The sequence below is a fragment of the Astatotilapia calliptera genome, chromosome 7 (genome assembly GCF_964374335.1).
Source record: "Astatotilapia calliptera chromosome 7, fAstCal68.1, whole genome shotgun sequence".
Lineage (NCBI taxonomy): Eukaryota > Metazoa > Chordata > Actinopteri > Cichliformes > Cichlidae > Astatotilapia > Astatotilapia calliptera.
In genome coordinates, this window is record NC_137428.1 from 18,691,996 (window position 1) to 18,815,997 (window position 124,002).

The following is a 124,002-nucleotide window of genomic DNA, read 5'->3' on the forward strand; positions in this document are numbered from 1 at the left end:
TATTTAATTTCGAGGGGGGTCACATGTCGAAACTGTTGAAAACAATCCCACAATACATCCTTCTGTTCAAGATTCAAAGCGTGATGGAGTCATTAAAGTCAGATTCGGTGTTAAATAACAGCCTCTCTTTCGCATATAAAGCGTGGTGCTCAGACATTTGTTTGTTCCTCCTCATCTCATCTCTCCACATTGCTCAATGAGTCTCCTCTGGGGGACGACAGGCTGCCGACGTGTCCCTGCTGCCAACCACCATGCAGCCACCTAGCCTCTTAAACCCTGGCAATGATGCCAGTTTTGGCATCGTTCTGCTTGATTTCACCACATGGCAGTTTAGGTTCGGGATGCTGTTTCTGCTGGCACTGGACTCTGTGTCATTGATAGACTCACCTCTGTTGTGCTTTGGCAACACGTTGCAGCAACCCCCACCCCTGGTTTCTTTATTGCTCAAGTCAGCAAGACACGATGAATTAGTCAATATACAGGCAGCTGAGGCACAAGGTAAAGAAATATGGACGCGGGTCCAATATTCATGTTGCCAGATTGCACTTTTCTCTCTCAATCACTGCATTACAACATTAGAAGCAATAGGAGGGGATATCAGAAATTATTTATTTCAACTACACAAATGTAATTAATGGAATCGACAGAAACCTTTTCCTTTTACCTAACCGTTCAGACAAAACTAAATGTAGATATTACTATGGATAACAAAGATCCTGACAAATACAGTACTGTTGAGACTCTGGTACGTTGTCTCATTAGCTTGATCGTCTGCACCTGTATGTTTCCCTTGATTAGCTCTCTGTGTGTAGATACAATGCTGTCTTCCTTTTGTTTCCTGTCTGCATCTGTCTATTGAAGGTGTGCATATGCTTATGCCTGCTTTTGGGCCCTTCAGCCTTGCTATTACAGTTACATATTCTATTCCTGTTGTTGAAGCACTCTGTCTCTTGCTGACTAATCAAGGCTACTTTCAGAATTACGTTGCCATTGTATGATTGGAATGACTGTAGAGGTCAGTGGTTTGTCTGGTTGTAGAGAAGGAGCCATAATCCGAGCCGAAGGCTGACTACAGCTCATAAGCCATGCTCCCAGTGACTCGTGTATTGTCTGTGTTGATTAAGGTGATATTCTTTTCACATTGTTTCTGTTTAAACTGGCATTCAGACCATTTCATCTGCCTTGTAGTCCTGAATTTGGGTCAGAAACCTTGGCATGCGGGAAACAATAGAAGCCAGGGGTTAGCTTTGTTAGGAAATCCCTTCAGTGCCTTGAGTCTTTTTTGATTTTCTGTCTTTAATAACAACAACAAAAGCTCTGCAAAGGTCAGTGTGCTATACCTGTCGGACTTCAAATAACTGTTAAGAGCTAAAATGTGAATGCACTTTACAGAGGGATTTATTACTACGCAGTCAGATCTTTCCCACAGGAGTAAGAGGCAAAAAGTAGAACTACTACTGGACTTCAAGAGGCCATTGATATTTATTCAAACAAATGCTAATCTCAGTGTGTCTGAAACAGCCAACAAGCAGTTTGTCATAAAGCACAGGTAAGCAAACCTACTTTAAAAAATACGACTTAAGCTTCTTTTTTAAAAACTACTTTCCTTATTTTTATTCCTCGCTGTGGTCCACAGCAGCACAGGATTTGGAAAAGGCCAAAACATGTTTAGATTTTCGTTACATCCTGCTGCAGAGCTGATGACTTTCTGTTCCTCGCAGCGTTATCTGCACCTGTTCAGTAAACACAAAAATGAACCACTTACAGACGGCGTAATCTCTCTCTCCCTCACATCTGAATGCAAACATTCACCTTGAATGTTTGCATTTTATCGACTCAACAGTCTATTCGACAGCGTAACATTAGGGGTCCAATTGGACATGGAATTTTACATCTTCCTACGATAACAAAACGTCTTTGTAAGGTCACAGTCTGCAGAATACCACAAACACCAACAAATGAGCTATTTAAAGGTGTCTCTTACCACCTTTAAATAGGAAAACTACTGATTCACAGTAACTCAGAAGGTTTGAGTAACAAAACTGAAGCCCCTTCCGATCACACAAACATGGACGAGTCTTTCTTTGAACGCAGCTGTGAGTCACGTTGTGAGAATTCCCCATCTAAACAGTGGGTTGACAAATTGGACATGCTGTGTGTGTGTGTGTGTGTGTGTGTGTGTGTGTGTGTGTGTGTGTGTGTGTGTGTGTGTGTGTGTGTGTGTGTGTGTGTACATATTTTCGTGGGGATTCAGCTTACTTTTCCTTTTACTGGAATAAGAAAGTGAACCATGCAGCCAACAGGTGACTGTACTTCTCCATTTCCAGTTATAATGTAATGTCTTCCAGATGAAAAGTTAAACTGAATGATTGTAGTTATCGGCTGCTATTTATGACCCGTAGTTCTTACTTTTTACATTTAAAACGACAAAAATACTTGCTCACAGATTATTTTTCATGAATAAACATTGACAACTTAATAAAATAAAAGACAGATGGCTGGATGAATGAACTAATCCTTTGGGGAATTGCATACAGCAGCTGATTAGTAAAAAAAATTCCTCTACTGCTCAAAATATCTCATCACAAGTGGATTTCTCTGTTTTTACCTGGTCAGTTTTACAACCCTTCAGTCAGGTCACATGACATAATGTCGGTTGGTATTGAAAAAGAGATGAGTTTTTCAATATCAGCTAAGACGTAACATTATCAGAGGAAGTAGGTGTAATGTGCCATTACTTGCAGTTGTGTGTATTTCATTCACCATGGAGGTTTGTGTTCAGTGTCATTTCTCTGTCAGTCAGGAAACGTTACACAAATGCCACAGGGCTGAATTTCATGAAATCTGATGGACAGGTGAAGCACGGGTAAATTAATTTGCTTTTAGCTTGAGCTGCTTATTAGTAGTAGCGAGGTGAGTGCTAATACTAATGTTATAAGTCCATGCTTCATTCAGATGACTTGACAAATAACTGACATTGGCCTTACGTGGGTTCACAGCATACCTTCTAAATTTGAAGTAGACTGCATATACAGCTGTTAGGAAACGCTACAGACTTTGTGTGAACTCAAACACAGTCCGTATTATTATTATTATATGTCAACAGTTCAAATATCCTCATTATTTATCAATCTATGATTTGGTTTATCGTTACTTTTCTTAAAATTGATGTTTTGTTTTTGTTTGCTTGTTTGTTTGGATGTCACCGTGACCTCATTTTAAAAAGACAGAGCATAACCACGCTCTGACTTCACATTCTGAGGACAAGACAACAGCGCAGAAGATTTTCAGTAGACAGCAGCTTTCTCAAGAAGTCCAGAATTTTCTAGGTCTGTTTCTGGCCAAGCTTGGAACAAATCTGCAAATGTTCAGACAAATTGTATTAATCTGACCCACAACAGCACAGCGTACACCTACAGACAGCATCAGGGCCAGCTCCCTTCCTTGTTCTCGCCCTCCCAATAGGGCTGTGACACATTCGGAGATATACATTTATGCGTGGAGACATTATCAGTGAACTCAGACCTTTTTAAGCACAAAATAGATTAGTTTTGTTTCCTTTGCAGATTGATTCAACAAGGCCATTATTTTAAACTTTCCTAGGTGGCTCCAAGAGGTCCACTGCTCTAATGCATTTTTCCTATGCTTCATTTTAGCTTTCCTGATTTCATTTTCCACTTTTATGCAGACATCCTTTTTAAGATGTCTGTAATAGATCCATTTGGGTTCTAATTCTTAATAACTGTTTTACAACAGCATCTTTTTTTTCTCTAGTATTGCAATTGCATTATGTTTCACATCAGTTCTTACATAAAGAGCTGTGAAGGGGGTTAGTAGGGTTTGGTGGGGTGGCTGAATGGGGAAAGTGGTATGGCTGAAGAGGTAAAAGGCAGAGGTGGAGGGGCGGGGGATAAATGGATGTGTTCTTTTTGGGGGGTTGGTAGTAAGATTGAAGAGAAATAAGAGTATCAGAGAACATAGAGGTTAAGGTCCTGAAGGAAAGGCTAGGAGGGTAAAAGGTTATGAAAGTGGCAGGTGCGGTTAGAAGGAAAACTAAAAGGTAATACTGGATAGAGGAAGATGGCTGAGAGGGTGCAAGAAGAATTTGTCATCTTTTCAGCCTCTTTGGTTGCCTTTTTTGTCTTGGCCTTCTGCTCGCTGGACAGTTGGGCAAGATTCTGGAAAGACAAAAAGCAAACATACATTCATTAATTCGTCTGCTGCAGACCGAATGTGACACAAGAACAAGCTGCTAATCCACCGAGTCATCGCTCCAATAACTTCTGAAATCTCTGTATGTGTCTGTGTCCATCTGTTCTTTTTCTTTCTCTACAGCCGGTCAACCAATCAGCTTCAGACTTGGCAGGTGTACCAGCAGGGTGTCGAATGTGAGGTTTCTGGATAAAGGCCAGTGACCAATGATGTCATAGATTGAGATTTTACTCATCTTGTGAAATAGCAACTAAAGATTTTAGAATTAGGAGAGTGACCAACGTGCACTAAAACGATCACTTGGATGTTTGCAGCTCTTCTCTTTTTCTCTCTGCTGTCCTGTAGCAGTTCCTGAGGTCTCTTCAAGCTCACATCTTTTTCTTCCACCTTGTGTTTCATGCAATGCAAATCCCTGATTTTGATTTGACCTCTCCGCTCTCAGAGACTTGATTTCTATTACTGGTAATTCTCCAGAAACTCTGTTTCAAGAGCTATGTATTAAAATTTTAATCAGGCAATAATATTGTCCTTTTATTCATGGAAGTCAGGTCTTTCCTTGTTTTCATAGTTAAACTAGGCTGCCACCTTCTCCTCCTGCCTTAAAAACCACCAGTTTCCCCGCTCTGTATTGAATGGCATGAGATCTTTTTTGGAGACCACATGAAAATGTTTAGGTTGCTTCTTCTGGGCCTGGATTCTGTCTGGTTTATAGTCTCTGACTTCTGAAAAGAGAGACATGCCAAAAGTACTTAATCTCTTGTTCATTCTCCCTGGGTTTTTGCACCAGGTCAGAAGTTTTAGTTACTTTCTGACTGCTGGTTCTTGCTGACTGCAGAGACCTTCTTCCGTCTTCTCCTCTCCTACTCTGTGTTCTTTGTGGATCATTTGATTTTGGGCATCAAGGAGGAATTTACTCAGGCAGCTGGGAGCGATTTGAGTGAGTGGCACCTGATTTGGTCAGGACCAGAGATGGGCAGTAACGCGTTACTTTTTAACACGTTACTGTAATCCGATTACTTTTTTCAAGTAACGAGTAAAGTAAGGGATTACTATTGCAAAAACGGTAATTAGATTACCGTTACTTTCCCGTAGGAACGCTGCATTACTGCGTTACTAAAACCGTGATTTTTTTTTGCGAGAATGCCTCATGACAGTGACGTAAGTGAGTGTGACGTTCGTGACAACAGCTGTGTGCAGATCAACAATGGATAATATATCGAGTGCAGGAGAGAGTATGAGCGTGCAGCGTTTAAAGCGTGGAAGTACTGACCTTACTTTGAGTTTGATTCCATAAAAAAGTGACAAAAACATTAGCGTCCATTGTGCGTGGGAAGAAAACTTCTTTTTACAGCGAAAAAAACCCCTAAACTTCCAAGCAAGCACCGAGTGCACAACGATGTAATGGGAAACTCACAGAGAAACTCGTGGATTCTTCCACTGACCACTGCGGCACACCTGCACCAGGGTAAACCTCCGCCTACCCGACTCCTGCTTTACAGGTGAAAATAGAGCAACAGGACGGCTAGTCTTTGACTTTATTTATTTTCTGCTGTGTTTTACTTGCATCTATTTGAAAGAGTGTAAACACAAAAAAAAAAATATTTATGTGCTGGAATGTGCAGAAAATAGGTTTAAATATTAAACAAATTTCTTCCAGTCAGAGAATGTTGCATATAACTTAATTTTTGCTTGATGCATAAAGTTAAAAGATTAAAACTGATAAAACAAGTTTTAAAAAGATACTTTTCCATTTGATTACATTTTGTATGATGGATTATGCAGAAAAAGTAGAATTGGGTTGAAAGATCTATCGCTTTATCACCTCTTCAGGTTGTAAATCATGTTTTTAAAAAGTAACTAAGTAACTAAGTAATGAATTACTTTTGAAAATAAGTAATCAGTAAAGTAACGGGATTACTTTTTGGGGGAGTAATCAGTAATTAGTTACTGATTACTTTTTTCAAGTAACTTGACCAACACTGGTCAGGACTAAGCCTGATAGCCAGTCATCTGAGTTACTTAAAGGTACGAACATACAAGGAAAAATGAAAAAAACAAACAAACAAAAAAACAAATTCTACCACTGGATAAAGAACAAGCTTTAGTTAAATAAGCTCACTTTCTTTCTTCAAACCTTGAAATTTTTGTACACTCGTATTTTAAAAAATCAAAAACGTAACAGTTAATATTTATACTTCGTTTTTAAATCTACAAGATTTACATGTCTTACAAAAGTCCCCCTTTTGTATTTCTGTCATACATTGTAGTGTAAATGAGGCAAATGAAATGTAAACATAACCAGAAGCGAAGGATTTGTAAATCATTTAACCGAGATACAGGCACAAGCCTCAGGGGATTGTATGAACAGACTCCATGTGTTAGCTCTTATAATTAAATATAATGAAAATATATTTTTGTTAATGTGTGGACATTTTTTTTTAAAAAAAGCTCAATTTGTGACAATTTCCACTTATTGTTTTGACAACTTGAACCTTCATGAAAGAACTGGACCAAAGAAAAGAATACAACCAGAAAGCTTTTGGATGAATTACCTTTGTAGCCTTTTCCATGTTATCTACAGGGCTGGGCTTCGATACACAAAGTTTTTTTCTTTTCTTAAATACAGCTTCAGTTCTGTGAATTTTAAAATGCTTCTAAAAATGTGCCAAAGAAGTTGATAAAATGTGATCGTTAGACAGGAACAATAATCTAAAGCACAAGATTACAGTTTTTCTCAGATGTTAAAACACAAAAGCCAATCCTGTAACCCAAATGACCAGTAGTCTAAACACATTTTTCCTTGCTAAAACACATGTTGCAAAACAACTCTGCTCATATTCTCAAATGAAAGCCCATGTGATGCAAAATGCTTGCCACAGTCACCAATCTTTGAACACAGGGAACACACCTGGCGTCAGTCACTACACACAACGACTCAAAATTGAAGACACCTGTTGCTAATGATGTGACCCCACCTATAAAAGCATAGTTTGGTGAAGATGCCAAACAATCACAATGGATGAAGGCATTTGAGCGTGCGGAAGGAGAAGAGCTGCAGGCCAAAGAGGAAGAGGGGTTGAGATCAGAGGAGGAAGAGGTGGAGGCCTAAGAAGAAGAGGAGTTTGGAGTAGAGGAGGAAGAGAAGGAGGCCAACAAGAGAGGGGAGAAGGTCCAGGTGGGAGAAGAAGACAACCTCGCACCATCATAACAGATGATATGCGAGCAACAGTAATTGATCATGTCATTGTCCATGGCATGACAATGGCTGAAGCGGGACGAAGAGTACATCCAAACCTGAGTAGGTTCACCGTGGCCACCATTATCAAGGCATTTGGACAACACAACAGGTATAGTACGCTATAGCTTTCTTTGTCACACTACAGTTTTACAGGCCTGTGAAAGTGGTCTGTTACTTTACATGTAGTTTTACATATAAATCAGTCAATTGACAACATGTTTCTTTCTTTAGAGCTGAAGGAATGCCACATAGAGGTGGGAGGGTTGCCATATTCACAGCGGCACAAGAAACCCTCATTGCAGATATGGTCCGTGAGAACAACTGCATTAGACTCCGAGAGATCAGAGACAAAGTCATTGCAGATAATTTAAACTTTGAGAACATTGATGCTGTCAGCGTGTCCACAATAGACCGAGTTCTCCGGCGCCAACAGATGAGGATGAAACAGGTCTACAGGGTTCCCTTTGAGCGCAACTCTGCGCGACACATAGAACAACGTTACGAGTATGTGCAAGTACGTATACATCCATGTCCACAGTACAGTTAGTGGACATACTGTGTTGCTTAGTGGCCTACATTACTTCTGGACAATACTGTGCTACCTGATTGACCGTTCTGAACACCTGTACGCTTTTCCATGTTCACAGAGGATAATGCAGTTGGACGCGATGGCCAGACCCCATGAGTACCTCTTCCTGGATGAGGCTGGCTTCAACCTCCAGAAACTAAGGCGAAGAGGCCGTAACATCATTGGCCAAAGAGCCATCACTGAGGTTCCTGGCCAACGGGGGGGTAATATTACTCTTTGTGCAGCTATGGGTACGGAGGGGCTTGTCCACCGGCATGCTGTCCTTGGGTCTTACAACACCCAACGTCTCCTCACCTTCCTAGAGGAGCTAAAAGACATCCTCCTGGACCGTCAACAACACCATCCTAGGCTAGCACATCACATGTATGTGATCATTTGGGACAACGTCCGCTTCCACAAAACACACCAAATCAGAGAGTGGTTCACCACCAACAGTGACCACTTTTTTAAACGTCTGTCTGCCACCCTACTCCCCTTTCCTGAACCCTATAGAGGAGTTCTTCTCATCATGGAGATGGAAGGTGTATGACAGACAGCCATACACAAGAGAGAACCTCGTACGGGCAATGGAGCTGGCCTGTGCTGACATCCCAGTGGAGGCCTTCCAGGGATGGATTCGCCATTCCAGGGCGTTTTTTTTCCCGCGGTGCCTAGCAAGGGACAATATAGCCTGTGATGTGGATGAGGTGATGTGGCCCAATGCAGCTCGGCGACATGATGCCGCACAGTGACTGTGTGTAATACTGTAAAAAGACCGTGTAGACAATAAAAAAAGACTTCACACCCTGATCATGTTTCCGAGAGTACTGTTGTGTGCGATAGATTCTGTTTTTGCATTGAGTTGTGTTACAGTAGTGTATGTACATGCAGGATGTTTTTATAGATTTATAGTCTTCATGTGAAACTCACAAATCTAAATGCCTAATCCTCTGCAGGGTTCTATGACGATCCGTTACTGTACAGTTTATAAAAATATGCATTGGCAGTTATGAACCAAAGAACCTTCTCACAAATTGAGCATTGTGTTTTCAATTGTTTTGCTGTAGTGTGTAATGCTGTGTATGGTGTTTACAGTTTTGACAACTTCGAGCTGCTCTCTTGGTGTGGGAGTTTGAGTTTTGCAGTGGGAAGGTGTGGTTGTGTTTATGTAGCTTTAGAGAAGGGTGTTGTGTTTGGACATTGGGGGACCTGGTGGTAACGTTTGTGACATGTGTTTTAGCATTTGAGAAAAACTGTAAGTGTGTGTGTGTGTGTGTGTGTGTGTGTAATGTTTACTTAATCTTGTTTGCTCATCAGCAGCTGTGGTCGCAATTACAGGATAATGCAAAATACAGTAATAGCAACATCAGTAAGGATAAGTAATAAAAGTGAAAATCAAAGTATATTACTAACACTGGCAAATATGAGATAAAAGTAATACAATTGTAAGTCCAGTTGCCACAGCCTTACAGATGGGGTAAGGAGCTCGGTCATTAGGGAGGAGCTCTGAGGACAGCCTCTACTCCTCCACACTGAAAGAAGCCAGAGGAGGTGGTTTGGGCATTTTATTGGATGGGTGCCACCTAGGAGAGGTGTCCCAGGCATGTTCTACCAGGAGGAGCCTTTGGGACATGCTGGATAGATTACTCTGCTTTGCTTGGCTTGGTTCTGCCTTGGTGTTGCTTTAGAAGAGCTGCTGGAGGTGGCCAGGGAGAAGGATGTCCCAGCATTGACTGTTGTCAGGGCGACCTGGAACCCAATTAGTGTCGGGATGGATGATTGGACAGATGCATGTGACAGCATGTATTAAAATGATCAGGGGTATGTTTTAATACCTAGGTATTAAATCATACATTCATATTCTAACTTTTAGTTTCAGATTCTGTGATCTTTTCTTTCACAAACGGCACTGCTCTTTTCAACAAAACAGATGCATTAGTATTGTTTTGACTGATTTTTTTTTATGACTGCTTTATCGCAAGTCTAATTTAGACAACAGCAGAAACAAAAGCACAGCGGGACCAGTCTGCTGTCATTCTCAGGGTATTAAATAGTGTCTTGTTGTCAGAGCTGCTAGCATCTACCACATATGCACAAGACAATAAACTTCCAAATAACTCCTGTGTGCCCTCAATAGTTAGGTTGAGTGAAATGTCCACAATTTCACATAGAACATGCAGGTTCTATGTGAAAGTGCCCTCACTCTCACTAAGAACAAATGTTCATTCTTGAAGTGACTGCTGTTCTTCAGTCAACCTATAGCTGCTACAGACCAGAACATATTAGCGCTCTTACTCCAAGTTTAACACATTTGTTTCTTATGCTTATGTTTGTTAGGAATCATGTACAAAATCAGGCACATCATGTACATCTCCCACAGATGCATCTTAACAGCAAAACTCAAGTTGCCCACCCTTAAACCCATCAATGAGTTTAAGCCATTGAAGACATTTTTATTTATAAAACTTATTAGTGAAAAACAAAAAAACTATTAAAAAGAAGAAAATCAAACCAGCAGATAAAACCTTTGTCTGCACATGTTTGAAAAAACAAAACAAAAACAAATCTGTGCTGCTGGCAACCATCAAATGTTTATGCCCTTGTGCAGTAAATTCACGAACATGTGTTACTGAGCCAGTCCAAAACTCAGCACATCAGTCTCCTACATGTTTGGTGGAGAGTGCTCTCAGTTTTCCTTTACTAAGATACAACACGAGTATAAATCACGTTCGCGGTTCAACTCTCACTTCATCAATTTATCTTCCTTTCTCACGCGCAAATAACTTCATTTGACTCAATTCTCGCTCACTCTTTACTCTCTCTCCCTCTTTCTCGCTCTCTCCGTCGGGTTTTATGAGGTCACTGACGAGCAGCCACTCAGTGCTGGGCTGAAGCTGAAGGAGCGCTGTGAGCTCCACATTAGTGGATAACAGGATCGGGATCTCTGGAGCGACGGAGACTCCTCAGCGCAGTCCGCTCAGGGTGACGACTGCAGCAGCCCCGCTACAGCCTGCTCCAATAAGCGCGCATGAAGTGAAACCAGCCCCGGCAACATGCATCTCTGAAAGCGTTCAGCAGGCAGTCTTTTGTCTAGCCTGAGGAGAGGAAAGTCTGCAAGCCCACTTTCCTTGCTCCACTGAGGTGAACTGAGCGTCAACAGAGCCTTTTTTCTACCCCGTTTTTCCCTTTCCCCCCTCGCTCTCTCTCTCTCTCTTCCGCCTCTCGCAGTCCATTGCTCGATATTGGACATTTTCTTTTTTTTTCTCTTAAGCGCCGCGGTTTCCCCGAGTCTACCTGTTTGCCCAGCACCCATGAATTCAGAAAAAAATGTGTATCTTGGGAAAGACAAAGGCATCATGCGGAAAAGAGCCTTGCTCCTTCGGAAGGGTTGCAGCTTCGAGATTTCCAGGTAGGTCCTCTTTTCTATTTTTTCTTAACGGTGGGCGATTTTATTTCTGTCTGGGACATGAGGGCGATCAAAAAGAAATGGCCAGAGTATCCCACTGGAGCTGCACTCTCGTGACAAGAGCTAGCACTTAGTTTCTGATCTATGTTTCACCTTGTGGATCGGGGATTTAACCGGGATCTGGCGTGTGCGCGCGAATTGATGAGCAGAGGGATTCCCCGAGAAAGGAAAAACAAGCATTGTTGATCCAAAAAGACCGTACATTCATAAACATGACAGGTTTTAACCTCTGTTTCAAATGAAAAGATGCATTTTGGGGGCCATCATATCGTTTCCATCTCAGCACCGTGCGTTCACGTTTCTTATCGGACCGTGGAAGGATGCGTTACGCACGGGCTCTTTTTGTCTGCGCCTGACTCTGCATTATTGACAGAGCTGCCCAGCTGCAGGACGCGGTCTTTGGTGATTTTAGAGCCCGATTCAGGTGCTGATCGTGCAGCCCACCAACATGCATTGTAGAATACAAACAAATCCACGTAGCAGGTATTTGATCACATGCGGTAGTGTTATGCCAGGAGGCACCTGTGAGTTCAGACATCCAAACAGGTGAAGGCGGGGAGGGCCTTGGTGACAAATAGACCACAGGCTGCGGAGCTAATATGACTTGGCTGTGTGGTACAGCTGGGTTTAACCTCCCGCTGGTGCTTGAACATGTGGCTTCCTGTGGCAACCTCCTACTGTGGTTTATCTGCTGCAACATCATTCATCAAATGGTTTGGGTACCTTGGTCAGGGCAACTAAGCTGCAGTTTTACTTAAAAGACTCACTTTACTGATGTCACACCAGTTCCTTCCTCTTTACATAATCGCTTTTTTGTTGACTATACTTCCATGCCAGGGAGTGTTTGTTGAGAACTTGTGACAGCAGATCTGTTAGGTGGTCGTTTTAACTAAGGTAACTTTCTCTGTTAATTGTTTGGTGTATAAAGCAAAACGCATATTTATATATAAATGGAAGGCTCACAATTCTGAGCTTTTAGGTCCAATAGTGTGGCAGTATATCCTGCAGGTACTCAGTCACGGTGCTGTGTCTGTGCAATATTGAGCCAAGTCACATTTTTGTTCATTAAAAACTCGTCTGTTCGTTTTCCTAGAGACTGAGCACAGACTGATATTAACATTTAATGAATCCCCCGTTTGATCTGTGTTTGATTTTCCATTATCTACCACAATGTGAGGCTTGGAAATGCAAATAAATATACATATTTAAAAAGGGATTCCTATGATTGATTTCCATATTAATGATGAATTGTTAGGAATCATGTTTTATCACTGTGGTCATATCATCTTGACTACTCCTACCTTCACTCCGATTTCCTGCCATTTCAGACGAGCTGTGGAGGTGTACACAAGTGCAAGATTACTCACAGATCTCGCTTCATTGCTCTTATGGCTTATAACTTTGTCCCAGTGTGTCTATTGATGGTGAGACTTCTGTCAGGGAGATGGCTAAATATCTGACTGCACGTCTGACTTATGGCAACAGAGCCATGTTTTGCACACAGCGTGCATATGTGGGTTGAAATTTGGCTAGTTTTGTGTCCACTTACATTCAAATTACACATCCCTTCTAATGAGCCAGACCTATCTCGTGCAGTGAATGAGTTTCTTCCATTTCTATGCTGTTCTGCGCTGGACCCAGAGTCACACTGTAAAGCTTCCTGGCACTCTGTCTCTCAGACACTAGCAGTTTAACAGACAATCAATCAGAGGCAGGCCTAAAGTGGGACTGCGTGGGGAAATAGATTCTCTGCTGTACTGAGAGGTGGAGGGGTGGATATGGAAGACACTCAAGTGAGAGGCTTCTGCTGAGAAGTCTGTGTATAATTCATTGCACTGCAGAGAGGCAGTGCAGAGTGTCACATCTGACCGTACAGATGTGACACATTGTGACCACTTCTTAAGCATACATGCTGTACGTTAGAAACATGCTGTCACAGGCAGGATCGGGCTTGCGCTCTCTCACACAAACTGGCTGAGTTGTTCTATATGTATGTTAGCAAACTCTATTATGAAGCAGCATTATCTAGACATTTTCTCCTTCGTGCTGCAGACAGTGGGAAACATCTTGCAGCATTTGAAAGGAGTTCCTTAGGGCACCAGCTAATGATTCTGTTGTGATCATTTGATCTTGTTATTATTTTCTCAGTTGATTCATTCGTTGCTTGGCCCATAAATCTGAAAAGCGGGAGAAAAAAAAGCGATGAAAGATGAAGATCGTAATTTCCCAAATTTCAATGTGACATTTATCAAATGTCTGAAAGCATGAAAGTCCCCACGATGTTCTGCTACAAATGGTCAGTCAATCGTGTCGTCATTTCACAACAAGTCCAAAAGCTCAGTTAACGGTGTAAAGCTGTCGTGATCGGTGCTAAGCTGCTGGAGTTAATACACTCTGGTATAAACATGCCACATCCCATTAATATTTCCAACTGTGATCTGGACACTGCTTCATCATGACTAAGCCTTATCTAACAAAGTCAGCGGAACACCAGTTGGCGGATATTCTCACTGACAGCATGTAGCTGCAATACTTAGATGGACCACTGAAACCAATTACAGGGCCATTTTCCTCTGCTGCTCTCGATTTATTCGGTGAGGGATGCAGGTGGTTCAGCTGGTGTGTGTATTTCTGTGCATCAAGTACAGTTGTGCACATGTCTGAAGGTGTCTGGACTCTGAAGGGGAAGTCAGCCAATTTTACACTCTGGTCTATCTAGGCTCCATAGCCTATCATGGACCTCTGTGCCTTGTGGCTCAAGCCTACATTGGCTATAAGCATAATGCTCTCAATTCTCCAGTTCAGCAATGAAATGTACAGTAACTAATTTGGGAACCCAAGTCTGCTGACTTATAGCCTTTGGAGGAATTTTGAAGCTGTAGCCTCGAGGACTTCCTGCCAGTCAATATTTACGAAGGAAGATTTTAAAAGCATCATTGGGTCTTGTACCTTTGCAGTTCTTAGCACTGTCATGTGTCATCATGAAGGTCTGGGCAATCTCCTGTGACTGGTTGGGGCGTTGCTAGTTAGTCGAACTGGTTAAACTAACTTGGACATATGTGCAAACTGTGGACGTGAAGCCCAGTGATAGACTGGTGGGCTGTTTAAGGTGTGCCCTGTTCATCCAGTGTTAGCTGGCATAGACTCCCGGACAACACGGGTACCAGGTTTTCACAGAAAGGGTGCTTCTCTGAAAAAAAGAAGGGAAACAAAGACTATCTCCAGTTCTGCTGAATCTGTTTGGATCCAGCCTGAGACTGGCAGTGTTCTAGAAATGCTCTGCTAATCTCTGGAGTATGTTTTAAGAAATATGAGGTTAATTATGCTTGTGCATACACTCAAAGCAAGTACATAGAAAGCATTGTCTTTGCCCTGGAGCTTTGAGCCTGACAGAGGGAGAGTCTGGATATCCTCCAGGAATAACAAATCCTTACCTAATTACAGTCGTTTTCCATTGTTTTCCAAAACAATCGCAACACGTCTGTTTGTCAAGTCCGCCTGTCACTAAACTCTTGGCTCTGGTTTGTCTCAGAGCACTCCCCACCAGCATTGGCTAATTGTGCCTCAGCGAGATTAGGCTAGGTGTCACTTCAAGGAGCCAAGAAAGAGCTGGCTCGACTCTGACCACGAACTGGCAGAACAATCGCAACTTCAGGAAATAGTGCAAGAGAGACAAAGAGAACTATGTGAGCACTCATTGCTAGTAGTAAGCACAAAGATGAAAAACAAAGAGGCCACAGGGAAGAAGACGTCCCCTGATGAAGCCTGAATCAAAAACTCAGGGGAAACTTCGCTGTGTAGAATTTTTTGGGGGGGGTTTCACTTATCAATCCCTCATCAAGAAGCTATAGTTTATTTAAGTGGTAGCTGCATGTTACTGCAAGGGAGACTAACAGAGACCAACAGAGAACAACATGTGAGTAAAAAAAATAGATTACTATGGTTTAATTTTGTAACACAGACCAGTTCAAGATAAGAAGTCTGTTTGCATTATAGGCAGGGGAAGATTAGGTTTTCACAGCATGGGTTAGTTGTTTTGTGCTGTTCATCAATCACTTTTCTGTTGGCTTATCTGCCTGTGTATGCCTCTATTCACTCATTAGACTAACAGTGCAGTACCAACTTCACCTGTGCAAATACAGTAGATCTCTGTGGTGGCCTGTGAGCTGTGAAACTCTTACACAATGTTAGTCGCACGCCCTTTCATCCTCACTTGCCTTGAACTTCTCACTTGAGTGGTTATTCGAGCACACGCGCTTTGAAGTGCTGTCAGTGTCGTCATTAACCTTGCCTGTTGCCAAACGCACAGTGTTTTGTGTCTAGAGGTGTGTGTGTGTGTGTGTGTGTGTGTGTGTGTGTGTGTGTGTGTGTGTGTGTGTGTGTGTGTGTGTGTGTGTGTGCGTGTGTGTGTGTGTGTGGAGTGGGGGTGGGGGGTTGCCGTAGCTTGCTGCGCATCACATTGCCTAAAGACCGAATCTAGGAGAAGCCGAAATCCGCTGCTCTCCGTGCGCTTCGTAACTGAACTGGAGTGGGAGTGGTGAGCATATGTATCTTTAAGAAGAAAAAAAAGAAGGAAACATATATTTGGGTTTGTCCTTTTGTGGTTTCCTGGTGAACTTTTTATAGTAGGCTTCAAAGCTCAATGCGAATGAAGAACATACACTTCAAATGTTAGATGCTTTCCTGTAGGTTGTTTTTAGACCTTTCAATACACCAACCTTCTGTTTATGTGCAGAGGCAATGCTGATGCACTCTCATGCAGACTGAAAGTGGTTGTGATAGGCTGGCTTACTGGGGTCTCCCCCTGCTTTACAGTCTGTCATAACGCACCCAGCAGGAGGAGGGGGAGGCTGGTTGGGTGGACCATTTGACATTTTTGCTGACTTAAGGTACTCCTCTGCTTTGCATACTGTGGACGTTCTCTCGCACAGATGTAAACCTTGTTCGGCACAGTATGTGTTTGCATTGAAAGATGAGCGCAGGAGCGGTGTAGACAGTTGGAATTTAATGCATTAAAGGTTAACTGTAACTAGGATTGTTTATGTCCTGCAAATCAAACAACTAAAGCCGATGATTTTGTTTTTAATGACTCACAACAACATTTTAAATATGGTCTCCTTGTTCTCAGTTTGAGGTCCAGGGCGCGTCTCTATGCAGAGATGCCCAGATGTCCCACTCCCCAGCTTGCTCCCAGATCCCTGGGAAACCACTATGTTCAGTTTTCTAAAATAAATAAAGAAGAGCATTTAATTCTGACATAAACCTTTAATACACCGATATTATCATTCACCCGATCTATCTGTCAGAGTCATGTGACAGAGCCATGTTTATGGTTTGTTTAGGTTCAGTCTCTTAACCTTTCGCGGTTTAATGGGCCTTTATTGTCACAGATTTTTAAAACAAAGCAATGTTGATTGTGGTTTTAAACAGTAAGTAGCCTGTGGTTTCTTAATCTGTGGGTCAAAGTCATTTTGTTGACCTTTTGATCAGACACCTCCTCTGTCATTGGCTCCTTTCCTCTATTTTCATCACATGTCCAGAAAGCTAGCAGCTAAAGAAAATATCCAAAATCCTGTTTAACCTAAGGTGTTTGTGGTTAATGGAGGAAACTAATGTTGACAAATTTAATAAGAGACGTATTTAAAATGCGAAAGGAATCCAGTGTGATCATTTCAAGTTGTTATCTTAATATGGTTGAAATTTTACATTTACAGCCAGTTTGCAAGAGTGCAATAAAGGTTCTTATTTCATACGTTCTTCAGGTTCATCAAAACATTACTCCCAATGCAAATTAACTGCTGCAGATACATTTACTAACAGATAGGGAGTGTATCTTAGAGTTCAGCTAAACATACTTCCTTCTTACCCATATGCAAAGGTTTCATATTTACACTCTACAGTATTGTGCAAAAGTGTTGAGCCACCCTTAATTTCTTCATACTTTGCTTCCAAGGAGATTTTCTTGTCATTTTTAAAGAGGTCTTAAGCAATAGTTTTCCAGTCTTTATCTCAGTCTCTCAAAGTTTTTCTTTAGACATTGGTTGTTTTTTCATGCATTGTCAGTCGACTTCTTGGAACTGTTTATCTTCAGGGAAATGTTTGTTTTCTTTTTAAATCACGTAACACTGACTGATGAATGAGTATAAAAATCCAGGGGATGGACTATGTTGTGCTTTTTGACAACTAGGCAAAGAACCAGTTTTAAGTCATATCTTTAAGCACTTTGTTAGCAGACGTCTGTCACAAAAACACACAATTTTTCCCATTTCTGCAGTTGAATCTACAAGAAGCACCACTGATAACAGTGTTTGACAGGTGTCTGAGAGTTGTGTCTGGGCTTTCAGTTGATCAATCTATTGTTCACTGTAGCTTCATCACAAAATACTTTGACATATGCTTAGCCGTCTAGAAGCCATTTTTAAGTAAAGGAAACAGAAAGAAAAGCCTGAGATGTGTCAAATTACACACAAAATTGAGTAAAAATGACTTTTGGTTGAAATCGTTATCAGCATGATGTACAGACTCTGTTTTGGCCTTTATATACTCCATTCCCATAAATTCTTGCATATGTTTCAATAAGTCAGTGCACCTTTTTCCCATTTTCCTGCAAAATATAAAGAAATCAGGCATGGCTCCAAACATTTGGAAATACTTGCATGACAATAAGACGTGTTTTGACATGTAAAATTATATATACGTACTTTTTTTTCTAAAACAATTTTACAGTTGCTTTCACTCATGGGTGAATCCACATCCCTTGATTTGTTTTTGTTGTTTTTTTTATATTACATTTCCAAGTTCACACAGCTCCCTCTGGAGACACGAGCAGCTTTTTACAACTGTTTTCACATATGCAGCAGATCTGTCAACACACTTTGAGGCTTTGAATTTTGGCACCTTCCCTGTTTTTTAACTATAGTATGGAAATGACCGTGCATACATTTCCTATAAATGAATTATCCAACTGGTAAACTAACCAGTTATTTCAGTTTCTGCTCCCAGGAGTGCCAATCGCACGCTGTTTTGCTGTATTGTATTACTTGTCTGATTTCCCCTACAAGGTTGTAGGCTGGGAACTGAAATCATGTGCACACGGCTGGTTCTGCTCTGCTCAGCCACACAGTCGGTCTCTCAGCAAGGTCTGATAAACACTGGACTGTAATCGCTCCCATATGTGGCTGCATAGCTCAGCACAAGCCAGCTCAGTTCAGCCATGCGCACGATGCAGCGCACCAGGCTCATTTTGACAGTAAAATAGACTCAAATTACTACGAAGAAGAAAAAAAGAAGAAGCTGAAAACGAAAGAAAAGTCCCTCACTTGATTACAACCCCATGTAAACTTTTATTCTTTTGACTAAAACATCTGCTTCCATTTAGGGTTTTTTAGACACATACCTACACATTAAAATGCACTGTGCACTGCTCCAGGAAAGCTTGGAGTGGAAAACATTTCCCATTATAGTTGGCCGGAATAAGACCAAGCATAGAGCGAGTTGTACTTAAAGCCGGGTATTGGTTGAGATGTGGCCACCTCAAGCTCAGCCGCAAGCCACATGCACACAAGACTCATAATCTGGGGAGCGTTTTATTTTTTTCGCAAAGTATTACAAACTGCCTTTATAGCAAGGTCACTTTCAAAGTGAAAGTAAATGTTTGAAAGTTGAAAGGAAGTCTGCACATATAGAAAAGCTGTGAGTATACAACATATGCTGTTTCTCACCCACCAGCTGTATCGTGGTCATCCTTAAAAAGTTATCCAGGAGAGATGGTGTGAGAAATGGAGCATGTGAAGGGTTACTGTTGGACATTTTTACCCTGCGGTTTTTTAGGAGGCCAGCCAAAACCACTTCTTGGTTAGCGGGTGAGCAACAGAACAAGACATGTAAGAAAGAAGGAGTTGGAAGTGCAGTTTAAATGCACTTGTAGAAAAATAAGGGCATGCAGAGGTTGTGAAGGCAAAGCTGAAATAAACTCGTTTAAATTTGAGCTTGTATTTCAGAAAACTGCTCAAAGGAGTTGTCGCAAACCCCCCACTCCACCCCACTATAGGTCTCATACTGCAGTTGCGTACAGATTGCATTGCATGATGCTATTTCTCCTGTGTTGTTTTGGATAAAGAAAGCATGCATGTTGGTTTACACAAACACAGGTGCATACTCACAGATGCATTTTCCCAACAGTGCATCACTATTGTTGCCGAGATGTCCGACACAGAGTCTTTAAGACCCCCTCTGAGAAATTTTAGGCTTTAGCACCTCATGTGTCATAACCGGTTTTCTTTTTCAAATGAGGAACGGAAGTGATATACTGTTGCATTTTAGTGTGGGAACACCCTTTGAGGAAGTTGAGACAGCAATGATATGGCCCAAGGCAAGAGGAGGTTAAAGTAAGTGGGACTGTTTAATGCTTTTAAATTGAGATAACCTGTTGAAAAATAAGAAAATTAGGCTTTCATACTTTTTTTGTCTGGTAACCACATTTTTTAAAATGACCTTTGGTGTGATGTTTGCATTAGTTGGAAAGTTAAGAGACTCAAGTTAATATAGTTAATTCTGATAACAAGAAACTGAGTACAAATGTTTATACGCAGGCGTCATCGATTACTGTGATGAGTCGTTGCAGCCTCACTAAACTATGAAATCAAGTACATGCAAATGTGCAATGCTAAAAAAAAAATGAAAGGAACACTTTGAAAACATATCAGATCTCAATCTACAAAACATGCTGGATATCTACACTATTGGGGACTGGGTAATGCGTTACAAATGAAATGATGCCATTTAATAAAAATGAAAATTAATGGTATGAAAAATGGTGCTCAGTAGTTTCCTGACAACATCAGGACATGCTGTGTGTCCCTCCATGGATATGCCTCCCTACACCATCACTGACCAGCCACCAAACCAGCCGTGCTGAATGGTGTTACAGGTAGCATCGGGGCAAACCTGCTCTCATCTGTGAAAAGCTCAGGCTGCCACCTGCCAATTCTGGTATTCTATGGCGAATGCCCTCAGGCCACACTCATGAAGTTTCTGATTGTTTGGTCAGAGACATTCACACCAGTGTAATGCTGGAGGTCACTTTGTAGGTCTGGCTGAGCTCACGCTGTTCATCCTTGCACAAAGGAGTAGATACCAGTCTGCTGATGGGTTTGGAACTTCTACAGCCCTGTCTGTCTGCTTCCTAGAATCTCCTCCATGTTTTCTAGACTGTGTCGGGGGACACAGCAAACCTTCTGGCAATGGTGCATATTGATGTGCCATCCTGGAGGTGTTGGACTACTTCCTGCAACCTCTGTAGGATCCAGGTATCGCTACCAGTAATGATACTGACCCTAGTCAAATGAAAAACTAGTGACAAAACAGTCAGAAAAGATGAGGAGGAAAAAAATGTCAGTGGCCTCCACCTGTGCTTTCAGCACAATTTGTTGTCTCATTGTTGCTGCTCTATTGCACCTGTTGTTAATTTCATTAACACCAAAGCAGCTGAAACTAATCCACAAATCCTACGAGTTTAATTGACTTGATGCTACATTCTGATTAAAAAGTTCAAGATTAAAGTCAGAAGTCATGTATTCTCAGAAAGACAAACATCAGGGTGGGGACAAAATGTAAACTCAGTGACTTTGATCGTGGCTTTAGTGTTCTTGAAACTGCTGATCTCCAAGCAAGACCGTTTCTGGAGTTTAATCCTCATGTTGCAAACGAGCAGTAGTTGTGCATGGTTCAGAGAATAATGTGTGAATCGGACACAACAGCTGTGAAACCACAGATTATGTCAGAATGCAAAACACCTCACATGAACAGAAGAAAATGATGTTGGGCTCCATTGTTGTCAACCAAAAACAGAAATGTGAAACTACAGTGGACACAGGCTCTCTAAGACACAGCAAACAGACAGTCAGATCAAACTCAGTTTCTGCTGAGGCTGAAGATGGTAGGCTCAGAAAATTTGGCTTCAACAGCATGAATTCATGGACCCAACCTGGCTTGTGTAAACAGTTGCTGTTCCCACTCAGTTTACTTTAAAGGCCAAAGCTTATTTGAATATTGCAGCTGACCGTGCGCATCTTCCAAAGGTTGCCTGCAGTATGATGATGTAAGTTGTCTGAAATGGCTCTTATGAACATGACAAAGAGTTAAGTGGACTTCAGTGGCTTCTGTCTCCGATTCGAGTCTATCACAACTCCTTTGGGATGTAGTAACACAGCAGTAATGTGCAGCTGCAATATCTGCGGACTTGCTAATAATATTTCCTACATCTCACAGAATTCGTGCCACCAAGAACTAATACTTGGTGATTGTGCAGTTTTCCTTCTCATTCAACTGTGATAAAAGCTAAAACCACAAGAGGGCAGACTCTCCCTGTAAAAACAGTGGGACCATATGGCTGCATGATATAGGCTGAAAAGAGAAGGATTGAAGAATTCAGAGTCACACACAGGCACACACCTCTCACAATGTGAGATTTTATAACTGCTCACATTATGTGAAGATGAGTTCAAATTCACGTTGAGCAGCATGTTTGATATCACGTCTCTCCACTAGGAGGAGGGTGTACATTAAAAAGCAGTGATATCTGTGAGGACACCAGGAGGAGTCCGCCCAGGGTTTCATATCAGGCATCAACTTCACCGGGTTTATTTTCGTGAAAAAAGCTGAATTTATCTCATGTCTGTTCTGCATTCAAGCAGTGCACTCATCTACACGGTGTGTCAGGAGCTCCATACCTCTCATGAGCCTAAAAGCAACAACAAATATCCAATAAGGAAATTATAGAATAAGATGTTTTTCTTTGATTTCAAGGTTCAAATTCCTAACAGTGTTTATGGTAATAGAGACATATTTTTGTTACAAAGGGAAACATATTAGATTCAGTGATTAGAAACTAGGAAATCAAAGGGGTTCCAATATCAGCTGTCACTAAATCTGTCACTTTGGATACTGGGCATAGTCTATTATATTTTGCTCTCTTGCATTGACTCCTGTTGCTTGAAACGGTCATACTGTAAGCGTGGGTACATTACATGTTTGAAGACATAGGAATTCTCATTTCTCTGTAGTACTTTATTTATATAGTTAATATTATTTCTCTATTGTAAGTTTTTAACTGTGGATATGGCACTTTTTAATAACGATATGTTTCTTGTGGGCCAGCCCTCTGCATTTTGTCAAGCAGTTATGTTCTCTCTTTTTCGAGTGGTGTTTCTATACATTTTCCCATAAATCTGAGGGTAATAAAGCTTTTGGCTCTTGTTGTTAGTGCCAGTGTTATTTGGTAGTGAACTGGTCTGAAACACAGTTTTGGCATTAAACAAAAAAATACAAAAGCAGACATGCACATGTAGCTAAAGTGCCAAGGGCACAGAGGTGTCCAGGACCGGTCTGAGCGTCACAGGCAAAAGGTTAATTCACCTGATTACATTTAACATGACTGCCATCATCAATCGACACAGCCTGACATAGTGGCATTTCACTGAGGCCACATGGTGACCGGCTGGCATTTGAGATGCACTAAGAACAGAGAAGCCAAGGCCTGAATCCAAATCGTGTGTGTGTGTGTGTGTGTGTGTGTGTGTGTGTGTGTGTGTGTGTGTGTGTGTGTGTGTGTGTGTGTGTGTGTGAAGCATTGGAAAAATTTATGAAAGGGGAAATATAAATATAGTGGGCTACTGGAACTCATAATCTCAGTTAGGGAACAACTCTTTCATTGTCCTAAAGTCACTGCATTTTGACATGCTTCCTTCTCTGATAGGTACCTAAGCAACTGTAACTGTAATGTAAATGTTGTGCAGCAATATGCACAATACACAAACCTGATGGTGAAGCTGGACTATAAGTAGCAAGCATTTACAGTATCTTGATGCATTCTCAATCATCCAGGAAAGTAAATCTCCAGAAAGTTGATTCTGTTCATCTGGATGTAGCGTTTTGTGGGAGAAACGTTTCGTCACTCATCCAAGTGACTTCTTCAGTCTCAGCTGACTGCAGGTTTCCCCAAATCTTATAAACAGTACATTTGCATAATTACTGAAACCAGCCCACTGGGAGGTCAGTTCCTTAATCTTAATTATGCAAATTCTCATGACCATTGATCAACAACCACTGACCAAAACCCACTGATCAAAGACCACTGATCAATTGCTAAAGGGTTGAATTTTGCTGTCACACCGAGACAAATCCCCCTAGTGGAGCTGATCACAGCCACAGAAACAGCAATTCGTAACAACAATATTGCAGAAGTGTAAGCAGGGCAACTGCGGACGAAAGTTTCGGCCTGTCTCAGCAATGCAAAGCCCCCAGCATCCAATATCACCATGAAGGAGAGGAAGGCACTCACATCACTTAGTGATGACAACAACATCATCCTTCCGGCAGACAAGGCTAGGTGCACAATATTGCTAAAACAGAAAGACTATCATGAGAAAATTTTGTCACTACTCAGTGATGAAAATACTTATGAGCCCCTGAAACGAGACCCAACGAGACACAGAAGAGCCACCTCGTCAGGCCAGGACTCTGCAGTCTATTTACACCTACAGGCCAGTGGACACTCTTCCAAGGATGAGGATGTGCACATCTTGGACAGGGAGGAAAGCTGGTTTGAGCGCGGAGTCAAGGAGGCCAATTACGTGAAAAGGGAAAGACCATCTCTGAATCGAGGAGGGGGCCTAAGGGTACATCTTTTGCCATCTTGGATGAGTGATGAAACGTTTCTCCCACAAAACGCTACGTCCAGATGAACAGAATCAACTTTTGGAAAAGCATTTACAGTAGTTCATTTACACCATTGATAAAAACCTGCACAGTCCAAGCTAGTTCAAGCTCCTCTTCCAGTGTGGAAATCATTATAATCGCTCAAACTTGCAATAATGAAAGGGAATAGAGGTGGGCAGAACGATCCAAATATCGATAGTATTGATGCTAACATTGGTACTGGATTGATACTAGCATGATAGGATTGATACTTTGTGAAAAAAAAAACATTTTTCACTATGAAAAACGTCTACGTGTCACCTGTGGAACTCTCTCCCACTGAGCATAAGATCTCTGGACTCAGTAGCTTCTTTCAAAAACCAACTAAAAACTCATCTTTTTAGAATTGCATTTTGTTAACTGTGGTCTGTTTTGTTTGTTATCCTTGTGTGAAGCACTTTGTGATCTTTTATCTAGAAAGTTGCTATCTAAATAAAGTTTTATTTACTTACTTACTTACCTGTATCGCCTAGTTTTTGTTTTTTTCACAGCCAGTCATATTCTAACAATAGAAGCTTATCCAAAGTGTTTGAAAAACGGGCACATTTACATTCCAGGTTTTCAAAAAAAATAACGCACTTTTAGAATAGGTGAAAAACTGGAAGGTGTGTTTTGTTGCGTGTTCTAATTATTGTGGAAAGTATAAATCACTGTGATGTGATGGACATTAAAATGTGCTGATGACTTGCAAATTTATGATCAACTCATAAATCATGACACACTGCTCTCCCTTACTTTAAACTGACAAAGGCAACTTGTGTATTGGTATTGGCAGTACTGTATTTACTTGGTATCGGATGTATTCCAAATTCTGCAGCATCACACAGCACTATCAAATGGAGCCATCTTTAATGACTGGTTCCTCTTGCAGGTTACACATTATCCACAAGCAGCGGCTCATCAAAGAAGTGACATCACGGCAGGTGTTTTCATTTGCATGTCGCGTACATGACAGATAATAACCCCACTGTGCATGTCGTCCACTTTTGCATATTATTGTCTGCAGTGTTTACATTTTTCGCTCATTTTCATCCATACCAATTTATTTAAAGAAGATACTCCCACTGGATTTCATGTGATGTAGCCATCACTGTATATTATACACTTTCAGACAAGCCTCGTTTATCCTATGTGTGGGAAAAGTGCCGTGGCTTAGATCGTGAGACTGCAGGGCCTGAGTGGCAGCTGTCCAGAGAGAGGGTGGTGGAGCTCAAAGGGATTATCGCACTATTGAGTCAAGAGCTCTTGATCCCCACCTTGTAGCTAGCTTCATGTGCTTCAACTGCCGTGGCTCACCCTGCAAGTGAATAAACAATTAGTGTACCTCTGCACCTCAGCCTTACTGGCATTGACACATGGACTGTAAATCCACACACTGTAATGCTTACGCCTACATATACAATCTGATCTTTAAAGTTCCAGTCGTCTGGGGAACAAAGAGCCTGAGAAAGTCCACTACTGCCGCGTCCTGCACACATACAAGAGTTAAAAAACAAATTCTAAACATTGATTTTTAACTTTCTGCTGAAGTCCTGAAGACAAAGCTTAGTAGATTTTTTTTAAAAATTGAAGCTCTGCAACATAAAGCAGCTATAATTTAAATATTGCAGCAACTCTTTGCAGCTAGAAAAAAAATAGTCCAGTAATTATGTTTAATTTTCTTTGCTTATGCTAATCAATTTCCAGTTGCAAATGAATTGGACAGTTTGCCTTGCGGGTAGGAGGCAACCTTTCAAACTGACTGCAAAGCCATTTAACACTGACCATTTTAAATTTTGTCTTTAGGGACTTTAGTAAATGACCTGTTGATTCATCTACTATTCATAGAAACCTCATCTGAAATTGTCTCAATAGAAGGGTAGAAAAGATAGAAAAGGCTGAGGCTTGCCAAGTTACACAAGAACTGGACTGAAAATCAGTGACAATAGGCAATCAAATACATTTTTGATCATCAACATTGAGTTGACAGTCAGGAGAAAGGTACAACAGTGATCGTCTGCAGCCATCTGTAGACCACGGTCATGGTGTGGGGCTGCATTTCAGCCAGTGGTGTTGGAGCTCTTGCAAAGCTGATGGAAATATGAACACTACAGGATGGTATGTTCCTGTCTGATCCAACGTGCAATACTGTCTAGAAAGCATCTTATTGGCAACACCTTGATTTTTCAGCATAACAATGATCCCAAAAGAAGTAAAAGCATACCTGAATAGAACATCATAGAGTGGGACACTATCAGTTATGGATCGGCCCCATCCCAGAGCCTGCATCGCAACATTATTGAAGCAGTGTGGTGTCACCTTTACAAAGAATGGAATAAAAGGCAGCTGAGATCCAAAGAAGAGCTTTTAATATCCTTCAAGTAGAACTCTTCCTGAAGACTAGAAGCAAGCGGCCTAAAAGAGTGCAGGCTGTGTCAAACTTATTAGAACTGCACAAACTAAAATAAAGGCAATATTTTGGTGGATTCATGTCCTGTATTATTTAACTTTGTACGTAAGCTGTGCATTATATTCATCACCTCAAGCAGGCTGTTGTTACATTACACTTACTGTAGTGTTTCTTCTCAGCCCGTTTTGTTATGCATTCAGGATGCCCACCCTCCAACCCCACCCCCCTCTGCCGTATTAGCAGACTGATCTGCGAAGAGGAAGTCTATCCCTGTTCTCACTTCCCTTGTTAAAGAATAACTTCATAAGCATCCGTTAAAAGAATAAACCCTTTATGCAAAGGCCACGGACGCCAGTGCACGATATGGTGTGACAGTGGGAGGGTGTGACAGAGCTGTGTTTATGTAACTTGTATGACTGCCTCTTTGTGCGAGTTATTGGCCCCTGGGCTCTAATTAGAGCTTAGGGGTGTTGAGCTATCTCAGGTTGGCTCATTGTAACTCAATCCTGACCTCAGAAAACTACATACACGAACTCCAGTCTTGTTTAAAAGGGTTTTTTTTCCTTCTTTTATTTTGTTTTTGAAGCTTCAGGCTGTGGCAGATTACAGCTGCATTTCAACATGAGCTATTTATAAAGGTTATCACATCCAGAGAACGAACAAGACAAAATGCCACGTGTGTTGGTAGCTTTAGGTGTTTTCCTGTAGCATGGCATGTCACAGAGGGGGGTTTCTGCTGATTAAAAATTGATGAGCAGCTGAGTGCCATGTAGCCTGAGCCGAGCATTCCTGCAGTCTTTCATGTTGTGTGTGTGTGTGTGTGTGTGTGTGTGTGTGTGTGTGTGGGCTGAGCTTGAGACACAGGCTGTAGCTGCGCTATTGTGAAGGTATCATATATACTAAAGATCACATTTCACCCGCTGTGTCTGTGTGTTTAAAGGGAAAAACGCGAGAGAGCTCAGAAATAAGATTTAAAATCCATCTTCACATGTTTCTGGTGTCATTATTGCTTACTTTTTGTGCGCCATCCATGTACTGACCTGAGAAGTATTTTCCTTCCTTCCTGTTTCCGATTACAACATTCATCTGTTAAAATAGAGGACCAGATCCAAAGTTATTGTTATCTTTAAAAAAGGATAATGATGCAATTTTTGTAATTTTCCTCTGTTCACCCATTGAATATATTTTTATTTAAATAGTGCCACAAATGCAACAGCATAAACTAAGCTAAAAGCGTACAATAATACAGAGAAAACCCCAAGAATCAAGAGTGGGAAGGAAAAACTCCCACTCATAGGAAGTGACAAACAAATGGGAGACCACACACAGGCTTTTAAAGACTGTAAGACACATTTAATGAAAATAAGGTAAAGCAACTTAAACACAAGTTAAAGGACATAACAGCCATAACTGAAACTTCCAAATAAACATAACACGTGCCAGAGGGAGCCAAAAGCCAGCCACCCTGGTTCAGTCAAGGTGTCTTTATATACACTGGGACTGGCCTCTCAGGTGTGCTGCATCAATAATTGGGTCAGTTCCACCTACCTGCAAGAAACAGGAAAAGGAAAAAGAAAAACACAAGGCCAGCCCACTGGCCGTCACAATGAAGAAACTTAAACAAGTCCAGTCACTTTTCTTTCCAAGCTCCTTAGATTACAATGACCTGGATGACTGAAAACCTTCACAGACTATTCTGAAAGGATTCCACAATTTGTAGATGCATTGTTTGCAGATTAGAGAGTACAGCCCCGTCTGCTTCACAATTCATCCTGCTACTGCTTAGACCAGCAGTCAAAATCATCAATAAACAGCAGTTGGTTCCACTGGTACCATCGCTGTCAGGGTGCTGGGTCTTTTGAGTTTGACTTTGTGTTTTTGTGACCCTCTGTATTACAATCATGGTTTAAGTTCAGGTTTTATAGTTTAGCCTCGAGTCTAGTTCTTTCTATGTTTGAGTTTTCTGGTATTCCCAGTTTATGGTTCGTCTGAGGTTCCTCGTGTGTGTTTGTCTCACCCCTGTGCCGCTTGTGAGTCCGTCACGTCATCTGTGTTTACGTCGCCCTGTGTGTGTGTCTTTGAATTTTATCTCCCGTTCCTGTTTGTGTCCCCCTCCTTGTTTTTCATTCCATGTCTCTCCTGTCTGTCATGTGCATCAATGTGTGATCTCCCCAACCCGTCATGTCTCTCCTCTCTCCCTCCCTCCGTGTCTCGTCTCCCTTAACTGTTTCCATGTTTCCATGTCTCTTTGTGTCTCCTCCCTATGTCTCCCCAGACTGTCTTGTTCCTATGTACGTTCCTTCCTTCTGGCCCTGGTGTCTGAGTCTGTGTTTTATTTTGACAGTCTATCGTCCAGTGTTTAGTGTGTTTAGTTTTGCTTTCCCCATCTCTTATGCCTATTCATTCCAGCTGTGTTCCCATGCATTTCCACTTTCCTTGTTTTCTCTCAGTGTATATATTTTGTCTCTGTCTCCCTCAGTTCCTTGTCGGTGCATCCGTTTACACTCCCTCATGTCTCCATGGTATTTCCAAGTATTTAACAGTATTTAGTTTTCCCAGTTTAGGTTTTTCATGATTTGTTCTTCGATTAATTTGGTTTCCCTGTTTTGTTCATGTATGTTATCAGCCACAATAAATGTCTTGTTTTTTTGTTAAGTCTAGTCCATTCTCCTTTGTCTGAAATTTGAGTTGTATAGAAGAAAATGTTGATAATTCCCAAACACTTAATTCAATACTTTTGTTAAGTGTAAAAACTGATGGATCCAGCTGTAGCTAACTGAGATGTCACTGGTCTGGTTTACTCAAATCAGCTGGGTCTTGCACCTAGCCACAACACAGTTTCTTTGTTCTGTAACCAGTTAATCTTCACAGCATCACATTCATTTAAAAAAAAAAAGAAAAAAGATTTAATCCAGTGCTTGTTCATGCAAAATAAAGAATGTGGAGTTAGACCCTCATTACTTACACTGGGGTATACCATACCTGGTCTATGGCCAGATTTCTGTGAGTCCCCCAGAGCATGTTGTGCACTAGTGATTGACTTATAGAGCGAAAGAGAAAAATCTCTTTTAATGTTTTCACTCATTTACCAATACTTTATAAATCGGCCTCTATCCATTATTAATAATATCATTTTAGTAGCCAGGTTGTCGAAAAATACTTGGCAGGATCTTTTACTACAACTGGCAACAACAGCGGTATTTTTCACAACCTGGCAATCCAAAACTGTTCGTCATTTATAGACAACCAGTGAGATGCAGTAACATCAACTCTTTCAATAATGAATCTTTAAGTTAAAACTTCCGAGCCTGTGACTTTTGAGGAAGTAATGGCAGCCAAACATTTCCAATTTACATGTTTAAGCTGACTAAAGCTACACTGGAGACCATTTCCTGCTACGTACCAGGAGTGATACTTAAGAGATCGAAAATTTAATTTCCCTCCACATTTTTTTTTTCTTAAGTGAGCCTCAGCCTGAAGTCATGCATCTTGAACATCACTTTGCGGGATACCGAGAAGCTTGGCGCACGGCATAATTGACAGTGAGGTAACAGCGGCATCAACCTGGAGAAGAATAAGCCGCTCTGAATGGTGCTTTTTGCTGCAGAGCCTCAAGCAACAAATTGTGTCCACTTGAAATGCACCATTGATGAAGAGTCTATGTGTAAGAGAGAGAGAGAAGGGGGAAGAGAAAGAGAGGGAGAGAGCGAGGGCGACCACACAGTAAACGCACAGCTCCTATGGCAGATCCGTTCCGCTTCACTATCACGCAGTGAACAGTTTTTTGGCTCTGAAAGAAGAGCTGCAAAAAAAAAAAAAAAAAGCAGTTGGAATACCAGTCGTGGGGCTTTTTTGTTTTTTGGTCAGCAGTTGTCGGAGTTTGCGCCGCAGTGATGACCAAGCGCTCTTAGCGGGTTAGGAGTGGAGGAAGACGTCCGTTTGCCGTTTGCTGTCGCCTTGTCCGCTGGACTAACATCGCATGGGGACATGAGCAGTGTGGATCCATCCTCTAACAAACTGTTGACTTTCAATCAGCGGTAAAAAACAACAAAACAAAAAAACAACCTAAATCCCACTCATACCTGTGTGAATGCCGCTCACTCATCTGTTGATTGCATGCTATCGTATCTCCTCCAGCACTCGCATATTTTACGCAGCTGAACGCAAATTAGGCTGGAAACACCTGCTCTGGTGTCTTCCAGCGTTGTCACCATTTGTCGGTGCGCATTGGCACCTGCTAGATCCGCGACTTGTTTGTGCACTAACTGACAGGTTTTGGTCGAGTTCTGGCTACTTTACGTGTGAGGTGCATGATTTATCGGTCTTTGCTCGTTTACTTCTGTTAACTAAAAGCGCCGCTGAATCCACAAGTCTCCAGTCTGGAAGTAAAAAGCTTCTCAACGTACAGCTTTTAATTAACGAATTACTGTCGTTAGTTTTAAAAAATTAAAAACAAACAGAAGCAAACCAAATTGGTTCATTTATTTTCTTTCATTTTTGCCCGAGAGAACAGACATCACAGGCGCTATGTGCATGGAAAAATGTGAATTATTCATAACCTGCTTTTCAGTTCAAGGTGTGGAGGTGCATTCGGCATTCTGGCTTTGTGTCAGTATAACATATGTGAGACACACAGAAGGCAGGCATCTGGCTTAAGCTGAGCAGCTGAGTTTAGATGTAGTCCAAGGCTGCTTACTGTGTGGAAGCTCATTTCCAGCTTCTTCTTCTTCTTCTTCTTCTTCTTTTTTTTTTTTACAGATGGGAAATGCCACCGCTGCGGCTCTTTTAGCAGCTTAAAAGGGAAAGCTTTGGGCTGCAGTGACAGCTGAACACAGAGACTGGGTGTATAGGAAATACTCTGAGGTGCCAGCAGCATACTGCAGCGTTTGTGTGAAGATGACTGTGAAATGTCCATTCTTAAAATGATTTCTAACATCGCTGATCTGGATTTTTTTTTTTTTTTTGCCCCATTTTGTGTGATTTCTGCATCATCTTAGCTTTCAGTGATCACTCTTGCAAATTGTGACTTAGTTTTATTGGGAATAATTCATAAGTCCTTATAGAAAAGTTAATGAGTAGCAGTTACTTTGCATACATATACTGTAGTGTGCTATGCAGCTCTGTCAGTAACTTCACTTTGATATTTACATGCAAATTTTCTATATCACATCCTGGAGTGCACAATAAGAAATTATAATTGGGATAGTGAATGCTTAATTGACAAATTAGTTTAAGGAATTTCTCATACTACCCAAAAATAGTCTTCCAGTTGGTAGTATAACATCATATTTTTGCAGTAATTCCTAATATTTATAGTTTTTCTTCATGTGTTGTTAGACAGCCTGTGTCGGAAAGCCTTCAAAAAGTAACATTATTTCTGAATTGTGTACCAGCTAATGGATATTTTATGTCGGCCCCAAAAGTCTTTTGTTTGGCATTGTTCCTGCTCCTGTTGGCATCTTTTTCTCTCATAAACAAATCCCATTTTGTTGTGATTAAAGAGTCACACAGTGCTTAATGTAATAGGAAAAAATGACTGGTTTAGTCTCGTGGAGCAGTTGGAGGTTTCGTGTGATGGGTGTACTCTACATTTCACTCCATTTCAAAGGCTGCTGTCCATTGTCTTGTGACAGAAACCACAATTTCCAACCTCTCCTGTACTGCATTACTGAGGGCAGCACTTGAGTAATGAATATCCATCTTACCTTGTTCGTTTCGAAGCGATTTCTCTTTGCTCTGAGCTTTCAAAGTCATTTTGCTTTGGCTAACAGCCATTATGCTGCTGGAAAGTGATTGTCTGGACTGCTGTGGTGCAGAGTTCAAGCTATGATGTCTAAACATATGGGTGGCTTCAAATGCGGGACTATAATTTCAGCTGTGCTATATCTCAAAACCATGTAATGACACACCATGTCAGGAGAGTGAGGTAGCTTGATGGGCTTACAGCCAGTCATACAAGCCTGAAAGTGGACTAGCTGCTCTGATGCAAACAAGGTGATGTGAAGCAGATGTAAAGTTCATCATGTACACACTTTTAGTACACTGCATTACAGGCACAGACAGTAGGGGTCGGGGGATGGTATATAGATTAACTATCTATATTGATTTCAGAGTTAATGTTGTTATGAAATATATAAATACACTCACTGGTTACCTTACCGGATACACTTTACCAGTACACCTTAGTTGGACACCTTTTAGTTACCAAACTTCCTTAATTCTATGTGCTCGAAACATTCCTTATACATGATCATGACTGACATGATGGCATCACACAGTTGCTCCAGATTTCTTGGCTGTACATCCATGATTTGATCTCCTGTTCCAACACGTTCTATTAGAATGTGATCTGGTGACTATGGAGGCAGTTTGAGTAAAGTGAACAGACTGTCATGTACCGGAAGGCAGTGTGAGATGATTTGAGCTTTGTGACGTCGCACATTATCCTGCAGGAAGCACCCACGAGAAGATCTGTACACTGTAGTCATAAAGGGACAGACATGGTTAGCAGCAATACTCGGATAGGATGTGGTGTATAAGAGTGGGGTTTAAAGTGTGCCAAGAAACTATTCCCCACACTATAACACCACCAGCACCAACCTCAACCTTTGCTATAGAAGGCAGAATGGAGCCATGCATTCCTGTTGGTTACAACTGATTCTGATCCTACCATGTGAATGTTGCAGCACAACTCGATACTAATCAGGCCCTGCAGCCTTTTTCCTTTTCCTTTTTTCTTCTGTTGTCCAATTTTGGTGACCCCACATGAACCATAACCTCAGTTTCCTGTTCTTAGCTGATAGGAGTGGCACCTGGTATGATCTTCTCCTTCTGCAGCCCATCTACTTCAAGATTCGACATGTTGGGATGCTTTTCTGCATACCTTGGATGTAGCCAGTGGTTGAGTTAGTATTGGTTCGTTATCGACTTAAGGCAGTTTGGTCATTCTCCTTTGACTCCTATGGTCAATAAGGCATTTTTACCCAGAGAACTGCTGCTCACAGGATTGTACAGGATGTAGAACTGGCAACCTTGAAGCCACATTCAAATCTCCTTTTTTTTCATTCTTCTGCTTCTTCTGTTTGAATTTCAACAGGTCGTCCTTTGCTATGTCTACATGTTTATATGTACTGAGTTGCTCCCATGTGATTGGCTGAAAGAATAGCTATATTAACAATCAGTTAAACAGGTGTACCTTATATTTTGCCAGTGAGTATGTGTATAAATTGGAATATACTTGAAATCCTGTCTGTGTTACACTCCTGCAGCTCTGTTCTCTGACAGGTACATGTTCCTCATCACATTCAGGGCACTTCACTCCCGCAGCTTGTTCCACCTCTCTAATAGTTTGTTAGCACAGCATGAATGTTGCTTATCTGTTTGGTCTGACTGAAACCACATTGAGCACAAACAAGTAACCGGCTACACCTCACACATGTGTTAAAATACCTTTCATTTTACAAGTGTTTTCCAGAACATACGAAGATGTAGTCTCGGTCTGGCAACAATGTTTTTCCCTTTGAGCATTATGGAGGTTATGAGATTTTGAAAAAAATAAACAAATCAAAATAAGTCAAAAAATATCAGTTGTAAAGATTTGATTACTCTGCATGCAGAACCACTTGTACATGCATCTTTCGCACAGTTCAGCCCTAACTTAAAATATGAGAATCGTCATTGGAAGCACCAAACTAATAAAATGAACAAAATGAGCTTCAGTGGGAGATGCAGTGGTTCTCATTAAGGAGATGGTTGAGGTAATTTCACCTAATCACCTTCCTCCAAGATAGAGTCCCTTTCATGACCCTCTCTCTCAGAGATACAGTGAAGGGCAGCAACTCCCATTATGGGCAGAAAAACCCACGGCACATATAGTTGAAGGTATTGTTGTGCTGGACCACTTTCTTAATCGCATCTCTGTAGAAGAGGCAAGAATGAGGGATGGGAGAGTGTAAGGAGACGATGATGGATACATCCTGTAGTGTACACACACACACACACACACACAAATGCAACCTTTAAGCCTGAGTGGGCATTATGTATTAACAGCCCTACATCTGCCTTTAGCTTGTCTGCAGAGACAAATAAACCTTACCACAGAGTGAGGAGTTAAATGGAGGTAAAAGGGAAATAGAGGGTGTTGGCCAAAAAGGAAGAGGAGGCTAAACATGGGGGTCATAATAGGCAATCGTGGTACATGATACACAGTAACACAAGATATTCAAAATGTGGAAGGTGTACAGCTAATAGCACACTGTTATTCACTGAATCAAGCTGAGCACCCATCAGCTAATCGGTTGAGTTAGCTTTCAGGAACAATGGCTAATATTTTGGGGCTTCTGGTGTCGCCGGTGGATCTCTAGGTGAGGACTTCCTGTACCATTGTTTTCTATGCAGATGACTTTTGAAAAACTAATAAAAGGCAGCAGCATCGTGAGACTATATATGGTTTTGATGCCAGAACTTAGTAGAGAAATCCTTGTTCACAGCTGTAAGATTCTTCTGGTAGTCTGTCACCAGGTTTGCAGACATCCCTGGAGGGATTTTAGCCCACTCCTCTTTACAGAAACTCTATCAATTCTTTTGGTTTCAGCGTAGTGTGTTCCCAGTGATGTTCCTGGTGACTGTCTCTAGTCCCTTCAAATCATTAACAAGCTCCTGCTGTGTAGTTTTGGATTGATCCATCACCTTTATCATGATCATCCTCGTCCCAAAAGGCGAGATCTTGCATTGATCTCCAATTTAAAGGCAATTGATCATTTTATACTTCTTTCATTTTTGAATAATCGCGTCAATAGCTGTTAAGTTCTCGCCAAGCCTCTTCGTGAGTGTCTTTTAGCCCATTCCAGTGTTGTGCAGGTTTGGTTGTAATCTGTGTGACACGTGTACAAAGCCAGTCAGAATATCAACCAAACATCCAGAAAAAACAAAATAAAACACTTTCTATCCATTAAAATGAAACTATCATAAATATTAGAGACTTCTTATCTCTGGAAGTGAGAAATCTTATAAATTCGCCAGGGGATCAAATAATTATTTCCCCCCACAGTGGAAATAATAATTTGGCAATTGCAATCTTTATGTTTTTTCCTTATTGTGGATTGTTTACTGCACCCAGTATGATCCCGTTCAAATGTGATTGGTTGTCAGAAGATGGATTACCCCTTGCCTTCTAATCCTAATCTCATAAGTTAAATGTATAAAATCATGAAAGCCTTTAAAGATTTAAGCAGTTCTGTGATAGGTCACACACACTTGTGCTTGTGTTTGAACAATTTGTCCTGAAGCACCAGCTAGCATACTGTACCAATGAGAACATGCAACTTCAGTTTTCACACAGTTGCTGCATGACAGCCGAATAACTTTAACTCCACACAAACTTCCTCCCCAAGAGTTATATCTGTAGTGTTACTGCAAGTTGTGAGATATTTGCCCAGATCCGTGTGTACTCAGTGCGTATGCTTGTAAAGAAAAACATGTCTCATATGTGAGCATGAACTGGTACTGTAGCAGCATCCATCTATCCAGCTCTCTATGTTCAGTCTAATCTTATAAAATTCTATAGACAGAGAGGCATTGTTTCTGCCACTCTTCTCTTCTTTCTGGAACTTCTCTGATTAACATTTGAGGAAGGGAATGACACTGCACGGCATGACGAATTGCACTGCACATCTATTTGGCAGTGCCATTGCTTCATAAATGGTTTTATTGCTAATGGGATTTAACTAGATTCTTATGACATTTAGCATTCCAAAGAAATAAAGCGTCACAAAGGGAACTTTGAGAACGCTGCCTGCTGTGAATAGACAAATTAATTGATCGTTTTAGAATTCTACTGGGCTCGCTTTGTCTTTTCAATTCATCTTTAAGATTTGAGGCTTTTTAAATTGCTACTAAGAATATCTTCTACATGGATAACGTTGGATCGATAATAACACGATTGTCATGACTAAAAATAAGCAGTGATACATGGGTGTATCAGCAGTACTGTAGGGCAATTCAGTGCTGTCATACTGAGAGTCTCTTAGCAAAGTTTTTGTAGGGACGGAAAAAAATATTCGGTCTTTTGTGTGGAGCACCGAGTGTCAAACCTGACATTTATAATCACAAAAACACTTGAATGACTGACCAGCTTTCACTGTAATTTACTTACCACTGAGAGGAAAGAAATCCACTTGTTTACTTCCTCTCAGTGTTAAATGATGACATTCATGAAAGTGCAGTGTCCGTGTTAAATATGTTATAGCTGCGAGTCCGAGCTATGCTGTGATAAGCTTAGTGACTCAGATCTCTTTTGCTATTGCTCTTTTCATCTAGATCTCAACTAGAATGAAAATTGGAGAACTTACGCTTGTGCATGTTTTAGTGTTTTCAATTTGTCATCATTTTATTTTTCCTTAAACCAGAGAGAAAACAGCTCCTTATTTTCTGTCCCTTCTGTGCAATACTACTTTATGTCTCCATTATAATGCTTTTAGGACCAGATAAGGTTGTTCATATTGGAGAAACACTTAAATTTTTTGTATTAGTATTTTTTTAAACTTTTATGTGTGCGTGCGTGCGTGCGTGCGTGCGTGCGTGCGTGCGTGTGTGTGTGTGTGTGTGTGTGTGTGTGTGTGTGTGTGTGCGCGCGCGCACTGGTTTGAATCTGTCCCTGTGTCAACTCTGTGCGAGTGTGTATCACCAGCAGTCATCTCTCCACACCAATCTCCATCTATCACTCGAGCCTAATTCAATCAGGACCCCCATCTCAATCAGAAGTGAGTTGGACACAGCTCCCGGGTCAGTCACTGTGCTGCTGGCAGCCACACCATACTGAGAAACAGACAGAGAAAAGAAAAGAAAACCATAAGAAGGAAAGACGCAATATGAATTTAATGCCAATGACCAAAAGGACAAGTAGGATAACTGAAAATGGAAAGAAGTGCCCTTTGGGTCATGGCAACCTTTTCGCTGACTCCCGCCTGAACTCTAAGAGTCTCACCTTTGTACCCCTGCCCTCTTCATTGCTTTCACCCGCCACCCCAGTTTCTGTTATTCCCCTCGGAACTTTTGATCCTACCTCTAAACAATATCCTGTGCAAAGGGCAAGAAGCAGTAGTTAAAATGGTAAATTTGGAAAGGGCAAATAATATAAAAGCACAGACAGCCCCACATAGAATTCCCATATTACAGTACACAGTTCACATTTACTAGTAATCCAATGTGAATACAAGCAGAAGATGATTACTTACCAATACTCATGTTGAAGGAGTGGCAACAAGTGGAAAATATGGATTTGATTTTTTTTTCTTTAGACACTCACTGGCCACTCGCCGTGAGAACTACCTTAAATCTTCAAGGCACAGATACAACATGGTGCTGGAAACATCCATCAGAGATTTTGGTACATGATGGCTCAGCAGCATCATACAGTTATTGAACATTTGTCAGCTGTGCATCCATGATGCCAACCTCCCATTGCATTACATCCCAAAGTTGCTCTATTAGACTGAGATCTGGTGATTGTGGGGGTTCTTTGAGTATAATTAACTTACTGTCATGCTCAGGTAACTACAGTGGGGCAAAAAAGTATTTAGTCAGCCACCGATTGTGCAAGTTCCCCCACCTAAAATAAATTCTTTACAAATCCTACCATGTGAATTCATGGATTTTTTTTTTCACATTCTGTCTCTCACAGTTGAAGTGTACCTCTGGTGCAAATTACTGACCTCTGTCATCATTTTAAGTGGGGGAACTTGCACAATCGGTGGCTGACTAAATACTTTTTTGCCCCACTGTAGATTGAGATGATCTGAGCTTTGTGACATGGTGTGTTATCATGCTGGGACAAAGGGATGGGATGCAACTATCCTCCAAACCATTAAACCACCAGCACCAGCCTGAACCTTTGATACAGAGCGGGATATCATGTTGTTTACACTTCTGTTGTTGACAGTGGTCTTCTGCTACTGTGCCCCATCTGCTTAATGGTTGATCGTGTTATGCAGTCAGAGATGCTATTCTGCATACCTTAGTTTGAGTTAATGTCACCTTTCAAAGTCACTTAAATCACCTTTTTCCCCTCCTATTCTGATACTCAGTTTGAACTTAAGCAGGTTGTCCTGACCATGTTTCATGCCTAAATCCATTAATAAGCAGTGGAAGTAGCTGGTGAGTGTATAGTAAATACTTAATAAATGATATTATAGTCCTTTAGTGAGCATAGTGCATAAAAGAAGTAATAGGCAACTATGAATAATTAAATGGCTCTATCCTCTGGCAGCTCCACTGACCTAGTCACCCTGATTTTCCTACAATTATCCAGGTGGTGCTTAGATGAAAAGTGAGATAGTAGTGTGAGAGGAGCCAGCTCGTGGTGTGTTATAATGCATTGATAAATACTTAATACTTTGATAAAGCCAACTTGAAATTGTTTATATGTGACACAAGACTGACTGGTGGCTTGTGAGTATGGAGGACACGATGCATTAAGCGGTTAAGTGATGAGTACCAGTAGCCTCAGGTGGCTCCAATGACTTATTCTTGTAGTGTGATTCACTACTGCCTGTCCTCAAAGCATGTAGCTGAAAAGTGAGTGTTTCAAATGCAGTTGTCATTCAATAAATATTTAAAGCAGTAAAAGTACATACCTGAGACCATAGATATGCATAAATAAGCCAAAATATCTCACGGTGTGATGAAATAGCTGGAAATTTAAGCACATTGATGGGCAGGATCATTGTATCAGCGCACCCAAACATAGGTGTTAGCAGAGGAAAATAAGCAGGACGTGCATGTGGAAAGAGTTAGCAGGGTTAGGGTTACCTGTGGTCTCCAGCTTCTCCATTCACGGGGCCTCGTAGGACTTTACCAATCAAGTCAGATAGCTCTTCTTTTTCTTTTTGGTCTTCCTCATCGGTGGAAAACACAGCTCAGTAACAGAAGCTAAAGAGGTTACCGAGTTGTGCAGACGCCTTCTTTGCATGCATTGCCTTGTAACCATGTACTGTTTGAATGTGAAGAATGGTGAGTCACACACAAACACAAACAGGTGTTCTCTAGTAATACTATACTATGTATATTATGATAAAGAGACTGTAGAAAAACAGATGCTGCAACTGCCACTTGTGTATGAACAATGTCACAGTTTATGCATTGTATACGTATGTGATGAGAGCACATAGGACATGCATCTGAGTCTGACCGTTCCTCTGTGTTACAGCTCTGCCTCAGAGGACTTGGGGTGCAGGCGTGGAGACTTCAGCAGGAAACACTATGGTTCGGTCGAGCTGGTGAGTCCCACCCACAGTGCGCTCACGTCTTTGTTGCTCTCTTTTGTTTCTCAGCATGAGCATCTCTTTTTCTTCTTTCCTCTCATCCTCATCATTGATTCTTCTGTTGATGACCTCCCCTCCCTCTCTCTCTCTCTCTCTCTCTCTCTCTCTCTCTCTTGCTCTCTCTGTCTTTCTCATTCCCTTCCCACTCCCTGTTGGCATGGATGGACAACAGAGGGGGACTGATGAGTCATGACATGCAGGGCGTGGTTCAGGGATGTGCTTTACCAGTGTGGATCACAACAGTTCTCCACTCAAAGTCATTTAATTCAATTTTGTTTTTATTAATAAAGCACAGTGTATTAATCTAATGGGATTTTAAAGTGTAAGGTAAACATCTTACGATAGTATAGGGACAGATCGGTTTGTGAGCAAGAGCTCTGCAACAGCAATGCAGGATGCTTTTTGCCTACCAGCCTCCAAACTTAATTCGTTTTGTTTTGATGCTGCTGGTGTAAAGCTGCGGCACAGTGTGTGTCTTTGTGGTTGATTACTAAGCTGTTGAGTCATTGTTGCCCTGGGGGAGCATGTGTGTAAGTGTCTGTGCATGTGTGTAAGCGTACGCCCCTCCACTGTGAGCTGAGTCTGTACTTCCCGATAGCGCAGAGGGACAGGAAGTCCTAGGGTTTTCACGCAGCAATCGTACTTCCTACCAGAGACATATTACGGGTTTGTCCATGAGTGTCGGGCACCACGTGCTCAGCAGATTAGTGATGAGGAGAAACCGCACTGTGCCTATCAGCACTAGCATACAGACAGTATGGACAGTGAAGTTGTGTGAGTGGAGGCTAGTATCCAGAAACTGTGAGTGTGAGACAGGGTGAGGTCACTAGCTTCAGTGACTTGTTGCAGCGGGTCAGTGGTGTCCTCTCATTTCATTACCTCTGCTACACCTTAAAATCTATTTCTCTAGCATTAGCTCGGACCGTCACTATGCGAAGCAAGGTAAAAAGTGACTCTGACCTAGCATCAGGGATTTAATAGTAGAAAAACAAAATATGTAGATTCCGTATTTAAATGTAATTTATAAACAGCCTTTTTAAAAATATGGATTGAGTTTCTCTGTGGGCAGAGATGTATTTGACTCATCTGAGACTGAAGTTTACAGCTCTTTTTTTAATTTAGCCAACTACATCCTAGAATATACTGGCAGGTTTTGTATTGATAACTACTGTAAAATCAATAATAAAATCTAACGATAGATTAAAGGTGGAATTTGACAAGTGATGCTAAAGAGCTTAAACTCAAATTGATGACTTCTAGCCTTCTTCTGTATTAGTCCAGTTTAGTTTTTACTGTAAGCCTTACCACAGATACTGGAGACTACTTAGTTCAGTAACCTCACATTAGCCCTTTGACCAATGCAACACAGTTGATCATTTGATATATTAGCAAAAACCCATCCCACAGGCAGTTTTTCCCATGCCGGCATCAAACTTGGTATGTCTTGATGCATGCTCAATCATCCAAATACCAAAAGGTTGATTCGTTCATCTGAACAGAATCAACCTTTTGGGATTTGGGATCCCAAGATTTGGGAGTTTCACTACATCCAGATGAACAGAATCAACTTGGTATGGTTACATGAGCATGGCTCTTTCAGTGTAGCAAGCAAATGCCTGGAAAGATTCTCCTCGATCTCCCAGCTATCGTGACCCTTTATCCCCTTCAGTTCATGCCATGGAATTGTAAAGGGGCGTCAGATAGAAAATAAAAACCTGGCTGTTTTTGAAAATTAAACCCTATCATAAGCTTTAAATTATACATGTAACATGCCTATGAATGTGCAAACGCTATGTTCATTTTATGTACATAAAAATAGGAGTGTACACTCATAAACCATTGTTTTTATATGCTGATACAAAGACAGAGTACTTTTATTTGAAGTAAATATTTTAACCACGTAGATGTTAGAAATATTGGGATCTTAGATTGTACCAATCAGTCATCAGGAGGAGTTTGGGGATAAACCTACAGACATGCATACTCTGCAGTTATTATAGTATGATGATAACGGTTACGTCACAATATGAATTAATAACCATATAACTCAACAAGATAACCCTTCTTCTTCCTATCCACAATCTGTTACAGGCATGTGAAATAAAATGAAAATTGAATTTTCTTATACTTGTGGACCTCTATTTTAAACAATGAACTTGCAATCATCTGCCACTACAGAAAAAAAAAAGCAATGCAAAGCAGTTCTGCTCGTTTTAGTTTTGTTATTTTGCCAAATGCTAAAATACAGAAACTGCAGCTTTATTGACATTTAAATGCATACAAAATGATAACAAGAAAAGAAATAATGATTTTCTGACCCACTTAAACCCCTTGGCTGCAGCTATTTTGAATATTTTATTGATTTAATAGCATATGCTTAAAATAATTACCATGTTATGAAAGTCCAAAAAGTTGCAAATCCTGACATGTGAGATCTCAAATGTTTAAATAATGTCTTACATAATTGGTCTATAGTATAAAAAAATCTACTCACTGCCGTAAGATTACTAAGCAACATCACAGTGTATCTCTTGTGAAAGCTACAGTTTTCATTGTAGAGTTAGGTGTCGGAACAATTTCTTAGCCAGGTGCAATGGCTAATTGCTCAGGTGTTCACGCTTTCCTGGAAACATCACAATGAGAAGGACAGAGTCCCTCTAGCTGCTTGCCTATTCTGCCAATTTCCATGCTAAGCTAAGCTAACTGGATGCTTGCAATTATAGTATTGTACTGTTGATCATCTCATCAGAGTCTGAGCAAAAAAAACAAACATTCATAATATGCATTTGTTTAACTGCCATGAGAATATGCCCTAAGTCTAACTTCTAGAGATTTACTTTTGAAGTTTAGTTTAACAGAATGGTTAACAGCTTCATCCATATGCTCTGAAGGAAGCTGGATAGGCTGTGTATGTTAATCATAATAAACTTTAGTACAACCACCTTTGTGCTTTTCTAATGCTATTATAGTGTATTACAGATTTATTACAGGTTTCAGGTTACATAATTCAACTAATTATTGGTGCTCAAACAAATTCACATAAAACTTCAAGATAATCATTTCATCCAGGATGATTCGGTTATTAACACATGGCAATTTCAGGTGTGATAAAAGGCAAAATGGCATGGTTAAGAAACGAGGAAGTGGGCAGAAGGAAATTAAATACAGGGCTTGATAAACCACCTTTATATTCACAAAGGACCTCAGGGAGTATAACCACATTACTACATTACCTGTGGTATATTTTTGCGCCTCAACTCCGTAGTGAAATTAAGCTCTTGGCTTTCTGTGGGAGAAGAAATATAATTGCGTGTGTGTGAACATACAGCAGAAAGTGTTTTTGTCAAGTCTGGCACTCATGCTGCTTAAGGCTGTATGTCTCTGGGGGAGGCTTGTGCAAAGGTCGGGAACGAGTCTGTGGTAATTCAGGTTATGTTGCCTTTTAGCCAACAAACAGCTCTTTGTGTTGACAGCATTGAATCGATGTGCTCTGTGTCTGTTTGTGTCCCTAGTGTGGTGTTGGAAGGTTATTAGGTCCTGACATTTCCTTCAAAGAATTATTCAATTGTCCTAAAAGTCACATAATTACCAGTCATGTGTGTGATTGTTAAAATGATGTAACTCATATTTTATGTCTATCTTTGAGATGCTTCAGTGCACGTCTGCTGGGCTGTCAGAGCTGCAAGCACTCTGTGATGGTGATGCTGTGGCTTCACCTGTGGCGCCTATGGTGGTGTGATGTTAATGTGGGCAGAGTAGTGTCCAGCAGAGATGACAACGTTGAGGTCAAAGCTTTCTGCAGAGACTACGTTTGGGGCTCACTTGCAATGACGCACAAGAAGGATGAAGTTAAGGCATAAAAAAGCTTTGTTTGGGGAGTTGCAGTGTTTTTGCTGTGTTCTCTGTCAAGATGATCCCACACTGCTTCAGCAATGTTGAAGTCCAGGATCTAGGGAAGCCAATCCATGACAGATAGTGTTCCATTTTGTGTTTTTCTATTCAGATATGTTTTTACTGGATTGGCAGTGTGTTTGTGATCATTATCATATTGATAAAACAAAGCTGTTGCCAGTTACATTTTTTCCAAATGGTGGATCAAAATCTAATGGTACTTTTCTGCATTCATAGTTTTGATAAGACTCTCAATACACTGGCTTGAATGGGCCCTAAACCCTACATGCATGGACATAATTATCGATTATCTCACCATTTGCTGCATAAGGAAACGTGACTACACTATATGCATCATTACTCTGTGTGGAGTTTGCGTGGGTTCTCTCCGGGTACAGTGCAGTTAGCGGGGTTGGGTTAAGTGATGATTCTACATTGTCCATAGGTGTGAATATGAGTAAGGATAGTTGTCTGTATCTTAGTGTTAGCCCTGCAACAGACTGGTGACCTGTCCAAGGTGTACCCTGCCTCTCCCCCTATGACAGCTGGGATAGGCTCCAGTGGCTTCACTCTTCGTATTCTTTCTTTTTGGGGCACGGATTTGATGGTGGTTTATTTTAGTTCTTTTAGTACTAAAGAACATGTTTTCAAATGTCACAACTAGAAGATATTGATTCAAAGCAGGGACTCCCTAATAAGAGAGACCAGCATAAGCAGAGCCATGACTCACCCTGTCTGTTTTATTTTTGGCATCATGGAAGCAGTGGTAGCAGGGCTCCCTACAATGTATGATATGATTCACTCTTGAGCACACACAACTAAGACACTATATAGATATGTATAGGATCCAGTTTCATTTCAGCCTGCTTGCATTATAAGACACTTTGTACTGTTAAAATCATTTGATGGTGAAAACACCGAAGAGTCACTAGAGTGCTCTGCTGTTAAAGGTGGACATCAGCATCATATTAAATGGGGTCCTTGTTTGTTTTTTCTTATTTCCTGTGCATGTTTACTGTTACCATGGTTGATGAGTTCAGTTTCACTGTGTGTGCACCGCCTCACACCGACATGCATCACATGCAGTGTGGAATAAACCTGACAAGAGTTGTGACGTTGCAGTGTGTGAAAAGGTTTTTGCTCCCTTCCTGATTTTTTATTGGGGGTTTTGACATATTTGCACACTTTCAGGTGATGATCTGAAACAAATCTTAACCTGATAACCCGAGTAAATTTTAAAAAAATGCTATTTTTAAATGATTTCATTTATCAAAGGAAAAAAAAACTATCCAAACCTACTTGGTTTAGTGTGAAACAATAATTGCCTTCTAAACCCTGATTGGGTTTTGGGAGCAAAAATGACAATTTCAGCAATTGTGATAACTGGTAATCAGTCTTTACATCGCTGTGGAGGAATTTTGACCCATTCTTCTTTGCAGAGTTGTTTTATTTCAGACAAATTTAAGGGTTTTCAAGCATTAATAATAACTGACTCCAAAACTCCCAAACTGTTTTGTTTTTTAGCCATTCAGAGGTGGACTTGTTGGTGTGTTTCAGACTATTGTCCTGCTGCATAACCCATGTGAGTTTGAGTTTCAGGCCATGAACTGATGGTTAGATATTCTCCTTGAGAATTTTCTGTTAGTTGTCCAGGTCCTGAAGCAGCAAACCAGCCCAGGCCATCACACTACCACCGCCATGTTTGACTGACTGAAATCCTGTGTTACTTTTACTCCATATGTAACGGGAAGCAAACCTTCGAGCTTTCCACCGAATGTTTTCCTTGGAACTCTCCCATTGATGTCTCTGTGAACCCAGCTTTCCAAAAATCACGGCTAAAATAACGGCCAATGATGGTTAACCCATGATTTAACATGGGGGCAATTACTTTTTCTCTAATTGCTTTTTTCCCTTAATAATCTTGTCTTGTCTTAAATTTGTTTGATGATCTGAAACATTTAAGTTTAACAAATATTAAAAAAAAAAAAAAATAGAAATTAGGAATGTGGCAAATACATTTTCATAGCACTGTAAGTGATATTAAGTCAATATATGTTAGCTGCAACAAAACAACTTAGAACGAGAGTTAAAGCAAACAAGGCACGGCCAGTTTGCATTAAAGTCAAAAACCACACAAAGAAAAGCTGATGGGCTCCAAATGTTAGCTCTCCTCCTCGCACTGTAGTGAACAGATGAAATATGGAACTGAATTCAGCAGATCAGATCTATAGATCAGCGCAGTCTAGCTTTAAGAGTCCGGATGAGTAGAAATGAGTAGAAATATTGGATTGCTGAACTCATAACCAGCACACAGGCACAAATCTATATTTGTAAGTGCTCATCCACACAACTGAGCAAGAAATCCTGTCACCATTGTTCATAGAAGGGGATACACAACACAGTCACAAAAGCGACGCCCACCCTATCTTGTCATTTCATTCTGCAACAACGCCACCGTCCACTTTAAAAAACTTAATTGTGCATTGTTTCATCCTGACACAACAGCTCGGAAAGCATGGAATTTTGTTTTTCCAGTGAACTGAATTGTCTTTGAGGCTGAGTGATGGAGTTGGTGACAGTGAGGTGGGTGCTGGCAGTCTCTGGTGAGCCAAATGGAAAAAAGAATAGGATAAAACCCTTCAGACACACATTCTCATGGTAATTTTTTCTGCGTGCGGACATTGTATTTGCCTTAGCTTCGTGCTATTTGATGTGCCGCAGTGCACAACATTAAATGAGACTGGCACTACTGGCAGAATCGGTGCGTGTGTGTGCTGAGAGGTTAGCTGTCAGTCTTGCACAGCGACTGGTGAGCAGACGGCTCCGCTCCCACCTGCCTACCAGTGTTACTGTCATTGCCTCAGAGGCTTTTGACTGCACTGTCACACTGCATTTATTCCCACTCTCAGCGTGTATCACACTGTTTGCGACGCGTCTGTTCGTCTGCTTATTAACTGCATAAATTCGGCCGAGCAGAAGACACTTTGGCCACAAGTGGCAATTAAGATAAAAGCAAATAGATGTATGCTGTGTGTAGTTTTGCTTTTGTGACGCAGACACTGAAGTGTTTATCCATTAAGCCAGAATCACACGTACGTGTTTCAGGCTTCGGTCGTCTCGAGTCGTAATCATTTTAAAAGGGGTGACTTGTTGCATTGCTAAATTGAATTGTGGGCTCTTTGCAGAAAGTTGAGAAAAGATCAAACAGCCACAAATTGCCTTTTTTTTAATGTTCCAGCACAGTTGTGTTGTGTTATGCAAATTATTGAAGACAGGCTAAGAAGCCTGATGTCGTGGGTGGTTGTGCTGATCCTTTTTTTCCCTTCTTTCCAAATCAATGCACTGCTGGTGACCCATAGTGTAGTAAACTTGGAACAACACAGATTTGAATTAAATGGATTTGCTGCATAGATTATCCTTTTGTCGTGTTGAGTCAGGATTGGACCGATATCTGATCTGAATTTGAATTTGATAGGTGTGACTGATATTTGGGTCGTGAGTACAGACTCAAAGTGACTCATCCACACGTTTGACTGTTATGTTACTGGTATTCATGTTATGGAAATAGTTAAAAAGTCAGTAATGAGCAGAGGTGGGTGGGTGCTGTTTTTTTTCCTTTTTTGTTTAGCTTATATTTACTGAATAAATCACAACTATCACTGATCGCTACATTTTGCAGAATGGCCACGGGATGAGGGGAGGAAACCTTAAAAGTATCCGGTTGAAAATAGTCAAATAAGGCAAGTTCACAACAAGTTATATCACTGCAATAGACTGGTGACCCATCTAGGGTATAAGCTGCCTCTCACCCCATGATAGATGGGATAGGCTCCAGGGGAAGCCACTACATCTATCGAAAACCCCAAATTAAAATTCCAAAGAAAGCAAAACATTTTCCTTTGCACACAGCCACTCACTGTCACTCACAACATTGAAAATGGCTCACTGGGGCTGCCTGTTGTTCTCCCAGCTTTTGTATTCTGTGCTGAGTCACCTGAGTCAGCACCACAGGAGAAGAGGGGGGCGCATAAATAAGGAGGGAGGCAAACAGTTACCAACACTCATGGTTCCTAGGATATTTAAAAGTAAAAGATTAGTCTTAAAGCTTTTACTTTTTGATAAAGCTTATAGTCCGAGATGGATCGGGTGACCCTGAACCTTTCCTTAGCTATGCTCCAATAGGTGTAAGCTGCTGGAGAGTTCCCATAATGTACTGAAAAGTTATTCTCTCCATATGTTTATACACTGCTTTGCATGTAGTTATTACTAAAATCTGGCTTCACAGTGTGTCTTTTGCCCTGCACCCCGTTCATGTTTCATAAAAAGTGAAAGTGAAAAGAAAATTCTCCTGCTAACAATTCTATGTAGCCTCTTATAGCTTAATCCTGTGTACCAATAATTACAAAAAAGAACAAAATGGATATCTGTCAGAGGAATCAGACTACCAGCAGTGTTTTTTAGAAGATCGGCACCTTCTTAAGAGCTTTCAGGAATATTGCATGGCAGAGTTTAGTTTGCTCAATGTCATATCAGTACCACATTATTTTGCTTCTTTTGCAGACTAACAGCTTGTACAGCTGATGTTTTTTTGTTTTTTTCGTGAGCTTCAGTTTGCATTTCCTGACTGAATTTGGTCTGATTGAAGAAGGAGGGTTTTATGCTGATCCAAGCTAATGAAGTGCTTCAATTTTAAGTTACATAACTTATTATATGGGAGCAATTAATAGTGCTTCAACTCCTTCCACTGTGCATCTGTAATTCATCTGAATAAAAAACACAATGAAGAGTTTTATTACCGTAGACCAAGAGGAAGGTGAAAAGAAGAGACTGAATTTCCATGATTCTTTTGACAACTTCTTCCCATTCAGTGACTTATTTTTAATCAAGGAACTCTGTTTAATCTTCCCGTTTTTTCGCTCAGTCCTTTTCTTTAGCAGTTTCTGCTTCTCTCTTTTCCCACTCCTAATCTCCATCTTAATTCTTTCAGTGTCTTTTTTTATATCTTCTCACTGAGTGTGCACCTGCCTCTCTCCTTTTTCTCCCTCCCCGTGCTATTCCCTCCTCGCCCTCTTTCACATCCTCTCCTGCTCTACTGAACTACGCCTCTGTGTTTCCTGCTTTCCTGGAGGGTTGTGGGTGTGCATGAACAGGCCCGCTGATGAGATCAATTATCTATCAGCAGTCACAAAAGTATTGATTTAACAACCCCCACACATGTCTCTCTGCACTGCATCTCTTTTTTGTCCCGTGGGCCTCGGGGGAAATCAGAGGCTCCGGTACGAGCTCGATTGTGTACGTGTGAAATGCTCAAGTCGTGCCCTAAAATGTGAGCTGTTTAAGTGTGTCTGTAAGAGGGAGTGTGAGTGTGCTTCATCCATAAAGCCTCCAAAGCCTCTTAAGTTCATGAGATTAAGAATTGTGGAGATATCCATTATTCTTTCACCGCTCAACTTTGTGTTGTCATTATGCACCTCTCTTGGCTTCTAACGTTTTTTCCCTTCTATGTAGTGGGGAAAATAATCATTTGATCCCTTGTTGAATTAGTAAGTTTGGTCACTTTAAAAGAAATCAACAGTCTCTAATTTTTATGGTAGTTTCATTTTGTTGGAGAGAAAAAACACATTGAGTAAAAGTTATAAACTGATTTGCCTGTCATTGAGTAAAATAAGCATTTGATCTAAGTTGGCCCTGATTATTCAGAAATGAAAGAAGTATAAAATGATCAATCGCCTTCGATTTGGAGCTCAATGAAAGATCTTCCTTTTGGGATTAGGATGATCATGATGAAAGTGATTGATCAGTCCATAACTACAACGGAGGAGCTTGTTAATGATCTGAAGGCAGTTGGGACCGCAGTCACAAATAAGACCATTGTGACCACACTACACTGTAATGGACTGATATCTTGCAGTGCCTGCAACATCCTCCTACTCAAGAAGGCACATATAGAGGCTTGCCTTAAGTTTGCCAGTGAACATCTAAATGATTCAGAGAAGGCTTGGGAGAAAGCGCTGTGGTCACATGAAACCAAAATGAAGCTCTCAGGCATTAAATCAACCTACCGTGGTTGGAGGAGGAGAAATGCTGTGTACTGTGAAATCTTGGATCAGAACCTCCTTCCCTCAGCCAGACACTGAAGATGGGTCATGGATGGGTCTTCCAGTGTGACAGTGTCCAAAAACATACCACCAAGGCAACAAAGAAGCATATTAAGGTCATGGAGTTGCCTAGTCGGTCTCCAGACCTCAGTTCTGTAAGAAATCTGTGGAGGGAGCAGAAGCTTCAAGTTGCCAAGCTGCAGCCTCTGTAAAGACAAGTGGGTCCTCCTGAGATGTCTGCAAACCTGGTGACCAGCTACAAAAAACGTCTTATCGTTGTGCTCGCCAACAAGGGTTTCTCCGCCAAGTATTAAGTCATGTTTTACTTGGTCATCCAATACTTATTTACATATACAGTTATAATTTTATATACAGTTACTGACTTGCAAATCAATTTTGTTAACTCTTATGTAATGTGGTTTTGGTTTTTTGCATTTTGGATTGGTATTCGGCATCGATTAAAATTTAATTTCCATCAAAATTAAAGACTGTTCATTTCTTTGGAATTCAGCAGGGAATCAAATAATTACTTCCCCCACCGTATATAGGTTTGGTCCTGTGTCTCCAGTATTGTTCCCAGCAGTGTCGAGGTGTTTTATGAGTTGTTTGTTAAAGCGTAGAAGCATAACAGGCTCCCCCTTTTCCCCTGTTGCCCCTCATTTTGCCTCCTCCAGCCCACCGGGTATCGTTGGAATGCAGCTTTTTCTTCTTTGCCACTCTTCTGTTCCATGATTTAAAAGCAGTGGCTACACAATACATAGACACACACAGAAACACACAAAAACACACACACAGACTCCCCAGAGAGCTTAATCTCTCTTTTCTTCTGACATTTTTCTTTCTTTCACCCCATAACAACTGAAAGCCTATTCACACACTGCAGCACAAACACTTACCTAAAAACACAATTAATACTGAATGTCTCTCTCCTTTTTTCTTCACATCCAGCCACACACACAAACACATCCACCAGGGAGGTAGTGCATTGCTCTGTATGAACGCTACATTGGTTTCCCCTCCATTATCTTGCGATTGGACAGTTAATGTTGCAGGAGGCACGAAAAATAGAGGAAGATGGTGGCCTACAGCTTCGACATTTACTTTCCATTTTCAGCACTCGAATACAAAATACAGATGTTAACAGAGTCGCAATGCTCATTCATTCACCCATAAACATGGGCACGTACAGGTCCATACCCCGGCATGCAAAAATGTGCAGGGAATTTTGATGCCTTTTAATATGCATATAAAAAGAGAGAACATCTTATTTTCATCAGTTTATTCTATAACAAAATGAGTTATTGCAAAGAAGAGCTTCAGACCTGCAGTAAACATGCTTTGGTCTGTATTGATTTTAATATGCCATTATATACACTTACCTAAGGAAGTAAATGCAGCTATAGTGCTGTACTTGTGTGCACATTAGGGCGGAGTGAAATCACTGTCATATTAATAAGAAAAATGTTGCAAATATGTTGTTAGAATTCTTTTTTGAATCACCAATTTAATCAAATTCAACAAGCCTACAGTATAGTCTGCATAAATGCACATAACACTTACAGGTCTCCCATTTCTTTTGCAATGAGTCTGACACTTAAGGTGTCTCAGTTCTTTGAGTTACAGCAAACAGACGGACTCATTTTCCACTCATGCAAGGTTAACTGTTTGCTTTCTGTGGTGGTTATCAGAATTTACTAGCATCTTTCATCATGACCTTGCAGTTGAGCTAAATTGGTTCAACTGCCAGCACCTGCAGACAGAGCCCTTAATAAAAGATCGTATAGCTTTTACTGGTTTGAGATTTATTTCACTTAAGGGTTAGGGTGACTGTGATTTTAAAATTGTGTTTTAGCAAGCGTTGTAAATAGCTAGCTAGATATTAGCCAGGGACGCTTGTTGTTTTCCGGTTGAGCTTAATCTGAAGATGCTTTTTGTAGACTTCACATATGGAGCCTACTCTCCATCACCTGAGTCATGATGCTGGTGCTTCCAAGCATGCGAAAGGAGTTGTTAAAAACTGCTTCGCAAAACATCCTAAATCCACACAGCAGATGTTTCCGTTCAGATATTAATCATAGTGTCATTTTCTCATTGCTTTCTTGTTACAGCTACCTCAGTTTAGAGTTTCCATATACATCTACACAGTTATAGATAGTACTGAATGCAGTATATATTCACAACATACTTCATACCGTGTACATTATAACATACCATAATAGACCCATTTCTGTAATATACTTACATATCTATACTATTGCTAATATATATTGTAATATATCTATATCACTAAAGCACTTCTGGATGGATGCAAACTGCATTTCGTTGCCCTGTACCTGTGCATGTGCAATGACAATAAAGTTGAATTCTATTCTATTCTATTCTATCATAACTGATCTCTGAACAGTGGAAGCTGAGGGAGGTACAACTCACAAAATTGTCTGTGGTTAGTCTCTTGACAATCCTCCATTAAGGATCACAGGTAAATCCTTGATGTGCTCACAAAAAGAGCCAAAATACTGCTTCCCTTGTTTCAGTTTGCAAGACTTCTGCTCTTGCTAGCAGCGCCCAGGAAAATGACCTACACAGCAGAGTGAAAGGCTTGTAGTCAAGCTAGGTTCCAGAGACAATAGTCAAGTATGGCCAAAAGATGGCATGACGTTACACGATGGATGCAAACTAGAGCTGGGCGATAGAACGATAACGATATGTATCGCGATATAACTTTTACTCGATAGAGAAATTAAGCTATCGCGATAGACCTCGCCGCTCTTGTCCTCAAAAAAAAAAAAAAAAAAAAAGGTCAGCCAATCCAAATTAAGTAGCGCAGAGCCGAACCAATCACAGCCGCAGCGTCACGTCGCGTGACTTGTTACGTACAGCACAAGTGCCAAGCCGCACGTGTGTTTGTTTGGGAAGCAGCCAGCGGGTAATGGAGGAAATGAGTGTGCCGACTAGAAAAATCAACCGAGCGTGACCGAAGAGAAAACAGATGATGGTTCCAATGCCGGAGAGATTGTCAAACGGAAGAGCCAAAGAAGTTCCGTAGTGTGAAGGTATTTCGGCTATTTCAAGTCTGACAAAAACAGAGTAGCGTGCACTGTAAATTGTGCCGAAAGCAAGTCTGGAAATACAATAAACTGGTGCATGCGTCACACTGCGCCACGTTATTGTTTCGGTGAAATGAATTTCTACAATACTGTTACTGTTAATTCTACTCTCTGCAGTGTTTAAATGCTTACATATACACACAGTTACTGTCCGTCCACACATACGACTCTGTTCTGCTTCTATGCCCCAGCTTTGTTTACTTTTTCCCACCGAGGCTTCTAGACTTCTGATTGGCCAACATTTAGGCACGGTTAGGAATCTAGCGCCACCTGCTGCTTTGGCATGTTCATAGCAGCGTTTTCCTTCATTTCTGCCTTTATGTGTGGACGGGATTATTTTTTAAAACGAAAATGGAAAATCTCAGTTTTCAAAAATACCCGTGTACGTGTGGACGTAGCCTCAGTCTCTGACTGGAAGCGCTAATTCGTCATTCGGCTTTTGTCAGACTAAAGTAACTGTTAAAACTGTTTGAAAAGCTCAGCTATACAGCAAGGAGAGATTGAGAATTTCCTTTTAGTTCTCAGTTTATTTGATATTGACAAAAGTTAGTCAGTTTTGTCTGTTCTTCTGTAAAACAAACTAAGATTTATTTTTAGAATTAATATTTTGTTTCTAAGTGGAATTGACAATTTAGTAGTCTGTTTCGTTTGTCCTATTTTGAAACTTAAACGCTTTAGTGGCTGCCTTTTGTGTAGTTTGCAATATTTGCCTTTATTTATCTGAAAAAGTCTCATGTTCCTTAAGTACATCTACCCTGTTGAACTTATTATGGGAAATAAATATTTAAATAAAAACAAGCTGCTGATTATTTCACATTTTACTTGTGAGCAACGGCACATTTAAATCTTACAAATATAGTTATTTGGCTTATATCGTGATAGATATCGTTATCGCCTGAAATGAAAAAAACATATCGTGATATGAAAAAATCTCATATCGCCCAGCTCTAATGCAAACATGATGTCTGTTTTTAGCAAACACTGCTTGCCTCACTTATTCTGTTGGCATCCCCACTGTGTACACATACCATGTCAGAACAGCATTTTTAAAATTGTTTTGCATACCACTTGGATAAGCAATCACTGAAACCAAAGGATACAAGGGTCTCACTTACAGAAGCATTTATAAAGTTTATTATTAAATCAGCTCAGATTAAACTTAGATTAGTCAGTTATTTGAAGAAAGCCCAAAAAGATGAAGACATCCTTTATCACGAATGACTTTTGCAGCATACAATGCACAAAACACGTGAATTTACAGTTAATGTCACAAAGTAACAGATACAGAAGAGTGGCTTGTATGCTCGATAGGCAAAAACTCTGAGGATGGCATATAAATAAAACCCACAATTTCCTTACTAGCCTTGTTACAATGCGAATGCCTATTTTCAACCCAACCCAATGTAGAGCCAGTTGCAAAATTTAATTTAAGAGCTTTGCACCAAAACCCCAGCTACAGTACTCCATATCAGATTTAATTTAGTGTGAACAATAAAGTCAGAGTGACAGTTATTAATGATTTTATTTAGGATGCAAAGCTCTTGCCTTTTATCCTCACTTACCCACAGGAATGTTTTGAGTGGACTTGAACCCTCTGTCTCTCTCTCTCCATGATAAATGCTCTCTCATCACTCTTGTTCATCATTGCACTGGCCGTCATGATCTAATGAGCTGTTGAAGTGGGGCACACCACCCACTCTTCATACAGATCAGCATTGTGCCTTGTCCAGGTTTTGCACAGGCTTTGGCAGCCACTCAGAATATTGTGTTGGTTATTAGTTTATCATTGTTCATAACCCCTTACAGCATCACACTCTACTTTGAGCTTTATCTGAGGTAACGAGTGCACAGTCCTGCTTTATAGTCTTATTCTGCTTTTGACCATGATCTTGTTGTGTATAGGTGATTGTTACACTTGCTTTCCTCCTGCTTCATGCATTAGTTGTGAACTCTTTAACTTTGTAGGTCAGCGACACTGGATGCTGTTTATTAGTTTTCTGTATTTGCTCCTTACCTCTCAGGACCTAGCTTGTCATCGTCTTTTTGCTTGGCTTCTCCAAACCATTTCTAGCCATCTGGATGTATCACAACACATGCAGGAATACACATCCACGCCAGATCTGTCTTTTTTTTTTTAATGTATTGGCAGATCAGAGACCTCTGTTGACGAGGACAGTAAAATAAAGCACAGCAGTCAACAGGATCAAAGGGCAAAGGACAAAGGAAGTGCAGTATGGGAGGAAAGAGTCTCTGATGTGTTGCCTGATAACAGAGCATCAGTTACCATGATGGAAATGGGGGTTTAAAAGAGGAATCAGGAGGTGAAGAGTAATAGACTGAAAGGAGTTTTACATGTGTCCACACGGACAAGAAGAAAGTAGTCAAAAAACAGCAAAACTGACTATTTTTCTTTATATATCATTGATCTTATTGATATTCTTGATCTTTTATAAAGATAACTTCACAGCATTTGTTTATACACATTTATAAAAGATAATCATAGAAAGACACATACACACATTTGCAAACAAAAACAATTCTGCAAGCCAAGTGTAATGGGCTTATATTAACACCATATTACTTTAAGATATTGTGAAGGATTTTTCAGTGTGTATTTTGTGTAGTTTGATGTATAGTAGCAATTGCTTAATGACTTAGTTTAATCGAGATTAGTGGAAATGTTCAATTTGACTGTTGTTTGACCTGCGCAGGCCATTCATCTTTCCTGCTAGACTCATGGACTCATTATAAATGCTTTAAAAGACTCAAATTACTGTCTACTGCTATAGTCGTCTGAAAAACCTACACATCTGTGCTGCGTTCAAGGGAGTTAGGAGGGCCTAAGCACTTGTATTAAAGCGAAAAATTTGGTGGCAGCATTCAGATGTGTGTTGTCACAGTGCAATAATCTTCCAAGGAGAAGACATCCCAGAAAATTCTCCCAAGATCAGCCTGTGCAATGCTCAGAGAAACTACAAAAAACCTGGAGAGCTACATCTCAGACTCAGTTAGCATGTTAAATGATAAAGTTCATGACAGTTCAGTTAGAAAAAGACTGAACTAGTATGTTCTGCTTAGAAAGGTTGCTAGAAAGAAGCCTCTTCTCTCTAAATCCAGCACAGCTCATGTTCACAATGGTACGTCTGAACGAACCACAACACTTCTGCATATCACCACAAACACCTCACACTAACTGCCAAGCACAGCGGTGGAGAGGTCATTATTTGGGTTGTTATACCTCCACCCAAATGAAATGTGATGTTGGGATCTTAAGCGTGCGGTGAATGGTTGCCTGAAAAACGTCAATAAACTGATGCAATGTTGTGTAGAAGAGTGGGACAAAATTCCTTCAAAGCGATGTGAGAAACTGTTAAATTATTGCTGCTAAAGGTGGTTCTACAAGTTACAGAATCATGGGCTGTTTACAGGAGTGCACACTATAACTACACCTCAGGTCTGAAATGCTTAAATTGAAATGGTGACGTGATGATGATTCTAGGTCATATTTGGAATCACTGACTTTGCACAAAAATCAGCTGCAACTCTTTGCAAGAGAGTGACTAAGCATCAAAATTTGCCCAAATATGGGACCGGTTTTGGAAGCTGTACACAGTTAGACAGGATAGCTGAGCTGCTCTCAGGCTTTGTCTTCTCTTGTTTCACTCAGTCTCCGCACTATTAACTTTCCCATTTCATCTCATGATGTCTCCTCTCTAGTGCTGCAGTAGTAAGAGGTGAGTCAGCATGAGACAGATAATTGTGGTGATAAGTAGAGGGTGCCTGAGGAAAATTAGGAGAAAAGTTTAAAAGTTAAAAACTGTTTCTAAAGTGAAGGGAGACTTGAGTGAATAAGGGTGAAGAGGGTTAGTTGGTAACATATTCATGGAAAGGGGTTGCTAATGCTGCTGTTGTCACATGGAGGTGATGTTTCACCACGGTTCCTCTTTTTTCTGTGAGTGCAGCGGGCTCTGGTGTATTTATAGTCGGTTTATTACTGTCTGCCACAAGTCACTGTTTATCAGGTGTCTAATTTTGACCATGTCTCCCTCTCACTATGTCTGTCTCTGTCTTCCTCTCAGCTGATATCCAGTGATGCAGATGGGGCCATTCAGAGGGCGGGACGCTTCAGGGTGGAGAATGGCTCCTCAGACGAGGTGCGCACTATATCACACACAAGCCTCTTGTCTCAGTCTGGCTCTCAAGGTTTTCTTGTGCTGATTTTTGGATCCGTAATTGTTTTGAGGGCCTGTTTTAACTCAAGCTGATTGAAGGTGACAGAAAATTTCATAAAATAATATTTTAAGCTCTTTTTCATTTGCCATTCTTTCACTAAATAGTATTAAAGCTAATTTAAGAGGTGGCTAGAGTAGAGTAATATAAAGACTGGAAGTATGGGAAAACTGATTTCCTGGTTCTGTCCAAAGTTACAAAAAATACCTTCCAGGTCCTCTAAAACTCCTAATTACGATGTTATATAAAGGTGGTATTGATTTTCTTATCTAATGCTCAGCAGAGAGGACAATAAGTATCCCTTTAACATGACTCATGTAGCTGCCGCTACGAATTGCTTCTTCATGTGGTTCCCAAATTTGGGTTTATGACTCATCCATTAGGTCAAAAAGATATATCTAAGGGGTCACAAGATGAATAACGGATGATTAAACAGGCCTGTTTCATAAATTCTGGCTTTTCTCCCATAGTTGGGTTTTTTTTCTTGTTAAATGCAGGCCAGTTTGCGTTCTGTAGCTGCTGAAATTGTTCACATCAAGCAATCTACACACTCCTGGTGGACACACCATTATTTTATAGTGATATGCACAGGGGTTAGTGCGGTGCCAGAGCACAGCAAACACTTTTTTTCTCCCCTGAGGAAGTAGAATTGCCACATTTATCATAAACCTTATTTTGTGCCAGAGAGCCCATGAAAACAAACTGACAAATTGGTCAGAGCTGTCATATTGATGTGATGATTGATTTGCAATGTCAGCTCGAGCACAGCAAGCAAACGTTCCAACTTTGAAGCTGCCGTTAGCTGCAGGCTACCTTCAGAGGGTACAGGGATTTCAATTTTTTTTTTATCTCGTCTGTCTAGTGGGGTTTTTTGTGGGGAAAAAAAGATGAAATTTAAACATTTTTTTTTCGCTTGTGGCAGGTCTTTATTTACCTCACCTGCTTAAACTGATCATATACGTCATTCCTTTTTTTGACAACTATAGTCATATTTTAGTCCCTTTTGAGTTAGTGCTTTATCCTGTTTACACAGCCTCAACATTTCTTTTTATCTGTGTTTAATTAAATTCCTTTTATACTAAGCCATCCCATTTCTTATTAAGGCTTTAATTGTGAAACATTTGTTGTGGAAACATCAGGAAGATTTTTATGTGAAGAAATACATGCACATGTACATAAAATTATTTGTGGCTATGGCATTTGTCCTCTGTCAGCTGTATGTATGACAAGAGATAACTTGAGTGAGCAGAACAAACGCTGACCAGTACTGCAAATACAGTAGCTCCTGCATTTGCTGATCTTTGTTTCCTTTTTAAGTCAATTTCCAAGAATGCAGCAACAATGCATCTCTATCATGGGGCCGCCCTATTATGATTCACTGCCTCGATTTTGTCCAACATTTTGGTATTATTTAGGATGTGATGCAATCCGCAAAGACAAAGGTTCTCTTAATCTCAAACCTTAGTCCTCCCACATTTTTAAATTGAGAGCCATGATACAAGTAATAAACAGTTACATTATAGCTTGCTTTTGCTGTATCTGATTTCCTGCCCTGTAATATAATCAGTACTGTTTTATTGTGTAACAGTTTTCCACAATGAAGACTGCTGTGACTCAAGCTGTGACTATCATTATAACATTGTGGCATATGTTTGTGTGTGTGTGTGCGTGTGTGCTTGAAACAGACTTTGGACTACACTCCAGGAACCTGGAGGAGAACCGATGTCCATCTGGAGAATCCAGAGTACCACACCAGATGGTTCTTTAAATACTTTTTGGGAAAAGGTCAGTGCTTCTCTGCTGTGCTCTGTATAAAAAATACACTCACGCACAGAGCTAGCATGACATAGATCAAGAAATGCCTCCATATTTGGAAGCTTGTTATCAGCCTTGTCCTCATGCACCGCTTTTCATTCATCTAACCATATCCCCACTGAGAGTCTTAACTACACTCCAGCCCAATACGTCACCCAAGGAGAAAGCTCACTAAGGACATACAGTATCACTAGACAGACAACGCTGCACAAGATAGCACAATTAAAATTTTACCCTTAGCTTCTGAAATGAGACTGTGCAGCAACCTAGCAACTGTGAGAAGCTGTTAGGAATTATTTGTATTGGTCACCTGTCCTGCACCTTTTTCATAATTTCTCCACCCGCATTATTCCCACTCTGCATTACTTCCATAGTCTTAAAAGCTCATTGCTGAGGCTTCCCTGTAATGAGTTTAGTGAGGAAGATCAGCTGAGAGGTGAGGTAAAGAGCAGAGATATTTGTGAAGGAAAGTTAAGACAGGAAAACTATCAGCTATGGAATAACAGAATAAGAGGCATCTTTTTCCTCTTCTGGCCAGGGTCTAATCATACTATGGCACGGGCAGTTTAAAAATGAGCCACGTCGCAAGAAATTTGGCTCGACCTGTTTTGGACCGCAGCTGAGCCATCTGTGTCTCACAGCCCGGGCAGAGTCGACTGCATCGCACAAAACAACACATTATGAACTCGAGGCCAGCTACTTTAACACAAGCTTCCTGTTTGATGAAACACCCACAGTGGCACACATCTTACTGATAAGAATAAATCTTTCTGTGTCTGTTTCCCTGTTATACTCCATTAAATATGACAATAATTCTTGAGGCTGCTCAAAAAGAACGAGGCTCAGTAGTAAGCCAATAATTGGAACGCAGCTTCACGTTACTGCTTACCTTAAGCTTAAAAACATCACCGATTAGGAATAAACAGAGCTTATAACCAAATAGAATAAAAGAGACACACACACACACACAGGAAAAGAAAGCATTAGCTGAGGTGAGGACGAAGAAAGAGGCAGCAGAGAACCTGCATCTAATTGGGTTTGGATGGCTGTTTGGCATTGTTTGGATATGTTACCCTGTCAACCAAAGAGGCAGAGACTCTGCTGCGATCTGTGTAACTCTAGGTTTTGAATGAAAGAAGAGAATTTAATGAAAGAAAAGGCAGGAAGGAAGACAAAAAATGAAAAAACATCAACAACAAAAAGACTAAAAACACAGATAAAACAGCAGAGAGATGACTGGGCCCCTACTATGACAGAAAAATCTAAATTTTTAACTTAAACTAATCAAAACTTTAACACCAGGAGAACCAGCCTGGAGGTGGAATAACATGGGTCAGTTCAAGTAGATAGCTTACTCTGTCCATCTGTCAAAGTCTTCTTGGATTTTATGAATCAGTGGGGTATGAGCGTATATTCCAAGGTATAAGTCCCAGCGTCCCACTGTGTATGGCTGAAAAGCAGAATCTTGGATTTCAACCAGAGGACTGAGTAGCCATAGAACTTTCCAAAGCAGTTGATCAGAGTGTGGACTGACAGAAAGTGAGTTGTCAGATTAGTTAATAAAGAAGAATGTTATCTGCATATAAACTGAATTTTTGATTATGTAAATTTGTTGCTATACCTATGATGTCATCAGTCTGTCTTATGGCTGAGACAAGAAGTTCAATGAAAAGTGCCAGAAGAGATGATGATTATCCTTATCTCGTACCTCTGTTTAAATTGAATGGGTTGGATATTTGTCCATTAGTGATTACAGATGCTGTTGGAGTGTTGTGTTGTATAGGATTAGCTGTTTATGTATGGACCAAATCCAAAATGTTATAGGAGGCAGAAATTTCCAGCTCAATTTATCATTTTTTTCCTGCATCTAGAGTAAAAATTATGGCAGGGCTTTGATTTAATATCCATTTTACTATTGTATAAGTTAATCAGTTGAATAATCTTGATCTCTTAATCTTAATCATATCTGTAAATGATCTCTGTCCACCATAGTCCACCAAAATTATGTGGGCACGGATGCAGAGAAGAATCCCTTCTACCTATCGGTGGTCCTCTCGGACCAGAACAACCAACGTGTTCCCCAGTACCGAGCCATCCTCTGGAGAAAGACGGTGAGTTCACTGTCTATGCACCTAGCAGCAGTAATTTTAAATGCGTCACATCTCTTAGACCTTCAGGATGAGTGTTGGGGAGTAACAGAATACATGTACCACCGTTACGTATTAAAAATACAAAATATGAGTAACTGTAGTCCGTTACAGTTACCGTTTAAAAAGGTGGTATTCAGAATACAGTTACTTTGTTGAAGTAACTGGATTACACGGCGGTCTTTTCCTGTTTCATATGTTAGGCTGTCCCCTCTCTATTTTTGGTAATTCCACGCCGGTGGAAACCCAAACAAAACCTGTGTCTCAATCTCTCGGCCCATGTCACCCCTACTTGCGGCCCAAATAATGACGTGACGAAATATTTTCAAAAATTATTGTTCAAAAAATTATTTAATATGAATGCAATAGGCAGAGTGTTATTGGCATAGCCCTAAAGAATGTAGCCTCATGGACAGTGTAGCCCAGTAAGCTATTAAGACTCGACTTTACACCGTGTTCGTGTTTTCCTCCGAAACAATAAGTTCCGTTGCAGCAGCCTTTCAACGCCTCTGTCTCTCGCTGGCAAAGTTGACGCAGACAACAAAGTAAAGCTAGTTTTCGGCTACGAGCCCGACACAGAACTGACGTATTAGCCAGAGGTCCCTTTTGGAGCTGTGGGCCTGTTTTATATTGTTACGCCCCACTTAAGAACGAAGTGTCGACTGGAGTGAGGGGTAACACAAAGTGAAAGGGAACACATGAACTACTGGAGAAATAGATGTCAGTATACAAGATTTATTGCCTAAAACTACTACAGTACGAAAACACAGGGAAGCTCTTTTCTTCAGGGTCTCCAAGGCCAGAACAATAAACAAAACACCCCCCTTTAGCTAGAAATCAAAACCAAGTACTCACTAACCAAAAACAAAATACAATGGCTGAGCTCCCTGTCTAACCAAACCAGGAGAAAACAGTTGAAACAAAAATGGCAGAGAACCCCTACCTGCTTCCACAATGACAAACTAATTATCACAATAAGGGCACACCTTCGCTCACAATAAAAGAAAGAAAAACCAAAGTTCACAGAGGGTAAGTTCTCACACACATACACACAAAGGCCCGCTGCCCAAAACTCTACAGCTCACAGCTCTGGCAAACATGGGGAAAATGGCAGGGGGTGTGGCAGTTTAGGACGGCAGACTATATGCCGTGGCTGACGAGCTGAAACACACCTCAGCTGCGGCTCATGAGGCAGACCTGCAACACAAGAAAAGGAGAAAAACAACTCTTCGACAGAGGGAGAGCCACTAGAGGTCAGCGACCGTAACACCCCCCCACATAAAATATCACATACAGTAAACAGACACCTTTAACAACTGCCACCAAGTCCGTTACTGGGGTTAAGGGGTTAATACTGGGTCCTGGACAGTGCGTCAGCCACCACGTTGTCCACACCTCTCTGATGTCGGATGTCTATGTTATACTCCTGAGCAAGCAACGCCCATCTCATCAATCTTTGGTTATGATTGTACATGTGCTTTAGAAATACCAGAGGGTTATGGTCAGTATTGACCCCACGTACACGTCAAAATGCTGCAGAGCAAGCAACATGGCTAGGGTTTCCTTCTCAATGGTGGAATAGTTGAGTTGATGAGGCTTGAACTTAGCTGAGAAGTAGGAAACCGGGTGACTGATGCCAGCAACTCCATCCTGTAACAGTACTGCTCCCGCGCCGGTAGCGCTTGCATCCACTTCCAGCTTGAAGGCCTTGCTGAAGTTGGGAGCAGCCAGTACAGGGGCACTGCAAAGGAGAGACTTGGCACAGTCAAATGCATGTTGGCACTCAGCAGTCCATACGAAGGGTTCCTTTGGACTGCACAGACGAGTCAGGGGAGCCACCACTGTTGAAAAGTTCCGGCAGAAACACCTGTAGTAGCCCACCAGACCTAAGAAGCGTCTGAGCTCCCGTCTGGTGGTGGGCACCGGGTAGCTCAGTACGGCCTCCACCTTTGCATTCACGGGGCGCACCTGGCCATGTCCCACTTGTTTTCCGAGGTATGTCACTACCGCCTTGGCAAATTCACACTTTGCCAGGTTCAGAGTTAGGGAAGCCTGGGATAAACGAGCAAAAACATCCCTCAGAGTACTCACGTGATCAGTCCAGCAAGAAGAATATACCACAATGTCATCCAAATACACATTACAACTGTGAATGTCTGCTAACACAAGGTTCATAAGTCGTTGGAAAGTGGCTGGTGCATTCCGCATGCCAAACACCATCACTGTGTACTGCAAGAAATAGTCTGGAGTAACAAATGCTGAAATATCAGAGGCTCTGCTAGTTAGAGGAACCTGCCAGTACCCTTTTAACAGATCTAGCTTTGTTATGTAGGTGGCGGCTCCAATACTGTCTATGCAGTCTTCCATGCGAGGCAATGGGTATGAGTCAGGGACTGTGACTGCATTTACTCTCCTAAAATCAGTACAAAAACGAGGAGAACCATCTGACTTTGGTGTCAGCAGACATGGAGAGCTCCAAGAGCTATGGCTAGGTATCGCCAAACCATTTCCAAGCAGGTACTATACCTCGTTTTTCATTAATTCCCTCTTGAGTGGGGGGCACCGGTATGCGTGTTGCTTAATAGGGCACGCATCACCCACGTCAATGTCGTGCTTTAACACTGGGGTTTTAGACGGTACATCCCCAAACAGACTAGGGTGCGCTTGGATCAGATCCTTCACATCGTCTCTCTCGTCATGAGGAAGATAGGAGAGGTACGTGTCTAAGGCACCAAGAACCTCTGAGTTTGCAAGCCTGCCGCTCTGCTGACCTTCACTACCCTTCACCAAACCATCATCATGGTTTATGGGCACAGAAATGAGTGAGATGGAGCCCTCGCGATCGTCTTCCCTAGAGTGAAACAGTTTCAGCATGTTTATATGGCAGAGCCGTGTTTTACGCCTCCTATCCGGAGTGCGAACGATGTAGTCTGTGTCATTGACTTTGCTCTCTACCACATATGGTCCCGCAAATTGGGCTGACAGAGACGGACCAGATGTGGGCACCAACACGAGTACCTGATCACCAGGTTTAAAAGAACGCTGCACTGCCTTCCGGTCATACTGCCGCTTCATTTTCCCTTGGGCTGCTGACAGAGACTTCTTAGCTATTGCACAAGCATGGTACAAACGTTCCCGACACTGCGTGACAAACTCAAGCACATTTGATTGCGGCTGCACATCAGACAAAACCTGTTCTTTCAGGGCTTTTAGAGGCCCTCTCACACTGTGCCCAAAAACTAATTCAGCAGGGCTGAAACCAAGGGACTCCTGTTTTGCTTCACGAGCTGCAAACAGCAGGAATGGCAGTCCCTCATCCCAGTTCTTGTCAGTCACCAGACAATATTTTCGCATCATCAACTTTATGGTCTGGTGCCATCTTTCTAGTGCACCTTGTGACTGGGGATGGTAAGGGCTGGAAGGGATGTGTCTGATACCAAGTGATTGTAATGTCTGCTTGAACAGTTTTGACTGGAAATTGCTGCCTTGGTCGGTCTGAACAATTCTAGGCAGACCGAATGTTGAAAAGAATTTAAGTAGAGCCTTAATCACAGTGGGAGCGGTGATTTTTCGAAGTGGTATGGCTTCAGGAAAACGGGTTGTGGCACACATGATTGTCAAGAGGAACTGATTACCCGTTTTTGTTCTGGGTAGAGGACCCACACAGTCCACTAAAACACGCTCAAAAGGCTCCCCAACTACCGGGATGGGTTTAAGAGGAGCAGGTGGCACCGTCTGATTAGGTTTACCCACAATTTGGCAAACCTGGCATGTTTTGCAGAACTTGGCAACGTCTTTCTTCAGACCTGGCCAGTATGTGACCTGCCCAACCAGAGTCAATAAAACACTGGACTTACTGTATGCCAATGCAGAAGAGGCATACAGTTCATCACCTCTCCCTCCCCTGGGCAGATCTGATCACAACCTGGTGCACCTTGTCCCTGTGTATGAGCCCTTAGTGCGCAGGGAGCCACCAGCCACCTGCACAGTACAGAGATGGTCAGAGGAGAGCGAGGAGGCTCTTAAGGATTGTTTTGAGTCGACTGTGTGGGAGGTGATTTGTGATGACCACGGTGAGGACATCGACAGCCTTACTACATGCATTACTGACTATATAAACTTCTGTGTGGATAACACTGTACCTACCAGGACTGTACGGTGTTTCTCCAACAACAAACCTTGGATTACCCCAGAAATTAAAACTGTCCTCAAGCAGAAGAGGAGGGCCTTCAAATCCAGAGACAAAGAGGAGTTGAAAAGGGTGCAGAGAGAGCTGAGGGGACTGATAAGGAATGGGAAGGAGAGCTACAGGCAGAAGATGGAGAACCAGCTTCAACAAAACAACGTTGGTGAAGTCTGGAGAGGCCTCAGAACCATCTCGGGCCACAAACAGCAGAACTCTCTGCCTGGGAGGGATGTGAGATGGGCAAATGAACTGAATCATTTCTTCAACAGATTTGACTCAGCCATGAGGCAGTCTGCAACATCGGCTGCAGACTCACCCACCCCCACTGCTGCTGTTCCACCTCAGACACTTCACACCTCCTCTATTCACCCTGCTCACTCCCCCCCACCCCCAACAACAGCATCCAATACACACTCAACACAAGGCTCCAGCCTGTCTCTCTCAACCACCCAGGTTAGGAGGGAACTGAGGAGGATTAATGGCAAGAAGGCAGCGGGTCCAGATGGCATCAGCTCGAGGGTCGTCAGGTCCTGCGCGGACCAACTGTGTGGGGTGATGGAGCACCTCTTCAACCTGAGCCTGAGGTTGGGAAGAGTCCCACAGCTCTGGAAAACCTCCTGTGTTGTACCAGTGCCAAAGACTTCACGCCCCAAGGACCTCAACAGCTACAGGCCGGTGGCTCTGACATCCCACCTGATGAAGACCCTGGAGCGGTTGGTCCTGGCTCAGCTTCGGCGCCTAATAAGCTCATCACTGGACCCACTTCAGTTTGCCTACCAGCCTGGCATTGGAGCGGATGATGCCGTCATTCACCTCCTACATCATTCCCTCGCTCACCTGGAGACCGCTGGAAGCACTGTGAGAATCATGTTCTTTGATTTCTCCAGTGCCTTCAACACCATTCTTCCCTCGGTTCTAAAGGACAAGCTGGTGAACTCTGGAGTGGACCATCACCTCACTACCTGGATCCTGGACTACCTCACCGACCGACCACAGTATGTGAGGACTCAGGGCTGTGTGTCGGACAGGGTCGTCTGCAGTACGGGGGCCCCACAGGGAACGGTTCTGGCTCCGTTCCTCTTCACCATCTACACTGCAGACTTCTCCCACAATTCCACCCAGTGCTTCCTGCAGAAGTTCTCTGATGACTCTGCAATAGTCGGCCTCATCACTGATGGGGACGACAAGGAGTACAGAGGTCTGACCCAAGACTTTGTGGACTGGTGCCAGCTGAACTACCTCCAGATCAACACCAGTAAAACCAAGGAACTGGTGGTAGACTTCCGCAGGCACAAGCATTCTCCACTGCAACCACTGAACATCCAAGGTATGGACATTGAGGCTGTGGACAGCTACAGGTACCTTGGTGTTCATCTGAACAATAGACTGGACTGGACTCATAACTCAGACGCCCTCTACAGGAAAGGGCAGAGCAGGCTGTACCTGCTGCGGAGACTCAGGTCGTTTGGGGTGGAGGGCCCACTCCTGAAGAAATTCTATGACTCTGTTGTGGCTTCTGCTATCTTTTATGGTGTGGTCTGCTGGGGCGGCAGCATCTCTGCTGGGGACAGGAAGAGACTGAACAGGGTGATCCGAAGGGCCAGCTCTGTTCTAGGATGCCCTCTGGACCCAGTGGAGGTGGTGAGTGACAGGAGAACGGCGGCTAAGCTGTCATCCCTGATGGACAACATCTCCCACCCCATGCAGCAGACTGTGACAGCACTGAGCAGCTCCTTCAGTGGGAGACTGCGGCACCCACGGTGTGGGACGGAGAGATTTCGCAGGTCTTTCCTCCCCACTGCTGTCAGACTCCATAATAAAGACTTTAACTGATCAAGCACACACATCCATACATATGCAATAATACTAAGTGCAATAATCCTTTCTGTCATCGTTGTATTTTTACTCAGTTGTATATAGTATTTGTATTTGTATTCTATTTTTATCTTATTGTATATTTATTTTATTTTATTCTACTGTATATAGTATTTTATTTTATTCTATTCTGTACAGTTGTGTACTGTATTTATTCTTATTGTATTCTAATTTTTTGCCTCATAACTTTTGCACTGTCCACTTCCTGCTGTGACAAAACAAATTTCCCACATGTGGGACTAATAAAGGTTATCTTATCTTATCTTATCTTAAAAAGTGCTGAAGAACGCGGTCATAGGTTTTAGTAATACCTAAATGACCTGACCATGGGTGTTCATGCGCAAGCTGCAATATGCCACAATCCCTAGGAATGACTATTTGGCGTACCACCCCCCAACCCTCATCACCTCCTTCCTGCTGTAATGCAGGTCTTGAGACCCATTTTCTTAGCAGTAACCCATCCTCAAGATAAAACCTGTGTGCCTTTTTATTGTTTGCTAACTCGCTTACCTCTTTAAAACAGTTAGTGAGTGACTCATCCTTTTCCTGAGCCTGGCTCAAACACTCACGTGAGACCGGCAAAGGAAGAACCTCAGACAGAGTAGCCAGACCCTGTTCATCGAGCGCTGGTTTAGAAGGGCTAGCAGCTGGCTCTCTGTCCCCAGTTAGAACAGATCCAAGAACAGTCTCACTCAGGTTCACTTCCTCCAGCTTCCGAGCTTGCGACCTGGTAAGAACACTGACAGAAAACACATCAGGGTGGGATTTCAACAGCTCGTCCTCTTCCGGGATACAGCTGGGTTTATCCACCACTTCAGGAACAGGGAGTACTTTGTCCCCAGCAATATCATTTCCCATTATAAACTCAACACCCTGAATAGGAAATGAGTTTCTTACTGCAACCTTGAACAAACCAGAGGCTAACCTCGACTGCACATGAACACAATGTAATGGTGCAGGTATGTAGGCCATCCCAATACCTTGCACTATTGTACTAGCGTTACAAGATGACTCATCACTGACTGGCAAAACGTCGGCCAATAGAAATGACTGCGAGCCACCCGTGTCCCTCAGTATTCTCACGGGCTTTTGATCCCCAGGAAACCCTGTTAAGGAGACAAAACCATCGAAAATGAAGGGTTTAAAACACTTATCAGGTTCACTCATGGTCACATGGGAGGGGGAGCTCAGCGACTTGACTAGGCCAACCCCTTTGGCTTGTTTTAATTGCTGGGGCACTTGTTTACGTTTAAGAGCCAAACACTCAGAAACTATATGCCCCACTTTGTGACAGTAGAAACATTGTCTATCAGACTTGGAACCCAAGGAACCCCTAGGTTGTTGAGGCTTTGTGTCCTTTTCCAGTCGTTCATGATAGTGTGAATCGGATTTACCCACAAACACGCTTTTGTGCGTTAAAGCAAATTCTTCTGCCAGGATAGCTGCCTCCTGCAAAGTGGCCACTTTTTGTTCATTCAGGTACAGCACTGTACGATCAGGAACACAGTTTTTGAATTCCTCCAACAATACCAGTTCACGCAATGCGTTAAACTCTGACACTTTGCTTGCTTGACACCACCTATCAAATAGTGTCCCTTTTTCCCTTGCGAACTCAAGGAATGTTTGAGCAGCGGATTTCCTCAGGGTCCTGAAACGCTGCCTGTAGGCTTCAGGCACCAACTCATAGGCTCTGAGTATAGCGCTTTTGACATTGTCATACACAAGACTGTCCTCGATAGTGAGAGCTGCGCATACTTCCTGTGCCTTACCAATTAATTTGCACTGAAGCAAAAGGGACCAAACCTCCTTGGGCCAATGTAAAGCCATAGCAATGCGCTCAAACGCATTAAAATAGGCCTCCACCTCAGTCTCCCTGAATGGTGGAACTAGGGCAATGTTTTTGCCCACATCAAATGCTGGAGGTGCAGGAGCAGGGGGAGAATTATCTGAAGGATTGCTATTGTTGTCTTCATCCTTCACTGTAGGTGGAGCAGAAGGCTCAGGAGACAATTTGTTAGCTTGCAACTCCAGTTGACGCAACCTAATAGATGTCTCAGCTTCTAGCTCCCGACACTTTAACTTGAACTCAAGTTCATCCTTACGTTCCCTTTCTTTGGCCTCAAGTTCAAGACGAACTAAACGTACCTTTACGCGTGCACTAACACTGGGATTACTAGATTCGACAGAGAAGGGCTCAAACCGTGGAAGAGAGGTTGGTAGCTTTCCCTCACCTGGTTTGACCACCGTAGGTGTCCCCGCCCCCTCCTCAGCACAAACCTCAGGCTGACCAGAGGTTTCGAGGAGTGACGCGGCATCCCCCGAGTCCACCTCTAAGGGGAACACGCCTTTCCCAACCAACCCGCTGACAACAAGAGTCTTTAACTCGCTCTTCTTCATGGACTTGGCCACAAGGATTTCATAATGCGCGGCAACAGCACACAAATCCTCCTTCCGACATGCATCAAGCTGGTCCAATGCAGGCCTAGCTATAAAATCACCCAGGCTAAACTGTGCCATAACCCAAATAATCCCGGACGAGCCCCCACTTATGTTACGCCCCACTTAAGAACGAAGTGTCGACTGGAGTGAGGGGTAACACAAAGTGAAAGGGAACACATGAACTACTGGAGAAATAGATGTCAGTATACAAGATTTATTGCCTAAAACTACTACAGTACGAAAACACAGGGAAGCTCTTTTCTTCAGGGTCTCCAAGGCCAGAACAATAAACAAAACACCCCCCTTTAGCTAGAAATCAAAACCAAGTACTCACTAACCAAAAACAAAATACAATGGCTGAGCTCCCTGTCTAACCAAACCAGGAGAAAACAGTTGAAACAAAAATGGCAGAGAACCCCTACCTGCTTCCACAATGACAAACTAATTATCACAATAAGGGCACACCTTCGCTCACAATAAAAGAAAGAAAAACCAAAGTTCACAGAGGGTAAGTTCTCACACATATACACACAAAGGCCCGCTGCCCAAAACTCTACAGCTCACAGCTCTGGCAAACATGGGGAAAATGGCAGGGGGTGTGGCAGTTTAGGACGGCAGACTATATGCCGTGGCTGACGAGCTGAAACACACCTCAGCTGCGGCTCATGAGGCAGACCTGCAACACAAGAAAAGGAGAAAAACAACTCTTCGACAGAGGGAGAGCCACTAGAGGTCAGCGACCGTAACAATATACACGCGGAATAGTTTTCTATACGAGATCGCTCCAAAAAGTGCAGCCTTACCTAATGTCCACCTACTGTTACTCATTTTATATTAAGATTTAAAAATCTGGTTGGTATTAGTATGGCGAATAACCTTCAGTAATAGTAATAAATCACACAGCAATAGTACATTCATGTAGTTGTAAAAAGCTTGATAATATATTAAGTAATCCAAAGTATTCAGAATACGTTACTCTGATTGAGTAACGTAACGGAATACGTTACAAAATACATTTTGGGGCATGTATTCTGTAATCTGTAGTGGAATACATTTTAAAAGTAACCTTCCCAAAACTGTTCAGGATATATGCAATACTTTTTTTTCTGAGTAAAATGATATATAAGGTTTTATATTTTTGCAGGTATCATTAATTGAAAGCATTTTCAGCAAACTGTATCATATGACATGACTGCATTTCATTGTATTGTAAGCAGTTTCTCACTGTTGGACCGATAAATGCTGAGATACTTTTCAATAGTTTCATCAAATAGCTGCAGCCCAATGACATGATCAACAAAAAAATCATCATGTGTAATCTTAAAGAATAATTCACAAACATTTATTCTCTTTAAAATCTTAATCTTTAAAGCAAGTTAGATAAATGTAGCGGCAGTCGTGGAGTCTAAATTCCCATAAAATATAAAGTCTCCAACTAAAAGTGCAGGTATTAAAAGTTTTAGCACACTGGTGCAAAGATTAATCCTGAACACAGACATTTTCTGCTTAATTAAACAGTTGTGGGAGGTGTGTTTTTTGTTCCTCAGATCTAAACACGGAAAAGCACAAAATGTGCAAAGTCCCTTAAAAATAGTCTTTAAGGCACTATGCTACTCCACTTTTGAGTCACCGTTTGTGTAGGTGTGTGTGTGTGTGTGTGTGTTAGAGAGAGATGCATGATTATTATGGTGTGCATCTAGTTCTGTGATTCAGTTTCATGACCAAGATAGCTTGGATCTAATTTTGCCCTCCAGCCTCGTCTGGAACCTGATTAGGGTGATGCACCTCCGCTGCCTGATCACATTGATTTATCTTGTTTCTGTCAGACTCTAACTGGTACAGGATGTTGTTGTTGAACAGAACAACTTTGTCTTCTCTTGAATTGCTTCTGTTTAATCTTTTAAGTCCTCTGTAATTATTCTGCGAGTAGTTGAAAAATCTCTTTTGTGGTCTGAATTTCTAAATACACACACCAAAAAATGTACTAATTATTTCCAAAATGAACAGATGTATAAAACCCACTATGTTATAATATGATAATCACTGATCTGTGTCACTCTTGTTCACACAGGGGACTCTGAAGATTTCCCTTCCCTACAGCCCAACAAAAACACTATCAGTCAAGTCCATACTAAGGTGAGACGTGCAGCTCAGACCTTGTAGTCACTACTCTTTATGCCCTCTTTCCAATGCATGAATGAGATTTTATATTGTTGTTTTCTCATTCTACAGTTCAGATGTAATTATTTGCATTGCACAATCTAACTGAACTTAGAACAAAAGAAACATTCAAATCAAATCAAATCACAGCAATACAAGGTAAAGATCTACAGCAGTAGAGAAATAACCCCAACAGATGACCCCCTATGTGCAAGCACTCGGTGACAGTGGGAAGGAAAAACTCCCTTTTAACAGAAACCTGCAGCAGATGGTTGAGGGGGAGGAAGACAGGGAAAATACACACTGTGGAAGAGAGCCGGAGTTTGACGTGAACTAATGATTAAATGTAAAGCAGTCTATAAACAGACAGAGAGTAAAAAAATGTGAGAGAAGAAAAAACAATCAGTGCATAATGGGAAGCTCCAAGCAGCCTAGGCCTAGTGCCGCATAACTAAGTTAAAGTTTTAAGCCTAATCTTAAAAGTAAAGGGGCTGTCCGTGTCCTCTAGCCAAAGTGGGAGCTGGTTCCACAGAAGAGAGACCTGAACGCTGCATCAGTGACTGGTAACAAGATATTAAAATATGTAGAAAACAGAAGGTTTGAGATTTTAAATTACTCAAGGCTAAGTTGCTGCACAAACTCTAAATGAATACAAATGGTTCAAGCTAGATGGGAAATCCCCTGTATCAGGTTTTAATGAGTGTTAACCTTTGGGCTGTTTGTCTTTCGTCAACACTAAACACTTGGGGTTTTTATCTCTGTTTCTTCCACTCCTCCTTTTTCTGCCGCTCCTGCTTCTGCCTGTACAGTGCAATGAACATGGACAGGTTTGAGAAAGGCCCCAGGGAAATCCTCAACCCAGAGATTCAGAAGGTGAGAATGACACCAGCACAACGGCAGGCTCTTAATGAAATATAGCACCGACCCATTTCATGCCAACCCGGATCAGCAACATCTAAACTTCATAATGTCCTTAGGCTGTGTCATCTCTAGCTGTAGTGCTGGTCAGTGACAGTTGTTGTGTCCTCTTTCCCCAGGACCTGTTGGTGTTGGAGGAACAGGAGGTATGAATATGATATGTTTTTCATGGGATAAGTTAGCATGTCTGCAGTAATCCTGGAATTTTCTGTCATTAATGCAGTTTGATTTTCTTTTTTCTAGTGTTCTGCATGTTTGAGTCTATATGCTTTTATATGCTGAAATGGTTGCATGTGTACAACTACAATTGTTCTTTCAAGTGTTATGCAGATTAATATTTTTCTTTCTTGGTCATCAGTATTTAGCCTTTCTTGTTACCTTTTGTGGATCTTTTGTTTAATCTATTACATGTTATTTTACATTTCTTTAAAAAAAAACGTAGAATTTATTTTGAATTGTTAATCTCTAATCTAACTCAATTTTCTTTTAGGGTTCTGTCAATTTTAAGTTTGGTGTGCTGTATGCCAAAGATGGACAGCTCACAGATGACGAGATGTTTAGTAATGGTAAATTCTGCTATGCTCATTTATTATTTAGTGTTCGAATTAAAGACTGTATATTAAAAAGGACAGTCACTGTGACATCAACCATTTATGAGTGTATTATCATGTTGAAGCTTAATATGAACAATTAGGTTGCTGCCATCTTTGGGCATCATCATTTTTGGTCACTAGCGCTAGCTTGTTTAGCCCTTAAACGCCGATGGGAGTGCCCTTAATTCCATTTGCGTAACTATTTTTAAATCCCGGTAGACTCACAATCAAATAAGATGAGGCATTTTGACATGAAAACAGAGGAGTTTACTTACATATCATGCATTCAACTTGTCCCTGGCCGCAGTCTCCTTCTACTAATGGGTTTGCAAAATAGCGTCAGAAGAAATCCAGACACACGCTTTGCGGATCTGATCAACTTTCCATTGCACTTCCTATGCTGGAATAAACATCATCACATTATCAGCATGAACTAACACGTCTGCGATTTACTGCGAAAACCAGAAATTATGTCATTTTTGCAGGAATTTTTCTTTTTTTTTTTTCAGGGCCATTTTAAGATCCGCTAGTGATAATGAAAGTTATGTTTGACTTGGTGCCTTTTTTACACTTAGAACTTTGATTTCACTGTTGGAAATAGTTTTACAGAAGAGGATTAGGGCTACCGAAAGAAAAAAAAAGTGGGCAAGTATTTTTTTGACATTAAAGTCAGACTTCTGAGAAAAAAATAATTCTGATGAAAAAGTTAGAATTCTGACTTTTTCATCAGAATTATTTTTTCTCAGAATTCTGGAAAAGAAGAAAAAGAAAGACTTGCCCACTTTTTTTCCAGTGGTCCTAATCTTCTTCCGTATAGTTTATTTTGATGCACATGCAGGGTTTCTTTGCACATTAATATCTATTTTTGTTTTTGTTGCAGTTTATAAAAAATGTAAAACTGAAATTATGAAGTCCGAATGAATTTCCTGTGGTTGAAAACTATTTCATTCAACTTTCTTTGCATTTAAAATTTCGAGGGCTACACCTTTGATATTTCTGTAACTAGAAAAATGCGTAAGCAAAACAAAACCGATTTTCAATTTTTTTGTAGTTTATTAGAGTTTTTAGTAATTTATGTAGTTACTATGGACTTGATACATACATATTATTCAAATTTGGGATATAACAACTTGCATGCATAGCAATGCTCTTAAAAAAGGCACTACAGCATGTAAAAATATAGAAAACATAAAGTAAGCTCTGATGGCCTTGTTAAAGGATAGGCTTAAAACAGTTAGCAAGATGACAAGACTTTCTATAACCTCATTAATGTTACTAACCAAGCTAGCTTTTTCACCTTGTTTACAGTTTTCATGTTAAGCTAAGCTAAACTAAGCTTAGCATATAAACTTAAGAGTGGCGTAGATCTGGTCACCAAAAGTGTACTTTTTCCAAAATGTCAAATTAAAATAAAAAACACTACATACCACAATAGACGATATCTGCTTAGTGACTTGTGTTGTTGCAGAGACGGGAAGTGAGAACTTCGACAAGTTTCTCAGTCTGCTGGGTGATACCATTACACTGCAGGGATGGGCAGGTTACCGAGGAGGGTTAGACACCAAGAGTAAGAATGTGCACCGTTTGATCACATAACAAAACATCACATTCAAAAGGAGGCCATCCATTAAGGTTTTTTTTTCTCTGTGTTATGTTATACTGTTTTTGTCTGCAGATGACACTACAGGAATTAAGTCCATCTACACAGTGTATCAAGGTCATGAGCTCATGTTCCACGTCTCCACGATGTTACCCTACTCTAAAGAGAACAAACAGCAGGTGCGTTACAAGTGTGGTTGTACACATTTGGTCTCTGTTTTTTTGTAACACTTTTAGTGTTTTCTCGATTTCATATATTTTTACATCGTTGTTTTTTTTACAGTCAGCCACTATGTCTCTCCGGATCATTGGTCTAGATCAGGGGGTGGGCAATTCCAGGCCTCGAGGGCCGGTGTCCTGCAGGTTTTAGATATCACCCTGGGTCAACACACCTGAATCACATGATTACTTCATTACCAGGCCTCTGGAGAACTTCAGGACATGTTAAGGAGCTAATTTAGCCATTTAAATCAGCTGTGTTGGTTTAAGGACACATCTAAAACCTGCAGGGACACCGGCCCTCGAGGCCTGGAGTTGCCCACCCCCTGGTCTAGATGAAATATTGTAGTATGGATACATGAGATAAGCATTTGTACAAACATTCATGATGTTCAGAAGAATCATTCTAATAGTTTTGGTAAAACCTTGAAATTGTGGTTTTCCGTGAAATATCTTTTTTAGATTTTTAGCCAACATCAGCTGATGGCTCCTGATACCCTGCCCCATTCTGCGCTGGGGTCTTAATGATCTCTTTCCCCACCTCTGACTTTATATGTGTTAGACCACCAGTCATAAAACCAACAAAACACAAATATTTTAAAAATCTGTCAAAAACACCTTTATTTATTAGACAGTTAACAAACTGAATCCATGCACCATTTCAGCCAGCCCACTGGCTTTCTCTCAGAAGTTGGAAGTTAGTTAAGCTTTAAATTCAACCACAATAGCTCATGTTTCCATTCAGGAATGCAAGTAACTGACTGTAATTTGGCATCTTAATCAAAAAACAATAATTTCCTATACTATTTTACCTGTTTTTTATGTAAAACGGTACATTTCAAAATTCATCAATAACAACAATAATTATAGTTTAGCATTAAAAATATAATTTTGATTACAGAGCTTACTCAAACTGATGCATTAACCATTACACAAACAAATAAAAGAAAAGAAAAATGGTAATGACCAGTTCAATCACTTAAGGCAGCTGTGACATAAACCTGACATTGCACTCTGAAGGCTGGGAAGCCATACACAGCTACTGTCTGTAGCACGTCTCATTAAATACTGCAATCATACAAAAGTGACAAAAATACCAGGAGACTGACAACACTGTTGTTCAGTACTCCTTTCAATGTCTATTTCTGTATCTTTATGTATACAGTTGTTATGTATGCATAAGGGAGTGCTGTGGCATGAATGCAGTAGAATCCTGTTAGTATAGGAGGAGAAGAATAAAAAGAAATGGGCATCGTTGCCTCCTTCTGTAATCCCAGGTTGTTTTAGGTATGACTTCAAAGGGCTGCTGCTTAGCAAATCTGACACATCTTGAGATATTCACTCTGGCAGTGATTAATAAGGAATAGTCTGTGCCTGTAGTGCATGTGGGTGCATGACTGAGAAGAGCTCCAGTCACACTCTATATCACACCTTAGTGTTGGTGTAATGTAAAGTCAGATTGTTTTAACTGGTGATGGTGTTGTGTTAATCATATACAGCAATACTTCTGTATTGTTTGATATGAAAGAAATATATTTTTACTGGTAATGGGACCACGAGAGTTTCAGACTAGACTTTGGGCATTTTTACATGATTGTATAGGTTTAAAATCTGACATTTTGGCTTAGTTTTAGTCCTGGAAGAAAAGAAACTCAGTAAATTTTAATAGATGATCAGTGAATTAAGGACAAACACACTGCATGACACAAAGTGCATGCATTTGTGTGGTCTCAAAAACACTGGTTGTCACGGTGTGGCATGGCACACCGTGGAAGGAGTGGGGAAGGAGGACCCAGGCGCGGTGCTCTATGTATAGACAGTGTTTATTTACAAAGTGAAACAACGTAACAATAAATCCCCGTGTTCTCCCAGACTCCAGTGTCGTGTCTCCCCGTGAATAGTCCGTGTTTCTGTGCTCTCTCCGCTCCCGTGTCAGCACCCCCCGGTGCTCGCTGCTCTCGTGTCTTCCACGCTGCTCCTGCGGGAAACATAAGACGCAGCCGTCAGGACACATACAATTGCGGGCATGCACACACACTAACTCAATAACAGGACGACTAACGTGGAGTCTCATGCAATGATCCCGCGTCGGTGGGAGCTCCAAGACTCTCCTAAGTAGCTCCCCCGACGAGCCCTGATCAGCGGCAGGTGTGTGGCTTCGGGTGTGGCCAGTCCTTCCACAGGGCCACACCCCTCAGGCCTGCAGGTGGCTGAGCTCCATCCTCCAAGCATACCCGCAGACGTGTACAACACACACACACACACATCTACAAGCATGGAGAAGAGCAGCAGCAACACCAAAATACATATAATAATAATAATAATAATAATAATAATAATAATAATAATAATAAATAACTGCTCAGGGATCCTGGGTCGCCCAGTCCCAAGACCCTGACACTGGTAAAGTATTTGGGTTGCTGATTTGGCCTAGCAAATCATAGGAATAATGTTTCTATAGCTCCAGAACCTGCCCAATAACTACCATGTTTCAAAGTCAAAGAATGCATTGGTCATCATCTGTACATGCAGTTCTGTATTGCCATTTATTAAAATAACAATTATTGGTAGATAATTCCTGTGACACATAAATTGCAGGGTGCCGAGGTTAATTTGCCGTGTTTTTCCTTATCTCGGTGTCTCTCTTGTTCATCTATTCTGTCAGGTGGAGAGAAAGAGGCACATTGGAAATGACATTGTTACCATAGTATTCCAGGAAGGCGATGATGCCTCGTCATCCTTCAAGCCGTCTATGATCCGATCACACTTCACCCGTATCCTTCACATGGACAGCGACTGTCACAGAGATTAAGTGGTAGCCAACAACATGAGCCATGTTTACACCAGCTTGAGATAATGAAGTCACATCCACATCAGAGCAGTGGAACTGTATGTGTTTGACTGTATGTGGTTTAATTGTTTCCTTTACTTTCACATCTAGATATTTTTGCATTAGTTAGGTACAATAGCCAGAATGACAGTTACAGGTGAGTGTGTTTGGTTTACAGAAGAGTCGATGAAGTTACTTGATCTGCGGCTCTTTACGATCTCATGTGTGTGCTCTCTGCCGCAGGTTAAAGATCTTCTCAGAGGAAAGCGTTCCACTGTTTGGACCCCCTCTCCCATCCCCGCCTGTATTTACCGATCACCAAGAATTCAGGGACTTTTTATTAGTCAAATGTATGAAAGTGTTCAAAAAAAGTTCATCAGATATGCTGACATCTTTGCGTCCCCTCTGTCTCCCTTACACTGATCTTCCCTCATTTCCTTCAGTAATCAATGGAGAGAAAGCCACACTGGAGACACCGACGTTTGCCCAGAAGCGTCAGCGGACCCTCGACATGCTGATCCGCTCGCTCTATCAAGACCTCATGCCTGACCTGCACAAGGTACAGCAGCGTTTCCGTCCACGACTCTGCTGCAGAGACCTGTTGTTGTACTTTTTTTTGCCATCAATCCACTCTTCTCCTCCTGACTCCTCCTTGTCACTTCAGTCACTTGCAGCGACTGGAGTCGCTGCTGATTTGTCCTCTGCTGTATTCCACTGCAGCCTCCGCATACTGCACCACACTCCACTGGATTCTGCTGCAATGCTGACTTTCTCAGCAGGGCTCTCTCTCCTCACATCACTTTAGTTCTTATATCTGTTGTTTTTTCCCCTCCTTTCACTGTTGCTCCTAATACAGCTTAGTTCAAGCAGTGCACTGTTCACTCTTGCTGTTCTCACTTCACTTCTAAGACCCTTGTTGCTTTTCTTTTTCTCTCTCCGTGTGGCTGCGTGTGTGCGCGCATGTGTCACATTTTGTGCGTTCCATGTTTAGGTTCCCTTTTCTCCCCAGAACATGTTAAACAGACGGTCCTTCAGCGATGTGTTGCCCGAGTCTCCAAAGTCGGCACGTAAGAAGGAGGAGGCACGCCAGGCTGAGTTTGTCAGAATAGGGCAGGTAACTAAGTACTGAGCACACAAAGACATGTAAAATAGCCTCATGTGTTCTGTGAGAAACTCCAAAGAGCAATTCTGTGCAAGTCTTAAGCCACCTCTCATTTTCATTCATTTTGCTATGGGAGAAAGGTGCAACAGTTTATTGAAATATGTGCAAACATATATGGAAATACAGCATATATAAGGTAAAAACATAGTTTGTACAAATTTAATGAGCTTGAAAGTCAATATTTGGTATGACTACTTTCAGTCTGAACTCTCTCAGGCGGTCCTCAGGAACAGTTCTCCAGGCTTGCTAAAAGCCATTCAGAGCTCTTATTTGGACATCGGCTGCCTTTCCTCTGTTAAGATGATCCCACACTGTTTCACTAATGTGGATTTCCCCTGACCTCCTGCGTACATATTCACATGTACAGAATTGAACCAAAAGTTTCAAATGCGGATACATCAGTTGCCACTGATTTGTGGTCCAGTTCTTGTGTTATTTGACATAAATAGAGGGAGGGCCTGAAGAGATGTATCTGCTGTAGATAGATTTTAGGTCTGGCACTTCTTTTGTCCTCCACTTATCCAGTTTCCTCAGATGTTTTAAGAACAAACTGCACACCATGCCAAGAGTTTCGCTAATAGTTATTTGGGAATCACCTTGTTGTTGCAAAAATGCTATTTTATGCCTGTCAGACTGTGTTATCATTAACATTTTTGTAGATTCACTGAAGAAGTAGTCTGAAAATAGTCAGGTAAAAGGACAAAACTGAAAGAAAAGCTTTGAAAGATGTTCAGAAAGACTAAAGAGCCATTGCTCAGCTCCATATACAGTATAGAAATCGTGGTATAGTGTTGTAGAAATGACATTGCAGACCTTGAACAAGTCATAGTATTTTTTTTTACATGATTATTGTTCACAAAATCCTTTTTTTGATCAGCTTCTATTGTAGTGAACACTTCAGACTTGAGCTGTAATCAGAGGCTTAATTCAGAAAGAGGAACAAATTGCTGAAAAACATCATTGAGCTTTATACAGCCCTATACACTCCATTTCTCCATATTTGGGCTTTTTTGGTGGGGGCGTATTTACTTTATGGGTCATGTATTTTTGATGTAATTTCCAGGAAACTTTCTAAATGATTTAGCTACTCAAAGAAATTTAAAAGGGTGTTAAAATTTGTCCTACTCATAAGAGAAAAAAGTGCTTCCACAGTTACCAGCTTCTTCTGTTTGATGTTTTAAGAAGAAAAGTAATAATTTGTAAGGCAAGTGAAAAGTAAATGCTAATCGGAGTTGCCTGGGAAGTCAAACAATAATCCTAAACTTAACAGAAAAGGTACCTGAGTCACTTCAGTCTGGTCTTTAGAAATGAAACTGCCTAGCATGGGTTAGTGTATTTCGCTCTATTCTCTTTGTTTCCCTCTAAAAATGCAGATGTAATGAGTGCTGCCTACCACTGCAGGAGAAACTACCCTCTCTCAGTCATTAATGAGGAAGCTCTTTGTACTGATTGGGTTTCAAAGGCTGAATGAACTGAACACCTGCTTGCAGGAGGATAAAGAAGGAATAATAATCTAAGAAGGTCACTGTGTGGCTGATATACCTGATATAATCATACTGGGAAAAAACCTTACAAAGCACCATACATGGCAATGAACCCGGATGACCATTTTTTGTGGGAGGCTGGGAGATAGTGGGTATTTTTGATGTGATCACTCATACAGTTTCAGAGTAATGTGACTGTCAGCATGAGTTAAATTATAATAAATCAATAATTGCCCTCATAAACCGAATACATCAATAATTTTACTACAATTTGTTCTTTCTTTTTTTTTTTTGATCAACTTGAAAATCTATCCAAAGTCCAAAGGTTTGAACTGAGTAGTACTAATAATGCCTTCATCGTCACTCATTGTTTTATAATAGTCTATATGAGCCTTAAAAACTAGACACTAGTTATAACAGCTGTACCCTGTAGAAAAAACCTGTTGGAGGAAATTAGTTTTTAAAGTCAAAACCATTTATAGTCGACTCTAAACGAGCAGCTGTTTATTAATCTTAGTAATTCTCTCTTTTTCTCTTTGTTGTCCTTGTTTCCTTTTCTTTACGTAACTGTTCTATCTCGTTTCTACTGTTCTCGACTTATAAATACAAAGCTTAGGTATCGACGTGCTCTTCTATAAAGCATTAAAACAGTGGAAGACTAACATCTTCGGTCATTGATTGTTCAGTTATTTTAGGGACAAGCCATTTGTCAGCTAAACTGACTCACAGTGGGGTCAGTCACTGTGTTGTGCACGTCGTACACAGTGATGTCATGTTCCCCATTAATGTCTCATAAATCTGAATATGATTTCTCATGGATCTGTTCTGAAGGATGCTTTAGTATGCTGTATGGCTAAGCCACCGCAGTGGTGGTTTGTATTGATCTCATCATCTCCAGATTGCCTGTTTATGCAGGCATGGTAATGCTTTGTGCAGCTTGGATTGGCACTTTCAGTCAGATGGTTGCAGCTTGCACATTTGTACGAACTGTGTTTGAATTCTGAAACGGCTTTAACCTTTGATGCATTATGACTTTTCTTTTTGTACAGTCACCTTCTTGAGCCGTCACAGATCTCAGAACCTAAATAAGCATGAAAAACAAGCAATGTCAGTCCAAATAGCAGTAATAGAAAACAGCATGCGTATTTCAGCAAGTTAGGGCTCATTTATCTTGCGCAAGGTCCACGAGTGTGAAAGCGTTATTTAAATAACAGATAAATACCGTAAAATGCAATTTCCTCCACAGAGAATGACTGTGATAGATGCTAGCTCATTGGCAAGCTACCTGTTTACAGCTACATGATGGAGCCCAAAAGATAGAAAAATACATACCAGTTCATCAAGGCCTCATAATAGCCACATATAACATCAAAATATATGTTTAAAAAATGCCCCTTTAGTAGCACATAGATTGATCCTGTTTATTGAAAGAACTCAAACCCAGTGGCTGAAAAAGAACTACTTAACTCTTTACCCCTAGATACTAGGGCTGCGCGATTTTGCATGAAATGGCACTGTGTAGCGTTTGTCTAGGGTGTTGTTCATTTTCCTAAATCCCTCGTTTTGCACAGTGTTGATGGGAGCCATATCTTTGGTCAGGTGATAAGTGATAGCCTCCGTAATTTCTTTGTGCCTGCGGGAGTTCGACGTGTATAGGGAAGCGCTGTATAAGGTTCCCGTTATTGATGTTTGGGTGGTTGACCGGGACGGATTTTCTCCTGTCACTTTCTCGTCATCCCTGACGTGCTCTCCGTTGTTTTTTCCCTGCCAATTTTAGCATCACACGGCACAGCTTCTGTATCACGTGGTATAAGGCTCCGCCCTTGTCATTTGTTGAGCAGGAAGAGTGAGCGCTTGTTTTCATGCAGATTACGTCCCGGATCAAAATGCGGTACAATTGTCATCTTTTTTTTAAAAATCGTTGTCATTTGGAAATGAGATCGCACATAAGTATGAATCGAGATCGCGATTTTCTAACGATTAATCGTGCAGCCCTACTAGATACCCTGTTAGAAGCAACCCTCTGATTGGTTCATGTCATATTTCAGCCTGCCTATTGAACAACATGAGTGGATGTGCATCAGAAATGAGTGAGGATGGTCTCTATTCATGCAGGTACCCTAGGGAAATCCATTTATTCTAACGGTCATTGAACCGCATCTTTATTGATATTTACTAAGGCGTCAAAACTTGCCATTAATGATGCAGGGTAGATCGTCAGATCATCTTAATGGGGAAAAGAGTTCAAGAAACAGAAATATCTCAAAAAATATTTGTGTAGGTCTGAACTTTATTCTTCATTCTGTCCTGCCTCATTTGAGGTTGGAAAATACAGAGTAACTATAACTCTGTTTATAAAAGAAATCATCGTTACCTCTAACAACCACAGCGGTAAAATGCCACCTTCTCATCGTGGCAACAGTGTTAATTTTATGCTAACATTAGCTACATGGGAGCAAATCTTGATTTCAGATGTCAGACACTGTGGTGATGCAAGACTTCAGACTTCCATCAGTGCAGAATTCAGAGGTGTACGCCGTGTGTCATATCTGATGCCGTTTCTTCCCCAGGCCCTCAAGCTGAAGACCATAGTGAGAGGCGATGCGCCGACTAGCCTCGTCACCACAGGCTTGTGCAGAAAAGAGGTGAGGCTCACATCTTTAAAGCGTCTCACCGCCTTGATCTTAATACTTGAAAGAACCTTTGAATTTTTTGCCGTTACAAAACAACTTCATGTTTGAAATGTTTAAAAAGCACTTAATGAACCCGGGGGGGTTAAATTTATGATTTATTTGTAGTCCTATCAAACCAAGTGAATATTAATCCTATTGTGCGCTGTATCAATATGTGTGTTGCAGCCATGGGAGTCCCAGTTGTTCTGCAGCACATTCCCCTATGATATCGTGTGCGCTGACTCCTGGGGTCAGTCAGTGCTGGTTGCCACAGACGCAGCAGGGGTCATGCTGCTCGATGGTGAGGTCACTAATCAATACGCCCTGTGCCATCTAAATTAAAGCACCCATGCATAATTGTTCAATACTCAGCAGAATGTCGAGAGCAGCAGCTAACATGATGATGGTAATGATGTTGTCCCTCTTTCAGGCCCTGATCCAGCAGGGTTAGGCATTGGTGAGTGACACAATCAATATTTTCTTATTTAAATGCTCTTTCTTTTTTTAATCCCTACTTGGGGCGGGGATTTTTCAATTTAATTTTCTTTAATCATGTGATTTTTGACTTGTCTTTCAGAGCCACAGAGCCTTCCCCCAGTGCACGTGTTCGACAGAACCATGGTGGTGAAGCAGATGCACGTTCTCGAGCCTCAGGACCTGCTTATCACCCGCACTGACAAAGGTAGGCTTAGACCACTGGGAGGATACTGCTAAGCACTGCCTCCCTGCACATCAGAGATCTCCTGTCATCCTTTGAAATCCTCTTTTTGACTCACAGTACTATTTGGAGCAGATTGTCTTTATGTTTGTTCTTTTTCTTCGCCTTACATTTCATCTGTCTTTTCCTGTGTGCGTTAGTGTGTACACGTTTGCCCACCTCCACTGGTCCGGTGAAAACATCGATCCATCGCCGAGATTTAAGGAAGCTGACCTGCACAGAACGAGTCCCTAAAGGGGTTCTGTGTGCATGTGTATACAAAAGAGTGTCTGTTTGTCTGAAGAACCACATAGACTGTGAGAGTGCAGGGGGTTATAAAGTACTAAGAGATATCCAGACAGGCAGACAGATAAAATTAAACACAGAGGGTGACTAAGATTTAAAGGACACACAAGTAGTTCAACCGAGATGTGGCTGTGTACTAACAAACAGCAGTTGGACTTGTCTGATGTTTGCTTTAACTGTGAAAGAATGTAAATGGTTGATCTGCAGATGATAAGCAAGTAGGGATCGTCCAGGTTTGATAGTCATTATGCGATGGCAGGCATTTGTCACGACTGTGTGTGGGCTTTGATGAAGAAGCTTCTGCGAGTGCGCCAGCTTTAAGAAGCCTTCTAGTAATCCTCCTGCAATACCACGCCATTGCATGGCCGTGGGAGGATGCTAAATAAGAGCTAGCAAATTGAGGGTAGCCTTCGTGCAGAAAAAAACAGAAGAGCTTTTTGTTTTGTTTCCAGGAAAGGATGCTCGGCTTTATGTGTTCAGACTCAGCACGATCAAGAAAGGCCTGGAGGAGAGGCAACTAATCAGGGGCAAGTGCGACAGCCGGGAAAACAAACTGGAGAAAACGAAAGGTAACGCACAGGATCTGCAAGAATATGCACACAGTTGCACAGAATGCAAAACAATCCTCACAGTGAAAAAGGTAAATACACTTATGCAAGATAGAAAAATCTGCTTGAATTTGACAGAAGTTGAAAGCATCAGATAGTTCCCCATCCGAACACCTGTGATAAATTTTTCCCCCTGTTAATACCTTTAGGTTTATTTGAGGATAATATGAGACTACAAAATTGCTCTTTTTGTCAGCATCCTTCAACAGCAGCTCTAGTGTGAAATAGACATGCATGCTTAAATTCAAGCCATCATAAAAATAAATGTAAAAACATTTAAAGAGACATTTCCAAGACATTTAAATGTTGATACATATCAGCTACCTAGCTTAATCGTTTCTGGCATAAAAGGAGCCTGAAATGTACTTCATACATTGGTCATTCACGACTCCTTGGCTTTAAATCTATTATTTCCCCCTGCTGGTAATGCAACTTAAGCATGTGGTGGATTAGTGTGTCTGTTACCCCTTAAGGTGCTTTAAATTGTAAGGTCAAGATGCTAAAATAACACAAGAGAAAATCCCAATAATCAGGCAACCCACTGTAAGCAAGCATTCGGCAACAGTGGGAAGGAAAAACTCCCTTTTAAGAGGAAGTAACCTCCGGCAGAACCAGGTTCAGTTGGGAGTGAGGGGAGGGAGACAGGAAAAAAGGCATACTGTGGAAAAGAGCTAATTTGGTGATGAAACCTCTTACATTCAGATCAACGTTAAAACCTATTTTAAGACAGATTGGATCGACTGATAGCATCTCGCCATGCTCCTGTTGGTATAAACAGGAGATAAAGAAGTTCCTACTTGGGAACCTACTTCTCCACTGGCCTCTGGCAGGTGTTGCTTACTATCACACTCCAATGTAGCTCCAGAGCCACAGCCACCCCATAAATGTGGAAGAATGTGGTGGCTTAAGTAACCAGCACAGCTTGAAGTAAACAAGTAATCTAATTAGCATCTGTAACGACATAAACTTCTGCAAATTAACACATTTGATTGTTTTGCTATCAATTGCATGAATGTGGAAATGAAAGAGAGATTCAGTCAGCCGCATTAGGCACAAACCTAGGGGAGGAGTCAGAGAGAAACTCTGGGTTTGTTAAAGAAAATCTGCCAGCGAATAGAGTCTGTGAATAGCCCAGGGATTAGGGAATCCTCATCTCAGGGTTAGCAAACTCTGTTTTCTGGAACAGGCCTGTGCTTCATCATATTAGGCGCAGCCAAAGCCACAGTGCTGGCCTGAGATGGACATATGAAGAAATCCATGCCAAGCTGACAACAGCTCAATACAAGTAGAAACATTTGGAAAACAAGCTTTTCGAGCAGATTGAAACCTGAGCTTTTGGCTTACAGACATAAAAAAATGTCTTTGAGCTGTAAATATTGTTCATCTGTACAAATGTTCCTAAAGAAGTAAACATCTACATTTCTGACCTGTTGAAGGATTATCTGAATATGTTTATGAGGTTGTTTACAAGGTTAACAAGTATCTAATCAATTCTGAAGTGCAACCTTAATGAATCTCCTTTTTACAGTGTACACACAAATACACACACAGTGTTATATCCACTGGTGTCATGCCAGCTGTCTGAGCGGCATGCATTGATCTGCGGGACGATGCCAGGGAACGACACCTGCAGCAGTAAACATCCATTATAGTTTCCATCTCTTTGTCAGCCTCCCCTCTCATCCGCTTTGTCCTAGGTTGCCATTTGTACTCTATTAACACCCACCACGGCTCAGAGCTGAGGATAGTAGCAGCCATCAGGAACAAACTCCTCCTCATCACCAGGAAACATCCGCGTTTCAGCGCCGTCGCCACAGGAGCGGATTCTCCAGTGGAGGAGTTTCAGTACATACGGGTAAATCAAAGTCCACATGAGCAAAGAGAAGGTGGAAAAACAGCATATGAATCAAGCATGCACATTGTATTCAATACCCAAATGTAATGGGGGCTAAAAAAGAGTCTAATTATCTATCAAACAGAAGAGGGTGAAAGAAGAACGAAGACAGGAGTGTAAAAGTAAAGAGTGCTAATGTTAACCACGTGTACCACGCTCCCATTAGGAGATCTGTCTGTGCGACCCGCCGGTGGTGATGTCGCTGGTGGACGGTCCAACCGGGGAAAATGATAATATGATTTGTGTGGCCTACAAACATCAATTTGACCTGATCAATGAGAGCACTGGAGATGCCTACCGGCTTCATCACGCAGAGGCCAACAGGGTGAGGCACACAGGCACACACACACATATTAGCGGCTTTCTCTTTGCTTTCTTGCATTTCTATGTGATGTTTATTGAAGCCAAACGGGACTGAAACCTTTAGTTAGCGGCTTTATTTACCTGCTGATTACCAGCCTGCTTGGGTGAATCAAACATTGTCATTCTCAGCAGGGAGAAATGGATGAGCAGGCTGTAGGATGAACAGCTGCCTTAATAAAGCATCTCATTCTGCTTTCTATTTAGAGAAGAGTAAATCTGTAGCTGACATGCAGTGTATCTTCTGTATTGCCCTGAGGGTGCTGACCTGACATTATTTGTTAAAAACAGTGTCTCCTATTTGACCTTTCGCCTCTGAACCGTCTTTGATTTCACTAAACTGACTTCTTTGTGCCTGCAGGTAAATTTTGTAGCGGCCATTGATGTGTATGAAGACGGGGAGGCAGGTCTGCTGTTGTGTTACAACTGTGAGTGCCCCCCACCACCATCCCTCTCTTGACTCCAGACATTTCAGATGTTGTGTAATGTCGGCTATCTGCCTTTTTCCTCTGCGACTGGAATAAAAATAATTGCACAGAGACAGCTCCAGAATATTAAGAGTGAGGGAGCTTTTTATCCCTCTGCTTCAGCTATATAAAAGGACAAAAAGCTGTCTGCCCTCTTCGACTCACAATAAAAGGCTGCTGTCGATCGTGGTGTAACATAAATACCTTTAACCTGAATCCTGTGTGTCTTTTGCAGATATTTGTTACTATAAGAAAGTTTGTCCGTTTAACGGCTCCACACCGATGATCCAGTCCAACACCTCGGATTTCCACTTCAGCTGGAACCAGATGCCTAATGCTATTGGTAGGTTGCCACGGCAACAGTTCTCGGGGCCCCACCCTGCCCATTGCCGCTGAGCTTCGTGTCACCATGGAAACGTCATGTGTAATCACAAGCATCCGACTGGCCCAAGTGATTACTTGTGCGTGTGTTTCTGTGTACGTTTTATTATTAACACAGAAGGTGATGAAAATTTAAAAAAAAAAGCTGGTGTTAAACCAGTAACCCTGGCACTGCTCATAACAAAATGCTGCCCCTCTGGCCTCCTGTGCATCCGTAATGTGTCCTGCTTTAATATGCACATAGACACTAAAGCCAACAGTGCAGAGTAATCGCACAAATGTATTAAAACATGTGGGACATCTTCAATTTAAAATCAGCTCACACCACTGGCATATAAAACAGTAATTTTCATAATTTAAAAAAAGTAATCACACCCTTTTGATATAGTATGCTGGATCTTATCCTCCTGGTGTCTTTGCAGTTTGTGCATTTCCTTACATCCTGGCCTTCACCACGGACTCCATTGAGATTCGACTAGTGGTCAATGGCAATCTTGTGTACACAGCAGTGGTCCCGGAGCTGCAGCTGGCTGCTTCGCGGGTCTGTATAAATGACAACATATACACCCACTGAACAAGAATCCTCAAGTTTGTGAATTTAGTTTCACTGTCAGGCTTCACTCAGTTGTAGAAGAAGATGTCTGGGAGCTCTCATTTCAATCCATCTTTATTATCCCTGTGGGAAATAAGGCTGGTAATCTGCATGGCTGCAAAAGCAATAATACAACTATGATTTATACACTCCGATAATTGCAAACAGAACAGTGCGCCTGAGATCCAATGATTCATTCTGATTCTTTGTTCTTTCTTTTTCACCTGCTGCTTCAAACCTTTCTGTTTTCCTGCCTTCTCTGCACGTCCATCATTTCCCTCTCATTTCCCTCTCTGCTTGCATCTGCTTTTTCCACCCACAGTCAGACATTTATTTCGTTTCATCGGCTCCAGTGAGCTCAGCCTCCAACTGCAGTTCGAGAGACACCAGTTCCCAGAGTTCCCCACAGACGCCCACCGGCTATGAGATGCCCATGTTCCCCTCGCCGCTCGGCGATGGTAAGACCCACACAGGATGTTTGACTTTGGAGTCTCTCTTAGCTTCAAGCGCTGCAACATTTGTGTACGTTAGTTCAGGTTGATAACCTGCAGTTTTCTGTGACAGTAAGTTTTTCTTTAATCACTTCTGCCATCATCTTTTTTTTTTTATGAGAAACATTATAATGTCCTCATTGCTGGGTATTTAGAGTAGCAGTAGACAAATAGGTATCCTGTCAACGGCCCTTTAACCCCTAATTTTACTTACAAATGTGGTTACTTTTATTTATTACCGACCTTCTTTCTTACAATTATTTCAGAGAAAAAGTCATTCATTCAACAAATTTTATGCTTAAAAAATGACTTTTGCGGCACTTAAACATGAGGTAGAAAGACTTAGGTGCCTTTGTTTAATTATCTTTGTTACCAAGCCAAAACCGGTACAAAAATGTTGCCTGTTGGTGTGTTCAAGGACCTACTCATAATCTGAAACTTTGCTTTAGATTAAATTTGCTAATCTATGTTGAAGGGCAGGGATGGGGATGTCAAAAACGTATTTTACATTGTGAACCAAATACATCCCACTTTGATCTTAAGTGGGCCGGACAGAAACCCTTTCTGTTAGTGTAAAGAACTTTAACTACACATTTAATCCCTGGAATAGTTTAATATAAGAAAAAGGAGTGCAGTTTCAACAACACATCAAAGTTTTTCTATATGATATAGAAATGTTGCTGTTGTAAATAAAAGAAATCTGGAAAACCTTTGGCTTAAAGTGTAAGAAATGTGTAAAATGGCCTAAAACATTCTGGTTCTGTCATTGCCCTTTATTTGTAAACCCACTGGGGAAAAAACAAAAAGAGAATTTCCTGTCGGTTAATTATTTATATATTCATATATTTTCTTTGGTGTATTATGCCCATGGGGGAGGTCTTTATCACGCTCCAAAACCTGTGGAAATATAGTTAAAACTCCAAAATGTATGCCTTTTTATTCCTTCACATTGTTAAAATTGCCCAGTGGGTCAGATTGGAGTCTGTGTCTAATTCCGGCCCTCAGGCCTTATGTTTGATACCTCTGTTGTAGGAAACAGACAGATAAGCACAGCGAGTATTGCAGAATATGCCTTCTTTTATTTCATTTAAACACTGTCTTTAAAAAAAAAAGACCAACACTTACAAAGTGTTATTCTGCCTTGTAACCCTCTGTGACTCCTCTTTGTCATTTTTATTGTTTATTTTTCCAAGATTTCTTTTTTAAGGTTGACTGCGTATAAAAATGCTGTAATTACTGAAGAGGTAATGCAATATTTTGTTAGATCTCTTGAACTGAAACTGAAGATCTGCACTTCAGTCACATCTTGATTGTCCATCATGGTGATGTATGGAGGGAAAATTACAAAACTGTCTAAATACTGACAGATCTGGCTGTAAATCATATTTATTCTACTAAAGTTTCACTCCTTATTTTCCCACTGGTTGTCCACCACACTCTCCAGTGTTTCTGTCTCAGACCTGACAGTTTGAGAATCCCTTTTTTGTTTTAAGGTTGTCACCAGGCAGTGAACTCTTGAATTTTGGAGGATCCTTGAACACACCCTTTTTCAAAACAGGCATCCACATGGCCTCCCGTTCATCGACATACTGCCAAGAGATCAAGGGGACAAACTTTTTACTGAGATACGACGTTCCTTACTTTCAAGCATCATATGATTTTATACCCATATGTAGTATGAGGTGTATGGAAAAAAGCTTGTACCTTAGCTAAATGTGATTTGTAGTTGAAGGACAAGAACATTTAAAAGCATCATTGTGATCTTTTCGATTGCGAATTATAGTTACAATATAATTACAATATAGCACGCACACTCTCCCAGACATCTTTCATTGTATGTTTGACCATTTAATACACACACCCCCACCAGCACCACCGCCTCCCCATCCTGCTGTTCCTGATCTCCTCCAGATTAATACAGCTTGTACAAGCTTGTCATTCACTGTCTGTCAGCTGACTGATGGACAGTGCAGTCTAGCTGTTAAAGACACACAAAGGTTTCCATGTAAGTCTGAACTGCAGAAAAGAGTGAGACTTAGGAAAAATAAAAAGCTTGTGTTCCTGCTGCTGCTGCACCATCCAGGCAGTCTTTTCCTGATGGAAGTGGGTATTTACAGGTTCCATTAAAGCTAACGGGGAGGAAGGTCTGGCTGTTGCTGCTGCAATTAGTCAAGTGCAGGATTTCTGCTTATGTATGTCATTTTTATTAAAGGAATTCTCTTTTTTTTGCAAATAATTCTGCATTACTGGAAGATGTAGGCATAATAGAGAACCTACTATGTATGTGTGTGCGTGTGCTCCTAAATGTATGTTACTGTGTGTGTGTTCAGTTTGTGTAACCCTCTTCTTCATCCCTGGTTCAGATTCTATACGGATCCCCTATGGTACCAAGCTTTCCCTGTACATGTCTAAGGATGCTGAAGGTACTTTAGGATTCTCCCACAACTTGTCCTCTGTCCATAAAAACACTCATAACGCTGCCCTACTAACATGCACGTGCACCCAGAGTGTATCACCCCTGTCTGCTCCGAAGCAGCATGTTGACTTGAACATTGGTTGAATGTTAAGTGAACATTATGTCTTCCCCACCCCCACTCACCCCCCTTTCTGTCTGCCGACTAATTAAAGCATTAGCGCGAGGGGAGAATGAGAAGGGAGAAAGGAAGGTGCTAGAGCTCAAAGTACAAAAGTGAGGCAGAGGTGATGAAGATAGAGAGTTATGAAATTACCAGGAAGGGGGGGAGGAAGAATAGGTATGCAGGCAGTGTGAGCGGAAAGGGAGGGGTTATGGAGGCTTTGGGGGGTGCAAAAAAGGAGCAAGAAAAGGGAAAGAGGGAAGGAGAAGACACGTCTGCTGCAGCATGATTTACAGATTGCACTGTCGCCATGGAGACTTTTGTCAGCCCTCTTTTTCGATCCAAAGTAGTCCAAACAGCGGTGCTACAGTCTGATGGTGGGTGGGTGGTCGGGCGGGGTGTTTGGAGAGTGGGGGGGGTGGAGAAAGGTGGAAGGGTGCTGACAAAAATCCCATCCTCTTAACTGCCTGTGCGCCTGCCGTATCTGCTCCTTGGGAAGGTTTTCATCTGACGTAATCACATCAGTGATGCGAGCAAGATGTCACTGATGTGGCTGCTAGCCACCATCCACCTCCACTGGCTTAAAGACGCCACGTTGTTCTGAGGAATTTGACTCTGTTTAGTACTAAAAACATCCCTGACAACTGTTTATTTGATTTTTGATTTTTTTTTGCCAGTGTGCAGGAGTGTGACACTTCCCCTGGTCCAGAAACGCATGTGGAATATATTGATCTCTGCAACTATATATTCCAAATACTTGCATGCCTTGCCGCATCTTTGGCTATTTCCTTTTGCCGTCGGACGACACAGCGGCAAGTGAGAGCTGATCTGTAACAGCACTAACACAGTGTACCTGTCAAGCATCAGCAGTGACCCTTTGTTTTTCACAGTGGCTCTTTAACTCTCCTCTCACCCGCTGACATTTCAGATGAGGCAGACCCTTCCTTTTTTTTGCAGCATAGTCTCTGCCTCGATTCACTCTCATTCACTATCACCAGCCTGCCTCATCGGAGCAGTGTGCAGTTTCTGAACTCCAACACTGCTCCCAAGTGGAATGGCTGGGCACTGCCAGTGGGCACACTGCAGCTTTGCGGGCAGATTGTGTCACTTGAAAACTTCCAAACATCCATTCAATGCATCTCGAGCAGACTTTGTTGTCTCTGTTGAATAATAGATGGCCTGCTATAAATGTCTACTGAACAGTTACATTAGCTCGCTGTTGTAAGGAAGATTAATTTTAAGACTGCGTGCTGTTTCAATAAATAGCGCTATAAATCACTTTAAAGTGGCTTCATTTAAATGTGGATGTTTGATTCTGTTGTATCAGCATTCATAGAGTCCTAATTATGTACAGAATTAATATTACAGCTGACTGTTTTGCAACGCATGCCACATGTGATGTCATAGATGTTTTACTGCGCTACGAAAATACAAAAGTTAAAGACTTGATCAAGCTGTGTCACCTTTGCTTTTTCAGGTTTTGTAAGCTTTTGCTTTTGCTGTCATTATCTGTTTTTTACTGGTCCTTACTGGTGCATTCAAAGACTTTTATTTCCAGTGAAATAAAATTATTTCTTATTATACCTTTACAAAATCGACAACATGTTGGAGTTGGAGTGGCTGGCACACAGAATGCAAGAGCAATGTTAATAAGTTGAATCTTTGAGAGTCCCTGAATGCACCGGAAAGGCGGAAATATGCCTCTAGAGATTATATACAAGATAGATGCCAATATTTACATGTCTGACGCCAGTCCCTGGTTATTTCAAGTGTGTTTAGTGTAAAGATTACAAATGTGCATCTCGTGTAATGCCGTTCGCTGCATTAGAGTCTCAGAGGTAAGAGTATGTTTCATAATACCCAACAGCAGAATTTCAAAAAAGCCTAATCTTTGAGTCAGGTGAGAGTTTTGGAGTATCCTAAAGCTGCACTGAAAATGCTTGCAGATGATATGTATGTGAGTGTGATGTATTGTAAATTTAGTTCAAGTTAATATATAGTGCATATATTAGTGATCCTAATATATATATAGCCTGTGCAAAAGGCTTGAGCCAGCCCCTCATTTCTTTATATTTTACTAGGAAATGGGAAATGTTTGAAGAAATCTATGCATACCATGATGAAATATGCCAAGGTTTGAGTCAAGTGGAACTAAAGAAAGACAATCTGGCCCTGAGAAGCAAACCACAAAGAAATGTGGGATGCTTCAAAATCTTTGCACAGTACTGTATGAGAGGTAGAAATTTGGAAACCACTAATGTAGTCACATGTTAATGTTTTACCACCTGGGTTTTTGTACAGATTTTCAAAAAAAAATCAAGAGCACAGGCAGCTCTTTCCCTCTGTTTATCATCTTTACGTTAAGCTAAGCAGTAGCTTCCCAGTGGTAACTTATGCAGCCAAATAGTCAAAAATAAAGTATTTAATTTTCATTGCACTGCCATACAAAAGTGTTGAAATATTGATAAAAATAAAAGGTTCAATTGCTAGTTGTAAAATCTGAAAATATATGGTATGTTTTTGAATTTCTAAAGAACTAAAGCCAAGCCTTCTTTCTTTTTTTGTTTTCATTTTGTGTGCTCTCATGTCATCTACCACAATTGTTCTTCCTCACTGCTACCTCTTCTTCTGGCTTCCTCCTAGGTGAAGCGACATGCAAGCACATTTTTAAGATCCCTCTGTGTAACTTGGTGGGCCGCAGCATCGAAAGACCGCTGAAGTCCCCTCTGGTCAACAAAGTGCTGACGACACCAGCCCCCACCATGGTGGCCCCAGCTCCCCTCATCTCTGCAACACACTCGCTTTCCTTATCCCGCATGGAGATCAAAGAAATAGCCAGTCGCACACGGAAGGAGCTGCTGGGTAAACGGAAAAATTATTTTGCACCATATAGGAAATTTAAGTTGTTTTTATGGAACTAGTGCCCACTGGTGCAGTTTTGGATTATCCCTCACATACCTGCTCCTTCATGGTACGGCTACATTTGAGCATACTTGCAACAGCAAAGCTACATGACGTGATCACAGTCAGTCAAAAACACACACAGAGATTCCTTTATTTTTAGTTAGATCTAGTTGTCGTCTCTGTGTTTCATTCTAAAATCTTCCTCAAAAAAGCTAATTCCACAAACACATTTTGGTTTGCAAGAACAGCTATATAGAATCTCAACAGGCTCCTATTAAGAATCTTTTATCTGTTTATTTATTCATTTCTGGTTGTGTTGTTTCATTTATTACATTATATGTGGTATCTTCGATGTCTAAGGCAGGACAGGCAGCCATTGCCCAACTCCCTGTGAGTGGTTCATGTTCATTGATCAGTAGCTGTTGATCAGTGATCAAGAAAGTGACCTCACAGCCTCCCAGTGAAAAGGCTACGTCCAGATAAACAGAATCAACTTTCTGGGAGACATCACTGTGCTAATTCTAAAATCTTTGAAGTACTCTCCAGTATTGGTCTCAGATGCTATTGCAGTTTAGTGGCTCAGTCACAATAGAGCAAAGATATGATATAAACCTCCTTGCAACTACTAAAAATTGGTGGTTGCCCAGTGAGTCCATTGAATATTTTGAAATTTAGCAGCCGATTACAAGTAGTTGCACTGACCAACTGGTAACCCAGAGGTTAAGAATGCAAAACCCACAACCTGTAGTTGACCACACAGTGATTGCACAGGTTCCCTGGAGACAGATTGGCAACAGGTTGTAATCAGTGTGAGTCAGTCTGGACACATCATCTACGTGTGTGTTTTTAATAGCAGACCTGCCTCAACTGGTTTCCAGCTGGTTGTATTCTGGTTATATTCCTATATAAAAGCACCTGTGTCATTTTGCAGTTAAATTGCTGGATTCTGAATGTAAATAGTTAATGTGAATTTCTGTTAAATGTTACATTTCTGTGTATGTAGTTGGCGACACATTTGTGATTTTCAACGATTTACAGTTAATCGTATCATACAGTTTCCAAGCTGACGTTATTCAGTCACAAACTGATAGCAGACTGACTTCGACTTATTGCTGTTTTCTGACTATCTTGATGCACCAAAGTTGCTTTCAAGACGTGAACTGTGGTTAAAAGCAGCACTCAAAACCACAGAGATCACACAGTTACATTCATTTTGGTTGTGCAGCATCTCTAACTACTGTTTTCGCCAGCGAGACTGTAGCATTAGAGACTATATCTGAGATATGAAGTCACCACATGGCTTTACACATTTGGCTTTGTAGGAGAAGATCCCAAACAATGTGTACCTTCCAATTCTGAAGTAGACCTGTTTTGGGTGTTTTTTTTAACATAGGCAAAAAGCAAAAGTTTGATATTTGGAAAAATGTGCTTATTGGCCTTCCTGTTGTGTGAGGAGATTCATCCCACTGTCATGTGGTACTTTTACACTAAATGTAAACTTACAGCAACATTAGCTTAACATATGGAGAAACATTTACTCTTTTGTCTAAAGAAGCCATTTCTATCCGTCCCCACCTTCAAATACTTTCAAATTTCATATTCATATACTTTGGATTTATTAAACTGAAAAGTTTAAAAAATTAAATGAAATCCAAGAAAATTACTACTTTTGGTTTGAAATCATCTAGCTCATAATTATAAATGGGATATCGACCATCCTGCTCTCAGAAGGAAGGCAAAAAAAAGCATATTTCTGAGTTTTCCAATGCATTTTCCATTGTCTCCTACCAACAAAGGCTTGACAGAGGAACCAAGTGGGAAATCAGACAGCGGATCAGTGAAACAGAGAAAGATGAGCAAAAAGAACACAGAGGACGAGCCCAAAGTACGAGCGCTGACGTCCACAAACAGCGACAGGTGATAAATCTGAACAGCAGCTGCACGTTTGATGTTTGCTTAATGCTAGCTTGAGCTTGAGACATGAGTCTTTCTGTGCACAACAGGCTAGCCTCACAGTCCAGCGAAGTGGATCAGGATGTCCAGCTGCACTGTTCATCCAGTTCGGAGGCGGAGCCAGAGAAGGCGGTGCTGCAGCCAGAGAGCCCGCCCCTTACCAGTGCGTTCTCCCTCTCCACATCCTTCGAAGAAGATGTCTTGGACCTAAAGTGAAGACAATCCCATCGTGCACTTCTCTGCCCGCCCACTTCTGTACTGTCACCTTTACTCTGTTGTTTTGGTTGGTCTTCTTTTCTTTTTTGTTTTTTGTTTTTTTCTGTTGTTGAGCTCTGATACCTTGGCGCTTTTTCCTACATACCCTGGGATTCTGAGCCCCCGTGCAGTGGAGGTTTGAAGTCATGTTTGTGTGCGTGTGTGACTTTTTTCATGAGCAGTGCCCCCCCTCAGCCGCCGTGTGTCAGCTGTTTGTGTCGCCCCGCAGCAGATAACCCAAAGAGGTTGCGTAAGATGCCGTGGTGCATTCAGACTTCTGCAAGAGCTTTGAGATGCCGGTTTGATCCTAAACCACAAACTGAATGTAAATCTGTGCACCAAGGCATGAGAAAACTCTCTGCATTCTCAACTCCCTCTGACGTTGCAAGAGCTTATGTGTTGTATATTATGTGATTATTTCCGATCCACTTTCAAGTATTGTATGATATGCATATGTGTACATCTGTTTATACACAAAAGTGCACACATGCAGGCGTATATGCCTGTCTGGCTTGTGATGCATATTTATAGATATATTATAAAAATCAATTTTATTCCCATATTTAGTAAAAGTATGATTTTTGATTTTATGCTCTGCACATTTTCGCCCATATTGTTCCCCTTATCTGTCGTAAACAGGTTAGACAGACCTGGAAGAAGTCTCCCACAAGTGCCGTCTGCCACTGTCCTCCATTCAAGTAGACGTCCAACAGCCACCAGATTTTGGTGTCTGTCAGTAACAGCCATGATTGTAGTCCATGTTCGATTACAGTGGTAACCAACGACTGCAATCAGCTCGGGTGATTTCACTTGCTGGCGGCAAAATCTCAAAGGCACATGCACAAATCATTTTATCCCATAACAAAGACCTGACCTTAAATTTGCATGACTTGCAAGTGTTGTGTTTTTTGCAGCAAAGAAATCACTTCTTTGGAAACAGTGCGATCTGTAACATGATACCAAATTCCGAACAAAGTAAAGAAACAACAAACTGAGACAAGAAAAAAAAAAGTACAGGAGTATCTATAACAAGACGGTGGCTAGATGGATAGAGGAGGGATGATAAAAACAAAACCAAAAGTGTGAATTACTTTTACTTTGTCTTTTTCTGTGTGTGGAATGAAAAAGTCTTTTATTTTGTAGAGTAAAATGTGCACTTAGTTAAAAGATAGTTTTATCTTTAGGAAAAATTAGACTTTTACTGAACTAAAATTAAAGCCTAAATGAAACTAAGAATTTTAACAGTGCAAAACAAAACATCTCATTAAAAAATACTAAATGTATTTATACAATTAGTATATTTGGAAAGCATAACCATGCTAGCGCTGTTTAAATCACTGAGTCTAATTTGGAACTTCAAGGCCCAGAAGCCCTGCTGATTTTCACCTCGAGGTCCAGAAATACACTGATTTACAGCTGGGGTTATCGGTTAGGGGATAACTCACTGCAGCACACGGTTAAATTCACAGTTTAGATATCCTTTCCTTACTGAGTGTAGAGGTTTATGATCAGATTGTTAATTGGCTGCCCATCTGGAAAATCTTTTGTTATTGTCATACAGATAAAAATCTAGTCCATAAATTTGGAGGGCTCAAAAGAGACTGATAAGTCTCTAATATTACATATGCTCTAAAAACAATCCTTCATTTCATTAAACCCTCTCGGCCTTTTAAATGTCTCCTCATTTTATACTCCACACATTCAGATTACAGAGTAAAGCAATCCATTAAAAATAAAACCACTAATGCTCAGTTACTGTAGAGTTGACAACAGGGAAACATCAGTATCTACAATGGCTCTTATTATTACATCAGTCTGGGATGCCAAACAGCTAAGGATGCACCACATCAGCTAAAGGGTGACATTCCACATGATTAAACCCAGCTTGAGCACCTTTGGGCGTTAGAGCAATCATAAAAATAATTCTGAGAGCAGAAACTTGGCAAGTGAGAGTGCATGGTTTTAAAAAAAGGTCAAACATGGTCAAACAAACTTTGTGTAATTACTGTCACAGCCAGAGGAGGGAGACAAAACTTAACCACCACAGGTTCAACATGGGAAACCTCCACATCTGTACCATCCACCCCACTTGTGATGTAAATGCACCTCCAACACTAATAACCTTTATCAGGATTACTTTATCTAGAAAAAGTTTCATACAGAATCTCACAATCCGTTCTAACACAAAGGGTCAACTACACTTCTCATTTAATTTTAGTAAGAATCCACTTTATAACACCTAATTACAGCACTGAAAAGGTTAAATGGTGCTTTGTGTCAATGTAAAAGCTAATCAAAGTGACAATAATACAAAGGGAAATGTTTGGCAAAGGTGACTAGCCTGATGTAGGTGTTAGTGCATCTCTGTATGCTTGTTTCACATCATAGCAGCCTTCAGATTGAGCATGAGCCTCTTCTTTTCTCATTTCTTCACACCTTTGCTCTGTTCTCCTGCCTGCCTCTGCGTGAATCCCTCTAACAGCAAAACGTAACTCAGAAAAAGGGGTAGAGGAAGAAGAAGAAAGAGGAGGAGGAACCGGGATGGATTTTTACTCTTCTTTAGTGTCTAAATGAGGGTGGATGACTCGGGGAATGCTGCTTCTCCCGCTTTGCGTTGTTACGATTCCTTCTGTATTTTTGTCTTTAGTTTCTACCTCCCCTTGGCATTTTTACTGTTTTGTTTGTTTTGGTTGGTATTTTAGTTTGTTTTGGGGGGTTTTGTATTTGAATCTATATTTACTGTTTAGACTGTTGCTGAACCTCTCTGTGATATCAAAATGACAGAAAATTGACAAAAAAAACACCAAGTGTCTTAAAATATTGTATCGCCATCGTTTTTAATGCCAAGTAATACTTGTAAATGTTTGTGTATCAAATGTGGCCTCAAAGGAAACTGAACTATATTATTATTAATATTAATATTATTTGAGCAGTTATTTTAAACAAGTGCTGTAGACCACTGCTGTGAAAGTAGTTGATTTTGTTCATTGATATGTAATAAATATTTATGAAATTTCTGTTGGGTGGTTTCTTTGGCTTACACACACACACACACACACACATAGATATAGATATATGCAGGCTGAAAGCAATGTAAGTAATGTTAAGGTTAAATGCCAACATACATTTCTGCTTTAACTCTCTTTTCTGTAGCTGACTGAGTCATAGGTCTGGGGTTGTTTATTCATGAGTTGTTTAAATGGAGCATTTCTTTCTGTTTGGATTTTTAACCCAGCAATAATCTGATTATGAGGTTCAATGTAAATGTTTACCTTTGTAGTACATTGCGAAGTACACACAACTACCAAAGCCCAGCAGAACACCGATACTAGCATCACACCACCTTTTACTCACTTGCCCTTTTCAACGCCCATCACAACGTGGCTGCTGAAGTTGAAATTGAGCATTAGAATGGGAATGACATGACTCCTGGTGCTGGACTGTTCTCAGTATTTCAGAAACTGCTGATCTGGTGGGATTTTTCTGCACAACCAGTTCTAGGGTTTACAGAGAATTGTCGGGAAAAGAGAAAATATCCAGTAAGCAGCAGATTTCTGTGCGATTACGGCTGATGTTAGAGGTCAGAGGAGAATGGCCAGACAGCATGGAGATGATAGGAAGGCAACAGTAAGTCATACCAAGGTATGCAGAAGAGAATTTCTAAATGCACACAATGTTAGCCCTTGAAGATGGGCTACAGCATCAGAAGACCAGACTGAGTGCCACATCTGTCAGCAAAGAACAAGAAACCAAGGTCACAGTTCACACAGGCTTAGCAAAACTGGATAATGGGAGAATAGAAAAACATTCCCTGGTCTAATAAGTCTCACATTTCTGCTGCATCATTCATATGATAAGGTCAGAATTTGATCTAAACAGCATGTAAGCTGGATTCTGATTTCTATCAACAGTTCAAGCTGCTGCAGATACTGTAATGGTTTGGTGAATATTTTCTTGGCACACTAACAACTGAGCCTTGTTTAACCTCCTAAGACCCAAACTCTTTCATGGCATGCATTTTAAATTTTTCTTTGCTATTTGGGTTGATTGGGACCTGAGGAATGTAAAAACAAAAAATTACCAGATTTTTATTTATTTATTTACTTAATTTTTGTTTCTGATACAAATGAGATCCACGTATGAGGACATTGGTTTTAAATTCTGATAGAACGGTGGCAGTATAATGTCCTCACAAGTGAATATCAGGCCCTTGTAGAGAAAAATTAAGTATTTTCGTCTAGACACCAGGTCCTAGGAGGTCAAACACCGACCCTTTATAACCACAGGGTACCCATCTTCTGATGGCTGATTCCAACAGGAGAGCATGCCATGTCATAAAGGGGAGATTCATATCATGGAGTCACATCTGACAAATCTGCAGCAGCTGTGTGATACCGTCATACCCACTCAGACCAAAATCTCTGCATTTTTTGGTTATGACTACAGTGAATCTGAGAGAAAATCTCATAAAACACTAGCAGGAAAACGCTATGAAAGAACACAAAACACAGCGGAAGTGTTTCCGGGGGGACATTAATGTGACAGAACAGCTGCAGCAGTGACAGAAACCAAAACATGCGAAGGACTGAGCAGAGACATGATTAAAAGAAGCGTGCAATTCATCTGTGACTCAGAAAAAGGTGAAACATAATTGTATTTTAATCACATAGTTCATATAATACTGCAGATAGATGTTTGCTATTAGCCGTTTACTGTTAGCTTGCCCATCCCGCAGCTGGTCCGTCACATTATTGTCTCCTCAAAATCCCCATTTTTTGTGAGCAATGTTTTTTCTCCTTCCGTTGTGTTTTATTTAACTTCCGTTGTGTTTTGTGTGCTTTAACACTATGTTTGCATGTACTGGTGTTTTTTGAAGTTACTATGCATTGGGCCCTTTCAGGCCCACATGTTGCCTATATTGACATTAATATGTAAAGTTAAATAAATCAGTTTAACTGAAATAAGACACAGAACAGTGGAACATCATAGTTATACAAGTTTAGATTCTGTGGTGTTAGAAAAGTGTTAGATAATTATTTAGCTGGTGTGAACTATTATTTTAATAACTCTAATAGGTGTCTATGTACTGTTACTAGTCAAAGTCAAAAATTTATAATAATAATAATAATAATGATTGCATTTATATAGCGCTTTTCGGGACCCTCAAAGCGCTTTACAATTCCACTATTCATTCACTCTCACATTCACACACTGGTGGAGGCCCTGGGGCAGACTGACAGAAGCGAGGCTGCCATATCACGCCATCAGCCCCTCTGGCCATCACCAGTAGGCGGCAGGTGAAGTGTCTTGCCCAAGGACACAACGATCGAGACTGTCGTTGGGTCCGGCAACCTTGGAACCAGCAACCTTCCGGTTACAAGACAAACTGCCAACTCTTTGAGCCACGATCGCCATTTGGTTGAAGAGTGAAAGCTGAAAAGATCTGGCTGAAAAGTGCTCTGTGTGTCCACAAGGTGGGGGTAAATATTTATGTAGCTTTACTAAAATGACCAGTTTGTTTTTTAATCTCACACAGGAGAGCCTGCACTTCTAAAACAAAAGAAAGTTTGGTCCAAAGTAAACTGATCTCCCTTAACAGCGAACAGCAGCAAAAACAGAGCTTTTGTCAGAGTTTTCCTCCAATCCAGAAGTTTAAAAAAAAAAAAAAAACAGCATGCATGGGAAACGAAAAATATTTTACTTCACACTGATCTTATTCAGAATCAGAATACCTTATTGATCACTAGGGGAAATTATGTATTACAGTGAGAAGTGTAGGTAGGAGGTCAGGAACCACATTTCCTTTTACCCTCGAGGGCTGGGGGGGGGGCACGTTGAGACTATGACAACACTGACGCATGCAAGGATACAGACACACCCCTGTCACTGGCATGCCAGCTTTATGTTTCAACCAGATTACACATATTGTTAATGCTCTGTTATTAAAAGCCAAGGATTTTCCCCGTCCTCCCACCTTGTCAGTCATTTTGTTTAAATCACAAAAACACCTGAGCTCCTGTAAGTTCGAGCTTAGTCATGATCACTGGGTTGGAGAAAAAAAAAAAAAAAAAAAAAAAATCCACTGGAAACGAAATTACATCATCCGAGAATTGGGCAAAAAGTTTCACGCCAGAGTGAGGAAAGCCAAATCAAGCGTAATCACTGATGGAAAAACATTTTATGTTGGCGCACAAACTTTCATTTTCCTCAGTGTGGAAGCATGACTGGGCACCTTCTGTAAATATTTCTATATGGCCTTCCAGCACCTCCCTCCTGGCCTCAGGGTGAAAATAAAAAGAAAGGGAAAATGAGCACAGCATAGCAGAAGGTCTTACATAACAATCAAAGGAATGCTGGAACTCTGCCGGTGCCTTTTGGATCATCTCACTCTCGCACATAAAGTGGGGCCCCCTATCCCCAGAACATACCAATTCTGCAGCACAAGGCTATCTAAAAGAACAACTCATTTAGCACAAAGTGAAGGTAGAGGCTCGGTGTGCTTAGATGTGCATAGTTTTTATTGTCTACAAGTTTTCCTTTCAAAAACATTAAATTGAATAAATTACAAAACTCACCAAGTGCCTTCACAGATACATTTACACACAATTATACGCTAGAAAATTCCTCAGAAGGTTGTTGCAAGGCGTGTACTCTGAACCCGTTTCTCACACACACACACACACACACACACACACACACACACACACACACACACACACACACACACACACACACACACAAAGAGCATCAAGTGTATTTAAACTTTCAGCATATCAATCATCATACCAGGATCCATCATGCTGTTGTTGAACAGACAGAAGAAAAAAAAATACTGATAATCAATCTCAAAACCCAGCACTGGTGTTATCAGAGACCTTGTATTGCACTTCCACTTGTCTTTACAGGAAGTGCAACAGGAATCCTTCTCCCACTACTTTCTGACACAGGTCACACATAATGAGCCGTCTTGAGTCTCAGATCACAGCTGTTAGTTCAGTCCCTTGTTCCTGGATTTATTTTGTTTTTGATTTATTAGTGTTTTTAGGCATATGATTTGACTGCCATCAGGATCTGTACGGCCATGGACACACAGGGAATCTGAGCTAAGGTGTAGGCCACGGACCGGGTCGGTGCTTGCAGGGCCAGCAGGTAGGCAACGCTGTGCAGCACACGGCAGATGAAGAAGACGAGGAAGTGAAGCCGTGCCACCCACAGTGAAGGTCCGGTCATGGAGTAGATGGCGCCCAAGAAGAGAAAAGGGAGGATGTTCTCCATGTCATTAATATGAGCTCTGAAAAGAAAGACAGAAGTCAGCACACGGAGGCTGACACACAACTGTTTTCCACAGTTGTGTGACTCAGCTACCTATGATGCAGTAAAGTGACTACATCGCATGAGTGACTATGATACGGGGTAATGATTTCCTGTGATATTCCTGGAAGATTTATATTCAGGGTGACTAAAATAATATGCATTTAACCCACACTAGCACTATCTCAAGCCAAAGCAAGGGCTCTGCAACCTTCTCTAATCACCTCTTTCCTGTTTCCCCTCCACCCACTTGAAGCAGCTTTTTAAACAATATTGTTCTAGGACACTCGCCATCATAATCCCCTTTTGCCCAGAAAACAAACAAAAAAGGGCACATAAAAGACATGATTAAGGTTGGACATGGAATACGTCGTGCTGCAGCCATTTTTATTAGTTATTAATGGAAATTTTAAATGTGTTTCCCCCTGGTGCAGAGTTGATTCCCACCACAAGCTCTCAGGAGAAAAAAAAAAAAAAGAAAAAAAAAACATTTCAGGACAGACAGAGGGGAAAGTTTACTAGTAAGAAAAACATCTGCTCTCCCCTGTCTCAGATCATATTCTGACAAGTTTAAACAAATCTGTCGCACACAGTGCTACAAGCTACTGAACCATCAGTGGAGGAGTAGCCCACAAGAAAAGAGAACAAATCCGCTGGAAATAAATCTACACTTTATCGGGTTTGCGACAGATATCTGCGCGGGAGAAAACTTGTGGCACGTCATTCATGTTCTGTAGAAAAATTTTCATTTTATGATGCAAGGGTATTTTACTCGAGTACTTCAATGCTGTGCGCATTTGAAATCTACCTGAGTGAACCAGTTTTCATGCAGTGTACTGAATTCCTTTTTAAATCAAAAAGTAAAAGCTATGCAATGGGAATGCATAGTATAACTAATACTTGCCATAAGCAGCAAATACAAGGGAGTTTATTTGTTGTTGTTGTTGTTTGGATTTTAAATCCAATCCAAAACTTTCTCTTTTTTTCCCCTTTCCTTTTTTTTTTTTTTTTTTTTAAATCATCCTCCTGCGACCCTCCATCCCCCTAAACACAAGCAGTCTAGTCTTACAAAAAATACCCCGTCTGCACGCTCACCTCCGGCATCTTTCCACATATGGATCTTCTCTGTGATACTGTAAACCTCCGTGTCTCAGCGCGTCCTCGGGGTTGGCAAAAGCCTTTCAGGGAAGAAGCGAAAAAACAAACAATAAAAAAAAAAAAAAGCTTTCCACCAGAGAACAAACAGGAAGAAGAGAAACTTACACAGCATTTAACTTCAAGCTGCATATACAGGAGCTCACTCACCTTTTTACGCAGTCTTATTTGTCCCGTTATGACCGCTATTACGTACATCTTTAACACCAGCAGCACGCCGTAGAAAACAAAGCAGGAGAAAACAGAGTTTCTTAACATGACTGCTGTAATCCACGCAGAGTTGCAGCGAGAGCAGGGGAGGAAAAAGCACTTAAAGGAGGACTCAGATTGCAGCGTGCTGCTGAAATAAAAGGGAGAGTGAGAATGAGGGCAGGCCGTTTTGTAGCACTGCCTCCACCCACTCACGGTAATGATGAAAGCACTCTCATTCATGCACAACTTCTGTGAATTCCAGAATTGCTTCCTGGAGGCTACACTTAACATGTTCAGATGGTGGAGGTACGTTTTGTTCTTCTGCTTGGAAACAGGTAGCACATTTAATCATTCAAATTGAGCCTGATAGTTTTCTCCTTCCGTTATCTTGGAGGATAAATACCAAAATTTGACATGTTCACGTATGATTTTTACCTTTTCCCCCCAGAATTTAGAGCAGGTTTGCAACTATTTAGAGGGTCAGGTTTGATCCCCAGCTCCTTGCAGTCTGTATGTTGAAGTGTCCTTGGGCAAGACACCCAACCCTAAGTCCCTCCTGATGTATGTGCATGAATGTGTCAGAGTCTAAAAACTGTGTTTGTGATAGCAGGTTGCAGTGTGATGATGGAAAAAAAAAATCCAACTTATTCATTCTCACAGAAGATTAGACGTGTGGCCCAACTTGGGGTATGAGTACGAGTTAGCCAATATAACGAGAAGCCTCGCAGCACTGTGGTTCAGTTCATCTTCATTTTATTCATATAACACCAAACCACAGCAAAAGTTGCCTTGTAGGATAAAGACCCTATAATAATGAGAGAAAACCCCAACAATCACATGACCCACAATATGAGCAAGCACTTGGTGACAGTGGGAAGGAAAAAACCTTTTTAACAGGAAGAAACCTCCAGCAGAACGAGGCTCAGGGAGGGGCGGCTATCTGTCGCAACTGGTTGGAGTTGATAGGAGTAGAGACTGTGGTGCAAACGTTGCTTTGCAGCAAGAAGGTTTTAATCCTGAACTTGTTCAAAGACCTGCTTTTCAGGTTAAATTGTGTTTCTATAGCAGCTGTGGAGGTAAATATGCCGGCCGTCCACGGTATATCTGATATCTCACCCAGTGTGTGGGATAGGCTGCCATGAACTCGGTGCGGGCATGAGGCAGCTGAATCAAGGGTAAAGGAAATTTTACGTGTCAAATACATGAATGTTTTTGAAACAGTAACTCTATTGCCATTGGTGAATGTCTGAACCTAGCTGTATACGTCACAGTGCTGTCAAAGGCTTAAAATGGAATTCCAAAAAACTGTGCAACTAGAATTACCTTAACATCATTAGACGGAACACTGACGAAGTTTTTCGATTAAGAAATTTGACCCACTTTTAGTCAGAGTTAATGCTCTGTAATTTATCCAGTGGATGAAATTCTGCAGCTGTTTCTTAGATGAAAACAATGGTCAGATTTTGAAATTTCCTGTGGCTATTTTCTTTTTAAACATTGGCTGGACATACCGTTTTTGCCACTTGTAGGGGAGACCGGGGATAGTTGTAACATTTTTGACATTTCTGTCTGTAAATTGGAGCTCTTTTAAGGTAGTGGATTCAAAATGTAATGCAAAGTATTTACATGTCTCTGCTATTAAATAGTACAGCTATTTTCTCTGCAGCACAATTACCCATTGCATGGTATGCTCTCAAACACAAAGAGTGAAATGTTACAATTAACCCCATAGTCTGGGTTAGTTGTAACATATCCTGGGGTAAAATGTAACACAATGAAATAAGGGTACTAACAAAATATTAACATGTAATCTTTGTTTATTCAACACATGAATGCACTTACATCCATTTATGTAGCTGTGTGTGTGTGTGACAGAATGCAGAAATCTAGCTTTTGAACATATTCCAACCCCCCAAAAAAGACAAATTATGGAATTTTCTGCAACTGAATATTTCATTAATTTTGGTTGGTCTTCCTTGAGTTTGGCCTCATTGGCTCAGTGGGCATTATAACCTACAACTCTTGCACCAATTTTGAACATAACAATGAAGCTGAAAAAATGTAGTTGTTCACCAGCATCGCAATTCCATTACTTTTTATCATGGCTTACCTTGGTGTGGTTTGCAAAGTGCTTCAGAAAGATGAGGAAATCTGTTTCTTGCACTCATCCTGATTTATTTCCACTACCAGTACTTCCTACTGGTCCATCTCTGACACAGAGGTCTGCATAATGTATGTGTGGGAACACAAACAGTGGAGGAATTGTGTTGCCAATGGCATTAACCACATATACAAATGCGACCAGTGAACCTCTCTCTGCTGATGTTGTTGCCCCAACTTGTTTAATATAAGTTAAAGTAATAGTGTGGTAAGTTGTAACATCTGCATTATTGTTACAACTAACCCAGACTGTTGCTGTTACAACTGACCCAGACTCCTATAGCCATGAACTAGCTAACATTACAGCCAACGGCTAAAACATTAGCACTAAAGACCTACACAGAATATATCCCCATAGACATACAAATAACATAATTTAAGTTTGATGAGTTTAACTGCAAAGCAGATAATGCTATTAGAAATTGAAATAAAGTAGAAAAACTTACTTTTTGGCATACAAATGACTTTTTTTGGTGTTAAATTGTCTGTTTTTGACAAAATGTGCTGATTTTTCACATGTGATAGCAGAACTGAATTGGGCATGCACAGGATGAGTCACATCATTTGAAACTTAGCCCTGATTGGAGAAATTTGAAGTGTTACAACTGACCCACGTTACAACTATCCCCGGTCTCCCCTATTAACTTTTGAAAGATTGTTTCAGATATCTGCTGCACTTGATTCTAATTTGCATGATTCATGTGTTGCCTCACTCTTTTCTACCCGCCCTTAAACTTTGAAAAATTACTTGTTACTTACGTTGAGACAGTTTGTCCTTGTGGTCTGAGAGCTTTGCAGGGAGAATGGGAGGATTTGATTGGTGCACCGGCTTGATTTCCCTCAGGTGTGGATAACGACTGGGTGGATCTCTGCTGAAGCGTGTCACGTTTCCTCCTTTTATGTTCACTGCCAAAACAACATGTACTGAATTAATCAAAAGTTGTTATTATTCAGCAAAATGTTGAGTTTTAGATTACTTGATCCTCTTATATTGTATTATTAGTTTTCTTGAATAGAAGCCGGTATCTGAAGAAGAATAAACCCTAAACTAATGTGTAAACACAAGTGATGAAATAATATTTTTTTTAGTTGCAGTGTTCCCATAACAACCATGCTTTAAGCTAAATAAGTAGGCTAATGTAGACAGTCTTACCTCCTAATCACTCTTTTGTTGTTGCTGTTTTTCATTTTCTGCTAGATCCTAGCACCCACAAAAAAAACCATGCCCACTACTGATCACTGTTGTATTTACACAGCCTGCCCTCCCAGACCCACGCACTTTAAAATGCTCTGCATACTGAAACGCTAAGAAACAACGCCTAACAACAAACAGAACTGAGTTTTTCTAACAAAAGCAGTGTGGAGTCAGAAAGAGGCAGAGGTTTTTTGTTGTTGTTTTATTTTAGTGTAATGAGTGAATAACTAAACCTCTGGGCCAAATCTTCTTCTCTGAGAATCAATCAAAAGACCACAATGAGAGGGATGGAAAACTGTCATAAAATGGGACTAAATGCCTAAAAAATGGATATAAAATGACCTCAAAGGGTCGCTAAACAACGGCAAAACAAAACAAAAAAAATTAACCAAAAAGCAACACAAAAACTACTGAAATGATCAAAACACACGACACACCGATATTAGCTTCATGGGAACCATTTACAGGAGTTTGTCCAATATTTTTTGCCCTGTTTTCTTCTAATTCAATTCAGTTTTATTTATAAAGCACCAAATCACAACGAAACTCAGCTCAAGGCGTTTTATACTGTAAGGTAGACCCTATAATAATACATACAGAGAAAAACCCATATGACCTTCTATGAGCGAGCACTTAGGTGACAATAGGAAGGAAAAACTCCCTTTTTAACAGGAAGAAACCTCCGGCAGAACCAGGCTCAGGGAGGGGCGACCATCTGTGTTGACAGTGTGTGTTGAGACTGTCATTTTTAGCATCTACATGAATGTTAAAATTTTCCACAATAATTATTTATTTTCTGAGCTGAGCACTAAATTAGATAAAAAGTCTGAGAAATCAGACAAACTCTGTGTAAGTCCCAGGTGGACGATAGATAATAACAAATAAGACTGGTTTTTGTGTTTTCTAGCTAGGGTGGACAAGACTAAGCATCAGGCTTTCAAATGAGTTATGTCTGTCTTGGTCTTTGGTTGATTAATAGCCTGGTGTGGAAAATTGCTGCCACACCACGTCCTCAGCCTATGCTTTGAGGATTCTGATAGTTATTATGATTTGGGGGTGTTGATTCATTTAAGCTAACATAATCATCCTGCTGTGAGCAGGTTTCTATAAGGCAGAGTAAATCGATTTGTTGATCAAGTTATTAACTCATGTACTAACACAGCGGTCCCCAACCTTTTTTGCATCACGGACGGTTTAATGTCAGACAATATTTTCATGTCTTTAAGGTGTCGCGGATAAATACAACAACATAAAATGATACGACCAAGACAAAAACTGTATTGGTACTTAGTGAATTTGCGTTTATTGTTATATTTACAGTGTAACTTAATTAGCAGCGTCCTCCTTAAATGCGCCAACAACATTGAGAGTAACGTCCTCCTCTCTGCCCCTTAATGCTCTCCGGTCGCTATGGTAACGCGTAAATATTTCTTTCAAAATAAGACACACAACTACAACACGGGAAAAGACCCAGGGAAAATGAGTTAACGATAAAAACCCTGAAAACCATAAATTTCACACCCGAACCTCAACTCTCACGGCCCCGTACCAAACGGCCCGGGTGTTGGGGGCCGCTGTAGGCTACTAACAGAGACTTGAATGAGAGACCTAATGTTTAATAATCCACATTGCACTGTTTTACTCTGTGGTGGAGACGTGGATACTGTATTGTTCTTTCTTTGTGATTTTGTTTTTTATGTTTAAATCGTTTTTTGCTGGTTTTTAGTTTGTTTTTTGTCTGTTTTGCAGCTGACACAGGGGGGTGGAGATTTGGGGGCATAATAGGTCCACTGTTTATAAAGATTTATTGAGATATTTAAACTTGTTAGCATTCATCTATCACACAATAAATGCAATTAATTTTTTCCGATATATCCAACACCAACAGCTTTATATTTAAAACTGTCCCTGCCTGTCCTCACCCCCACCAATTACTTTTTTCACTCAATTATGGATGGCTCTGGTTCAACTCTTTTGAAAGAGTGTACTCCACAGAATGATCTGAAACTGAGTCATGTTATGTGACTCCTTCAAAAAAAAAAAAAAAACATGCTATGAACTTTTTAAAGATAATTACTTCCTGTAGGACTGCTAGCAAAATACGCCATCAGAGGTTACAACAGAACATTTCTGATGCAATCCAGCTGTGCCCTCTGTTCGTAGCCTAGTTGCTCAACACCATGATTAGTCATCATTTTACATAGACAAGTTTTTTTTTTGTTTTGTTTTTTAATGAATTAATACTGCACTTAAGTGTGTTTGGAGCTACTTTTACTGTTTTACTTTGTTCTCTAATACTTTATAATTAAATATTGCATGCTTAGGGAGTTACTTTTTTAAATAACTGTATCTTTTCATACTGTGTCTCTATGGATGTTAGACAAGAGCTCTATATAAGTACCATTTACTATATCTATACATCAAGAAAGCAGATTGTCTGAATCTGCGTGACATGGTGCGTTATCTCTCTGTAAGCAGTCATCAGGAGATCGGTACGCTCAGTCACTTGAACCGCTGCTACAAGACTATATGGATCCATGTCTTCATGCCACACCAAATTCTGAACGTTGCAGAAGAAATGGAGACCCATCACGCCAAGCAATGTTTTTCCCAGTCTTTTATTTTCCTACGTTTGTGAGGCTGTGTGAGCTCTAGGCTCAGTTTGCTGCTGTTAGCTGACAGGAGCGGTGTGCTCGTCTGCTGCTACAGAATTCTCTCTTTTTCAGATGATTCTCTGTAAACCCAAGAGATGGTGGGACAGGAAAATCCCAGTAAATCACCTGTTTCTGAAATACTCAGAGCCAGCCCTTCTGGGTTCACCAGCCATTCAATGTCACTTTGATCATTCCCCTTCTCACCCATTCTGACATCTTGACCACGTTGTCATATTTGAATACATTGAGTTGCTATTATATTATCTCTGGTGCTCTAATAAGTAAACACTAACTTATTGTTAAAGGAGTCTTAGTCTAAAACCTGTATTAATTACTAAAAACATGTAAAATCTTCATTTGCTTTTAAGATTTTAGACAAATGTTTGGACATCATATTTTTCCTTTTGTCTGAGAGTATAGATTTGAAATAAAACAAGAAGCATCATCACATTTACTGTAAATACACATTTTCTGTGCACGAATCCACGTTTATTTACATGTTTGGATTATAACACTTCTTGGATGAGGGTCAGCCGCCTGTTCCTTGTGTCTGCCAGTCCAGCGTGATTGAGCTGCCTGAGCTGGTGTCGTCGCAGCAGTCCTCGGCATCAGAGAAGGACGACATGTAGTGGAGGCCCGTCACTCTATGGTAGTCTCCCTGGAGCATCTGCGGATAGGCAGTGAGCTCCATAGCCCTGCGGCCAGTCCTGCTCACCCTCACAGTCCACATGTCAACCAGATGCATACACATGGCACAGCCCATGGTGTTTCCAAACAGTGGAGGGGACAGATTACACAGATATGCACAGTGACTCTATACAAGAACGCAGGTCTCAGGGTAAATAGTGACTTACTCACCAACACACTTGGCAGGTGCAGACAGGACCTAAGACGTATCAACATCAATCATTTCCATGCCTTGTCTTAGTTCCCGTGTTTTTTCTGCCTTCAAAGTGCACGGTGTATTTTTTTTGTTCAGGTTTTGGCATAAAAATATAAATACTATCATCATCATAAATTATGCAGGTAAAATGCAAAATGAATTTGCAGTGTTAAATACATTTGAATAGTTATTCTATGTCATGTTTCTGAAGAGGAGCTTTCGAGTATCGAATTTCTGCTAATGAGTGTAAAACACCATCAGCGTCACTGTAAACCCCTATGCTTGTTTCCCAGGAATGTGAATCAGTATTTTCTTCTATAAAAGGCAGTGAAAAAAAAATAGATAAGTGGCAAAAAGGGTGGTTCGCCAAAAAATGACGTAAAACCAAAAGTGAAGCTACTTGTCAAGCTGCATGCACCGCACAGATACACAACAGATTCACATGCAACCCTGCCTGCAAGGCTCGAAAGGCTTAACCACGAAGCAAAAAGCCAGAATCATAATTGGTGTTCTCCATCTCATACAGCTGCCAGACACGGCATGTAAATATTTACTGCGGTTGCTTTTGGAAAGGGGGGAAAAAAAGAAGAGTTCACAGAGAGAAGTCAGACACAGAGATGAGTCAGTGAGCTTCTTTCTCTCCAGCAAATCGCACTCATTTCAGAAGAAACAGTTCATCTGGTGACGTGCTCTTCGAACTGGTGGCACTTTGATTTGGCCACAGGGCGTCTTCACACTGATGATTTGATAAATGAAAGCCTTCCTGTGTGATGCCTTTTAACTTGATTAAGCAGAGCTGTCACTGCAGATCTGAAAAATGTGTGAAGAGAGAAATGGATGAGAGGTTAGCGAGCGGCAGATAAAAATATAATTTTAAGTTTAGGGGCAAAATATTCTTTTTTTTTGTACACCACTCAATCAGCAATGAAATAATTTCTGTGAGACTAAGATAAATACAAAAGTAGACAAATATGAAATGGAAAAAGGAAAATCAAGACAAAAACTAACAGATAAAAAAAGGAGATGTGACTCAGTTTCTGGTTTATATTTATGTTACAAGTACAGCCTCTTTCAGTTGTAATGTTTTATATCCCATATAAATAAAAATCCAGTAATCTGGTCCTTAGCAGGCTCTTTAAAAGCAACCTCTGATGAACAAGAACAGATGACATATTACACCACCTTATTATTTACGTAACAAAAACTAAACCAAGTGGCAGAAGCAGTGTATAAAAATGGCCTACACCCTGACTGCTTCCATGGGGATCAAGTGGACAGGTAACAGCCAGAAGCTGATAATCAAATGAAGTTTGATAAACTGAAGATCTGGCAGTTTGCTGGTCCCAATCATTCAGATGTGTGTTAACACAGCACAAGGGAGGAAAGATATTAGCCATGATCTTGGAGAAGCATCTGTGTCTCCCCATTAATCTGGGAAGGCTTAAAAGACTATTTCTAAACACTTTAAGGTCTATCATCTACAGTTAGAAAGATTATTCACACGTGGAAAACATTTAAGACAGCTGCCAATCTTCCCTGGAGTGTTCAGAACATGCAATGCTCAGAGAAACTTCAAATTAAGTTAAAAAAACAAACAAACCAACAGCTACATCTCTGACTTTACAGGGCTTGGTTAGCATTTTAAATGTTAAAGTTTATGGCTATATTAATAGAAAAAGACTGATGGGTCAATATGGGTCAAGTTTGTAAAGCTTCATCTGAATAAACCACAAGACTTCTGGAACAATGTCCACTGGAGGTGTTTGGCTGTAATGCACAGCTCCACGCTTAATGAAAATCAAACACAGCATATCAGGACACCCCAAGTGTCAAGCACGGTGGTGGAGGCGTGATGATTTCGCCTTGTTTTGCAGCCACTGAGTCGCTCATCAACTCCTCTATGTACCAAATTATTCTAGAGTCAAATGTGAAGCCATCTGTCTGACAGCTAAAGCTTCGATCAACAGAACAACAGCATAATGACTGCAAACACAGCAGCAAATCTACAACATGGCTGAAAAAGAAAGACTCTAAGTCATGCAGTGGTTCAGTCAAAGTCCAGACCTCAACTTGACTGAAACGCTGTGGTGGCACCTTAAGAGAACTGTGCATGAACAAATACCCACAAACCCCAATGAACTGCAGCAACACTGTAGAGTGTTTAAAGTTATATTTGAGGAATTGTAGAACCTGATGAAGCCCAAATTATTTTTTTTATGTCCTGATATGTAAAAATCTTAGAAATGTAAGAGGCTGTATTTTTGTTTTTACATAACTGTATGTCTGAAAAACATGAAGGTTCTGCAAAAACAAATATACACCTACAGGGGTGCTGTGAGGACAGCAGAAATGGGGTAACCGCTCAAGTGTTCGTAATCTGAATTAAAAATACATGCATGAACCAGGCAGGATCCAGGTTTTTTCCTTATAGCTATGGGAAAAAAACACAGGGCACTCCTACAAGAGTGATTCTGGCTAATTACATTACATTGCTGCTTTCATATAATGAAAAACATGTTGTTTCTGTGCACTCTATAAAATAACAACACAATTTACAACCAAAAATAAACTAAATCTGTGCAGCTGACCCAGGCTGTTCGTGATATGAATGTCGACATTCATATTTCCCTGCTCGAGTGAAATTTTCTTCTGTACCAGACCACCCGAATCTACTGTCAAAGCTCCATCAGCAGAATCTGGGTGGTGCACAGAGAGCCATTAGCTCCAAGGGTGAAAAAAAAATGCCTGTTATGATGAGGACAAGTGGTCTGCTGCTACATGCCACACCCATCCCATCCCAGTGAATGGACACAGCAGGGGCCACCCTCTTTAAAGCCAGGCTTTAAGACTCCTCTGCTGTCCTCATTTGTCACTGTACTGATACTGGTTTATATTCAACTGCTCCTACGGGACACTTAATTATTCATCAATACATGTGGTGTTTCAAGAAATGCATCCCAGCTTCAATTTAACCTTCACATCCGTAATGATGTCAAAGCTCTGTGTGTATTCATGTTCAGACACACGCGTAGTGCAGGAATCATGCCAGTGTTGTGTTCCTGTGATGAGGATGGATGCTGCACATGCTGCTCTGTGTGTTTGTATAGCTATATGTGCTCAAGGCAACCCCCTAAAACACATTTTGGCTCTTACCTGAATACGGTGTGTCGGTTCTCCCATCTGCATGAATCAGTATGTGCGTGATATCCTTGGAGCAGCCCGGCGTGTTTCCCTCTTGCTCCGTCTCTGTCTGGGCTTGGAGTCGGCAGAGCTCAGTATATGTATGGGACTTGAGATGACATCACACCTCCGTACTTAAGAGCAGCTCTCTTCCTAAAATTAAAACGGGCGATTCTTTCGTCTCTCTCTCATGCTTATATTTTTTTGGCATACAGCAGAAGGTAAAAACAACAAAAATAATAAAGTCTATGCATCATTTTTCTGTGGCATTTGCAATAGTTTTAGCACATTAAAATATACTGATGTAAAAAAAATCTCATGCAATTTGGGTCTTGAATTACTTTGTTAGCTGTTTCCACAATTAAGGCAACCATTTCTTTTGTAATTTATATTTGCAAAGTAAGTGCAGCTTTTGGGGTTTTTTTTAGTCAAACACTAGAGTGGCCCTCCAGTGAGATGACAGTGCCAGCAGTGGCCCCCAGCTCATTTGAGTTTGATCCCATAAAGATCATGCCAAGAGTGTCTAAATGAATAAAGTAAATAATTATTTAACTTGTTTAAAATTGGATGTAATCTATTAAAGGCATAATTAAATGAAGATTTAGTAAAATTATGTGTTTATTTAAAAATATTTGGTGCTGTCAGCGTTAATCTCGTTAAAATTATGTTAACGCCTTAACCGCATTAGCGCGGCACATCTCTGTTAGCGAGTTAGTGCGGATCGCCCCATGTGTGGGGCTGCACGGCGTCAATGTGTTAGCGCCGTGCAGCCCCACGCACGGGGCGATCCGCGCCAACTTGCTAACAGAGATGTGCCACGTTAACGCCATAACTGCATTAATGCGGTGAGGTGAATCATCCAATAATTTAAACTGCATGGAGTCTCATTGCAGTGCTGTCAGTATACTTTGAACTAAATCATTTGTTTGTCCATGTTCAATTGTGTTATACGTATTTGAAAAAAATAATCAAACATATTTTCAATTAAAATTAACATAGGGAGGGAAGAAAATGAGAATATTTTACCGAGAACAGAAACATCTGATCTAGCACACTGAGGGTATCTGCATGGATACCCTGAAGAGCGCTGTCAAGCCTGCTCCAGAAATTATCAAATTATCTGTCTTCTAGATGGCAGCTGTTTGTTAAAAGTTTACTAGAATTTTTTATTTTTTTTTAATCTGATCTGTGTGAACAGTCTTCATCAAATTTAATATACTGGTGTACAGTTCTTTACCACCTTCTTCCCAATCAGTCTAGCATTTTTGGGCTCTCAAAATAATTTTACATTCATGTGCCTTCTATAGCTGAGTTCTTGCCTTTAAAATTGCACATACATTTTAAAAGAACACAAGTAATACAGTCAATTATGTGTTATTTCTATTAGAGCTATTAATCATAAGCATGAAAAGGTAGTGAAGTGCACAGTGAAGCCAAGCTCTAGTTATCAAATATGCTGCTATCAACGTGTGGGCTGCGTCCTGCCATCCTCAGAAGTCTGGAGTCTTCAACTTGCCAGGCAGGAAGTATTTGTACACAAATACAAACTCTGTGTACTTGGAACTGAGAAACAACTAGAAACACTGGGGAAAATGTGTATTTAAAAAAAATGAAAAAAGAAAATGCAATGGCTTGGACCACCATGGAGTTAGCCCCGCCCCCTGACTTTGAAGGGTGAGGTTTAGATTAGATTAAATAGATTTATGATGCACTGCAACACAGAAACCATTAAATAATTTAATGTTTTGATATTTTAATCTAATAATGACACATTTAAGTAATTATTTTGGCACAATCCCAAGTGGCTACATTTGAAATCCATCACTGGTTCATCCCTTAAAAAGCATGGAAATTTCACTGCTCATCATTCAATGCATTTTTTGCATAAACCTCTGTTTAGCAAACATAAATTTTTACAAAGCAAAAGATTTGGAAAATTCGCTTCCTTATAGTAAGAAGGTCTGACAGCTAGGATGGATGGATGGATGGACGATAAGAAGGTTGATGCCACTCCAAGCTTGATCTGTTTAGGTTAGCTTAGCATTAATACTTAAAGCAGCAGAAAGAGCCGTGCTTTGTCAATGAGCAAATTAGGTTTTAATGTCCATTTTTGTACAAATTTAAAATGTAGATAATGTGATTATTAGAGGGTATGTGCTGGTAGGGAGGGAACGCACTCATGCAAGCACATCCCAACATTTAACATGTGATGTACCTTTAACAGAACCATGAAAACGACTTCCTCATTCGACTGTCCTTCTGAATAAGGAAGTTGAAAATTAGGTCCTTGTTGGTCCTTGACCCTACTAAAAGGTGCCATGATGAAGAGATAATGAGTGTTATTCACTTCACCTGTCATTGGTCATAATGTTATGCCTTATCGGTGTAGCCTGCTTCACAGTAATGCAAAAGTCTTGAACCACACTCATTTCTTCATATTTTGCCTCAAGGAGCCAGACGTGGGGGGGGGGGGGGGGGGGGGGAGACACTGGCTGCTTTTTCACTCGTTTTCACTACAATCCTTGTGTGTGAGCATTTTTACAGATTTAGAGTTTTTTTTTCTTTTGTTTCTTTATTAAGCCTGTCAATGGAAAATTGTACTTAGTAGTCAGTATAATCTTTTAATGATATAAGTTTGCATATGGTAGAATGCTGCATGTAATTATTTGTGTGTAGAAGTATATAGTTGGTGGCATATTGAAAGGATGTCTCATCCTAGGAGGTCTGTAACATTCTAGGGTGTTCACCCCCACATCCTAGGAGCATGAGAGTTCGTACCTTGTTTTATTGTTTTATGGTAGGATTAACGTAGCTACGTCTGTTCTAGTCTAAGTGTTTTAACTGCTGGACTTCCTCACCGTGTTATCTAGGGTGAACCATCTAGGGTGGGGGAGACTAGCTTTTGTGCTTTCATAACCCTTTGATCAGCAGGACACACACACACACACACACACACAGAAGTACAAAATAAAGACCGGGGCAGTGCTCAGCGCGAGTCTCTCAGTCTGGAGACTGCCCTTGCTAGCAAGAAGTTCTGTGTGTTTCTCTTCTCTGGGTCTTTACTGAAGAAGTGTTTTAGAACATTTTCCTTAACAAAGCCATATAACACTAGCCTATGAATTCTTCAAGCATAAAAAGGCACCTAACAAACCAGCACTGTGTCTACATGTGACAGACCATTTCCAAAGAACCAACAAAGTCAATATTAAAGAGCCATTAGACAAAACCTTGGCATGGTATCTAAGCAGGGTGTGTTCTTAACTGGACAAGTGGACGACAAAAGTGGCAGGCCTAAAACCTATCTACACCACATGAACATAGTGAAATAGAAAAAAAAAATCTGGAGAACTATTGCTCAAGACCACTTGAAAAAATTACATGACAGTCTGGCTCCTTGTTAGCGAAATATAAAGAAATGAGGGGACTTTTGCACAGCTCTGTAAAAATGCTGCATCAGTTTTTTGAGGCTGATAGGAACACCCAATGTCCTGGAATCAGGCCACTGTTGAACAATTGTCAGTGAGGTTTCAAATATTTACCAAAAAGCAGCTGAAAGCAACCGTCAGTACCTTCTTGCATCACACACACACCAAAGAAAATTGGCATTTTCAAATGTAATACGAGGGAATTTTAATCATCAAACTAGTCATAAGTTATTACATCAGTTATACAGATATTAAGACATCTCATTGAATTTAGGCCAACCACTTAGGTCCCACGTTATCAAAGCAACACTACTGGCATGAGCACACGAGCCACACATTAGAGGATACAGAGAAAACAAAAGTCAATGAGATCCCGTTGTGTGTTTTAACATTTCCGATTAACTGTCCACATTTTTGAGTGAAAACTCTGCACGTGTAGCTACGCACTGTAACACAAACAAACAAACTCACAGATGAGGATAATTAAGTAATCACCATTCACGATTTCTCTACACTGCAAAGAAAGTCTGAACAAAAAAAAAACAAAAAAAAAACAAAAAAAAAAACGCTCCAGTCTTCAGGTCAGCTGTTCAGACTGTCAGCATGTCAAGCACATCTTTGATGATAGAGCTGAGATTGCACTAAGATTTGTCTTTTATTTCATTGCACTTCCCCCCCCCCCCCCCCCCCCCAAAAAAAAAACATGTATCTAAACATAATACACATATCGCCAATAACACCTCTCGTGGATACAACATGGAAATGTGCTAAAAGAAAACACATTAGAAAACAATGAACAAATCAGTGGTGTAAACAAAACAATGGAAAAAAGTAATTCTGCCTATCATGTGTTAGGACGCGCCTTTCAAAGGTTCCTGTTGTTTTTCATATAAAGCTGGAGAACAAAGGAATGATTACCTCCTGAGTTCTCATCGCTTTCCTTAATATCTCTGCATGAATGAGAGCTTTCTCGATTGAGCTTCCAAACAAATAAAGCTGTTAGAGTTAATAGTACACTGCTAGACATACATGACTAATGTAAAGGTGGATGAATGTTGGGAAATTTCCCACCTTAACAAACAGTGTGTAGGGGATTGAAGGCACTGTATTCAAAAGTAGGATGACTATAGTGCAGATAGAGTTACCCCAGCTATTATTAAGGGAAAAAGCACACATCAAACACTTAATTTTTGATCGGTATTTGTCAAAGTTTTGTTTTATTCTGCTAAGATGACTCGAACACATTAAAGGGAAACCCTATTTCTACTTTCTTGTTAGAGAGTAAAAATGTCCAAGGTCTTTTTAAATATAAAAAAATTTAAATAATTGATGAATCTGTGTCTATCTGAACTACTGTCGCCTATTTCCGCAATCAAGTTTCACATTGGATGGGTGTATTGCTGACTATACAAGCACAGTGCCAAATGTGAAGTTGTTTTGGATAAGGGGCGCCTCACTTAGCTGGAAGGCAAGAATGCCACGGGAACCAAAAGGTTAAAGTAGATATGTCACAGAATGACATATTAGAAATCTGGAAAATTTAGAGCTGAACATGCACAGTAGTGAGTCCACTCAATAGCCATGGCAAGCCAAGACACCTTTCAGAGGAAGCTCATTTCCACTGCTTGTATCCACAATCTCGTTCTTTCGGTCTTCACGCCCAGCTCTAACCATAGGTGAGGACAGAAATGTAGCATGACTAGTAAATCTACAGCTTCACCTTTACACTCATTTCTTTCTTCACCACAACAGACCGGTACAGCACCTGCATCTCTTCAGACAATATGCTATTCCCATTCTCTAGATCTAAAGATACTTGAACTCCCCTATGGGAGAAACTACTTTCCAAAGTGGAAAGAGACCTGCACCCTTTTTCGGTTGGGAACTGTGGCCTCAAACTTGGAAGTGCCAAATGTCATCCCAGCTCCAAATCATCCTAGCGCAATGTATGGCGCTTGAAAACAAAGTGTCTGGACTTCTTTAAGTTTCCTTGAAGACTTTTCACCTCTCATCCAAGAAGCTTCTTCAGTTGTAAGAGCAAATGGTGGAGAGTTCCAGATTTTAAGCCCTATTGGGAGTGTCCCCAAGAGGGTCGTGGACCCCCTGTTGATCCTCTGCCCCACACCTTTGAAAGCGGGTGTGAGGCACAATCAGTCAATGTTTCAGGTGAACCCATTGTGAGACTAAGCCCCACCCTATCAGGTGATTTACTGAGGTCAAATGGCTCAGGATGTGAGTGGTCGTTAAGGCGTCTGGGAAGGGTTCTCAAAACTGGATTATAGATGGCAGACAGTTGGTGTCTTAAACCACCACCTCTGTTCAAAGATGGTCGTTCACAGTGGACATAGATGCTTCCTTCGCTCTTCTTTCAAACCATCTGTCTTCTCTGTCCGAAATGTGAACATTGGCATCTTCAAAAGAGAGACCTGTGTCCTTTAAATGCAGATGAATAGCTGAGTCTTGTCTTGTCGAGGTGGCTCTTCTACTCTTCACTCTTCACCAATTGCTCTTAGAACTAGAGAAGCTTCTCGGATAAGAGGTGAGATGTTTTTAAGGAAACTTAAAGAAGTCCAGACGGTTTTCTTTCCAAGCTCCTTTAACTACAATAATTTGGATGAACTGAGAACCATCCTAGCAGAAGGTCACCACCTAATGAAGTCAGAAGGACCATATGATCTACCAAGCGATAGAAGTGATCTGGGCCCACCCAGCCAGAAACAATCTACCACTTCTGTACCTGAACTCTGGTGGAGCCCTGGTTGACCATTAATTCTCCACCCCCCCAAAAAACAAACAAACATTAACTTTGATTTTATTGGAAACCTAGATATATAACTACATGTACAGAGGTGAGCCAGTTTTGGCTTTATGGTTGAATTCACTGTCAATTTGTCCTGTGCCTCTATTTTGGCTCTTCTATTTGGCAAACGCAACCGGGGTGAATGATCATACTCTATTATTGAGACCCATCTGTTATGCCTCAAATTATAGCCAAAAATGATTCCTTGATACAAATGTGAAGAAATTCAGACGATTACTCCCAAATATGTGTGGGTGAACTCGTCATCAGGGAAAAATAGTAATTTCACTTAGAGGAATTTTTTATTTTTTAAAAAAAAGCAAATGACACAGAACGGGGAACACTCTGGAACAAACACCACTTTGCACCTTCATCTTACATAAAAGATTAAATAAGCCCTCACTATTATTTTCAGTCATTTGGCCCTGAAAATTTCGTTATCAAAGTACTTCTAGCTACTTTTAAACCGGCATCAGCTGAGTTGCAACATTTACCCACAGTCTACTTCTGGAGGTTTTTCACTGCCAGTCTAATACATATAATTTCTCCCTTAATGATTACTGATAAAATAGAGATTTAAAAGCAATGTATATGCACTGACACTTTATGAAAAACACCTATGGAGACTTCATGTCATGTAAATTGACAAAAAAAAGAAGAAGCATGTAATAGCTCATTAACACCATTTCTAAACCTGATTATTATTAACTGACAGTAGACTAGACTAATATAATGTAATGTAGTCTAATATATTAAAGGGAAAGAATTAGCTTATTAAAATAATGCCAAGCATTAACTACTTAAAATGTGGGGGCGACGTTTGGCAAGGGTCAGGGTTCCATTATTTATTTATTTTTTAAAAAGAACAAAAAAGGCAAGCGTGTGGTTTATCTGAAATGAGAAAGAGGATGACTAAGTTCACTTAGCTAAGCTTCTTACAGATTTGTTATCGAATTATCTCTCTTGCATTTCTGCAACATGAATTGCACACTTCAGGAAAATATCTAACATTTTATACTTATGCTAAATTTTTACAAGGTTTTTTTTTTATTTACCACCTTCAGATTGGAGTCCAAACATTGCACAGTAGTATAAAACAAAATAATAATAATAAAAAAAAGTATACATACACCGAATCAGTATAAGGAGTAACCTTATTGGTGCGACATGTTTCTTTTCTTCTTTTTTTTGCATATGTGATATCTGTTTGTGAAGCTGTTGTGTTATTTCTGCTAAATTTTTAGAAGATGGTGGGAAAAAGCACTTTGTACTTAATACTGCCCTTTAAACAAATACTGCATAATGGTCTATTGTAATAACAGGCATCTCAAAGTTAATTTACACTTAGAAATCAAAAGCTTCTGTCTCTTCTCGTCATAAAAACCAGCTCTGATGTTTTGTTGCACAAGATTCTCTTCATTAATCCTCTCTCACGCTCAACTTTCTGTTTATGCCCCATGAAAATTCCCATTTCCAAATTTCCATCTGTTAATATTCATAAACTCCTAAGTATTGATAGCTGCTTGCGTAAACTAAACAGAAGCGAGTCAACACTTCGATCATTTTGAGCACACAAAAAGATAACGGGTTGTCTGTTTGGGGTATAAAAATAAAAAATAAAAAAAAAACTCAACCTGTCAGTGAAGTGTCCTCACTTGAGCAAAGAAGAACAAAAAAAAAAACAACTTTTTTTTCATGCATTTATACCCAAAGTCTTTTGGAACATGCATTTTTGTAGTCTGTAAACCCTTTTAAACAAATTCAAACCTGAAAAGACCCACAGTCCTGAGTGCTTTTAAAGAGGACATATTATATACCACTTTAACATGTTGATGCAGGCTTTACATGTCCCCGAAATGTTTAAGGTTCAGCTTATACCCCCAGTTTTCAACAGACGCTTTCAGTGCCTGTAGCTTTAAATTAAAAGTGCTGCTGGTGCCCAATCTCCTTTTCAGGAAGTGGTCTGTAAGACACACACGGGAGCAGCCGAAAGCACCACCCAGTGAGAGCAGTACAGCACAGTGTGCCACATAGACGTGAATGAGAGACTCTGATGTTTCTATCATTCTCAGTGTGATCATTTTACATGCAACACAAAGCAATCACAAACAACCACTGATTTGAGCTCATGATTATGAACCATGGATCAATTCAAAAACTGAAACTTTAGCAATGCAGCTTTAAAAACTG

At 40.9% G+C, this 124,002-nt stretch overlaps 2 protein-coding genes across 7 annotated transcripts; one reads left to right on the top strand and one right to left on the bottom strand.

The window, feature by feature from the left end:
• The first annotated feature begins 10,903 nt into the window (after positions 1-10,903).
• Positions 10,904-97,419, top strand: garnl3 (GTPase activating Rap/RanGAP domain like 3). 5 transcript variants are annotated; one of them, XM_026173355.2, is made up of 31 exons: positions 10,904-11,427; positions 39,834-39,903; positions 57,124-57,198; positions 58,960-59,059; positions 61,082-61,200; positions 71,808-71,872; positions 72,706-72,769; positions 72,934-72,960; positions 73,305-73,380; positions 74,876-74,974; positions 75,083-75,186; positions 77,891-77,999; positions 78,167-78,212; positions 78,299-78,405; positions 78,499-78,614; positions 79,047-79,169; positions 83,272-83,346; positions 83,560-83,674; positions 83,804-83,830; positions 83,951-84,055; positions 84,829-84,945; positions 86,682-86,839; positions 87,045-87,203; positions 87,600-87,666; positions 87,941-88,048; positions 88,509-88,627; positions 89,001-89,136; positions 91,533-91,592; positions 94,389-94,607; positions 96,446-96,566; positions 96,653-97,417. In XM_026173355.2, the coding sequence occupies exons 1-31, from the start codon at positions 11,330-11,332 to the stop codon at positions 96,816-96,818; spliced, it is 3,150 nt and encodes a 1,049-aa protein (XP_026029140.2). In that variant the 5' UTR covers positions 10,904-11,329; the 3' UTR covers positions 96,819-97,417. The 5 variants fall into 5 exon arrangements, with proteins under 5 accessions (XP_026029140.2, XP_026029141.2, XP_026029145.2 ...); XM_026173356.2 differs by having other exon boundaries at positions 79,065-79,169; XM_026173357.2 differs by lacking the exon at positions 10,904-11,427 and adding an exon at positions 30,480-30,666.
• Positions 97,420-103,352: 5,933 nt separating this feature from the next.
• On the bottom strand, positions 103,353-108,551 carry ptges (prostaglandin E synthase). 2 transcript variants are annotated; one of them, XM_026173378.2, is made up of 4 exons: positions 108,435-108,551; positions 105,474-105,663; positions 105,264-105,346; positions 103,353-104,148 (listed from the first exon to the last, which is right to left on the bottom strand). In XM_026173378.2, exons 2-4 carry the CDS (start codon positions 105,579-105,581, stop codon positions 103,899-103,901), a joined length of 441 nt encoding a protein of 146 aa, XP_026029163.2. In that variant the 5' UTR covers positions 105,582-105,663; positions 108,435-108,551; the 3' UTR covers positions 103,353-103,898. The 2 variants fall into 2 exon arrangements, with proteins under 2 accessions (XP_026029163.2, XP_080159698.1); XM_080303572.1 differs by having other exon boundaries at positions 105,474-105,521; positions 108,435-108,539.
• Positions 108,552-124,002: the final 15,451 nt, after the last annotated feature.

Coding starts and splice junctions, on each gene's coding strand:
- garnl3 (XM_026173355.2), top strand. CDS start 11,330: ATGAATTCAGAAAAAAATGTGTATCTTGGGAAAGACAAAGGCATCATG. Junction 83,675..83,803: donor AGGGGTCATGCTGCTCGATG/GTGAGGTCACTA, acceptor TCCCTCTTTCAG/GCCCTGATCCAGCAGGGTTA. Junction 83,831..83,950: donor TCCAGCAGGGTTAGGCATTG/GTGAGTGACACA, acceptor CTTGTCTTTCAG/AGCCACAGAGCCTTCCCCCA.
- ptges (XM_026173378.2), bottom strand. CDS start 105,581: ATGTTAAGAAACTCTGTTTTCTCCTGCTTTGTTTTCTACGGCGTGCTG. Junction 105,347..105,473: donor AAATAAGACTGCGTAAAAAG/GTGAGTGAGCTC, acceptor CTTCCCTGAAAG/GCTTTTGCCAACCCCGAGGA. Junction 104,149..105,263: donor TATGTGGAAAGATGCCGGAG/GTGAGCGTGCAG, acceptor CTTTCTTTTCAG/AGCTCATATTAATGACATGG.